This window comes from Salmo salar, chromosome 03 (assembly GCF_965601325.2).
Source record: "Salmo salar chromosome 03, fSalSal1, whole genome shotgun sequence".
NCBI classification, from domain to species: domain Eukaryota; kingdom Metazoa; phylum Chordata; class Actinopteri; order Salmoniformes; family Salmonidae; genus Salmo; species Salmo salar.
Genome location: NC_138293.1, coordinates 43662918 through 43778275, shown reverse-complemented (window position 1 = coordinate 43778275; position 115358 = coordinate 43662918). Strand labels below are relative to the sequence as shown.

Below are 115358 nucleotides of genomic sequence, written 5' to 3'. Positions count from 1 at the left end.
CCACCTTTCTAGAATTAATAACATACATTTAGCAAATTCGTAACATATTGTACGTTTTTCAAATTCGTAACATATGATACGGAATGGGTGATGGACATTCAGAAATGAATACATACCATACGAAACGTAACAAACTACTAAATGGTTTATGGCGGATTTACGTACAGAATAATACGAGAGGCTCAGACCAGGTTGCAGCGCAGCCATATCCACCTGTGTGAAGCTAGCCACAATAAGGATTAGCCACAATAGTGGAATTTGCGGTTAAAAGTCCCATTGAATGGGATTTCAAATGGCTACAAATATTGGAATCATGCCATATTTGGACTAGATAATGCTAAACAAGGTCGGATTGTTGTTATATAAATCCAACAAAAGACAATCATTTGTTAATTTGACATAGGTAAAAATCTGTTGAAATCGCACCCTGGATGTATTCAGTGGTGTAAAAATACTTTAAAGTACTACTTATGTAGTTTTTTGGGGTCTCTCTACTTTACTATTTATATTTTTGATACTTAAGTATCAAAAGTAAATGGAATTGATAAAATGTACTCAAGTACATTTAAAACCAAATACTTTTAGACTTTTGCTGAAGTAGTATTTTACTGGGTGAATTTCACTTTTACTTGAGTCATTTTCTATTAATGTATCTTACATTTTACTGAAGTATGGCTAAGGTTGCACATTTTGGGGAATATTCAGAGGTGGAAACTTTCTGTGGGAATTAATGGGAATATATGGTAATTAACAGAAAAATATGCAATTTAATATTAATACCATTTAAATGTAGATGTTTTTTGCATTGGATATATTTACCATATCATATGGAGACATACTGTACTTGCAAATGATTAAATCCTTCCAATAGAAATAAAAACAATTTTAGTTACAAATTGAACTTTAATTAAATGAGTTGACTCTTCACATGGGATGATTTCACTAAACAACAAAAGAAAGGGAATACTGAATGATCCCCAGTGATCCATCGCATCTCCCAAAAATGTTTTCAACATACATCTGTCACTTTCCAACCTTGTCGAGGATGGCTCATTGTCAGGCTCAAAAAGCCTCAAATTTGCCCGGATGGCCACCAATTTTTCAAGCCTTGTATTGGTCAAACAAGGACCAGTTGCGCTGAGGCGGCTGATGTTGGTGGGATTTGGAAGATGATGGAGGCAAGAGGGGAAAGAGCCTCAGATCCACAAAGTCCCTTCCACCAGGTGGCTGATGAGATATGTTGGCACGACTGCCATATTGCATCTCTATCCCAAAGCCCTTGCTTGGAAGTGTACTTTGCCAGACTGCCAAGAACCTTGCCCTCATCCAGGCCAAGGTGGCGAAACACGGTAGTGATGACACCATAGGCCTTGTTGATCTCTGCACCAGACAGGATGCTCTTGCCAGCATACTTGAGGTCCAACATGGTCGCTGCGGCGTGTATAGGCTTCAAGCAGAAGTCTTCATGCTTTTTGATGTATTTCAGAACTGCAGTTTCCTCTGCTTGGAGCAACAGTGAAGTGGGCAGGGCAGTACGGATTTCTTCTCTTACATCTGCAAGCAGAGTCTGAACATCAGACAGGATGGCATTGTCTCCCTCAATCCGTGCAATGGCTACTGCTATAGGTTTCAGGAGTTTCAGGCTGCTTACCACTCTCTTCCAAAATACATCATCCAGGAGGATCCTCGTGATGGGGTTGTCCATATCAGCAGACTGTGATGTGGCCATTTCTTGGAGAGACACCTTCCCCTCCAGGAGACTGTCAAACATGATGACAACACCACCCCAACAGGTATTGCTGGGCAGCTTTAATGTGGTGCTCTTATTCTTCTCACTTTGCTTGGTGAGGTAGATTGCTGCTATAACTTGATGACCCTTCACATACCTAACCATTTCCTTGGCTCTCTTGTAGAGTGTAACCATTGTTTTCAGTTCCATGATGTTCCATGAGAAGCAGATTCAATGCATGAGCAGCACAGCCAATGGGTGTGATGTGAGGGTAGGACTCCTCCACTTTAGACCAAGCAGCCTTCATGGTTACAGCAATGTCTATCACTGGTGCAAGGTCCAAGGTCATTGATGACTGCCTTCAGCTCATCTGCAATGTAGAGACCGGTGTGTCTGTGCTCTTGTAGAACACTGATTGAGGGGTGGAGATTATGTAGTTAATTATTCCTTGCCCACGAACATTCGACCACCCATCAGAGATGATTACAATACAGTCTGCTTTCTCTATGATTTGCTTGACCTTCACTTGAACTCTGTTGAACTCTGCATCCAGCAAATGAGTAGATAAAGCATGTCTGGTTGGAGGGGTGTATGCTGGGCGAAGAACATTCAGAAATCTCATCCAATACACATTGCCTGTGAGCATCAGAGGTGAACCAGTTGCATACACAGCTCGAGCAAGATATTCATCAGCATTTCTCTGACTACGTTCCTCCATTGACTCAAATAAACTTCTGATTCTATGAGGACCATGAGCTGTTGCTATCGATAAGGTGTCTGATTCATCATATTCACCTCAAATAGAAGTAGAGGGACTTTAGTCAGAGATTGCTTGTTGTGAGCGCTGAGGGAACTTTATGCACTTAGCCAGATGATTCTGAATCTTTGTTGCATTCTTCACATATGATTTGGCACAGTATTTGCAAACGTCCACAGCTTTTCCTTCTACATTAGCTGCAGTGAAATGTCTCCACACATCAGATAGTGCCCGTGGCATTTTCCTGTAAAGATTTTTGTTTAAACAAGTAAAAATAAACAAATACAGTTCCATGTACAGAAGAGTAGTTAAGCAGTTAGATTAAACAACTCCTTTGTAAGATAAATGTTTTAAAATGAAACATGTATGGAAACAGGTGAATTAACACTCCTCAGTTAACAGGCTCAAGCAAGCTAAAACCCACATGGTAGCAAAAATGAACTACCAAAAATTGTTAACAAGTTAGAAATGATTTAAACACACTTTGCTTTAGGCTACTATTTACTAGTTAACAAAAAATCATGTATGTCATATAAAATATATTCACCCCACCCAGTATTGTAATCAAAACGTACCCATAAAGCGTGTAGTCCTTGGCTCAGACAGTGTAGTAGCGTGGGCTCAATAGCATCTCATTACTGTGCAAGATCTTGAGAATCAGCTGTACATGTGATGGAAGAATGCAGTGTGTATGCAGAAGGTTGCAATTCCATTGAATTGGGGATAGTTTAACCAAAATATACTACAAGACCTAGAATTGCCTTATGTGTATCCCACAAAAAAGGTTCACTGTTATAAGCTAACATTTTTCATGAATTTATGCCAAATTCCCCTAATTCCCGGGCTTAACTTCCCATGGAAAATTTCTGGAAGGTTTCCGACCCTTTGCAACCCTAAGTATGACAATTGAGTACTATTCCCACCACTGGATGTATTAGACTTTAGAATTGCATTAGGGGAATACTAATATTGGGGCGGCAGGTAGCCTAGTGGTTAGAGCGTTGGACTTGTAACCGAAAGGTTGCAAGATCAAGGTAAAAATGTGTCGTTCTGCCCCTGAACAAGGCAGTTAACCCACTGTTCCTAGGCTGTCATTGAAAATAAGAATTTGTTCTTAACTGACTTGCCTAGCTAAATAAAGGAAAAATATATATATATGCACGATACAGCCTTACCCCATTTCATGGACCCAAGATCAATAGGTATCAGCCATGACACCAACATATTACAATTCTGAAGAGTTTACACATTAGCGTCATAGCTCATATTAGGGAAATTTAACTGTGGGAAATCACCTCACTCTTCAACTTATTGTGTTTAATGAACATTCATATTGCAATGTACAGCCTTACCTATGGATCTTGGGTCCATGAAATGGTGTATCAGCCTACTCAGTGACACCCACAGAACACAACTGGGAAGAGTTTTCACAAATATTAGCGTCATAGTACTTATGGCAGGACTTTGAAATCTCTGTGAAATGAGCCACATTTAAGCTCACCAGTCAACCTACTATAGTGAGGGAAAAAAGTATTTGATCCCCTGCTGATTTTGTACGTTTGCCCACTGACAAAGAAATGATCAGTCTATAATTTTAATGATAGGTTTATTTGAACAGTGAGAGACAGAATAACAACAAAAAAATCCCGAAAAACACATGTCAAAAATGTTATAAAATGATTTGCATTTTAATGAGGGAAATAAGTATTTGACCCCTCTGCAAAACATGACTTAGTACTTGGTGGCAAAACCCTTGTTGGCAATCACAGAGGTCAGACGTTTCTTGTAGTTGGCCACGAGGTTTGCACACATCTCAGGAGGGATTTTGTCCCACTCCTCTTTGCAGATCTTCTCCAAGTCATTAAGGTTTCGAGGCTGACGTTTGGCAACTCGAACCTTCATCTCCCTCCACAGATTTTCTATGGGATTAAGGTCTGGAGACTGGCTAGGCCACTCCAAGACCTTAATGTGCTTCTTCTTGAGCCACTCCTTTGTTGCCTTGGCTGTGTGTTTTGGGTCATTGTCATGCTGGAATACCCATGAACGACCCATTCTAAATGCCCTGGCTGAGGGAAGGAGGTTCTCACCCAAGATTTGACGGTACATGGCCCCGTCCATCGTCCCTTTGATGCGGTGAAGTTGTCCTGTCCCCTTAGCAGAAAAACACCCCCAAAGCATAATGTTTCCACCTCCATATTTGACGATGGGGATGGTGTTCTTGGGGTCATAGGCAGCATTCCTCCTCCTCCAAACATGGCGAGTTGAGTTGATGCCAAAGAGCTCCATTTTGGTCTCATCTGACCACAACACTTTCACCCAGTTGTCCTCTGAATCATTCAGATGTTCATTGGCAAACTTCAGACGGGCATGTATATGTGCTTTCTTGAGCAGGGGGACATTGTGGGCGCTGCAGGATTTCAGTCCTTCATGGCGTAGTGTGTTGCCAATTGTTTTCTTGGTGACTATGGTCCCAGCTGCCTTGAGATCATTGACAAGATCCTCCCGTGTAGTTCTGGGCTGATTCCTCACCGTTCTCATGATCATTGCAACTCCACGAGGTGAGATCTTGCATGGAGCCCCAGGACGAGGGAGATTGACAGTTCTTTTGTGTTTCTTCCATTTGCGAATAATCGCACCAACTGTTGTCACCTTCTCACCAAGCTGCTTGGCGATGGTCTTGTAGCCCATTCCAGCCTTGTGTAGGTCTACAATCTTGTCCCTGACATCCTTGGAGAGCTCTTTGGTCTTGGCCATGGTGGAGAGTTTGGAATCTGATTGATTGATTACTTCTGTGGACAGGTGTCTTTTATACAGGTAACAAGCTGAGATTAGGAGCACTCCCTTTAAGAGTGTGCTCCTAATCTCAGCTCGTTACCTGTATAAAAGACAACTGGGAGCCAGAAATCTTTCTGATTGAGAGGGGGTCAAATACTTATTTCCCTCATTAAAATGCAAATCAATTCATAACATTTTTGACATGCGTTTTTCTGGATTTTCTGGTTGTTATTCTGTCTCTTACTGTTCAAATAAACCTACCATTAAAATGATAGACTGATCATTTCTTTGTCAGTGGGCAAACGTACAAAATCAGTAGGAGATCAAATACTTTTTTCCCTCACTGTATGTATTAAACATTCATATTGCAATGTACAGCCTTACCTCATAACCCAGCAATAATGCCTTGCATTATGCCTGGGAAGAAAACACTTCAATTTGCTCAACTTGCCATTGGCTCAACCTTTGGCTCAATTTACCATGGTAATTGGCACAATTTACCCCAAGACAAACATTTGTAGTATATTAGCCTACACAGCTACACTTTCATGCTAGGTTTAGGACATATCAAATCAAAGTTTATTTGTCGCATTACACAGACGTTATCGCAGGTGCAGCAAAACAGTGCAGTCATTCCAAGCAATAAAAAAACAATACACACAAATAATTTCAATAAAAAATGTAAGAAATATCAGAACGAGCAATGCCCGAGTCCGGAATATACAGTGCATTTGGAAAGTATTCAGACCCCTTCCCTTTTTCCACTTTGTTACATTACAGCCTTATACTAAAATGTATATATATTTCAAATGTCCTCATCAATCTACACACAATAATCCCATAATGACAAATCGAAAAGTTTTTTTTTTTACAAAAAATGAAAAACAAAATACCTTATTTACATAAGTAGTCAGACCCTTTGCTATGAGACTCAAAATTGAGCACAGGTGCATCCTGTTTCCATGAATCTGGCAAAATTGTCCATGTCAGAAGTAAAATGTATTGATCTTCGGAGCAGGGTTCCTGGCAAGGAGTTATAGCTGGAGTCTCGTTGGATATAGATGATGAGTACCCTAGTCAGAAAATCCCAGGAGTGGTCCGTGCACGTCGCCATACCCGTATGGTAAATGGAAGGAAGGAGAAAAAAGCCTTGGATATGCGAGTTATGAGGTGAGAGCATTTGTGTCCAAACCATTAGTGTGGAAATTGTAAAGGATATGATCACATGTCAAATGTTTGCAGACGGGAGAAGTATGATATTGAAGAATCTGTGAATGGAAAATGTTGCAACTGTGGTGGGGATTATACTCCAGACTTCCTTGAGTGGTCCTGTTAGGGTGAAGGAAGTCGAGGATCAGGGCTGCACAGTGGTAGTTTATGATATTTTATTTCTTTTTACCCAAATGTTTTCTTTTTTTGGGATCCACATTATCCAACTGCACAGTAGTGCATTATCCAAATGTACATTTTATTGTTGAAATGACATTATACCATAGAAGAGCAAAAACCAAGCCATGAGGTCGAAGGAATTGTCTGTAGAGCTCTGAGACAGGATTGTGTCGAGGCACAGATCTGAGGAAGGGTACCAAAACATTTCTGCAGCATTGAAGGTCCCCAAGAACACAGTAGCCTACATCATTCTTAAATGGAAGAGTTCTGGCCTCCTGGCCAACCTGAGCAATCGGGGGAGAAGGGCCTTGGTCAGGGAGGTGACCAAGTACCCGATGGCCACACTGACAGAGCTCCAGAGTTCCTCTGTGAATACGGGAGAAACTTCCAGAAGGACAACCATTTTGGCAGCACTCCACCAATCAGGCCTTTATGTTAGAGTGGCCAGAAGGAAGCCACTCCTCAGTAAAGAGCACATGACAGCCCGTTTGGAGTTTGCCAAAAAGCACCTAAAGGACTCTCATACCAAGATTCTCTGGTCTGATGAAACCAAGATTGAACTCTTTGGCCTGAATGCCAAGCGCCACGTCTGGAGGAAACCTGGCACCATCCCTACGGTGAAGCATAGTGGTGGCAGCATCATGCTGTGGGGATGTTTTTCAGCGGCAGGGACGGAGACTAGTTAGGATCGAGGGAAAGATGAACAGAACAAAAGTACAGAGAGATCCTTGATGAAAACCTGCTCCAGAGTGCTCAGGACCTCAGACTGGGGCAAAGGTTCACCTTACAACAGGACGGCTCTAAGCACACAGCCAAGACAACATAGGAGTGTTGAATGAGTGGCAGAGCCAGATCCCGGACTTGAACCCAATAGAACATCGCTGTAGAGATATGAAATAAAACAACTGTTTTTGCTTTGTCATTATGGGGTATTGTGTGTAGATTGATGGAAAAAAAACATTTAATCCATTTTAGAAAAAAAGTATATGGACACCTGCTCATAGAGCATCTCCTTCCAAAATCATGGGCATTAATATGGAGTTGGTCCCCTCTTTGCTGCTACAATAGCCTCCACTCTTCTGGGAATGTCATTGTATGCTGTAGCGTTTACATTTCCCTTCACTGGAACAAAGGGTTCTAGCCCCAACCACGAAAAAACAGCCCCAGACCATTATTATTCCTCCACCAAACTTTACAGTTGGCACTATGCATTCGGATAGGTAGCGTTCTCCTGGCATCCGCCAAACCCAGATTTGTCCGTCGGACTGCCAGATGGTGAAGCGTGATTCATCACTCCAGAGAACGTTTCCACTGCTCCAGAGTCCAATGGCGGCGAGCCTTACACCACTCCAGTAGATGCTTGGCATTGCACATGGTGATCTTAGGCTTGTATGCAGCTGCTCGGCCATGGAAACCCATTTCATGAAGCTCCCGACAAACCGTTATTGTGCTGACGTTACCTCCAGAGGCCGTTTGAAACTCGGTAGTGAGTGTTGCAACCGAGGACAGACGATTTTTACGCGCTTCAGTACTCGGCGGTCCCATTCTGTGAGCTTGTGTGGCTTACCACTTCGCGGCTGAGCCGTTGTTGCTCCTAGACGTCGCCACTTCACAATAACAGCACTTACAGCTGACCGAGGTAGCTCAAACAGGGCACAAATATGACGAACTGACTTATTGGAAGGTGGCATCCTATGACGGTGCCACGTTGAAAGTCACTGAGCTCTTCAGTACGGCCCATTCTACTGCCCATGTTTGTCTATGGAGTTTGCATTGCATTTATACACGTCAGTAACGTGTGGCTGAAATAGCCAAATACATTAATTTGAAGAGGTGTCCACATACATTCCGGACTCTGACATTTTGATATTTCTTAAACAGTATACACAAATAGGCTGAATAGTGAGGTGATTTCCCACAGATAAAGTGCCCTAATATGAGCTATGACGCTAATATTTGTGTAAACGCTTCAGATTTGTAATCTGTATGCCCCTAATGCAATTCTAAAGTCTAATACATCCACAGTGTCATTAACAGATTTACTTATTTTCTGTCAAATTAACCAAATTGTCTTTTGTTGAATTTATATAAAATTCCTACCTTGCTTACCATCAATTCCAAATATGGCAGGATTCCACTATTTGTATCTGTTTGAATCACTTTCATTGCTGAAACTTTTAAAGTCAAACCACAAATTCCACTATTGTGGCTAGCTTCACACAGGTCCCATAACTGATTTTTCTTCTGTATTTTTTTTTCAAACCTTTATTTAACTAGGCAATTCAGTTAAGAACAAATTCTTATTTACAATGACAGCCTACCGGGGAACAGTGGGTTAACTGCCTTGTTCAGGGCAGAACGACAGATTTTTACCTTGTCAGCTCGGGGATTCAATCCAGCAACCTTTCAGTTACTGGCCCAACGCTCTAACCACTAGGCTACCTGCGGCCCCATAATGGAGGTCTGCAAAAACAAATGTTAAAGGTGCATGCTGTCACCGACTGTACTGGAGTATGTGATGAATCACAGTTTACAGACTTCAGAATAAAAGAAAAACAAACATTTAAAAAAACAAAGCCTCTTACATTATCCTGTACTAAGAAAATGTAAAACAGCCCTACTCACTTCTAATAAACCTCCCCCATCCCAAAAATCCCTTCCAATCCTGTCCAACCTCAATCATTCCCTCTCTTCCACATACTTGCTCTACTGATTCATCAACTATGGCCTCCGGACACAAACCATTCACATTTGAAAGCCACCTCATTTGGATCCTTCTTCCTAAATAAAAAGAAACCCGCCCCTCCGGCATGAGACCTAGCCCTGATTGGCAGGCACTAGGAGGCAGAAGAGTAACCTCTAGATTTGATAGGTTCAGTAAAACGTTTGTATTATCGATCCAAAATGTATTTAGTAGCCATATGTAGGGTTTGCCAGAGCAAAGAGGAAAGGGGGATACCTCATCAGTTGTACAACTGAATGCCTTCAACTGAAATGTGTCTACTGCAGTTAACCCAACCACTCTGACTCCCCCCCCCCCCCCCTCCCCACCTTATTATTGGCAGTACAGTAAACACATGCTCTGAGACTATTGTTCATTAATTGGTTAATGAACAATAGTCATTTTTTCATCATTTTTTACCATAGAAAAAATGGCAGAGACTTGTCCATCAAATAATATGTAAGGGAAAACCTTCATCTAAATATCAGTCTGCGTTTACAGATGCAGCCCAATTCTGGTCTTTTGCCACCAATAGTTTTTATTTTGCCAATAATTGGTCAAAAGATCAGAATTAGAGGAATATCACATTGTTTTCCCAATAAAATAACAAATGATCATATTAATATGAGAAACTCACCTGTGTTTTCATAGTGAGAGTGAAATTGGATACAGTACGTGTTGTTTATTACTGGTTCTACATAATCACACATCGGCCAGTGTAGAGATCACACACACAGATGTCTGTGTGCTTGAAGGTCCACGTAGGCAAAATCAACCCCAACACTGAAATGTATTTTTATTTCCTTGAAATACAAAACACAATAAGGATTGCAAACAAAATGTATATAATTCTGAATTACCCCATTCATAATACACAGACATGCTAAAATTGATGAATTTGTCATACTTGGTAAAGTACTGTACAAAAAGAAGTTCTGAGCAGGCAGTTAGTCAATCAATATTAGGAGGCAGCGAGGCGGGACCACCACTACTTCCTTCAAAGCTGTGTTCTTCTAGCCTACTCCAACTGAGAGGAACTTGAAATAACTTTTCTTTACATCACAACTTATGTCCAGCAATATCCACTAGTGTTGCTGCAGCTAGAAAAAACAGTTAAGGTGTTGGCTTGACAGTTGCTGGACCCGGGTTCAAGTTCACTACAATATACTTCCATGGTTGGTTTCATTGGATACGGTTACAGGCACACACAATAATACGATTATTGTTAGTCAGATTAATGTAATAGTTTGATTAAAGCGTTTACATGCTTTGCAAGAACGATCGTCAATCAAAATAAATGTTCTACTACAGCAACCATCTTATTTTTGGGAATCCTATTTGATTCTGAGTTTGGACATATAAAGTTTACATGTAAAACCTGTCTAAGATGCATACTTTCAGTTCTTCCGAAACTCAATTCCCTTGCGGAAAAGAGGGAGGCTTGCGTTGTTGGTGCTAGCATATGCACAGATCACATTTTTTATTTATTTAACTAGGCAAGTCAGTTAGGAACAAATTCTTATTTACAATGCCGTCATTGTAACTCAGATTAAGGTGTTAACATGTTCTTATAATTCGAAAGATTGCTCAGAAAACCAGGTGTTTTAATCAGCGTATGCTTACTTTGATTATGACCACACAGCTATTAAGATAAGCAGAATAAGGTGTTTACATGACTAATGCATACTTGGCCTACTGCAATTATCAGTTTAATATCAAATTATTAGTGAGCATGTAAACATACTCATTGACTCTCCCTTTTAACTGCCCTTAATTGACCAATTTTTAGCAACAACTTCCGAGTCCATTGTACAGTATCTGCTTGAGCAAAAGTGAGGTGTAGAAAAGTATTCCCTGCCAAATAATAGTTTTTGTGCGATTAATATTCACAGACCTACGCCTCCCCTGAATCAGGTGATCCCCCGCCAAACACACAGGCACAACCACACACATTGATTGGAGACAGCTTGTTTCAATCACAGAAGTTTCCCTAGGATTTTCTACCTGCAGCAACACTAGTGTAGGATAATGGTGGAAATACTGGTAAAGCACAGTGGCTTTATTTCCACACCAAAAAGCAGGGCCTAGGCATATGACAGCAAAGCTGCATTTACACATACAGCCCAATTCTAATCTTTCTCCCAATTATAGGCAAAATAGTTCATTTGATTGATCAAAATAACAATTATTGAAAAAAAAAAAAAGATTGGAAATTGGCTGCCTGTGTATACACAGCCCAAGGTGAAAATATTCCTCACTTTTACATAAAAACGGGAAAAAAAACACATACGCCCGCTAATAACCCTAAATAAAATCTTGCTTTCGTTCTATGTTAATTATTCATCAATAAAATAACTATTTATTTCACACAGTACCAGAAAAATCCAAGCTAAGTGGCATATTAGTAGTCCATTGCAAACAAAGCACTTGTATAAAATATTTAAATGATTTGGTCCTCGTTACAGTATTGTCCACAGGCAAGACACATCCAAAATACTTGGCTTTAAAATAATGAGATTGTATATGGCTAAAATCAAAGGCACATCTCTTTACTTGGGCTGTGTTTACACAAGCAGTCCAGTTTTTGGCAAAATACCAATTAATGAGGAGAAAAATCAGAATTAGGCTGCCGGTGTAAACGCAGCCTTTGTGGTTCATGATGTATTGGTACAATAGACTGCACTGTGTCTTGTTATTCCATTATGTTTCCTCATTAGAAAACCACAACCGCACTTAACATCCACAGCAGCTTTGTTCATTATACACACACACATACATTAACGGACGTAGGAAAATGTACAGAAAGTGCATGGTTCTTGTTTGTGTTGCCATAATACAGCTCCACTGATTACTCCTGAGGTATTTCTAGTTCTCAAGTTGACTGCAATTGTTTGGAATGACAATTCAATATGGAACAAAAACAGACTGGCACCCAGGCTAGTCCTCCTCATCTATGAAGGGGATGTCCAGGTCTGAGAGGTTCCTGCTCCTTGCCTTGGTGTTGGGCTGGGGGTTCTGTCCATCTGGTTGGTCTCTGGGGCCTGTAGCTGTAGTTCTTTGGGCCAAGTCAGCAGGCTTAGGAGGGCACTCCTGCCTCTGGCTCCTCCACAACAGGTTCACTCTGCCTGGTGGAGACACCAGTCTGGATTAGTCTAATAGTAGACAGCCTGGTAGAGATTCTCTGGATTAGTCAAATAGTAGCTGATCCCAGATCTGTTTGTGCTGGGCATGACAATTATAGTCAGAGGAGTTAATATAATATTATACACTTAGGCAGTCCCGGAAATAGAAAACCCACTATCCTGGGGTTGCAAGCACAATGCTCTACCAACTGAGCTACAGAAGACTAGTTGGCTAAAGCGCATACAGATCTAGGACCAGATTAGTGTTATGATATGGGGGTAATTTTAATGTTAGCACACAGTTAGGCAACACACTACCATTCCACACTCCATTCCCAGGTGGCAGCACCAACCGAATAGGGGCTGGAAGCCTTGATAAGTCCACATGTGCGAGCAATCAGTGGATTGGCTACCTGTGACCAGAGGCCTCTTGGCCTTTTTAGTTTAGGCATACCTCTTCGTAGTTATCTTTTTGTATATCTTTTTTTTTTTTGGTCACCCTTTTGAACAACAAACAATAATTTGCTTGGAATGGCCGATCTAAAGGTAATGACAGAGCTGATGCCGGTAAGTTTGCTGTCACCTGGTCACATTTACATACAACACAGTCCTCATATGCTGATTTGTCATCATCCTCTGCCGATTTTTGAACTTCAACTCCTATTGAATAGTGAAATCCTAAGTATAAATATGTTTTGTGCAAATGTTTTTTTGCATACTTCAAAGAGTAGGGCATTCAAGGAGTTGGTCTGATGGTGCCTGCTGATGTCATTGGCCTCACCACTTGGTTACAGACCAGTTAACTAGGCCTAAGATTGGCGCCGTCTTCTTGAAGAAGATGGCGCCAAAGAACATGGCTGACGTTTTACATGCTCCCAACCAATTGTGCTATTTTATTATTTTTTTTCCACATTTGTGTAACTTGTTTTTTTAACTTATTGTGCACATAAAGTTGCTGCTACCATCTCTTATGACCGAAAATAACTTTTGGACATCAGAAAAGCGATGGGAGGACGCAGATTGGGTATCCTTCTGAGAATCCGGGGGCGAACGCGTAAACTCCCCCTGCCTTCCATTCTTCTCGCTAAAGTGCAATCATTGGAAAATAAAATGTATTACCTACAATTAAGATTATCCTACCAACGGGACATTAAAAACTGTAACATCTTATGTTGTTTCACTGAGACCTGGCTGAACGAAGATACGAATATAGAGCTAGCAGGATTTTCCATGCACCGGCAGAACAGAGACGCTACTTCTGGTAAGACGAGGGGTGAGGGTGTGTGTCTTTTTGTCAATAACAGCTGGTGCGCGATGTCTAATATTAAACTAGTCTCGAGGCATTGCTCGCCTGAGGTAGAGTACCTTATGATAAGCTGTAGATCACATTATCTACCAAGAGAGTTCTCATCTGTATATTTACCACCATAAAACGAAGCTGGCACTAAGACTGCTCTCAACCAACTCTATAAGGCCATAAGCAAAGAAGAAAATGCTCACCCAGAAGCGGCGCTCCTAGTGGCCGGGGACTTTAATGCAGGAAAACTTAAATCAGTTTTACCAAATTTTACCAAAATCCTAGATCACCTTTACTCCACACACAGAGATGCATACAAAGCTCTCCCCCACCCTCCATTTGGCAAATCTGACCATAATTCTATCCTCCTGATTCCTGCTTACAAGCAAAAACTAAAGCAGGAAGTACCAGTGACTCGCTCAATACGGAAGTGGTCACATGACGCGGATGTTACACTACAGGACTGTTTTGCTAGCACAGACTGGAATATGTTCCGGGATTCATCCAATGGCATTGAGGAATACACCACCTCCTTCATCGGCTTCATCAATAAGTGCATCGATGACGTCGTCCCCACAGTGACCGTACGTACATATCCCAACCAGAAGCCATGGATTCCAGGCAACATCCGCATCGAGCTAAAGGCTAGAGTTGCCGCTTTCAAGGAGCAGAAGACTAATCCGGACGCTTATAAGAAATCCCGCTATGCCCTCCAACGAACCATCAAACAAGCAAAGTGTCAATACAGGATTAAGATTGAATCAAACTACACTGGCTCTGACACTCGTCGGATGTGGCAGGGCTTGAAAACTATTACGGACTACAAAGGGATACCCAGACGCGAGCTGCCCAGTGACGCGAGCCTACCAGACGAGCGAAATGCCTTTTATGCTCACTTCGAGGCAAGCAACAATGAAGCATGCACGAGAGCACCAGCTGCCTAAATGATTACCGCCCCGTGGCACTCAAATCGGTAGCCATGAAGTGCTTTGAAAGGCTGGCCATGGCTCACATCAACAGCATCCTCCCGGACACCACTCCAATTTGCATACCGCCCCAACAGATCCACAGATGACACAATCTCAATTGCACACAAGGAACACCTACAAAAGGAACACCTATGTGAGAATGCTGTTCATTGACTACAGCTCAGCATTCAACACCATAGTTCCCACAAAGCTCATCCCTAAGCTAAGGACTCTGGGACTAAACACCTCCATCTGCAACTGGATCCTGGACTTCCTGACGGGCCATGCTGATCCTTAACACTGTGGCCCCTCAGGGGTGTGCACTTAGTCCCCTCCTGTATTCCCTGTTCACCCACGACTGTGTGGCCAAACACGACTCCAACACCATCATTAAGTTTGCTGACGACACAACAGTGGTAGGCCTGATCACCGGCAACTATGAGACGGCCTACAGGGAGGAGATCAGAGAACTGGCAGTGTGGTGCCAGGACAACATCCTCTCCCTCAATGTGAGCACGACAAAGGAGCTGATCGTGGACTACAGGAAAAGGAGGGCCGAACAGACCCCCATTAACATCGACGGGGCTGGAGTGGAGCGGGTTGAGAGTTTAAGTTCCTTGGTGTCCACATCACCAACGAACTATCATGGTCCAAACACACCAAGAGAGTCGTGAAGAGGGCACAACAAAACATTTTCACCCTCAGGAGACTGAAAAGATTTGGCATGGACCCCGGTTCCTCAAAAGGTTCTACAGCTGCACCATCGAGAGCATCCTGACCGGTTGCATCACCACCTGGTATGGCAACTACTCGGCATCTGAGCGTAAGGTGCTACAGAGGGTAGTGGGAACAGCACAGTACATCACTGGGGCCAAGCTTCCTGCCATCCAGGACCTATATAATAGGCGGTGTCAGAGGAAAGCCCATAAAATTGTCAGAGACTCCAGTCACCCAAGTTATAGACTGTTTTCTCTGCTACCGCACGGCAAACGGTACCGGAGCGCCAAGTCTAGGACCAAAAGGCTCCTCAACAGCTTCTATCCCCAAGCCATAAGACTGCTGAACAATTGTGGCGGAAGAATCAGAATTAGTTGTGTAACATAGATAATTAAGATGTCTTATCTGCATAATATGCTTATGTGATATACTTGTTATTAGAATGTATCCCTTCGGACTCTGGTGTTGGCAGTTGCACTTCTTCCCTCAGCTGGGGCTCAGTCACCTGGGGCCCAGAGAGGGCAGAAGTCAGGCTTGTCTTTAACATGTCCTTGGTGCTATGCAGAATATCAGAAAGGGAAGAGGACAGGAGGGACATTGTCTTCATATGTGAATGTGTCTTTACCTATTCTTAAACCATGTTAATTGATGGCGTGATTAATGGGGAACCAATTACTTGTCTCCACAATGTCCGTGAGGCAGTCACTCCCTCCTCTGGCATTGGGGGATGTGTGTGGTAGTGTCTGGAACCATTGTATGTCATCTCTGATGTTGCACTTATCCTGGGATAGTGTATGGCCTAGAGGCTCACTCCCCTCAGTGAGCTTGTCCAGGAGTGTGGTCAAGAAGGGGTTTTACTTGAGATGGGAGTATCTATAGTTGACAATTCATTTATGCCATTGGTCGAGTTGGTGTTTTTGTTTTATGAGTACCAGGAACGAGATCGGAACCTCGTCTTAGGGGCCAAACTGAACGATAATTTATAGCGAATGCTATCTGGCTACGGGATACTCCTTTCTCATTTAAAAAGTTTCACCTTGTGATCCGTTCCAAACATCTGTGGTTTGTTATGTAGACTAGGGAGTGGATCTTTGCTATAAAAGATCTCAGTAGGCTTTGTGTTGGCGCTCTCAACGGATCATCAGAGATGGTGATTCGTCGACCAGCCGTCGCTATTGCAAAGCTCTCACTATTAAAGATTTAGTTTAAGTATAACTCTGACTTGTGTGATAAGTTTGTCTCTCCTCATTTGATAGTAAAGAAATGAACCACCAAACAATTCATCAAATCGCCACCGGACAATTTACATTGACCCCCCTCCCTTTTGTACACTGCTGCTACTTGCTGGTTGTTTGTTACCTATGCATAGTCACTTCGCCCCCACCTACACGTACAGATTACTTCAACTAGACTGTACTGAGAGCATTATTGAAGCTAGTAGTTGAGTACAATTAACTAAAGACCAAGTGGCAATAACGTTTTTGCAGATAGATTTGGACCCATGCAAAGCGTTAAGATGGTCTGCGGTAACAATGACTGTCCATTTTATAAATTAATTAGAGAAGTGTTTTTGCAAGTGCAGTTCCATTGGGATTTCACTAAAACAATTTAAGAAATTATTTATTTGCAATCGCACACTGACTCAGTACCGGTGCCCCCTCTATATAGCCTTGTTACTGTTATTCTTATTGTGTTACTTTTTATTATTACTTCTTATTTTACTCTACTTGGTAAATATTTTCTTCTTGAACTGCACTGTTGGTTAAGGTATTGTAAGTAAGCATTTCATGGTGTCACGTCCTGACCCTAGTAAGATGTAATTTTCTATAGTAGAGTAGGTCAGGGCGTGACAGGGGGTGTTTTGGGTGGTTTGTCTATGTTTTCTATTTCTATGTTTTGTTCTATTATTCTATGTTGGAGGTTTTTGGGATGATCTCCACTTAGAGGCAGCTGGTTCGCATTGTCTCTAATTGGAGACAATATTTAAGTCGGGTTTTTTTCTAGTGTGTTTGTGGGCAGTTGTTTTCTGTTTAGTTGTGTTCTGTGTAGACTTCAGTACCTGACAGAACTGTTAGCTGTTCGTTTTCTCCTTGTTATTTTCTTTGGTGTTCTGAGTTTTAATAAACGTCATTATGAGCACTCAACACGCTGCACCTTGGTCCCCTCTATACGACAGCCGTTACACATGGTAAAGTCTACACTTGTTGTATTCGGCGCATGTGATAAATAAAGTTTCATTTGATTAAGACCCTTAGACTTAGCAGGTGGAACAATATTAGCAAGCTAGTTAAATCGGTTTTGTAACAGTTGTACAACAGGGACTGGCTGATAGTCGGCCTGCTTGTGATACTAATACAAAAAGTCAGTCAGAAATGCAGTAGATTGAGCAAACACTCACCCTGAAATACCATTGTAAACGGTAAATCCTTTTCCTGGTTACACAAAACCGGCGCTAAAAGCATGCAGACCCACTTTACAACTAGCTACTGTAGAAGGTGGCATCTTAAAAGGGAATCCACCACTTGTTTCTTCAAAAATCTCTCTCTTAATATAGCCAGGAGTTCGCTAGCAGGAGTTGGGTAAAACACAAACGGATATGTCAACCATGCTACTTCCAATGCACCAGAGGTAAAAAAAAGACTTTGTTTTACAGCCTGGTTTAAGAATGCAAGTGCAATCACAACACAATTATTTTCACAAGTAATTTCTAAGTAACTACCTGGGCTGTAAAATAAAGTGTAGGCTGTAAAATAATGTGTTACCAAAAACAAAGAGTTGAAGTGAATGAAGGCAGAGGATGGTGAAGGCTTACCGTACCTCTACTGACCTTCTGACTCTAGGCTTCTCACTCTATCCTCCAGCAGGCTCTCTGAGCTGATAGACAACGACAATCTAGACTCTGAGTCGTCAAAGTTCTCCTGCTCCAACTCTGGCAACCTGCACGCCAGCTCCTCCCTGCACACACAAACACACACAGGAACACATTAACACAGGTAACAAACATATGTATATAGTGCTGAGGCAAAAGCCAAGAACTCCTATTGTACCACTAAGACAGTGTCTCTTAATATATTCCTGGGACTGCACCTTTTTGTTCTAGTCCAACACTTTAACACACCTGATTCAACAAACCAAGGGCTCCGTGATAGTTTGAATCAAGTGAGTTAGTGCTGGGTTTAACAAAATTGTGCACCCCTCTGAAGGTCCAGGAATGTATTGAGAAACGCTGAGCTGTATGGTATATGGTGCATACACCGCTTACCCCTTCAAAGTAGGAGGATTATTTGTCAGAATAATTAGATCATATTGTGATGTCATGATCTGGGCAAAAAACTCCATCCCACCTGAACAGGCTGAAATTCCAGGCATTTTTTGAAACAGCTGTTACACAAAAAGGGCATTATCATAATTTTCACTTTCAGATTGCTATTTCGACCTCGTGGAAATATCTTTGAAAAAAATGAAAATCACATTTTTAACCACTGCCCCTTTAACACTGACAGCTTCTACTGAGATAGCGTTCCTCTTTAACATTCATTGGTGATTAGTTCAGTCAGATGTGTTAGTGCTGGGCTAGAACAAGATTCTGTACCCCATAACAGAGAACTAGAGGAGTCAGTCTCTTAACTCACTTCTCCTCTTTGATGGATTTGATCCTCTCGATGAGGGTCCTCTCTGACTCCATGTCTATATCCGACCGGTTAAGATCATCCATTTGAGGTACGTCCAGCTCTGATGAAGGTTTCTCTAAGATCTGCAGATATATATATATATAGTATGAGTCAATATACCAGACAAGACAACTATTTTTTGGAACGTGGGAACCATATTCCCAAAGTTAAATTCCCAGTGGCAATGGGAATTGGATCCCACAGTGATCCATATTCTCAGATGTATTACACACAAGAGTATACCAAACATTAGGAACACCTCCCTAATATTGAGTTGCACCCATCCCCCTTTTGCCATCAGAACAACCTCAATTCTTCGGGGAATGGACTCTACAAGGTGTTGAAAGCGTTCCACTGGGATGCTGGGCCATGTTGACTCCAATGCTTCCCACAGATGTGTCAAGTTGGCTGGATGTCCTTTGGGTGGTGGACCATTCTTGATTCACACGTGAAACTGTTGAGCGTGAAAAATCCAGCAGCGCTGCAGTTGTTGACACAAACCGGTGTGCCTGGCACCTACTATCATACCCTATTCAAAGGCACTTAAATCTTTTGTATTGCCCATTAACACAATCCATGTCTCAATTGTATCAAGGCTTAAAAATCATTTAACTTGTCTCCTCTCCTTCAACTACACCGATTTTGAGGTGGATTTAACAAGTGACATCAATAATGGATCATAGCTTTCACTTGGATTCAGCTGGTCAGTCTGTCATGGAAAGAGCAGGTGTCCTTAATGTTTTGTATACTCAGTGTATATCAAGTTTATAAAGTATGTTGTAAACATGTCATTGATCTAGGATTGCAAAATTCCAGCTTTCCCCAAGCTCGTTTGTTTTTCCTGGACGATTTCTCAGAAACCTGAAATTGTTTTCAGAATTTTGCAACACAATGTGATATCAAAGCAATGTTATGGTGGAACCAAAGTGTTCTTCCAGTGTCCTGTCTACAGTGTGAAACGGTAGCGACAGTTATTTGTTATTTTATTTGTAGGATGCCTATTAGCTGTTGCTAATGCAGTAGCTACTTTTACTGGGGTGCACAGAACATTAATAGACCGGAACAGCTCAAGGATAGAACTACATACATTGTAAATACAAATAACAGAAATCAAAAAGGTCCTGTACTAATGTAATGTACTTACAGTGTTCTGTCTCTTGAGCATCAGCTTGTTGACGGCCAGGGCCTCAGCGAACTCCAGCTCTGTGATCTCCTGCATCTTCTCAGTGTACCGTCTAAACTGTTCTAAGATCAGGATCTCCACACACCTGGTGGGAGAGAAAGGACAGGGCTTCTTACAGCAAAATACACACAAAATGCTTACTAAAGACTACATCTTAACTTGAGAGATATGCGTATGTAACTACAACTTAAGTGCAAACATCACATCAGTGTATTGGCTGTACATGAAAGTGAGTTTACATGCGTTTCTCACATTCGAATGCCACTAACAATAAAATGTGTTTAAAAAACACCCTAAAATAACTACATCAGCCCTCTTTGTAACATTACTACTACTGTAGTAATGTAGTGTAGTCTCACGTGGTTATCTTGGAGATGTCCTTCATGCTAAGGAAAGGGTCTGTGGTGTCAGGGGATCGCAGGATGCAGGGGGCAAACACTATGGCCAGGGAGTTAGCAGACATCCGGTTGTGCTCTTCCTCCTTTGCCACTCTAGAGGAAGGAAATATGCATCAGTCTGACACAACAGGTCTATTATCATCCTAATACATACTGTAACATGGTTAACCTGTCATGTGGCATAATCAGGGCCCAAAGTTTTTCCTGGTCAAGTGTGATTAGGAAACACTCCGGGACCTAAGGAAAAACTCAAGGCCCAAATCATAACATATGAAAGCCTTTGTATGGAAGATGGTGGATTGCTACTATCAGTCAAGATGAATGGCGATGTACTGTACAGGTTATTGAGTGATGTGAAAACAAGTGATAAGTAGAAAGACCATTATACCCATATACTGTAGATAAAACTGATCCATCGGTCTGCTGCTACCTACCTGACCAGGTGAAAGACCAGCCTCTCCAGCGTGTTGAAGTTAGAAGGGGGGAGGTCGTCCAGTTTCTGGTAGACTGCACGCAGCTGTTCAGATTGCTCTGGCAACTCTGCAGATGAAATGAACAGTGTCAAATACTTTGACATACTGTACTACTAAAGTACTTCAGGTGGCTAATTTAGCTTGATTGGTGTGCAGGGTGGACGAAGGACTATTCCATTAAATCCAGTGTATGGGGCTAAATCCAGTGCACCACAAGTATTTGAAACTGATTTCTCTGCCATTTCTTAATGTAAAACAAATTTAAAAATACTTATTGAACGTCACACCTATGACAACTCAATAAAAAAAATTGCTACGTTGTGCCCTACTGAACACAGCCCACCAGACAAACTCACCCACAGCATGCAGGAAGTCATTGTAGAGGCTGAAGGTAAGGAGGGGCTCAGGCAGCTCTCTGAGCCAGCGTTTCACCAGACCTGTCACCGTGTGGATGGAGTAGTTCTCAAGAGTTGCCCTCTCTGGGTCTGACAACAAATACAATTGTCTTGTGTTTTTTTTGTGGTAAAAATTGTACAAATAAATTGATGAATGTATGAATGAAAAACAGAAACATTACTTTATGGTAAATGCTGTAACTACCAGTATACTACAATAATGCATGAATGTAGTGCCTTTTTGATTGACCAACAATTAGTACAGTTTAATACAACAAAAGGTTTCGTTGATTGTACTAAACCAAAAAGGACATTCAGGGTTAAGGTAGCGGTCTTACTGGTCTCCAGTAGCTGGTGCAGTTCCCTGGCGTGGCAGGCAGAGCCAGACTTGCGGTAGATGCCCTCTGTGTACAGGCCGTTCATCTCCACATGCTCCAGCATCATTTGTATCACCATAGGGATTGGGTAGGTCTTACTGGTCAGAACACACACCTGTACCCCAAAGTGCAGATGGCCAGGTACCCCATCGTCCTAACACACAGACATAGGATGCACACTGGATAAAACAATAGTCCTGACAAACTTTACTTGACAAACTTTAAAAACACGTGACCCATGTAGTGCTGCTTACCAGCCTGGCGCATCGTGTTGAGCAAGCGTTGATTATTTTGGAGAGGCATTTCTTGTGACATATCAATTTGCAAGCTAAAGGACCAAACAAGGGAGACAAGAACACAATGGTAAGAAATGTGGAGTCTGTTCTAATGTTACAATTAGGGGTGCTGGCAGCGAAGCCCCAACAAACCTATTGTTTTTGATGGAATTCCATTTTTTCCTCCACCTTTGTCACAATATCTCAATACCCAATTGGTTATAAAAAATGTATACTTTGGCAATACACGTGCAAGTGACACTTTCTTACGGCATAATTCCATATTCATGTCCCTGGTCTTTTCAATGGGCTTGACGATTATATCATAACATTGGATTAATTTATTTCTGCCGGATGCAGAAATGTTTGCCCATTGAATACCATTCAAAGCCTATAGAACCAACAAGCCAACAACTGCTACTCAGACACCAAAAACAGCACAAATTCTCCCAGAGCTGGCACTCTAATAAGCATTCAAAGTCCAAGGCTCAGCCCCGCTGCACAGTTTAACGTACAACAACAAAACTATAGGAGAGGAGGAAGATTATTTAAGATACTTTTTCAGAAGATGGCCAGGCACCATTGGGGTGCCAGGACAGAGAAGAGCTTGGACTGGGCTGAGCAGGAGCCAAGAGACCTGAGATGGCAGAACGGAGTGCTCGGGTTGGGGTGTAGGGTTTGAGCATAGCCTGAAGGTAGGGAGGGGCAGTTCCTCATGCTGTTACCTAGGTAAGCACCATGGTCTTGTAGTGGATGCGAGCTTTGACTGGAAGCCAGTGGAGATTGTGGAGGACCGGGGTGACATGAGAGGACTTGGGAAGGCTGAAAACCAGGCGGGCTGCAGCATTTTGGATAAATTGCAGGGGTTTGATGGCACATGCAAGTAGCCCAGCCAACATCAAGTTGCAGTAGACGGGAGAGGACAAGGAACTGCACTGCTTCCCATGTGAGTTAGGGTCTTACTCTACCGATGTTGTAGAGCATGAACCTGCAGGAGCTAGTCACTGCTTTTGATGTTTGCAGAGAATGAAAGGGTGTTGTCCAGGGTCACACCAAGTTTCTTTGTACTTTGGGAGGGCGACACTTTGAAGTTGTCAACTGTGATGGAGAGGTCTTTGAGCGGGCAGATCTTCCCCGGAAGGAAGAGCAGTTCCGTCTTGTCGAGTTTGAGCTTGAGTTGGTGTGCCGACATCCAAGTTGAGAGGCAAGTGGAGTGTCCATGGGCAATGTTACCTGTCATTTTTTTCAGCACTGAGCAAATTTCTGGTCTGTTGAACGCAAACTTCAACATTGTGAATATTCTGTGGGCTGGATTTACTGTGAACAACTGGAGTCGCTCACTCCATATATCAACTCCCAGAAATGTATTGGGTAAATCACCAGACTAGACTACCATCAAAAACAATGGAGAAAAATGCATCCCATAACATTTTAATATGGAAATAGCTCTTTTATCATTCAACTTACAGTAGTAGCAAATGTGTGGTGTTCAATGTAGGATCTACATTCCATGAGACTTGCAGGGCTTGACATTAACCTGTTAATCCACTTGTCCTTCAGACAAAGTGACAATGTTGTTTGATGCAAGAAACCACCATACAAAATACAATTCATTATTATTCCCATACCATTACATAGAATCAGACAAATTATGCTACCCTCTGCCTATTGGCTACTTAGTTTATTTAAGACAGACTCAAAATACATCACTGCCCCTTTTAAGACAAAAAAAGCTCTTTATCTGACTCGCTTTTCAAAGATGGCTAGAAATGTACACATTTTGTGCTCTTGTAGGAAGCAACCACTCCCTCGTTGTTGACTAGAAATGAGCTATAACTGGGCTAACTCACTAACTAGCAAATAATATGAATAAATGTGCACAGGAGAACCTCCAGCTCTTGCTTTGATCTAAAAACAAGCACATCTATTTGCGACCGCTCATGCTGTAAACACAGTCCAGTTCAAAGTGAATGGCACAGGTCCATATATGGCAATTTGCATTTAGCCATTGCCATATATGAAAAGGCCTACTGCAGCTCTGATTGGTTTTGGCACACCAGTCTATGTAGATTACGGGCCTGAGTCCTGCCTATCAATGTAATAGCATCCTACTCCAATGTGCTCTGCCTACAAGAAAATCTCTTGCACAGTTAGTTTTGCATACTAAGTCTTGCATAGTTCGTTTTGTTTCAGGATGTTACATTGAAAGTGTCTAATATTGCATTGATTCAAGCACAATTCCCACAGTTGAGAGAAACGTTGATAGTTTTAACTAAAGGGGAAAACTCCAGAAAGTTGAGTGAAGTACAATCTCGTGCTTCTCTGTGCGGGAGGATATTTATTCTGCGTGGCAGAACACAGTAATGGAAGGCTATGAACTCCAATTCCGATGCCGGCCACTGCTATATTTCAAATGGGTCCAGACGAGGAGTGTCGCCCTCCGTAATTACCCCTCATTCTTGCTGGAGGTCCTGTCTGACAGACATGTGAACGGCCCTCCCAGTTGTCCACATATGCCCCTCCCATGGCTGCTTGCGAGCAGGGTGTTTCACCATGTGTGCTGTGCTCAAATCAGGGCCTTGGACACAGACAATACAATAGTCTGATCAGCAATTGTTTTGCTATGTTGAGTTCTGGGCCAGAGCCTATCGATACAGACTCTCACATTGGATTGTGGACACTATTACTACAGCATATCGGCTGGCCACCTGGCCTCTGCTGTAGTGATGCATTCTAGTAGAGAAATAACTACATCATGGGCCCTGCTCCAAGGTGTTTAAAAAATAAATATTGAATCTATTTAGTTATAGAAACATGATACCATCAATTCAAAAACTGTAAAATAACTCCCTACTTAGAACGCAGCAACTTTAGGAATGTAGCTAGCTAGCTACAACAAGTAGATATGTTGCTAGCTAGCACAAGCAGATACAGTAGCTTTATCACTAGCATGTCATTCCGGGACAAGAAGATTTAGCTACCATTTTTCAAATTAATAATTTAAGACTACAAAAATCGATAGGACAATTATTGTAAAGCTAATAGTCATCAAATAAGAAATGACACATTATCCCTGTCAAAAGGCCAAGTTGGAGTGATCTACAGATTGTACACCAGATGATGTGTATAACCCAAGATTTTTGCATCCATTACTGGACGTAACAGGGTTGCCAGTCAAGCAGTGAATTTCAAACACAGATTCAACCACAAAGACCAAAGAGGTTTTCCAATGTCTCGCAAAAAGGGCACCTATTGGTAGATAATGAATATCCCTTTGAGCATTGTGAAGTTATTAATTACACTACAAAGATACAGGCATCCTTCCTAACTCGGTTGCCAGAGAGGAAGGAAACCGTTCAGGGATTTCACCATGAGGCCAATGGTGACTTTAAAACAGAGTTTAATGGCTGTGATAGGAGAACTCAGGATGGATCAACAACAATGTAGTTACTCCATAATACTTACCTAATTGACATAGTGACAAGAAGGAAGCTTGTATATAATAAAAATATTCCAAAACATCAATTCTGTTTGCAACAAGGCACTAAAGTAATACTGCAATTAACTTTTTGTGTTATGTTTGGGGAAAATCCAATACAACACATTACTGAGTACCACTCTCCATATGTTCAAGCATAGTGGTGGCTGCATCATGTTATGGGTATACTTGTAATTGTTAAGGACAGGTTTTGAAAGAAAAATGGAATGGAGCTATGCACAGACAAAATCCTAGAGGAAAACCTGGTTCAATCTGCTTTTTACCAGACACTGGGAGATTAATTCACCTTTCAGCCGGACAACAACCTAAAACACAAGGCCAAATCTACACTGGAGTGGCTGAGTTAGTTTTGACATAAATCTGCTTGAAAATCTGCAGCAAGACCTGGAAATGGTTGTCTAGCAATGATCAACAACCAATTTGACAGAGCTTGAATAATTTTGAAAATAATAATGGGCATGTGTTGCACAACCCAGGAGTGGAAACGCTTAAACTTACCCAGAAAGACTCTCAGCTGTAATCGCTGCTAAAGGTGCTTCTACAAAGTATTGACTCAGGGGTGTGGGTACTTAGGTAAATGACATATTTCTGTATTTCATTTGCAAAAATTTCTAAAGTTGTCATTATGGGGTATTGTGTAAGCGCTGCGTAACTGGCTGCAGGAAGTCAGGCGCAGGAGAGCAAAAATGGGTAACAACTGGAGCACTTTAATAATGCAAAAAGAAGCTGTACCCAGAACAACAAAATACGGGTAAAATAACCCGTCGGAAAACCAGTCAGAAGTACACATGCACTTACAACAAACAATCTCACACAAAGACATGGGGGGAACAGAGGGTTAAATACACGACAAGTAATGAGGGAATGTAAACCAGGTGTGTGGGAAAACAAGACAAAACAAATGGAAAATGAAAGGTGGATCGGCGATGGCTAGAAGACCGGTGACGTCGACCCCCGAATGCTGCCCGAACAAGGAGAGGAACCGAATTCGGCGGAAGTCGTGACATATTGTGTGTAGATGGGTGAAATTTGTATTTATTTAATCAGTCTAACAGAATTTGGAATACAGTCATGGGGTATAAATACTTTCTAAAGGTACTGTATGTGTAGGATATGTTGTAGTTTTTAAATCGCCATTCTAGCATACATGACACACACACATCTTTCTGTCAACGTGCTTTTATTTGGTTTCTATGCAAAGTATATGATTAAATGTTTCCTTAAGCCTGCAGCTAGTTACTTGAAATAAGACACAATCATGCCAAAACAATTTTAATTCAAAGACTAAAGATAGCCAATGTAACACTAGCTTCCTTAGCAGACAAATTGACATTAACAGCTCAAGTTTTCAAGTGAGGCTGTGTTTACATCGTAGAAAAGAAACAGGCCATTGGCTGCCTTCATCACGAGGGGTATGTATGGGAGTTCTGATTGGTTCCAAGTTTAGCAGTTTGGCAAATTTGCCTGAGCTGACAGTGTTGAAATATACTTTTTATGAGAAAATGTTCAAGAATTGAAGCTGCTAACAAATGTTAATCATCAAAAGAATGTATTACTGTCATATACAAAAAATCTGCTCCTCCCTTGATGGGGATTGTTCAGCTTCACGTTTTTCGGCTTTTGGCACACCACCTAATTAGCCTAAAGGACCCATAAGTTCTGCCATATTGGATTTTTCATATCTTCAAATCATCTCATGAGCCCAACATTTGATTTTGACTTGAAATGCAGAATGCATAAAAATCATTCCTGTCTTTACTAATTATGAAAATATCTAAGCAATATGTCAAAGGATGAAAGTTAATGGCAATTATGTGGTGCTGTAATAAGCATTCTAAGGCTCAGCTTCACCACTCCGTTTGACATACAACCATGAAACTTGGTAAATAAGTGCTTCTCATAGTAAGGAACAGAGTTGCCTCAAGGACCCATGAATTCCGGCATAGTGGATTTTCCGCCATCTTAAATTTTTCATGTGTCTTCTTCTCATCAACCGTAAAATACGATTGACTCGAAACTCAGAATGTATGTTCATCATGCCAGTCTTTACTAAGTTTGAAAAAGCTAAGTGGTACAAATTGGCCCATAGGTGATTCTGTAATAAGCATTCAAAGTCTAAGGCCCCACACCCGTTCGACATACAACCACGAAAGTGTATATACATTTTTCTAATCATAAGGAACACATTTTCCTACGTACTAGAGATAGACATGATTAACATTCATTCTGAGTTTGGAGTCCATCAAACCGTTTTGATAAATCCAAAATGGCGGAAAATTCTATTGCGGATCCGCCATATTGAATATTCTGCCATTTAAGATTTATCAAAATATACATTGATTGGATGGACTCAACTCAGAATGTATGTTAATCATGTCTATCTCTAGTATGTTTAAGAAAAGCTAAGCAATATGTCAAGATCAGAGAAAATGTAATCTTTGTGAAAAAATTATTTGCATACTCAATTAAACCCTAAACCCACTTTTCGCTCTATCAACTTAACTTGCACAGTGTTTTCAATTGTTACATGTACACGAGGGATGAGGTATAATTCTTCCATGCTTCAAGCCTGCTCATAAGCCAGAACTCCTTTCATTGCTGCTTGCAGCTACACTACATGACCAAAAGTATGTGGACACCTACTCATCGAACATCTCATTCCAAAATCAGGGGCATTTTGAGTTGGTCCCCCCCTTTGCTGCTCTAACAGCATTCACTCTTCTGGAAAGGCTTTCCACTAGATGTTGGAACATTGCTGCGGGGACTTGCTTCAATTCAGCCATGAGCATTAGTAAGGTCGGGCACTGATGATGGGCGATTAGGCCTGGCTAGCAGTTGGGGTTCCAATTCATCCCAAAGGTGTTCGATGGGGTTGAGGTCAGGGCTCTGTGGAGGCCAGTCAAGTTCTTCCACACAGATACAACACATTATTTCTGTATGGACCTCGCTTTATGCACGGGGGTATTGTCATGCTGAAACAGGAAAGGGCCTACCCTAAACTGTTGCCACAAAGGTGGAAGCACAGAATCGTCTAGAACATGATATAGCATTAAGATTTTCCTTCACTGGAACTAAGGGGCTTAAGGAACCATGAAAAACATTATTCCTCCTCCACCAAACTTTACTGTTGGCACTACGCATTCAGGCAGATAGCGTTCTTTTGGCATCCCAGATTCGTCCGTCGGACTGCCAGATGGTGAAGCGTGATTCATCACTCCAAATGTTGCCAGTGCTCCAGCATCCAATGGCGGTGAGCTTTACACCACTCCAGCCGACGCTTGGCATGGTGATCTTAGGCTTGTGTGCGGCTGCTCTGCCACGGAAACACATTTCATGAAGCTCCCAACGAACAGTTCTTGTGCTGAAGTTGCATCCAGAAGCAGTTTGGAATTCGGTAGTGAGTGTTGCAACCAATGACAGACTATTGGTATGCGCTACACGCTTCAGCACTCGGCGGTCCCATTCTGTGAGATTGTGTGTGGCCTACCACTTTGCGGCTGAGCCATTGTTGTTCCTAGATGTTTCCAATTCACAATAACAGCACTTACAGTTAACGGGGCAGCTTAGCAGGGCAGAAATTTGACAAACTGACTTGTTGGAAATGTGGCATCCTATGACGGTGCCACTTTGAAAGTCACTGTGCTCTTCAGTTCTTCCATTCTACTGCCAATGTTTGTTTATGGAAATTACATGGCTGTGTGCTCGATTTTATACACCTGTGTGGCTGAAATATCCGAATTCACTAATTTGAAGGGGTGTCCACATATACTTTTGTATATATAGTGTATATTTCTGTTGTAATGTTCTCATCTATGTTATAAATATACACTCACCGGCCAGTTTATTAGGTACACCACCTCGTCCACAAAAATGTATCGCTCCTGCAGATTGTCAGGTGGCCGTGGCTTGCTATATAAAGCAGGCAGACAGGCATAAAGTTACTGTTTGATTAAACATTAGAATGGGCAAAACGAGTGATCTAAGCGACTGAGCAAGGTATGATCAAAGTTGCCAGGCGTGCCAGATCCAGAAACGGCTGCTCTCCTGGGCTTTTCACGCGCGGCAGAGTCTAGGGTTTATCGAGAATGGTGCACAAACAGACATAACTGCGCAGTATAACAGTGGTGTACTGTTTTCATGGATGGGCTCTTTCAGCAGATGACCACACCGGATTCCACTCCTATCAGTGGCAGCTCCAGTGGGCACGCAATCACCAAAACTTGACAATTGAGGAGTCGTAAAATATTGCCTGGTCTGACAAATGCTGTTGCGTCATGCTGATGGCAGAGTCAGGATTTGGCGTAAGCAGCATGAGTCCATGGACCAATCCTGCCTGGTGTCAACGGTACAGGCTGGTGGCGGTGGTCTTGGCACACGTTAGGTCCCTTGATACCAATTCAGCAACAAACGTTTCCGACACCTTGTAATCCGAAGAATTCAGGCTGTTCTGGAGGCAAAGAGGGGGGTCTGACCCATTACGAGATGGGTGTACATAATAAACTGGTTATTCTATGTTCTAGTTTTATGTTCTAAGATGGTGAACAACAGACAGTGTTATCTGTAGGCTACTCACCGCTGCACATGTAGGCCTTCTCCATGCCCCAGATGTAGGAACCACACAGGTCACAGGACTGCATGATGTTCACCTGGTACGTACTGAACATGTGATCTAGAGGGCTGTTGGGCTTGAAACAGTATAACACACATCAGATAGGGAGAATGACAGGCAACTGTTAGAATAATTTGTATGTGTTAGAATAATGACTTAAGTGTTCCACTCTGAAATTGTAGGACTGGGTGAAATGTTTGATAATTAGGAGAAGATAAAACCAGGATGTGGGTATATCTGTTAGTATTGTAATACTATGATGTTATATTCTTTAGTAGGGCTGTAAACAGAGTGAAGTTGTAGAGTACATAATAGAAAATCATTAGAGGGTTTCAAACCAAGAGGGTCCCAACGGGGGAGGGGAGGTGAAAGCCTTGAAGAACGTGATAACTTTTATGGTTCTTTGTGGTTAGGGGAAAAGTACTGGTTGTTCGAGAAAGGAGTGGTCTAAAGATAGGAATGTGTGTGTGTATTATAAAAGGACTGAGTCTTCATTTTTTACTTTAGATCCCTCATGAATAAAGATCTTTGAACCTTTTTTATAAAATCTGAGACTTTGCCCAATTATTAGTGAACCCAGGGTCTTACAAACCTAGGGGAACTGGTTAAAGATTAAATGCATGACTGGAATTGAAAATTCCCTTAACAGCAACCTGGGACCTTACTTATCAAAGTTGCGTGCGACAAAAAAAATACTAAACCTTCTGTGCGCCAGTTTCCCCACAAAGGTTGGAATTTATCCATTTTGAACTTGACAGGAAAGTGTGCATATCTCCACGCAAATCTCAGACCTTGTGTACGAACAACTTCTAATGGTTGATCAACTGTATTGGAAGCAAATATTGTTCTTTGGGGGAAATGGTGGTGTTTGATGCACAGGAATTATAATAATGGTAGGCTAATAAAAAACATTACAACGTAGCCCTAATGATAAAAGATGAATTTTCCGTTGGTAAGATAATCGCATAGCAGCATGTCGCCTAATATATTTATTTTACTTTTATTATATGCTGCGTGTTCGGAAAATATTCAGACACCTTGACTTTTTCCACATTTTGTTACGTTACAGCCTTATTTTAAAATGGTATAAATATAATACACACACGCGAAAACAGGTTTTTAGAAATTTGAGCTATTTATTTAAAAAAAGATACATATTTACATAACTACTCAGACCCTTTGCTATGAGACTTGAAATTGAGCTCAGGTGCATCCTGTTTCCATTGGTCATCCTTGAGATGTTTCTACAACTTGATTCGTGTCCACCTGTGGTAAATTCAATTGATTGGACATGATTTGGAAAAGCACACACCTGTCTATATAAGGTCCCATAGTTGACATTGTATGTCAGAGCAAAAACCAAGCCATGAGGTCGAAGGAATTGTCCGTAGAGCTCCGAGATAGGATTGTGTCGAGGCACAGATCTGGGGAAGGGTAACAACACATTTCTGGAGCATTGAAGGTCTCCAAGAACACAGTGGCCTCCATCATTCTTAAATGGATGAAGTTTGGAACCACCAAGACTCTTCCTAGAGCTGGCTGACCAGCCAGTCACTCTGACAGAGCTCCAGAGTTCCTCTGCAGAGGTGGGAGAACCTTCCAGAAGGACAACCATCTCTGCAGCACTCAACCAATCAGCCCTTTATGGTAGGGTGGCCAGACTGAAACTACTCACTCCTCAGTAAAAGGCACATGACAGCCCGCTTGGAGTTGCCAAAAGGCACCTAAAGGACTCTCTGACCATGAGAAACAAGATTTTCTGATCTGATAAAACCAAGTTGAACTCTATGGCTTGAATGCCAAGTGTCACATCTGAAGGAAACCTGGCACCATCCCTACGGTGAAGCATGGTGGTGGCAGCATCATGCCGTGGGGATGTTTTTTAGTGGCATGACTGGGAGACTAGTCAGGATTGAGGGAAAGATGAATGGAGCAAAGTACAGAGATCCTTAATGAAAACCTGCTCCAGAGCGCTCAGGACCCCAGACTGGGGCGAAGGTTCACCTTCCAACAGGACAACGACCCTAAACACACAGCCAAGACAAAGCAGTAGTGGCTTCGGGACAATGTCCAGCCAGAGCCCAGACTTGAACCCGATCGAACATCTCTGAAGAGACCTGAAAAAAGCTGTGCAGCGACGCTCCTCATCCAACCTGACAGAGCTTGAGAGGATCTGCAGAGAAGAATGGGAGAAACTCCCCAAATACAGCTGTGCCAAGCTTGCAGCGTCATACCCAAGAACACTTGAGGCTGTGATCGCTGCCAAAGGTGCTTCAACAAAGTACCGAGTAAAAGGTCTAAATACTTATGTAAATGTGATATTTCAGTAAAAAATAAAAAAGAAGGCTAAACTTTCTAAACCTGTTTTTGCTTCATCATTATGGGGTATTGTGCGTAGATTGAGGGGGGGGGGGAAACAATTTAATACAAGGCTGTAACGTAATAAAATGTGGAAACGGTCATGGGGTCTGAACACTTTCCGAATGCACTGTAGGCCTAAATCATACTCATATTGCAGGGCATGTCTCTCCTTTTCTGACATGATTGGTTTATTCCCGCTACACCACAAATATTAGGCTAACATTTATCCATCACTCATTCAATAGCCAACCAATGCTTGAAAGTAAATAGACTGTTAGCAGTATGGGTAGGCTACAGTATTGCTGTGCGATAGGAGGGTGACATAATAGCCTATTTAATCTCAGAGCCTATACTAAGGCAGGATATTGAAACACAATCATGTATTGATAAACAAAATATTGAACAATTCGTATTTTTCATGGAAGTGTGGGCTGTAGGCAGCATTTACTTTTAAATTGTTCAATAGACAATCAATCTTACAGAATGCACAGCCAGTGTTTGGCACCCGCTATAGGCAGCATGCTTTTTTATTTAAGTCACTGTAAAAGATGTGTGAAATGTGATCAAATTTGCCATTGCTCTTTCTTTTAAACTGTCATGTCACAGTTCCAACATCTCCAAATCATACAGAAAATGAGGGAGTTTTTGTTACCATTTAAGGTGAATGGAGGGAGTTTCAGGCGGGTTGTAAACGCTTGTTCAAGAGCGTAGAAATCAATGTTGGAAAAAGTACTCAATTGTCATAATTGAGTAAAAGTAAAGATACCTTAATAGAAAATGACTCAAGTAAAAGTCACCCAGTAAAATACTACTTAAGTAAAAGTCTAAAAGTATTTTGTTTTACATTTACTTATGATACTTAAGTATATTTTAGCAATGAAATATACTGAAGTATCAAAAGTAAAAGGATAAATCCTTTCAAATTCCTTATAGTAAGCAAACCAGATGGCACAATTTTCTTTTTTCAATTTATGGCTATCTAGGGGCACACTCCAACACTCAGACACCATTTACAAAAAGGGAAAATGTATGGGGTAAAAGGTAAATAATTTTCTTAAGGAATGTAGTGAAGTAAGTTGTCAAAAATATAAAAAGTAAAGTACAGATATCATAAGTACTTAAGTAACACTTTAAAGTATTTTTACTCCACTGCTAGAAATATAGTATGGCTCTGATTTATCAATGAAAATGTGTATATGTTGCGTGTGACAGTTTGATAAATCCCAATCATTTGTTGTGCATGCAAATCCTAGAATCTCCACATACGCCAGAATTTAGTGAGAAATCCATGCATTGTTAACAAATGAGGACTCTGGACCATTAATCTGGGTTTACTTTAGAGTGCTATTCAGAGGTTATTATCATACAATTTAACTTACACATTTGCTCTTTTTCCCTCTCATCTTTGTCTTTTTCATGGTCTGCAACACATTGAAAAGTAGACATGGAACAACTGCACTTCTTAAAATTACATACACAGCTCTTAAACTTTCAAAAGTGTATTCTGCTCACAAACAATGTAAAACAACTGTTGCGAGTGTGTGTGCGTGCATGTGTATGTCTTTGTGTGTGTGTAATGTGCGTTTGTCTGACTCTATTCAGAATTACCTTGACCGGCCCAGCCTCCGCTCGTTTGATCTCTCCCCGTATGAAGCCATCCAGGACGGACTGGAACAGGTTGACCACCGACTGGACCTCAGTCTGCTGCTTGGCTTCGGCAAGACTGGACACCCGGTTCTGGTAGCCCTTCATCAAGCCCTTGTAGCTGATGTGGGGCTTCTGTTTGGAGAGGACACATGGGAGAGGAGGACAGGGTTAATGAAGAGTGTGGGGGTGATTTGATGTACAGTATAGCATATCCCAAATCTTTACATCCGTCTCGGGCAGTGAATGCCAATCTATTTTAAAACCAGTTTCAAGACACCCTTTCGAACTTGGTTAATTACCCCCATGCATAGTTCCTTATCAAAATACCTAGAGCTCCATAAAACCATCTCTGTGTTCAAGGTGCCCAGATCAGTCCGGTGGATATACTTGTATACTCACCGAGACGGAGTACATGCCCTTGATGGTCTCTCTGAACTGCATGGTGGCTGTGAGGAAGATGCTCTCTGTCGCTGACAGCTCCTTCGCCCTTGTACGCAGCTCATTTACCTGGAGAGATGGTGGGTGTGAAGTTACATGGATTTTTTTTACATAAAAAAAAATAATCTTTATTTAACTAAGTCAGTTAAGAACAAATTCTTATTTATGGATCTCTACATGTATCATTATCTATCATTCAAAATGGCCCTGACTACACGTTCAGATTCTCTGACCAGAACTGGTAAGTCGGTATGTTATAAAGACGCACTGCAAGAACATGCAAGTAACCAAGCATGTGAAGGAAAAAGTTAGTGCACTAACTCTATAGACGCCTACGGCGCCATGTCTCAGAGTTATTAGTACACATGTGAGTGTGTCAATGAGTGAGTGAGAAAGATGGGGAATGTATGACAGGGCGATCTTAGTCAGTCAATAACTGCTCTTGAAAAACTCTGAAGACTAAAACACATCCTAATAAACCAATAGGCATATATACAATACTAAGATATTCCTGGTTTGTTCCTTTGTATTTACAAAACTCAGATTTTTTATAAAACAATATGCAGTTGCAATAGGGCTAACTCCTAAGCCTGATGTGAATACCAGGTGAGTGAGAGACACGTGAGTGCAAGACAGGTATCCCACCTGGTTCCCCAGGAACTCGTCCAGGTTTCGGAGCTCGTTGGTGTTGGTGATCTCCCGTTCCAGAGAAGCATTCCACTTCTCTGAAACTCTCGAGGCTGGGCTGATCCTGATGGTGGGGTTATGAGGCTGCCCGCTGCCCTCGCTCGACAAGGGGTAGGAGTATGGAGAGATGGCTGTAGGTAAGGGAAGGATGTGTGTGTGTGCTTTTAGATAGAGGGGACATGTGGTTGACATTATACCATTGACCACTAGATGGTAGTAAAGAGACACGATTTGAAAGGCACTAAAAAATGTATCAGTCATAGGGCTCTATTTTAACAAACCTAATGCAATGTTAAATCTAAATGGTAACGCTACAAGTCCAGGGGTGTGTCAGAAATAAAACATGTTGCCATCACAGTCTTCCCCCACGAGGGGGCAGTACAAAAAAATAAAAAATAAAATGCATGAAATGGTATGAAATGTATGCATTCACTACTGTAAGTCACTTTGGATAAGAGCGTCTGCTAAATGACTAAAATGTAAATGTAATTATCGGTGCACGAAAGGGCTGGGTTTTGATGAATAAACAAGGTGTGTCGAGGCTTGGCCCCTCACCGGCCAATCAGAACGTGCTCCATGGCAAAATATGTGGTTGTTTCAGATTGTGTGTTTACAATCTTTTATGTATTGCCTTGGAATCAACTCTAATTTCAATGTAAGTCCGTTATAGTTTGTTAAATGGCTTTCAGAAACTAAATGTAGACCTATCCCCTCTTTGCTAAATAGGTTAACTTGAACCCATTTGCAGACCATATTGTTCTAAGTAACTGTGTCTTCAATAGCATTCACACTGAAACAGGGTCTAGGCTTACTGTATATTTCATTATGGCTGAGCATGGACATGCCAAACATGGTCAATAAGCAAGATTAAATTAATTATTGTTACGGCCTAAAAATAACTAATTCTAATCAAAACAACAACTTGTTTTAAATAGGCTATGTCACACTTACAGGCACCATCATTTCTCCCCGTGGGCATATAATATTAAAAACAACACACTATGGAGGGTTATTACGCACATCCAAAATGGACCTGCATGGCTAAAATAATGTGGGACTGCCTACAATGCATAGATAAAAAGGTTAATTTCAGCTCACTGTTTTATTCCTCTCAAACGTGATATTTTAATAAAGCTTTGGTGATTAAGATTTACTTCCAAGTGGTCTCAGGAGTTAAACCCTTTATCAACAGTCTTGACTACTTCCAGATTATATTGGGCAGACAAAAACAACCTTAATTGAGAGGAGGGGATGCTATGCTTGGTTTTTTATCAAATAAACCGAAAATGGGGAAAAAACATTTTAGCCATTTAGCAGACGCTCTTATCCAGAGCGACTTACAGTAGTGAATGCATACATTTCATACCATACATTTTTTTCTGTGCTGTCCCCCCGTGGGAATCGAACCCACAACCCTGGCGTTGCAAACACCATGCGTTGCAAACACCATGCTCTACCAACTGAGCTACAGGGAAGGCTAAATTGCATACTAATGTGCGTTTGACACTAGCGCCACCTTAACGCCAGCCTAAAATAGAGCCCTAAAGCTGGAAGGCACAGTGAGCAGTTTACTGTAGGGGGCAGGACTACAGTACCTCCTTTTTCAGATTGTGTATTCTCATTAGTCCGCTTCCCGTACTCAGGTGGCTGAGAGTCTCTATTGGGCCATTTCTTCATAAACTTACTGAAAAAGCCAAGCCTGTGGAACACAAAAGGATAACATTTAACCATGACAAAGAACATAGTGTCATCTCCATTCAAAATACAGGAAATAACTAAAAAACAAATCAATTATGGTTTACAGCCTCCTTACAGCCTCCCGCCTTTACCTCTCAGGTGTGGTCGGCTGGGATTGGCTGTAGTCTTTGATGATTGAGCTCTCATTGGTACTCCTGGCTGGGAGGCTGAACCTTCCAACATCTGTGGTAATATCTGAAGATTTCTGAAACTGAGGGAAAACAATTAGGGAACATCTAAGATTGTATGACATGAGACAACAACCATGCTGGGGGCAAATCAGATACATAATTATTAACCAGTAACATGTGGGGAATGATGGTGCCTAGAAAGTAAGAAAGTATTGAGAACAGATGTCATGCCATTTCCCCAGTGTCTGTAGGTGTAGTACTAGCGCAAAACTCCCATGCCCAGCCACACCAGTTAGTTCGTTAGTTCCAATGATGTGTATAAACCCTAGATGACTGTAGGGAGGGATATTTTGAAGCCAGTGCGCAGCCATTTTTGTGCAGACATTTTTCCTCCATTGTAAAAAATATTTTAGAAGTTATAGAATGTCTACATTCGTTTTTGAGAGTCCTTAGTTGCTACATACATTTTTGGACTTATAAATGAATGATAAACCCACTGATTCTTTATGTTTTTTTTGTTGTTGAAGAATATACCTTATAAATACCTCCTTGAGCTTAGATCAACTGTCATACCCCCCTTTTTTTTTACTTCAATGTTTGTAAACAAGTTAAATGTAAACAAACACTGTACATCCTCAAAACATGGTTAAAAAAATAATTACCCTCCGCCTTTTTACCAAAACAAAGGCCGGGTGGCCGCTAAGTTATTGTTTTAGCTGCGGATTTCTAGCTTTAAAGCATTCTTTAAAATTATATTATGTGAAATGAACAGAAAAATAAACAAAAAATATATTTCAACATTTTCCTTAAAGTATCATTTTTAGAGAGTACTAATGCTACTGTCCCCAATTCAACAAAGAAATACTTAAATACAGGTATTTTGTCCTTGAAACATTTGATTGAAATACTGTAGAATTCCATTCATTCCTATGGAGGACTGCTCCTTCTGAGGAGTACCAATATGGAGGCCAATGGCTTCAAAGCCGCTCATTGGCCAACACATAGCATAATCAATCAAGGGTTTATATACATCATTGGTTAGTACCCATTCCCCAGCAGGAACGCCTGTCTGCCTGCAGCCGCCACACCCATAGCCAAGTTCAGTCTCTCCCCCTTCCTGCTCCCTGAATAGCGCTCTCTTACAAGAATCTCCCACCATGGACGTCAAAGGAATGGACTGAGGTAAAGGAATATGGTGGAAACTCCCTCTTAACCCATGTTTACACCTTCAGCAGCATCATGAGCCTAGCCAATTGAGGGCAGCAATGAACATCACAGACTAAAATATTAGTTATCATTGTGTATCTTGATTGGCACAAACCTGTGTGCTATATGAGAGGCTATAGTTTGTAGAACACAACAATTATTATCTCTCTCTACCGAGAGGGAATACACACAAGGACAACTGGGGAACTAGTCCCATTACTACTCACATAACATTGAACTTGTATCACTGGGATGTGAACTGTACGTGGTTTTGATGGTGTTGCCTAAACATTGTGACAAAAAATGTCAGAAACAAGCTGCAGCAACCAGAGAGCCATCCAGCCACTGTGTTTAGGTGGCAGAGGATGGTTCATGGTTGTGACTAGCTCTGTTTTCTGGGTCTTTCCCTGGCCTGAAGAAGAGAAGCCAGTATATAGAACCCGCAGAACACTGTAGAACATTGCAGACCCATCCAGCCAGGGACTGTGAGACGAGCGGAGATGAGACCCTGTCTTAACATACACAAAGCCTGCAGTGCATGCACAGCAAGAGTCAGTCAGCGTGCAGTGCCAGTGCCAGGACCCGTAGTAGTTTTCCATAGTCAGGCCGGTTGATACCTGGACCTCAGGTTTGCGTGGATGGATGTTGACCTCTGACTGGTTGGACTGGCCCATGCCACTGACCCCTGGTGAGGGGCTCATGGGGGGGAGGGGAAAGCTCCAAAACTCGCTCTCCTGGGAACCCTTAAGGTTAAACATCAGTCCGCTGCGGGCGTAGGCTAACCGCCGCTTGTGATTGGGCCGCTTGCGGGATCGCACCCTGACCTATGGTGGCCAGGAAAGGTAAAGAGGCACTGGTGAGTTGAGGGACTGAGAGACCCCTCACTGTGTTCAGTAGGAGCAAAATTGGAAAAATACATTTTGAAACAGGTGGTAGCATTTAGAATTTTCTTAAGAGTTAGAAAGTGGCTATCAGAAGATTTACAATGTAAGTTTACTTTTAATCCGACTATTTCAAGACATGGCATATGAGGGTGCAGTGGGTTGGACCATTCTTTTGTTATCAATAATTTAGAAAAAAAACGTTACCTAATTGGAAATATTTAAAAAAATTTTACTTCATATGTTGGTGGTGCTGGAGATGATAAATATGAAGTAGACATTTTTTTAAATTTCCCTTTAAAAACTGGAAATCACATGATCATTAAGACAGTGGATGAATCAAACGCATTATTATTTAAGTATTGAAAAAATGTTGGCTACAGATAAAATAGAACAATTGGCATAAAGTATAACATGCCCTAGAAATATCCAAATGATAAACAACATTTTTTTTTTTTAATTGAGAACAAACAAGATGGGTATGGATACTGTGGGAACATGTAGGTTTGGGCAAGTATGATATCATTCATGTTTGTAATCTTTATTCGTCTTTATGTCAAAAGTTGGAAAGTTTGGGAAGTCCCAGCCAACATCATGTCTAGTTTAGTGGTTCCATCTGTGAAATGTTAAGTCGTCGAATGTCTTAATAACCTCTTACATCTAGACGTTCCGCTAGCGGAACACCTGCTCCAATATCCAATGATGGGCGTGGCGTGAAATACAAAGTCCTCAAAAATACAAAAACTTCAATTTTTCAAACATATGACTATTTCACAGCATTTTAAAGACAAGACTCTCCTTTATCTAACCACACTGTCCGATTTCAAAAAGGCTTTACAGCGAAAGCAAAACATTAGATTATGTCAGCAGAGTACCAAGCCAGAAATAATCAGACACCCATTTTTCAAGCTAGCATATAATGTCACAAAAACCCAGAAGACAGCTAAATGCAGCACTAACCTTTGATGATCTTCATCAGATGACAATCCTAGGACATTATGTTATACAATACATGCATGTTTTGTTCAATCAAGTTCATATTTATATCAAAAAACAGCTTTTTACATTAGCATGTGACGTTCAGAACTAGCATTCCCACCGAACACTTCCGGTGAATTTACTAAATTACTCACGATAAACGTTCACAAAAAACATAACAATTATTTTAAGAATTATAGATACAGAACTCCTTTATGCAATCGTGGTGTCCGATTTTAAAATAGCTTTTCGGTGAAAGCACATTTTGCAATATTCTGAGTAGATAGCCCGGCTAGCTATTTTGACACCCACCAAGTTTGGTACTCACCAAACTCAGATTTACTATAAGAAAAATTGGATTACCTTTGCTGTTCTTCGTCAGAATGCACTCCCAGGACTTCTACTTCATCACCCAATGTTGTTTTGGTTCCAAATAATGCATAGTTATATCCAAATAGCGGCGTTTTGTTGTGCGTTCAAGACACTATCCGAAGGGTAAAGAAGTGTGACGCGCCCGGTGCGTTTCGTGACAAAAAAATTCAAAATATTCCATTACCGTACTTCAAAGCATGTCAAACGCTGTTTAAATTTTCTCGTAAAAAAGCGATAATATTCCGACCGGGAGTCGTTGTTTTCGTTCAAAGAGAGAGAAAGTAAGATGGACTCTTCTCGTGCACGCGCACACCAGTCTCATTGTTCTCAGATCGACCACTATCCAAATGCGCTACTGTTTTTCAGCCAAGGCCTGCAAAGTCATCATTCAACGTTCTGGCACCTTCTGAGAGCCTATGGGAGCGTTAGAAAATGTCACGTTACAGCAGAGATCCCCTGTTTTGGATAGAGATGATCAAGAAGGCCAAGAAATGGTCAGAGAGGGCGCTTCCTGTTTGGAATCTTCTCAGGTTTTGGCCTGCCAAATGACTTCTGTTATACTCACAGACACCATTCAAACAGTTTTAGAAACTTTGGAGTGTTTTCTATCCAAAGCTAATAATTATATGCATATTCTAGTTTCTGGGCAGGAGTAATAATCAGATTAAATCGGGTACGTTTTTTATCCGGCCGGGAAAATACTGTCTGATTATTTCTGGCTTGGTACTCTGCTGACATAATCTAATGTTTTGCTTTCGCTGTAAAGCCTTTTTGAAATCGGACAGTGTGGTTAGATAAAGGAGAGTCTTGTCTTTAAAATGCTGTGAAATAGTCATATGTTTGAAAAATTGAAGTTTTTGTATTTTTGAGGAATTTGTCATTCGCGCCACGCCTATCATTGGATATTGGAGCAGGTGTTCCGCTAGCGGAACGTCAAGATGTAAGAGGTTAAAAAGGTCAGATCTTTTCAAAACTTCAAAGAAAAGCTCACACACACACACACACACACACACACACACACACACACACAGGGGGGGCACAGGCGGGCAGAACACGGCCGCATGGCACCCCGGCTGGCCGAGCACGAGTGCCCCGCGCCGGCTCGCTAGGCGAGCGCAGCGACCGTGAAAAAAAGAAGGCCCAAAATGAAGCCTGGCCCTAAATTTCAGGTGCTTTTGGGTGACAGCGGGAGAACCGTTAGGGTTAGAAGCACAATTCGACCTCAGGAACGTTCCATTTGACCCTTGGGTCTTGACTTGATGTGCATTTGCAATATGAAAATGTACAGTGGAGCGCGCTCGCCATCTATTGGATTTTTGCTGTGTGACCATTTGAGTGGTATTGGACACCATGTATATGTTTCGTACAGTGACAATATGTTCCCATTCATTTTTGTACATTTCAGGGGGGTCTTCCCTTACATTCATTTAGGTTGGAATCATTAAAACTCGTTTTTCAACCACTCCACAATATCTTGTTAACAAACTATAGTTTTGGCAAGTCGGTTAGGACATCTACTTTGTGCATGACACAAGTAATTTCTCCAACAATATCACAATTCCCGTGGATCAGAAGTTCACAAGTTTACACGAGTCCTATATCGACATAACCTGAAAGGCCACTCAGCAAGGAAGATGCCACTGCTCCAAAACCGCCATTAAAAAAGCCAGACTACAGTTTGCAACTGCACATGGGGACATAGATCGTACTTTTTGGAGAAATGTCCTCTGGTCTAATGAAACAAAAAATAGAACAGTTTAGCCATAATGACCATCTTTATGTTTGGAGGAAAAAGCGGGAGGCTTGCAAGCCAAAGAACACCATCAAAACCGTGAAGCACGGGGGGTGGCTGCATCAGGTTGTGGGGGTGCTTAGCTGCAGGAGGGACTGGTGCACTTCACAAAGTAGATGGCATCATGAGGAAGGAAACGTATGTGAATATATTGAAGCAACATCTCAAGACGTCAGTCAGGAAGTTAAAGCTTGGTCGAAAATGGGTCTTCCAAATGGTCAATAACCCCAAGCATACTTCCAAAGTTGTGGCAAAATAGCTTAAGGACAACAAAGTCAAGGTATTGGAGTGGCCATCACAAAGCCCTGCCCTCAAGCCTATAGAAAATCTGTGGGCAGAACTGAAAAAGCGTGTGCGAGCAAGGAGGCCAACAAACCTAACTCAGTTACACCAGCTCTGTCAGGAGGAATGGGCCAACATTCACCCATCTTATTGTGGGAAGCTTGTGGAAGGCTACCTGAAACGTTTGACCCAAGTTTAACAATTTAAAGGCAATGCTACCAAATACTAATTGAGTGTATGTAAACTTCTGACCCACTGGGAATGTGATGAAAGAAATAAAAGCTGAAATAAATCATTCTCACTACTATTATTTTGACATTTAGCATTCTTAAAATAAAGTGGTGATCTTAACTGACCTAAGACAGGGAATTTTTACTATGATTAAATGTCAGGAATTGTGAAAAACTGAGTTTAAATGTATTTGGCTAAGGTGTATGTAAACTTCCGACTTCAACTGTATCTGTGTGTGTGATAGGTAATGAGGCAATAGCGTAATAGAATAATATTAATGACAGTCCCATACAGTATGAGACCAGTACCTCAGTGACAGAGGGAGAGCTGTGATACGTAATGGTGTAGTAGTGTAAAAGTAATAATTACATTATGAGAGAAGAATACCTCAGTAGTATATACCTACAGTGTATGAAGGAACAATAGTAGAGTAGTAGTACCTCAGTAATGGAGGAAGAGCTGTCTGAGCCTGACCCTGAGGAGCTGAGCTTGGACACGTTGTCCAGCGAGATAGACTTTCCTCGGTTCCTGAGTTAAGAGATAGAAATATGTAAACTGTAAACACTGTTAGAATTCAAGACATTGCTATAAGATATTGATGAAAAATAAATGAGAGAATGGGGAAAGAAACAACTGATGTATATCTACCTAGTGATCCAAGATCATACTGAGGGGACATTGAAGGGTCTTAACAGGTATGGTTGAGAGAAACACTAAGACATGACCTAACCAGTGATATAGAGGTAAGAAAATAGGTGGGTAAACGATGTTCGCGGTGAGTAAAGTAACGCTCCCTATACCTTCAATGCCTTTTTCCGCAAAATGTGAGTCAACACCGGTGCATAAATGGTGTTTACTCTCCACTTCACCACTGGACATAACATTATGATAACATCACATAATAATATGTCATACAGCAGCAACCCCTCCATGCGTTTATCCCTGGGCCGCTGGATCTCAGGGCTGGAGTCTTCCGGATGTCCTCCCTCCCTCCTGCTCTTCCACCTCTTTGCATGCTCCTTGATATCCTGCAAGTGGGAGTAGCGCTCCAGGGTGCCTGTGTGAGGGGACAGGCTGGTGAGCGCCCCCTCTCCATCCCTGTTAAAAAACATAATATGGATTGGATTTACAGTACCAGTCAAAAGTTGACACCTACTCATTCAAGGATTTTTCTTTCTTTTTGCAATTTTCTACATCGTAGAATAATATTGAAGACATCAAAACTATGGAATAATACATATGGAATCATGTAGTAACCCCATTTTTTTTTTAAACAAATCAAAATATATTTGAGATTCTTCAAAGTAGCCACCCTTTGCCTTGACAGCTTTGCACACTCTTGAATGAGTAGGTGTCCGAACGTTTGCATGGTACCGTACATGGTGCTTTTCCACCTAACAAAACACTTTACACTGAATAATAACAGATTTATACAATATTTTTCAGCAGGTGCTAAAACACTTAATTTGCATTGAGGTGGGTGGGAGACTGGGCGCTCACTTCATCCACTACCAATATGTAGAGAGCAACCACCTGGGGGATGCCACTGCCACCTAATCTGCCACTGCAGACATCAGCTATCACAGTGGATAGGTCAGAGGTGAAGGATGGGGTGAGCGGGAGAGAGGTGAGGGATGGGAGAGAATTGTACCTGCCAGCCTTGGGGTCCAGGGGGAGGGAGAGAGGTCTGTGGAAAGGAGGTGGAGAGCCTCTACCCTCTCTCTTCTCCAATTCTGTGTTCCCCTGGGTAGCCTCCTGTCTGTTAACCTCTGGGCCTGGTTGGAAGCTCCTATTGCGGCTTGGTTCCAAACTGTGCTGCCTCTTCAGTTCCTTCCTCTCCAGGCTTCTCTGGTGCTGGGTCTGGCGCTTGGGCGGTAGCTTGGGAGAGGGCTGGGTCTGGTGCTTGGGCTGCAGCTTGGGCTGGGGCTTGGAAGGGAGCTGGGGAGGCATGGGCTTCTCTACCTCAGCCTTTGAGCTAGAAGTAGGGTCAGATTCAGGGCCCTGAAGTTCAAAGTTCTATAACTTTATTGTACATTTTTAGGATATAAAAAGATGAGTCTTAGTACCTGTTTCGACCTTGTTTGTTCCTGATCAGTGTTTGCATCTTCTTGATGCTGTTCCTCTTTCTGAGGTAGTCTGTCCTCTTCTGAGAGCCTCGCCACGCTGCCTGGATCACTGTGGCCGCACGGCATCTGGTGTCCGCCCGGAACGCACGCCAACATCGCTATAGGAGAAGATGAGATCAACTTTATTATCCCTGAGGGGAAATTTGGCTAGGACACAGTAGCCGCACCGCTGTAAAAATACATTCATCTTACCCTACCACACAGGGGCTTTTTATACAGTGCTCCCTGAAAATTATATTACAAGCGCTGGGATAGGTCTTGTACACATTGTTGTGATTTTAAGCAATAGTTACCAGTGTGATCATGGTTTCTGCCATATAGGTACAAACCTGTATTCTGATGGCGGCGTCTTTCTTGTAGAGGAAGTGGCTCCTGCTGAGACAGGCCCTGAACCAGCGCTGCAGGATGATGATGTGACGCATCACTTCCTTGTTCAGGGTGTCCTGGAGATGCTGCTTCACCCTATCCTTCAGGAACACCTGGGAGAAAAAGGACATTTAGATGGGACTACATGTTTAATATAAAGTCAAATTATGCTTTTAGTTGTTTAAGCAAGAATTACTAAATCACTTTTCAGCTTTTCTATAGAGGCTATAATGGCTATAATGTAAAGTGTTACCTTGGTTTTCCCAATCTGGTATGTGCTCCGTCCTAGGCCCATCTTCTGCAGCAGGTTAGCTATGTCCTCTGGTGCTGTGGTGGCTTCTTTAGGCAGCAACACTTTGAACTGCTCTAGGAACTCTGTGAAGGTGAACTTGGCGTTGTAGCCAGACTTCTGGATGCGTACCGTCTCCAACATGCCTGTGTACCTCAGCTGCTGTTGCACCAGAGCATTGTCAAACAGCATCTCCTTCTGCAAGGAACACAAAGAGTTGCATCACTGAATGCATTAAACAGAGAAATTCTGTCATCAATACTGACTTAAGCGTCTGCTAAATCAGGGGTTTACAAACCGTTCCTCGGAACGTTCCATATATTTGAACTATTCCAGAGCTAGCTAACCTGATTCAACTTGTCAAGTAATCATCAAGCCATTGACTAGATGAATCAAGTGTGCTAGTTTAGGGATACAAAATTGTGATGTCTGGGGGTCCCGGAGGAAATTTGAAAACCACTGTGCTAAATTGACAAAATGCAAATAAATTTAAGGGTTGGGGTTAATTCAGGAAGTACACTAAAATTCAAATTCAAATTCTCTTCAATGCTTTTCAATTAGAAAAATTCTGAATTGGAATTTGGTTTACTTTCTTAATTTATATGGAATTGACCCCAACCCTGGTAAATACTGTATCGTCCTAGGTATTCCCTTACGGAAAAACCACATGAATTTCACGTGATCACATGTGAAGTGTTCCAAAAACATGTTTTCACATGTGAAATTTCACGTGAAATGATGTGACCTTTTCTTTAAGGGATAGACATAGACAATCTTTATACAGTACATGTAATCCTACCTTCTCAGCATTGGAACGGATACAGCGGATGAAGAAAGGCTCTGCTTTCCCCACAGTCTCCAGCAGCTTATTGAGAGACGCCTGCAGAATAACATTACAATATATTACACCAGTTAGCTGAGGTAATGCTGTTTACAGCTCCCATTAGTGATCTTTAATGGAGTTTTAATGACATACACACAATGCTAAGACAAGCTCATTGTTCTGGTCAGCTCTCAGTGGGAGGAGGCTGGTGTGCATGCGGCCTGTGTGTGTGCATGCGGCCTGCGTGTGTGCATGCGGCCTGCGTGTGTGCATGCGGCCTGCGTGTGTGCATGCGGCCTGCGTGTGTGTTGGGAAAGCAGACCTGGAACTGAGCGCTGATGCTGGGTGGTTTCTTCCTCTGATGTGGGTGGAGCAGAGAGCGGGAGGCGCGGTCATGGAGCGTCAGGCCTACGATGTGCTTCAGGGACCGAGAGTTCATCAGATTCTGTAGGACGTACCACATCAATCAATCAATCATCATCACACATTGTTACACAACTACAATGACACAGTATTGTAATATGATTATACATAGGGCCAGGAGACTGTCCTGTCTATGTGAACTGTAAAGACAGTACAGAAGTAACATAAACCAATAAAAAGACCCAAGAAATCACTTCTTTGATAATGGCAACTACTAATACATTACCGTAGGAATGAGCTGCTTGTGCTTGCTGGCCTTGCTCTTCCTATGGGGAGAAAAGACAAGAGAGATGGTGGTGACCTGGATTTTACAGGCAAGATGGGTGACAATTATCTATTAATGGCCAATGATAGAGTTGGCTACAGCAGGCTAGCTTTCAGCATAGTTTCTTGTTGATAATGTGCAGTATGTAACACCCCATCAACAACCTGGCTCCTGCTTTTTCCCTCCAGTCCACTTACTTCTTTTTCTCGTAGTTGGCAAAGATGTCCTCGAACACCTCCAGAGGATTGTCATCGGACCGATCGAACGAGAAGTCCAGTAGGGAGCTGTGGCTGGAGAAAAATGTTAGTTGAATCGGATGACGCAATCTCTATTGTACTCCACACTGTCTTTTCCCACCTGGACAAAAGGAACACCTACGTGAGATTGCTGTTCACGTTCAACACCATAGTGTCCTCCAAACTCATCACTAAGCTGCTAAGAACCCTGGGACTGAACACATCCCTCTGAAAATGGATCCTGACGGGCCACCCCAGGTGGTGAGGGTAGGCAACAACACATCCGTCACGCTGACCCTCAACATGGGGGCTCCCTCAGGGGTGCGTGCTCAGTCCCCTCCTGTACTTCCTGTACACCCACGACTGCGGCCACGCACAACTCCAACACCATCATTAAGTTTGCTGACGACACGAGTGGTAGGCTTGATCACTGACAACGATGAGACAGCCTATAGGAAGTAGGTCAGAGACCTGGCAGTGTGGTGCCAGGACAACATCCTTTCCCTCAACGTGGGGAGGACCAAGGAGCTCATCGTGGACTACAAGAAACAAAGGGCCGAACATGCCCCACTCACATCGACGGGGCTGTAGAGGAGCAGTTCGAGAGCTTCAATTCCTCGGTGTCCACATCAATCAGAACCTATCATGGTCCAAACACACCAGCACAGTCGTGAAGGAGCCTGAAAAGATTTGTCATGAGCCGTCAGATCCTCAAAAGGTTCTACAGCTGCACCATTGAAAGCATCTTGACTGGCTGCATCACCGCTTTCTATGGCAAGTGCTCATCATACGACCGCAAGACGCTACAGAGGGTAGCATGTACAACCCAGTACATCACTGGGGCCAAACTCCCTGCCATCCAGGACCTCTATATCAGGCGGTGTCAGAGGAAGCCCCCAAAAATTGTGAAAGACTCCAGCCACCGAAGTCATAGACTGTTCTCTCTGCTACCACATGGCAAGCGGTACAGGAATGCCAAGTCTGGGACCAAAAGGCTCCTGAACAGCTTCTACCCCCAAGCCATAAGACTGTTAAACCGGTAATCAAATGGCTACCCAGACTGTATACATTGACCCCCTTAATTATTTATTTCTACACTGACACTCCCACACACATGAAGACACACACTGTCAAGCCCACACCTGTTGTATTTGGCACATCTGACCAACAAACTTTGATTTGATGCGTTTGGCTGGAACAAAAACCTGCCCCTACATCATCCCGGGACTAAGGCCTCCTGTCTCTTCTCTTTAGATGACGGTGAAACATGCTCAACTATAACGTTGCAACTGTAACGAGTGGCAGCATAGTCTCTCTCCTCTTACCTGGACAGTCTCTGCAGAGCCGAGCTCGGTCTCCTCTTCAGTTCCCCTATAGACCGACGGGAGGTGCATTTCACCAGACCTGTAGAGTAAACAGGCCTTGCCATGTTAGTCATCTTATCATCATCGTCGCCACCAAAGTGTAGCAAGTCATATCTCAAGAGACTCATAACCTGACCAGAAAAGAAACTAAACTCTTGACCAATTACAGTTATATGCTAATAAAAAGGACACCGTTTTCTTTTGCCCAGCCAGTTCATGTAAACGTGAAATACCCTGATTGGACAGGTCTAGGAGAGAGGGTATCTAAAGTGAAGCCTACCTGGGATTGCCCGGCGGCTTCCAGCCTCTTTGAAGGCCGCTATGATGCGTATGGTGGCCCGGAGGATGCCCCATCGGAACACTGCCACCGGGTCTGACCCAATCAGCTGACGCATGAATGCCCGCTCGCTGCTACGTAGCAATGCCACGATGTCTGGACGCATGTGATCCGTGTTCTTCTTCCGGAAATCCTGATCATGATAAGGAGAGGAGGGGAAGAGGAGAGGTAGAGAGAGGGAATGAGAGGAGATGACGAGGGAGAGGGGTTGAGAAGGGAGAGAGACACAGGGATGTAGAGAGGAAGAGGAGAGGTATGGAGGAAGGAGGAGAGGAAGGAGATGGAGAGGGAGAGGGACACAAGGAGAGGAGGAAGACAGGATAAAGAAAGGGTTGGAAGGAGGACAGTTAGCTGTGTGATGTCCTTTTGACTGACAGTGTAGACTAATAGGTTGCTCCCCTTGCCCTTTCTCTACCTTGATCTGGTATTTGACCTTCCCAGCGAAGTGTTGGATGACGAAGGCTGGTAACATCACTGTGGTGGGGACGAAGTACGGGTTGTCTTGATGCTGCTGTTTGAACTTGTCCAGCAGAGTGTCATCCGTGGCCTGGGGGAGACTAAGGACACAAAGACTGGGTTAGGTAAAAGCAATAGAGGAAGCCAACCAGTAAGCTTCTTTTCACGTCCACTTCCTCTAAATCAGTGGTGATAAAGGTATAAGACAAGAAGTAACTACAGACTACTGAGATACAGCCCTTGCAGACAGGGCCAAGAGATTTTCCTGACCCTGTGACCTGACTAGAAACACTCTGGGCCCTAGTTTTAGGTTCAAACTCTTGGCCCTCCCAGACTTACTTGCTCTCCTCATCCAGTAGGTGGAAAAGCCCAGTGGGTTTCTGGCTGATCAGATGGATACAGCCCAGGTTGTCCGTGTAGTCTATGGTACTCCAGCTGATCCCCTCTGCCTGGTACTCCTTCTGGAATAGATGGATGGACGGATGGATGCGTGAATAGATGGGTGGATGAATGAATAAATGACTTTATTGATTCCCAATTAGAGATGATTTAACTTCACATGAAGGTACCCTTTTATGGGGTGAAGGGTTTATAATGCATTCAGTTGTGCAACTGACTACTTATCCCCCTTTCCCTTATAGAGCTCACCTGCTCCAGCTTGAAGATGTGCTGGTTGAAGTAATACTGTAGTTTCTCGTTGGCGTAGTTGATGCAGAACTGTTCAAAGCTATTCGTCTGGAAATCCTCAAAACCAAATATATCCAGGATACCTATGGACAAACACTAAAAATAATGTTAATATAAATATTTTTTTCCTGCTTACTTAACGGGCCCTTCCCAACAATGCAGAGAAAGAAAATAGAGAAAATAGAAAAGTTAAATGTGTAATAATAAAAGTAAAACTAATACTTTCTAAAGCTGCGTTGAAAGGTTGTCAAACAAATGTAGGGGCAGCACTTTTTACTGGAAGTGAAAGTTACAGATTGTGGCTTTAAAGCTGCAGTGAAAGGGTTAGGTTAGGGTTAGTACAGTGACAAGCTGTCTCTGGGTTAGGGTCAGTACAGTGAATGGTTGTCTTACAGAGACGGCCTCCTCCATGTCTCGTCTGTTGAGCAGAGCGTGGTTTATGTGCAGGACAATCCAGTCAAACAGAGAGCTGTACAGAGACTTGGCCATGGAGTCCCGTGCTGTCACAGCCTAGGAAGCACAATAACAAGACAATGATTGTCACAGCCTGGGTAGGACAATAACAAGACGACAATAGTTACAGCCTTGGTAGGACAACAAGACAACAGTAGTCACTGCCTGGGTAGGACAATGACAAGACGACAGTAGTCACAGCCTGGGTAGGACAATGACAAGACAACAGTAGTCACAGCCTGGGTAGGACAATGACAAGACAACAATCGTTATGGCCTATAGGAAAACAGCAAGAAACACCACAAAAAAGGGCTGCAAAGCTAACAAGAGCCATATAAGTCCACAATACCAGGGCACCAATTTTTTTCTGACCACATGTGACATGACAAGGAAAATATCCAGGTCCTGGCTATAACTACATTCTGGAGTTTTCCCTTATGTCATGTGAGGAAGAAAAAGGAAAATAAATGTAACAGGTGTTAGAACCCCTACTTCTTTGAGAGTGTAGTGTAACACTAATTTGTCATTGGCTGTTGTTTGTTTCCTCTTGGTCAAAGCCTCCACAAGCAACTCCTGTTTGACCTATGAGAACAGAGCAGATTATCAGTTAACGCTGTGTACAGGTGTTCCTCTAAGCAGGTGAGACTAAAGATATTGATTGATTGAATGATTACACAATAAATATATTGACTGATTGATTGATTCCTCTACCTTGAGCAGGTCAGACAGGGTTGAGAGGACATCTGCTGGCCCCGCTTCCAGCCCCTGGCCGTCTTCTGATTGGGTGTATGTCACGTTGCCCAGATACAGGATGGCAGAGAGCATGGAAAATATCCTACACAGAAACGCACGATTATTATACAATACACCAGGATTACTGATCATATCATATCATAACTGGTCCCGTGTGGCTCAGTTGGTAGAGCATGGTGTTTGCAACGCCAGGGTTGTGGGTTCGTTTCCCACGGGGGGCCAGTATGAAAGAATTTCATAAAATAAAAATGTATGAAATGTATGCATCTGGATAAGAGCATCTGCTAAATTACTAAAATGTAAAAATGATATCCTGCACAAGAAAACATAGGGCACAATACACCTGGATAACAGTTTCACACACCATGAGTGCCTCTCACTGGCTAGTAGTATGAGTTATGGCATCATCCTTATTTCAAGGATAGAATACATATATACACGCATAATCGTTTACAAGCTACCATATAATTACGTTGAGAAACAGCCACAGTAGGCCACTAGGTGAGCAACTAAGTTCTACTGTTCCACCTGCCACACCCGTCAGGCCATGATCAGATGTCTGCTGCTGAAATGTTCCCTGCATTATTCTCCTGCTAGGACTGACAAGCTCTAACCTGCTGCGGAAATGGGAGAGAGCGGTGGAGTTCTTGTGGAGTTGCAGTGTTACATACAGACTGTTTTAGTTCCATCAGGTGTGACTGTGGCAGAAACTCTTCATGAAAAAGATAATATCAGGGATCATGACAGATGACAAGAGTATGGAACAGGTGACGTGAAGAGGAGAGGATAAGGTTTGAGATATCTCTATAAACTATAGTTTGTCTCCCTCTGTCTCCTACACTCTCTCTCGCCTCGCTCGCCTGAAGAGTTAACCCTAAAAGTATCCATACGTACTGTTTCTTAGTGGAGGGCAGGAATCCCACCATCTCCATGGCCTGACGAAGCCTCTCGAACTCATGTCTGAGATCCTCAGCGTCTTCTAAATGAAAGTACTCCTGAGCAGAGTGACAGAGAGTATTTTAATTTAATTTTTTAAATCTCAATACACTTAGACAGAAAAAATGAGAAAATAGAGAGACAATTGACAGAAAATAAAGACAAAATACGAAGACATGCTTTTAGCATCTGTATTGCTGGAGTACAGGCTTATGGACTTTAATGGGTTACAGAGTTAATGTTTGCAGTTAATTCATGGAGCTGTATCTAAAGATATTTTATTTGACAGTTATTTACATATGTAAGAGTACTTGTATTAAAATTCTTGTGATGGAGATTAAAAGAACTATGTACATATTTCTGTTGCATTGGATTACGCTATTGACGCAAGTACCAGAATGCCTTGCGTCAGAAATGAAGAAAAACAAGAACGCGCCAGTTATGTACAAGTGATTATCCTGGCTTTCGCTAGCAACTATCTTTTATTGTTTTGTAGAATCTAAAGTGATAAAATGTATTGTGAACAAGTATTATTACTAAAAACAAGCTTTCATCTCACAACCAAAGTCTCGAGTCATTAATTTGATAGTTATTCTATACACAGACAGGTATTACCCTGATGACAGATAGACGTGCACTAACACATCATAATGTAACAGTCAGAGCCACTTGATAGGGCAGTATTGACTAGAGATTAACTCTGTTTGACACTAACATGCTGACCACACCGCTCACATCGCGTGCAAGAGTGTTGCAAAATAAATGTACACATACACGTTATTCAATCATTGCACCCACACTGCTCACGCGCCTCAGCGAGCTCCTGCATGGCCAGGCGCTAAAATAGAAATAGGTTCTATTTGTGACACTCAACGCGCTGCAAGTCCGGCCTCTCCCATCTCCTAATTGGTGTGTAGGAGCATCTACCCACGTGGGTGATTGAAAGATGAACTGACATCCACACTCCAGTCGGTTGTAGTAATGCACCGAAAAGTTGGTTGCCAACCGTCCAAAGAAGTAAAAAAGAAGCCTGTGGAAGGAGGAGAGATGACGAGAAAGGAATTCGGTTTACCGTTTTATCTGTGGATTAATTGTAGGAGTAGAGGACCTTGTGCATTTCATTTAAAATAACAACCCAATGTTTATATCACAGGACAAATTAGCTAGCAACAGCAAGCTAGCTAGCTACATTGCCATGAATGTTTAATGCTTTTCGACCTGTCCCCACATTAATCATTGGTTCAGAGTTTGTTTTGATATTTCAACCCGCGTGTCCTGATCGTGTCTGGTGTGGGGGTACAAAATCAACATGTGAACGCGTGCATTCGGTTTGGTCAGCATGTAATGTTTGTCCCAAATGTCACCATATTCCCTACATAGTGCATTACTTTTGATCAGGGTCAATGGCACTCTATTCCATACATAGTTTGCACTACTTTTGACCAGAGTCCTGTGGGCCCTGTTCAAAGGTTGTGCACTACATAGGGAATAGGGTGCCATTTGGGACACATTTGAATAATAAATACAGCAATACGGTAGAGCTCTCCAGACCAGGCTTTCTATGAAAAGTTATACAAGTACTGACTTCCATACATGCTCCACATCTTTTTTTTATCTTAAATTATAAACATAGATTTCTGCATATTTCTCACAGATATACTGCACTGTATTAATATTGCTCAGATGGATTTACAGCACAATGTATATCATATACACACACATCTAAGAATAAAGATCACTATAGGAACGTTCTCACTGGAACACCCCGCACTCTAAGTTGATTGCAGCCCCGGGATGTTTGTAATAGGGTTTAATATTTTCCCTGTATTTTACACAAAATGTTCCCTCCCGAGAATTTTCTGAATTTTCATGCCGATCAAAGCTATCACTTCCGGTTTTGGCAAGAAATACCGGGTTACCCGGGAGAAAGTGATTACTTTCTCCCGGGTAACCCGGTATTTCTTGCCAAAACCGGAAGTGATAGCTTTGATCGGCATGAAAATTCAGGCCTGACGCTACCTGAGCCAGATGAACCCTACGTTAAAAATACATTTTATGAGACCAAGCCCAAATGATTGTGCCGTTATGCAATACATAATGGGCTATAGGCTACCGCACATTACGCACAACAGAAAAACGTAAAGGCCCATAGATGTATGCTCTCTTAGGTAAATAAATGAAACACGCTCCTGTAATCATTTTGAGTGTGTACCGTATTACTGTACTGTGATGCTGGTGCAGGACATGCGGCCTGCAAAGTTACAATTATAGGCTAGCGAATTTGATTTAAAAAAAATTGAAATCTAATAGGGCCTATGTCACATTTTTATAATTAGTAGGCTGACATATATAGCCTACCTTTCATAATATTTCCCCTAATGTTGTGCAATGTGTTTGAGAGCGAAGTCTTGCATCTTGCTCATTTCAATATCTGTGGTGCAGCTACTGGCAACGTATTTCCGCTGAAATAGTTTACCTTTAACTTAAATAAGATTAGTTGTTCTTATCTTCATCATTGTAATGACATGCTTGAATAATATAGGACTAGAATAAGATGCAGACGGCTTTCACTTCATGAACATTGAATGGTTATGGGTCTGACATGAATAAATAACTGCTATAGCCTATTGCTGTCGCGCATTCTCTTCTTTCAAACTCCCAACGAGTTCGAAAGAATGTATTTAACATTCAGCAAACAAGAGCAAGCTTGCATCCCTGCTCAAAAAAATGTCCAACAAGCTATTCTAGTTATTCGAGGCCAGAGGAGAGCAGGTGCGTATTGTGTAAGAGAACATGATGACAGAGGCTATAAGTTAGAAGCTTATGCATATTAACCCATCATTCATTAGGTAAATACACTGGGTGTACGAAACATTAGGAACACTTGTTCTTTCCATGACATAGACTGGCCAGGTGAATCAAGGTGAAAGCTATGATCCCTTATTGATGTCACTTGTTAAATCCACTACAAGCAGTGTAGATGAAGGGGAGGAGACACGTTAAAAACCTCCCCTTTCGCCTAAAATAACATACCCAAATCTAACTGCCTGTAGCTCAGGATCTGAAGCAAGGATATGCATATTCTTGATACCATTTGAAAGGAAACACATTGAAGTTTGTGGAAATGTGAAATGAATGTAGGAGAATAACACATTAGATTTGGTAAAAGATAATACAAAAAAAACATGTTTAAATATATATTTTTATCATCTTTGAAATGCAAGAGAAAAGCCATACTTTCAGGTAGGAGTCTAGGTGTAATTTAGATTTTGGCCACCAGATGGCAGCAGTGTGTGTGCAAAGTTTCAGACTGATCCAGTGAAGAATTACATTACTACACAATATTGTGTATCAAATCTGCCAGGAGTTTGCCCAAATGTGCCAAATTGATCAATTGATACATTTTCAAGTACATAACTATAGAGAACATACAAAAATGCTATGGTAATAAAAAATGTAAGTTTACACACTCCCACACACACTCCCACACATCTAGATGGCCGGGTAGGGTGGGTGTGGAGCCAGAGACAGCAGTGGGATCAAACTGTAGACCTCAGTTCCTACATTTGAACAAACATTTATTTTATAAAACTATGCTACATTTTATCACAGGGACCCTCAGGATGACAAATCAGAGCAAGATTACTGAATGTAAGTACATTATTTACCATCAGAGGTGAATGTATCAAACCAGTTGCCGTGATAAAAGTTGTTGTTGTTGTGCACTCTCAAACAATAGCATGGTATTTTTTCCACTGTAATAGCTACTGTTAATTGGACACTGCAGAAAACTTAAATTGTTGTTAATCTTTCTGCCCAAATAAGACATGTCTATGTCCCAGAAAGTTGGCTGTTGTATACGACGCCATTCTAGCCACATTGGCGCACGTTAGCAACAACCGTCCCCGTTTAGGGACACCCATCCCGTAGAGGTTAAAGAATGATTTTTAAGCCTTGAGACATGGATTGTGTATGTGTGCCATTCAGAGAGTGAATGGGCAAGACAAATTATTTAAATGCCTTTGAACAGGTTATGGTAGTAGCTGCCAGGCACATCAGTTTGTGTCGAGAACTGCAATGCTGTTGGGTTTTTCATGCTCAACAGTTTCCTATGTGTATAAAGAATGGTCCACCACCCAAAGGACATAAAGCCCACTTGACACAACTGTGGGAAGCATTGGCGTCAACATGGGCCAGCATCCCCGTGGAACGCTTTCGACACCTTGTAGAGTCCATGCCCCGATGAATTGAGGCTGTTTTGAGGGCAAATGAGGGGGTGCAACTCAATATTAGGAATGTGTGTGTTCTTAATGTTTTGTACACTCAGTATTGAATGTATTACCTGAAAGGGGTAGATAGGACATCCATCCATCCATCTTGAACAGAATTATCTATTTTGGATACAATTTGAATGGGATGGATGGAGAGAGAGTACGACTGAGAAAGTGCTCGCGGGCGCACTGATTTAAAGCAACGATATTCGAGTGATTGACTGTTGTCACACCCTGACCTGAGAGAGATGGTTTATTTCTCTAGGTTGTTAGGTCAGGGTGTGGGGTGGGCATTCTATGGTTTATATTTCTTTGTGTTGAGCCGAGTATGGTTCCTAATCAGAGGCAGCTGTCTATTGTTGTCTCTGATTAGGAATCATACTTAGGCAGCACTTTTTTCCACCTTTAGTTGTGGGATCTTGTTTTTGTGTAGCTGCCTGTGAGCAGCCCAGAACGTCATGTTTTGTTTTCTTCTGTATTGTTTTTGTTGAATTTCTTATTTATTGAACTTGTGGAACTCTAAGTGTGCTGCGCCTTGGTCTACTTATTTGGACAAGCGTGACAACTGTATTAAAACTCTGCAGCTGCAATAAAAAATTTAAATCTTTACAATACAAAAATAAGGTTACCCCCAAAACCCAGATGGAGATGTGTAAATTAGACGCACATTCAGTCCTAATATTGGGCTAGTGCAGGCCTAATCGTCACAAGAAAAAAAAGTTACCAGCTAATGAGATGATACATGCATTGTGAACTGCACTCCATACTGACATGCACTGTCTGTCCCCACCCTGAGCGTTGATGATTGATCATGTAGATAGCAAAGCAGAGAAGGCCATAGAGAAGCCAGATATAGACATCGCATATCATTTAACAGTTCTATTTCACATCATGCTGTTCATAGAAATAATTTATTATAATTGACCAGTTTCTTGCAGTTATTCATCCCGGGAAATGGTAGTGGGTTTGGTTGGGAAATCTCAGTAACCCGGTTCCCGCTATTAAACCCTAGTGTGTTATGATTATGACGTTAATGAACTCAACTGAACTGGTGTTTACCCTGTGTTAGTGTGTGTGAGGGAATGTGTGTGTGAGAGAGAGAGAGTGAATGTGTGTGTGTGTGAGAGAGAGAGTGTGAGTGTGAATGTGTGTGTGGGAGAGTGAATGTGTGTGTGTGAGAGTGAGTGTGAATGTGTGTGAGAGAGTGAATGTGTGTGTGTGTGAGAGTGAGTGTGAGAGTGAGTGAGTGTGAGAGTGAGTGAGTGAGTGTGAGAGTGAGTGAGTGAGTGAGTGAGTACCTGTTGTAGATATGTGTAGTCGTCAGGCTGCAGCAGACTGAACTCTCTCTGCTCCTCCTTGGATGCTCCCACCAGCAGGTAGTAGAACACATGGTAGTTCCTAGAGGTCAAGGGTCAGAGGTCATACTGTGTGTGTTTCAGTCAGAAGCCCCCACCAGCAGGTACTAGAACACGTAGTAGTTCCTAAAGGTCAGATGTTAGAGGTTATACTGTACTGTAGAGAGGGCAAGGAGTTTTTTTCTGACTGCATGACCTTGACCAGGAACAATTCCAGGCCTTAGTTATAGGCAACAACTACTGTAAGGCTCTGGTTATTCCCTGGTCAGGAAAAACATAGGTCCCCAGTCAGACTGTTAATCATTAGTGTGTGTATATATAGTACATGAATCTGTAATAAACATTGTAACGTGATTCAAATGGTGTGATTGTGTGATTTGTATCATATTGTACAATAGCTGATGAAACTAACACGAAACTTTTTTTTAAATGTACTTATCAGTGTTATTACCTAATCGTTGCTGGTTGAAAATACAATCTACACAGGACCATCTAATCAGCAGGTTTGCATGGGCGGGAGTTTCAGCTTGCCTGGTGAAAATAACACCAGGTGGTAAATTGGTTAATAGACCAATAAAAAAAAAGTTCCACTCCCAGACAGTCCTAGTAAATTTTGCTAAAAAGCAACATTTGTCAATTTTAATTGAAAACTTTTACAGTAAAGTACTTAACTGTTACCCAGAAAATATTTTATATTTATTTAAAAACGCTGCACTGGGTCTTCAAAGCTGGAATCCTAAATAGTGAAACCGCAACGTCTGTTTGGGTTATTACAACAACAAAGAAGTGACAGCAAAAAACATTTTTTTACACCCCTCAGACAATATAGAACAGCAGAATATGTACTGCAATTTTTTTTTACCATGCTGCTCACCTGTTTAGTCAACAAAACAAAAACAAAGGCGCTGGGGGCGTTTCCCCTTATGTGGAGTCCATCTTTAAGTGTTTCCATCATTAGTTTCCATTTTGCAGCAAGAGAGTAATGTACAGTGGTGCTATCACTTATACCTTCTCTATGCTTTTCCGCATGATTTGAATTAAAGTCTACTTCACTTTCTTATTAAGTTACACTTCAGACCAGGGTTCAACTTTAAATAAGGGAAGCTAATAAAATAACAAGCATTTTATGCACTACAGTCACAGGAGCGCATGCTGTTTGTGTGGCATTAACCCTACAGCCTGTGAAAGTAAGAAGTTTGATATGATGCTGCTACGACAAATGAAAAGCTTCTGTACAATTCACGATCTGAGCGTGAATTTCCTGAATTTGTGTTGACACCTTCATAAAAAATTATTCTTGGATGCACTCATTTCAATATCCTAAACAAGGACTCATTCAGTAAGGGACAGAGTCAAAATTTAGATAAGCCAGAGTTGCACCTGCTTTCGCTTGAATCATTAATTTACGTCAATAGCGGGAAAATGTTTGTCAAGCGCCAGTTCTTCCCTTCTACTCCATCTATACCTGTGTGTGTGTGTGTGTGTGTGTGTGTGTCAGATCTCTGCTAGTCCAGCCATACCTTTCATTCTTAGCTCTGAACACCAGTCGACACTTCTCCAGCAAGTACTTCTCAACTACCGCCCTGCAAGGGAGACACACAGATCAATCAATTCAAAATCGATACCAACAACTGATCGAAGTGTGGTTTGTGTACAAATGTCTGATTTATGTACTTATGTCTGATTTCTAAAATAAAGCCAAATGAGTGTTCTGTGAACTAAAAAGAAAGATTATGACAGCAGTCATGTTTGAGAGATAGGCTCCCTTCACTGTGACACTGGCAGCTAGGAACTACATAAATAAACCAATTCAATTTTACCCAGAAATTCACTGATGAAAATGTGGTTGCCATTCAGTGAGGAAATATAGCCTGGTCCCAGATCTGTTTGTGCTCTTGCTATAAGACGTTGGCAAGAAATCAGAAACAGACAGGCACCCAGGCAAGCCTAAATTTTTTTTTACCATCGCACTGATTTAAAAGTGAATGGTATCTTGTTTCTGTGATGATCCAGCCATCATGCAGCGACAGGTGTTGCTATGGTATGAAATATGTCATGCAATACATGATAACACAAACACACTGCCTCACCCTCTCACCACCCCACTCTCTAGATAGTTGACCCGGATGAACTTCCCAAATCGGCTGGAGTTGTTGTTCTGTGCCGTCTTCGCGTTGCCAAACGCCTATTTAGAAACAGAGCGAGAGGAGATATTATTTACAGTTCCAAAAACTGATGAGGTACTCTAAAGGGCTGAGTCGCCATAAGCAAAATCTAATACTTGGCATTTTTAAAAACACTACAAATACAGTACCTTCAGAAAGTATTCATACCCCTCGACTTATTCAACATTTTGCTGTGTTACAGCCTGAATTCAAAATGGATTAAATATATTTTCTCATCCATCTACACACAATACCCCATAATGACAAAGGGAAAACGTGTTTAGAAATTTTGGCAAATTGATTTAAAATGAAATACAGAAATATTTAATTCACACAAGTATTCACACCCGAGTCAATACATGTCAGAATCACCTTTGCCAGCGATTACAGCTGTGAGTCTCTGGGTAAATCTAAGAGCTTTGTACACCTGGATTGTACAATAGTTGCACATTCTTTTTAAATTCATCAAGTTCGTTGTTTATCATTGCTAGACAGCCATTTTCAAGTCTTTCAAGTCTTTCAATTTAAGTCAAAACTGTAACTAGGCCACTCAGGAATGCATGTCGTTTTGGTAAGCAACTTGTGTACGTGCATTCGGAAATTTTTTCCACATTGTTACATTATAGCCTTATTCTAAAATTGATTAAAATAAACATCTCATTCTACACACAATAACCCATAATGACAAAGCAAAAACAGGTTTTTAGAATTAAAAAACAAAAATACATTATTTACATAAGTATTCAGTCCTATGAGACTTGAAATTGAGCTAAGGTGCATCCTGTTTCCATAGATACTCCTTGACATGTTTCTACAACTTGGAGTCCACCTGTGGTAAATTCAATTGATTGGATATAATTTGGAATGGCACACACCTGTCTATATAAAATGTCCCATAGTTGACAGTGCATGTCAGAGCAAAAACCAAGCAATGAGGTCGAATAAATTGTCCGTAGGGCTACGAGACAGGATTGTGTCGAGGTACAGATCTGGGGAAGGGTACCAAAAAATGTCTGCAGCATTGAAAGTCCCCATGAAAAGTGGCGTCCATCATTCTTAAATAGAAGAAGTTTGGAACCACCAAAACTCTTCCTAGAGCTGGCCACTCAGCCTAACTGAGCAATCGGTGGAGAAGGGTCACTCTGACAGAGCTCCAGAGTTCCTCTCTGGAGATGGGAGAACCTTCCAGGAGGACAACCATCTCTGCAGCACTCCACCAATCAGGCCTTTACGGTAGAGTGGCCAGACAGAAGTCACACCTCAGGAAAAAAAAGGACATGACAGCCCGCTTGGAGTTTGCCAAAAGGCACATGAAGGACTTTCAGACCACAAGAAACAAGATTCTCTGGTCAGATGAAACCAAGATTGAAATATTCACCATCCCTATGGTGAAGCATGTAGGTGGCAGCATCATGCTGTGGGGATGTTTTCCAGCGGCAGAGACTGGGAGACTAGTCAGGATCGATGGAAAGATGAATGGAGCAAAGTACAGAGAGATCCTTGATGGAAACCTGCTCCTTCACCTTCCCACAGGACAACAACCCTAAAGCACACAGCCAAGACAACGCATGAGTGGCTTCGGGACAAGTCTCTGAATGACCTTGAGTGGCCCAGCCAGAGGCCGGACTTGAACCCGATGGAACATCTCTTGAGATACCTGAAAATTGCTGTGCAGCAACGCTCCCCATCCAGCATGACAGAGCTTGAGAAGATCTGCAGAGAAGGGGAGAAACTCCCCAACTACAGGTGTGCCAAGCTTGTAGCGTCATACCCAAGAAGACGCAAGGCTGTAATCGCTGCCAAAGGTGCTTCAACAAAGTACTGAGTAAAGAGTCTGAATGCAATATGTTTATTTTTTATAAAAATGTGCAAAAATTCTAAAAACCTGTTTTTGCTTTGTCAGTATTGGTATTGTGCGTCTATTGATGAGGGAAAAAAAATATTTAATCAATTTTAGAATAAGGCTGTAACGTAACAAAATGTGGAAAAAGTAAAAGGGGTCTGAATACGTTCCGAATGCACCGTACACATATATTTGGTCTTGTGTTTTAGGTTATTGTCCTCCTGAAAGGTGAATTTGTCTCCCAGCGTCTGTTGGAAAGCAGACTGAAGCAGGTTTTCCTCTAGTATTTTGCATGTGCTTAGCTCTTTTCCTTGCCGGTTACAAGCATACCCATAACATGATGCAGCCACCACCATGCTTGAAAATATGAAGAGTGGTACTCAGTGATGTGCTGTGTTTGCTCCAAACATAGCGTTTTGTATTCAGGATATAGGTTATTTCTTTGCCAATATGTTTTGGAATATTTGTATTCTGTACAGGCTTCCTTCTTTTCACTGTCACTTAGGTTAGTATTGTGGAGTAACTACAATGTTGTTTATCCATCCTCGTTTATCCATCCTCAATTCTCCTATCACAGCCATTGAACTCTGTAACTGTTTTAAAGTCACCATTGGCCTCGGTGAAATCCCTGAGCAGTTTCCTTCCTCTTAAGAAGGACACCTGTATCGTTGTAGTGATTACTTACACTTTGAATGGTGTAACTTCACCATGCTCAAAGGGATATTCAGTGTCTGCTTTTTTTGTTTGTTTACCCATCTACCAATAGGTGTCCTTCTTTGCGAGGCATTGGAAAAATCTCCCTCATCTTTGTGGTCGAATCTGTTTGAAATTCACTTCTCGACCGAGGGACCTTACAGAGAATTCTGTGTGGGGTACAGAAATGCTGCAGTCATTAAAAATATCATGTGAAACACTATTGTTGCACACAGATTGAGTCCATGCAACTTATTATGTGACTTGTTAAGCAAATGTTTACTTCTAAACTGATTTAGGATTGCCATAACAAAAGGGGTTGAATATTTATTGTCTCAAGACATTTTAGCTTTTCATTTTAAATAACATTTCCATAATTCTACTTTGACATTATGGGGTATTGTGTGTAGGCCAGAGAAACAAAAGTCGCAATTTAATACATTTTATATTCCGGCTGTAACACAACAAAATGTGGAAAAAGACAAGGGGTGTGAATACTTTCTGAAGGCACTGTAAATGCTTCACAATTCACAAAAAGTGAAATTAGCTGATAAGGATATCATAGAACCAAACGTATAAGATTTCCTAAGCCTGTGTTTACCACACACAGAACTCTGCTATTCAACCAGAAGGCTTCTTCATATTCCGAATATATTTCGAACGACGGCTTCTGGTAAGAGTTGAGGGGGAGGGGTGTGTTTCCCTATAAACAATTCCTGTTGTACCAAAATTGAAAACAAAATGTCCACTTTGACATTATGGGGTATTGTGTGTAGGCCAGAGACACAAAATCATCATTTTATAAATGTTAAAAGGCTGTAACAACAAAATGTGGAAAAAGTCAAGGGGTGTGAATACTTTCTGAAGGCACTGTGTTGCTGTGAGACATTAACTAAATCTGTTTGACGAGCGGATACTGTACATTTAAAAGGTCCAATGCAGCATTTTGTTTATTATCTCAATATTAAATCATTTCTGGGTAACAATTACCTGGGAGCGGTTTGAGTGGGGAGGTGAAAAGGGTAAATTTGCTGTTATTGGCAGAGAGGTTTAGAACTCTTATTGTTCTATTAATTATTTACCGCATGGTTAGATCACCAAGGAAGGCCAACACTGACACCGTGATGGTTTTCAGAGGGATGTTGTGATTATGAAACCAGTCCTTCTCAGATTACCACGTTAGTCAGAGAGAGTCATAAGCACAATCACAATCAGAGTCCTGATTGATAAGATGATTTTGTAGGGGATTTGTAGGAAATACGCACCAGTTACTTGAGAATAAAACTGAATTTTGGGGAGTAAAAATGTATTTCCATTCAAAATCCTATTTTCACTATACCTTAATCCCAAAGCCTGAAATAGAAGTTTAACAAATTCAGGACACGGGGAATTATATATATTTTTTTAAATACTGACTTTTCACATTCTTTCTTGTTTTCATACCTTGTCAGGACGTTCTGGTCCTGATAATGTAGGAAAACATGCGCGCGCACACACACGTACACACCCCTCCAAAAGTATTGGGACAGTGAACATGTTGTTGTTGTTTTGGCTCTGTAGTCCAGCACTTTGAATTTGAAATGATACATATCGGGTGAACCATTTAGAAATTACAGCACTTTTTGTACATAGTTTCTCCCCCCTTTATTTTAGGGGACCAAAAGCAATAGAAATCAATGGTAAATTATGTATTGTGTCATTCTGGAGTCACTTTTATTGTAAATAAAAATAGAATATATGTTTCTAAACACTTTAATGTGGATGCTGCCATGATTACGGAAAGTCCAGTTACAAAATGCTAACCTCCCGTTATTGTAATGGTGAGAGGTTAACATGTCTTGGGTGTATGATATAAAATGCTAATCTCCCCTGTTATTGTAATGGTGAGAGGTTAACATGTCTTGGGGGTATGATATAAAATGCTAACCTCCCCTGTTATTGTAATGGTGAGGGGTTAGCATGTCTTGGGGGTATGATATAAAATGCTAACCTCCCCTGTTATGGTAATAGGGGGGTTAACATGTCTTGGGGGTATGATATAAAATGCTAACCTCCCCTGTTATGGTAATGGTGAGAGGTTAACATGTCTTGGGTGTATGATATAAAATGCTAACCTCTCCTGTTATTGTAATGGTGAGAGGTTAGCATGTCTTGGGGGAATGTATAAAATGCTAACCTCCCCTGTTATTGTAATGGTGAGAGGTTAACATGTCTTGGGGGTATGATATTTGTGCATCTAACTTTCTCATCATTATTTATGATTCATTCAGGACTATCCATAATCAGTGTAGCGACCCAGACGGCATTCCTAGCCGTTCTCAGAGCATTTTCAGACCAGCTGGATGGTGTGTTTACGGACATATTCAATCTCTCCCTATCCCAGTCTGTTGTCCCCACATGCTTCAAGATGGCCACTATTGTTCCTGTACCCAAGATGGCAAAGGTAACTGAACTAAATGACTATCGCCCCGTAGCACTCACTTCTGTCATCATGAAGTGCTTTGAGAGACTAGTCAAGGATCATATCACCTCCACCCTACCTTACCTAGACCCACTTCAATTTGCGTACCATCCCAATAGGTCCACAGACGATGCAATCGCCATCACACTGCACAATCCCATCTGGACAAGAGGAATACCTATGTAAGAATGCGGTTCATTATCTACACCTCAGCATTCAACACCATAGTACCCTCCAAGCTCATCATCAAGCTGGAGGCCCTGGGCCTCAACCCACCCTGTGCAATTGGGTCCTGGATTTCCTGACGGGCCACCCCAGGTGGTGAAGGTAGGAAACAACATCTCCACTTCGCTGATCCTCAACACTGGGTCGCCACAATGGTGTGTGCTCAGCCCCTTCCTGTACTCCCTGTTCACCCATGACTGTGTGGCCATGCACGCCTCCAACTCAATCATCAAGTTTGCAGACAACACAACAGTAGTGGGCTTGATTACCAACAATGACGAGTCAGACTATTGGGATGAGATGAGGGCTCTGAGTGTGGTAGGAAAACAACCTCTCATTTAACGACAACAAATGAGATTATGGATGCACCGATATTACATTTTTTTGCCGATACTGATATCCAATATTTTCCAATAAAACGATGCCAATATAAAAGAAATTGCAGCCTTTTAAACATTCTAGTACACTTAAATAGTTGAACCCACACACACACTGACCAAAAAGTTGTTGGCATTTACGTGTGTTCAAATTACCAGTAAAACATAATCAAACCCTATTTCTTTCACTGTGCTGTTTCATTGTTAATTTGTTCATTCTCAACCAGGATTTCATCATATGTCAAGCAGTGAAGTTCCAGCTCTGTCTGTCCGTGGTGCCTCTTCCTCGGTGCGCACTGTCACTGTGTCCATTTCCATCTTGTCCAGCTGTGTCTAACATTCCACGTAAACCCTGTTTGTCTGCATCGAAGTAGCGGTCCTTGTACCTAGCATCGAGCATAGTGGCGACACAGTAGAGGCTCAGTGAGAATGCCACCGAATCACTTGTTCACAGCCTCTAGTAGAGTACTTTTCCAAGTTAACCCGACGGTCTGTGTTGGCATTTTTGTTGAGCAGATGTTTCAATGCCATGGCAGGGTATCACGTCTGCTGCAGATGCAGTTGAGCTTATTTCTCGAGTCACTTATTCGAATGGAGCTAGGAGTGTTCATGTTTCCAAGTTTCAAACATGTTCTCAAATTCCATTGAAGTGGCAGCAGCAGTATGAGAACCAGCCCATTCTTGAGCATGCAATATGGCTTTCCTCAGTACGAAATCCTTGTCGACCCACTGTGCTGTCAGACACAGCATGCTCATGGGGCTGACATCGCTGGTCCAAAATGTCAGTCGTGAAGCTAATAGCATAGATGTGCACTTCAACAATACTGTAACTCCGGTAGAGCAACATCTGAAAAATTGCGCTTACTTGGGAGTGTGTACCAGTGCTCGCCAGTTGGCGAAAGCCAACATCATCCATGACAGAGGACGGTTGATTGTCAAGGGCAATGAATTCCATTATCTTGGAGTTAAGGTATTTCGCCTTTTGAGTTGCAACGCTGAAATTCTTGCTATTTCAAATGACTGCTCGACTTGTTGACTGCTCAATCCACACAGCAGACATTGTGGGCTAGGTTAGGAATGCTGTATTGCACGTGTAGCGCTATATTTTTCATGGCGTCATTCCGTCATTTACCTACGTTATATAGGTATGCACCTCAGCTTCGACATCGGTTTTGCACATAGGCATTAAACTAGACAGACATCGGGCCGATGCCGATGTTGGCATTTTTAGTTAATATCATCCGATTCCGATATGCTTACCGATATATCGTGCATGCCTAAAGGAGATGATCGTGGACTTCAGGAAACAGCAGAGGGAGCACCCCCCCACATCGGCGAGACAGTAGTGGACAAGGTGGAAAGTTCTAAGTTCCTCGGCGTACACATCACGAACAAACTGAAATGGTCCACCCACACAGACAGTGTGGCGAAGAAGGCTCAGGAGGCTGAAGAAATTTGTCTTGTCACCTAAAACCCTCAAACTTTTACAGATGCACAAGTGAGAGCATCCTGTCGGGCTGTATCACCGCCTGGTACTGCAACTGCACAGCCCATAACCGCAGGGCTCTCCAGAGGGTGGTGCAGTCTGCACAACGCATCACCGGGGGCAAACTACCTGCCCTCCAGGACACCTACAGCACCCGATGTCACAGGAAGGCCAAAAAGATCATCAAGGACAACAACCACCTGAGCCTGTTCAATCAAAGCTGGGACCGAGAAACTGAAACACAGCTTCTATCTCAAGGCCAGACTGTTAAACAGCCATCACTAACACAGAGAGGCTGCTGCCTACGTACATACAGACTTGAAATCATTGCCCACTTTAATAAATGGATCATTAGTCACTTTAATAATGCCACTTTAATATCATTTTCACATATCTTGCATTGCTCATCTCAAATGTGTATACTGTATTTTATACCATCTTGCCTATGCCGCTCGGTCATTGCTCATCCATATATTTATATATATTCTTATTCCATTCCTTTACTTAGATTTGTGTGTATTAGGTAGTTGTTATGGGATTGTTAGATTACTTGTTAGATATTGCTGCACTGTCAGAACTAGAATCACAAGCATTTCGCTACAATCGCAATAACATCTGCTAACCATGTATGTGACCAATAACATTTAATTTTGATTTGATTTGATCCACGTGTTTAGAAACAATCTATTCTTATTTACAATAAAAGCGCACCAAAATGACAATACATTGTTTACTTTTCATTTCTATTAGACACAAAATAATCTGAAACATCCATACAAACAGCAAATGCATCCAACAAGTTTGTAGAGTCACAAGATTGATGTGTGGAGAATTTTCCTTGTTTGGGGACCTAAACCCCTCCCACAGCTGTTTAGCTCTGGTTAATATCTGCATTCAGATAACACAATGGTTGACTAATAACATGTTACAGTTGTGTGAAGACATCAGGGTCGTGTTAAGTAGGCTAACACCGTAGCAAACCATTTACAAACAGCAACATGAAAATGACCATCTTTTCCCTCAAAAAATATATTTTATATTTTCAACACATGACAGAAAATGACCCTCTAACTGGACATGTTTAGGTAGTTACCTCTGTTTCAAAAATATTTTCACCATTTTGGGCCCACTGAACATGACCCAGACTCCACCCCTACAGAAGAACAGTATTTGGGTTGAGGTGGTGGTGGATTCCAATGAGGGCTACAGTACAGTAGGGGACCCTGTCTTGACGGGTCAGGGCTGTGCCTTCACAGGCCTCTATACAGCCTCCGTACATACAGTATTACTTTGAACACCCTGATCCTATCTCTCCCCCCTCCCCCGCTCTCTTTCTACCCCTCTCTCTCCTCTCCCTCCGAATCTGCCTCTTCTCTATCTCGCTCCCTCCCCCTCCAACAGCCAAGTGTGCCAGTAAAACCGACTGCTAGAGCCTGAGGAATGTTCCTCCCTCCTCTCCACAGTGAAGTAAACACCATGAGTTATCATCCTCTTTCAAACACAGCCTTTACTTTCCAACAAGAAATATCTGGAAATACGTCTTGGCTTGTTCTGGTTTCTCCACTCCTCTTTCCCTCTCTCTCGGTCTCTCCACCTCTCCTCTTACCCTCTCTGTCTCCTCTAGCCAACGCCCCAACACGGCCTCCATAATCCACATTCCCCTATGGAGCTGTAGGGCCCGAACAGAGCAGCAACCAACCCCTCCCTCACACTATAACCAGCTACTCTCTGATTGGCATGTGAGGGACAGAGGACTTCCCCATAACAGTGAGTCATTACGAGAAAGAAAAAAAAGAAAATAAAGAACTAGACCCTAAACATAGGGACCTGGCTGCTAGAAATAGTCAACAGCTCTTGGTCTTGTGTGTTTATTAAAAATAGTGCTCCTAACCATACATCTCGGTTTGCCTCTGCTTTGTTCAAGGAAGTGAAATGGAGCTAAACCAAAGAACAATACACAGAGGAAAAAGTTCCAGCTCTAAATGATCACTGCCTGAGGGTTTGCTGTAGGCCCACTCTGGAAAGACAAGTTTATTGTAGGCCTACGTCTCCTAACCATGTGAAGTGACTGTAGTTTTTGGCATGCTCTCAGATTGAGGGAAGTGGGGCCTAGGTCCCTGCAATCATAGCATTAACTCTCATAATGGACACCAGAGGTTTGTCCAAAACACTGTAGATAATCTGGGCCTGTTTTAATAAAATGTCTCAGAGAGTAGGAGTGCTAGCCTGACGACTCACACTAAAGGATTCCGCTGCTCTGTTGTTCTCTACATACTTTAGTCTGAGACTGACATCATTGAAGTTGTTTGTGGTGATGAGGGGCAAGAGGGGCCTTGTACAAAACAAAGTAATCGTCGATGGGTTTAACTCTAACCAAACACAGTATCAAAGCCTATTACGAACTTTAAAACTGCCGCTATACCCACGTGTGTTCTGGCTCTGGCCAAATCCAATGGCTTCTGGACCAATCAGACGGCCCCGAATGTGTTCGCATTCGGTGAAGGGTCGGGGAGGTAACTCAGATCCAGGCTCATTGTGGATAAGAAACTAACGTCCGTGAGCATGCCGTAGCATTTGGCCAGCGCAAGGAGTCTGGGTAGCCAGGCAATAGGAGTGCTGGTCTAGGATCAGTTTTGCCCTTTAGATCATAATGAATAAGATTGGAGGGGGACCAGAGTAAATCACATTACTTCCAAAATACTATAGTTTACTACATTGCCTAAAAATAAAAATGAATCACTCATATGTCTCCCGCTCCTAAAAGGTAGGCCATAGAAAGAGCTCAAGATAAAGTGCAAGTCTCTCCAACTCTGCCCTCTTCAAACTAAGTCAAGCCTATTGGCTGATTATAGCCCAGTAATACTGATAGCTTAATATAAATGCGCCATGGGAGAATCTCTGGTAGTTTAACCTATGCTATTTCTTAGGTTATTTTGATATTGCCTATAGGGTGCAAAATTGCTGGGACCATGGCTGTCAAGTGAGCTGCGTCACATATGCCTAAAATAACATTGAAGGACTGCGTTTGGGTTTAGGACTAGTTATTGCGGTAGTGGGTGGGAGTTGGACAGAAAGCCAAAGGGTGCAGTATGAAAAGCTACGGGTGCAGGAGGGATGAAGAAATCAGTCCCATGCAGACCTCTACCCTGGACCTTGTTGCTTATTAGTGCCAACTGCAGAGGCACACCTTAACAAGGCACACCTGTTAATTGAAATTAATTCCAGGTGACTACCTCATGAAGGTGGTTGAGAGAATGCCAAGAGTATGCAAAGCTGTCATCAAGGCAAAGGGTGGCTACTTTGAAGACTCTTTGATTCGGGAACAGACTATCTTGGGAAGAGGTGGGAGTGTGGGACACAGCCCTACTTTGTGCCTTATGTAAGTCGTTACTAATGACAGTACTGCACTTATACAGTAATAACAGAACAGTGGTCTAAGCAGACATACACTGCTTTCAGAAAGTATTCATACCCCTTGACTTATTCCACATTTTGTTGTGTTACAGCCTGAATTCAACATGTATTAAAATGCATCTCCCCCTCATCCATCTACACACAATACCCCATAATGACAAAGTGAAAACATGTTTGCAAATTTATTGAAAATGAAATACAGAAATATCTAATTTATATAAGTATCCACACCCCTGAGTCAATACATTGTAGAAGCACCTTTGGCAGCGATTACAGCTGTGAGTTTAAGAGCTTCCACACCTGAATTGTGCAACATTTGCCTGTTATTCAAGCTCTGTCAAATTGGTTGTTGATCATTGCTAGTTTTGACTTAAATTGGCTTGAAAATATAACTCGGCCACTCAGGAACATTCACTGTCTTCTTGGTAAGCAACTCCAGTGTAGATTGGCCTTGCGTTTTAGGTTATTGTCCTGCTGAAAGGTGAATTCATCTCCCAGTGTCTGGTGGAAAGCAGACAACCAGATATTCCTCTAGGATCGTGCCTGTGTTTAGCTCCATTCCGTTTCTTTGTTATCCTGAAAAACTCACATGTCCTTAACGATTACAAGCGTACCAATAAGATGATGCAGCCACCACTATGCTTGAAAATATGGAGAGGTACTCAGAAATGTGTTGTATTGAATTTGCCCCAAACTTGACACTTTGTATTCAGACAAAAAGTAAATTGCTTTGACCATTTTTTTGCAATTTTAGTTTAGTGCCTTATGCAAACAGGATGCATGTTTTGGAATATTTTTTATTCTGTACAGGCTTCCTTATTTTCACTCTGTCAATTCGGTTAGTTTTGTGGAGTAACTACAATGTTGTTGATCCATCCTAAATTCTATCAAATTCTATCACAGCCATTAAACTCTGTTTTAAAGTCACCATTGGCTTCATGGTGAAATCCCTGAGCTGTTTCCTTCCTCGCCGGCAACGGAGTTAGAAAGGATGCCTGTATCTTTGTAGTGACTGGATGTATTGATACACCATCCAAAGTGCAATTAATAACTTCACCATGCTCAAAGGGATATGGATGGGAATGTCAGCTTTTTATTTTAACCCATCTACCAATAGGTGCCCTTCTTTGCAAGGCATTGGAAAACCTCCCTAGTCTTTGTCGTTGAATCTGTGTTTGAAATTCACCGCTAGACTGACGGACCTTACAGATAATTGTATGTGTGGAGTACAGAGATGAGGTAGTCATTCAAAAATCATGTTCAAAACGTATTGCATGCAGTGAGTCCATGCAACTTATGTGACTCTTAAACTTTAGGCTTGCCATAACAAAGGGGTTGAATACTTATTGACTCAATACATTTCAGCTTTTCATTTAGAATGAATACAAATAATCTATAAAAATTATTCTACTTCGACATTATGGGGTATTGTGTGTAGGCCAGTGACACAAAATCTCAATTTAATAAATTTTAAAAATCAGGCTGTAACAACAAAAATTGAAAAAGTTAAGGGGTGTGAATAGTTTCTGAAGGCACTGTAATAGAGTCAAGATCAAGTCAACAAGATATTTGTATCTAAAAGAAACAATGCTAAAGTAGTGTGTAGGTTAGTAAAGAAGCAGGACTATAAATGAGAATGGCACCGGCACAACAATTATATGGAAAACTACACACAGATATCTACCCCACTGTGTAACGGGTTTCGTCGGAAGGAGAGGACAAAAGCGCAGCATGGTAAGTGTTCATGATTTTTATTCTCAAAAAACACTCAAACAAAATAACATACGGGGAAAACGAAAGCGCACAGTTCTGTCAGGTACAGATAACAAAACAGAAAACAACTACCCACAAACACAGGTGGGAAAAGGCTGCCTAAGTATGATTCTGAATCAGAGACAACGATAGACAGCTGCCTCTGATTGGGAACCCTACTCAGCCAAAACAAAGAAATAGGTAACATAGAATGCCCACCCCACATCACACCCTGACCTAACCAAATAGAGAAATACAACGGCTCTCTAAGGTCAGGGCATGACACACTAGGCAAAAACTGGTTGAATCAATGTTGTTTTCACGTCATTTCAACCCAAAAATGCAATGTGATGACGTCGAATCAAAGTGGAAAACCCATTAGATTAGAAAAAAGTTAGCATAAGGGAATTTCATATTTTGTTTTTCACCCAACTTTTAACCAAAATCCAATGACATGGTGAAACTTTGTTGATTTCACGTTAGTTGACAACTCAAAACAAATGGGACATTTTCACATGGATATAGCTGTTGACTTCTATGATATCGCCTACAATAGCCAATATGTGGCGTTCAATGTAGGCCAACATTCCATGAGACTTAATCAAAACATTACGCTTGGCATTAACCAGTTTAGGAATGATATTTAACTTGTCACAATTGGCCAAAAAGGTGACTGAAAGTGGCATTATATTGTGCTATTATGCAAGAAACCGCTTTAAATTAATTGTTATCATTATTATTACCATTAAGAAAATCATACAGAAATGTGTGCTACCCTCTGCCTATTGGCTTATTTGCATTTTCAAGCCTGTCTCAAAATAGGACACTTTCCCTTTAAAACAAAAAAAGCTCACCTGACTTGCTTTTCAAAGACAGACATGTACAAGTTTTGTGCTCTTGTAGGAAACAATCACTCCCCCATTGCTGTGTAAAATTAGCTATAACAGGGCTAGTCACTCACAAGCTAGGAAAGAATATCGACATATGTGCACATATGTAACAGGGTAGCTCTGTTCTGTGATCTCAAATGGGCATATAGGCTACTCTCCATCCGCTCATGCCTGTGAAATAGAACAAGGCTACTCCGACGTGCTCTTCAACCTACATCAAAATAACCATATGTCCACAGTAGAGGAAAGATGATGTACATTTTAGTGAAGTTCAATCTCGTGCATCTCTGCGTGGGCTTGCAATTCTTCTGCACGGGACTGCTCTAGGAGCTTTGTGGTTGCACATGTAAGTAGCTTAGAGGGAACACTGGCCAGAGCATAACTGAGTCAGGGTGACTAGCTGGCTGACTGGCTGTTACAGAAGAAATCACTGTCATTTTCTGTGGTAAAGAGACAAGTGGTATTCATTTCACTGAAAAGGTGTTCCCCCATCAAACCTGACTGAGCACTATTCACTCAGCAGCTGGAATGCAGCTCTGGCAGAACCGTTTTGCTCACTAGCCCTGAAAACGGAATAGGAAACAAACCGGAGAGACAACAGCTCTTTGTCGGGTTACTCATTACTACTCATCCAGTTGTAAATAGCAGTGATAAACAGAGGAACAACAATGTCTTATTCAATGAAACATGAAATGTTGTTTGTGATGTGGTTGCAGTGGGTAGGTTGGAGGTCACACTTCCAGGTGCAAACAGTAAGCTCTGTGTGTGTGTGTGTGTGTGTGTGTGTGTGTGTGTGTGTGTGTGTTGTGCTACTCACGTACAGTTTCCTGTCTGCCTTAGAGTGCCTCGTCTATTGCATAGTGAGCCGAGTTCTCATCTGAAGACTTTTCAGACAAAGAGAAACTCAAACTACTGCAGCTCTGACCGGGATCTCACCTCTGGATACAAGTCTAGTTCAGTAACACTTCTCACTTTATTATGAAGTCTTCTAATGCTTTAACATTAATAGTAGTGATGTGACAAATAGACAATTTAGCTTATTGTTTAAACTGCCTTTTTATTTGTATTTTATCTAAGATCACCATGCACAATGCAAAGCATCGGCTAGAGTGACATAAAGCTCGCCGCCATTGGACTCTGGAGCAGTGGAAACGCATTCTCTGGAGTGATGAATCACGCTTCATCTGGCAGTTCGAAGGACAAATCTGGGTTTGGCGGATGCCAAGAGAACAATACTTGGACGAATGCATACTGCCAACTGTAAAGTTTGGTGGAGGAGGAATAATGGTCTGGGGCTGTTCTTCATGGTTTGGGCTTGGCACCTTAGTTCCAGTGAAGGGAAATCTTAAGGCTACAGCATACAATGACATTCTAGACGATTCTGTGCTTCCAACTTTGTGGCAACAGTTTGGGGAAGGTATTTCCTGTTTCAGCATGACAATGCCCCCATGCACAAAGCGAGGTCCATAAGAAATGGTTTGTCAAGATCGGTGTGGAAGAACTTGACTGGCCTGCACAGAGCCCTGACCTCAACCCCATTGAACACCTTTGGGATGAATCGCAGCAATGTTCTGACATCTAGTGTAATGCCTTCCCAGAAGAGTGGAAGCTGTTATAGCAGCAAAAGGGGGACCCAACTCCCTATTAATGCCCATGATTTTGGAATGAGATGTTTGATGAGCACGTACCCACATACTTTTGTTCATGTAGTGTATATCTACTGCAGTCATATACCCTTGAAAGCACCTCGGCACGTTTGTTGGTCTTTAAGGCTACACTACGGCTTTTTAAATGCAGACACAAAACCTTCTCTGGAGATAGAAACTATGCGCCACTGAACAGGCCTTTTACTTGTCTGTAAAGGAATGCCGCTTCTGAAGCAGGACTAACACCCCCCCCCCCCCCCCCCCACCACACACACACTTACCTCCAGCACAAGCCCAGCTCCCAGTATGGTCCTCCTCACCCCGCTGCTGTAGCCTTTCTGACTCAACGCCGTCAGACAGTGAATCAGGAAGTTGGTGCTCTGGGTCTTCCCTGATCCGCTCTCCCCTGATATTACCACACACTGGTTCTCCTGCTGCTTCAGCATGGTGTGATATGCCACGTCCGCCACTGCAAAGATGTGAGGGCTTAATTTTCCAAGTGGCTGGTTGTTGTACATCATGACATACTTAGGGTTGTAGATGGGCAGGAACTTGAAGGGGTTAATTGCCACCAGGATACCCCTGGCGTATGTGTAGATGTTGTGTTTGTAGAAGCGCAGGCGCAAGGCGGCCAGGATAGTGTCCTCGGTCAGGGTGGAGAGGCTGCACAAGTCATCATACTCCTCTAATGAAGGTACCCCACCATTGTCCGTCTCTGACCGCAGAGCCCCTTCACCTTCCTGCGCTTGGAGGATGAAGTAATACCCCTTCTCCTGGGGATGCCGTTTTCTGGCCCCTGGGGGCCAAAGCAACACCCTCTCCACAGGCATCTCAGTGTCCCCTAGCCTCCTCTCCTCCCCTTCAGCCTGCCTGACTTCCAGCAGGGCGTACGGACTGGTCATGTCCAGGCCTAGAGTGGCCCCTGCTTTCTGGATAACCATGGCTGCTGTGGCCCCTGGGCTGACCTGGAGAGTACAACATGCTGCTTTGTCCTGGGACAAACGTGGGTAGATCTGGAGGAAGACGGCCTGCGGCTGCTGTTGTTGATCTACGTCCAGGCTGGCCGCTCCTACCACACCATCAGACATACTCATCCTGCTGGCTGACACACAAACAGGACCTCTCCAGCATACCTCACTAGCACTGCCCTCCCCCAATCAGGATGTAACCACTGGGTAGGGAGAGAGGGAGAAGAATGGGGTAGAGTCAGGGAGGGGTATATGAGATACAGTGGAGTCAGATTTTTCTCATTAATCTACACACAATACCCCATAATGACAAAGCAAAAACTGGTTTTTAGAAATGTTTGTAAATGTAAAAAAACTGAAATAACACATTTACATAAATATTCAGACCCTTTACTCAGTACTTTGTTGAAGCAACTTTGGCAGTGATTAGTCTCAAGCCTTTTTGGGTATGACTCTACAAGCTTGGCACAGCTGTATTTGTGGAGTTTCTCCCATTCTTCTCTGCAGATCCTCTCAAGCTGTCAGGTTGGATGGAGAGCATTGCTGCACAGCTCTCCAGAGATGTTCGATCAGTTTCAAGTCTGGGCTCTGGCTGGGCCACTCAATGACATTCAGAGACTTGTCCCGAAGCCACTCCTGCGTTGTCTTGGCTGTGTGCTTAGGGTTGTTGTTCTGTTGGAAGGTGAACCTTCGCCCCAGTCTGAGGTCCTGAGCGCTCTGGAGAAGGTTTCCATCAAGGATCTCACTGTAATTTGCTCCCTTCATCTTTCCCTTGTTCCTGACTACTCTCCCAGTCCCTGCCGCTGAAAAACATCCCCACAGCATGATGCTTCCTCCACCATGCTTCACCGTAGGGATGGTGCCAGGTTACCTCCATAGATGACGCATGGCATTGAGGCAAAAGAGTTCCCATCTTGGTTTCATCAGACCAGAGAATCTTGTTTCTCATGGTCAGAGTCCTTTAGGTGCATTTTGGCAAACTACAAATGGGCTGTCATGTGCCTTTTACTGTAGAGTGGCTTCCGTCTGGCCACTCTACCATGAAGGCCTGACTGGTGGAGTGATGCAGAGATGGTTGTCCCATCTCCACAGTGGAACTCTGGAGCTCTATTAGAGTGACCATCGGGTTCTTGGTCACCTCCCTGACCAAGGCCCTTCCCCCCCAATTGCCCACTGTGTTATTGGGGACCTTCAATGCTGCAGAAATGTTTTGGTACCCTTCCCCAGATCTGTGCCTCGACACAACCCTGTCTTGGAGCTCTACAGACAATTCCTTTGACCTCATAGCTTGGTTTTTGCGCTGACATGCACTGTCAACTGAGACCTTATATAGACAGGTGTGTGCCTTTCCAAATAATTTTCAATTAATTGAATTTACCACAGGTGGACTTCAATCAAGTTGTAGAAACATCTCAAGGATGATCAGCTGAACCTGGATGCACCTGAGCTCGAAATCGAGTCTCATAGCAAAGGTTCTGAATACTTATGTAAATAAGGTATTGTTTTTTTTATTTTGAATACATTTGCAAAAAAAAAAATCAAAAAAAAAAAAAAATAGTTTTTGCTTTGTCATTATGGGGTATTGTGTAGATTGATGAGGAAAATAATTAATTTAATCAATTTTAGAATAAGGCTGTAACGTAACGAAATGTGGAAAAAGTGAAGGGGTCTCTAAACTTTCTGAATGCACTGTAAACATTAGAAATGGCATTTAGACTGGCAATCTAAGTAAAGTATTTGCATGACAGTAAATACTTATTTATCAGAACTTAAAAGTGGCATAGGATTATTATAATAATTCTCCCCTTTAATTTAAGAATAAATCTGTTTAGCCATTGATAGTTGCAGAGATTTAATAGGATACTGTATCTATACAGTATAGAGCTCCACTGAAGCAGTGCGAGAAGAAACACGACACAACAAATTAGCCCAGCTTCCAAGAGAAGTGAGTGCATAGTTGTCTGTCGAGCCTGTATGCATGCAGACACCAGAAAAGGGAACAAATGTTTTCTACAGTATTTGTTCCACTAAGACAATAGCCTCTATTCCCTCCGAGCAACCAACTTTCCCACGACTTCCCTAATCTCCATTCCGTACAATATAATATTTTATCCAATGACAATGAGATTCAACAGCTGAGTCATTCTTACGGTGACATTTTGGACCTCATAACTTGAAGAAAAAAATCATTCATTTTTGGGGTATTCTATCAGAAAAAGGTCATGTTTGACTTTCAGAAGAACATATTGGTCAAGCTCAGACACTTAAATCCTAATAATTATAGGCAGATTGTTCACACAATCATATTTCAACACTGTTAGGGACATACACATAAAACTATTTGAAAGTGTTAACAACGCATGCATGTACAGTACCAGTCAAAAGTTAATAAGAGGAGACTTGCTTGGGCCAAGAAACACGAGCAATGGACATTAGACTGGTGGAATTATGTCCTTTGGTCTAATATATCCAAATTAGAGATTTTTGGTTCCAACCGCCGTGTCTTTGGAAGATGCAGAGTAGGTGAACAGATGACCTCCGAATGTGTGGTTCCCACGTGAAGGATGAAGGAGGAGGTGTGATGGTGCTTTGCTGGTGACACTGTCTGTGATTTATTTAGAATTCAAGACACACTTTACCAGCATGGCTAACAAAGCATTCTGCAGCGATACGCATCTGGTTTGCACTTAGTGGGACTATCATTTGTTTTTCACCAGGTCAATGACCCAACACACCTCCAGGCTGTGTAAGGGCTATTTAACCCAATTGAGATGGTTTGGGATGAGTTGGAACACAGAGTGAAGGAAATGCAGCCAACAAGTGCTCAGCATATGTGGTAACTCCTTCAAGACTGTTGGAAAAGCATTCCTGGTGAAGGTAGTTGAGAGAATGCCAAGAGTGTGCAAAGCTGTCATCAAGGCAAAGGGTGGCTAATTTGAAGAATCTCAAATATAAAATATATTTTGATTTGTTTAACACTTTTATGGTTACTACATGATTCCATATGTGTTATTTCATAGTTTTGATGTCTTCACTATTATTCTACAATGTAGAAAATAGTAAATATTATGAAAAACCCTTGAATGAGTAGGTGTCCAAACTTTTGACTGGTACTGTATATACACACACATATGTAACTGTAATTAGTAAAAACAAATCCTAATATATTACGCAAATATAAATAATTAGTGATGTGGAGCCTAAACTTGCCATAGCTCTGTGGGTGATTGAGTTTGAGCTAGCATAATGGTAAAACTTGAAGAGGATTTTATATGTTTCTATAACAAACATATTTTAACATTTTGAAATGAGAAATTCTCTATAATTTACCCGAAACAGGTATGAGTGAGACAATTAGACGAACATCATTAAACATGTAAAAATAGATAAATCCAAGTGTATATATTTGTTTTGTTTTGGAGTGGCTATACGGACTCACCTGGTGCCAAAATTGATGATGTATGTCACACAGCTTAGTCAAGTGGAGACGGATTTGTTGCAGTCAGTTTCTGCAGAGCCCTTCCAAACTAGCTAGTTTAATGCTGGCAACAGCAGCATTGTGGTAGTTGACTTGTAAAAGAAAGTTGTTTATTTCGATGGGCGAGGGAGAAATAACTTGTAGTATTGATCCCCATCCGTATGTCACCTTGACATGCCAATTAGCAAACGTAACGACAAGCCCGTGTGAATGACCGGTGCAACGGTGTTGTGTCTAGGTGCTTCCCACTCCACTGTTGCTTCCCACTGGGCAGTAGTTCCTTCACCGGGCAGCTGTATTATGTCGCTGGCAGTAGCTAACGTGGCCAATTTGTTCCATCCCACTTGATTATATTTAGAGTAGGATAGCAGCCTACACAAGAAATCATTTGTAATATTGGTACTAGTGCCAGGGGTTAGAACCGGTTCAAGGAACAGAACAGAAAAATAAGTACATTTTTACAGGAAAAGAATCAGGACCGGGAACAAAAGTGATCTATACTGTTCCAAACAGTACTGTTATTTTGAAAACATGGGAACCAGTTAATTACTAACGTTATTTTTACATTCCAAGCATTTTTTCCAGTCCCACAACAAACGCAACAAAGCGCCTATGCAAAACCCTCACTCGGTCACACAGAAACGTATTCCAGTGTCTGCCTGCTTGCCATCTGAAAATCTTTGCCAGTGTGTGCGTGTGTAGGCTTCAAGCCCCTCCCTCTCCTGAGCATAGTCTACTAGCCTATTGACTTTACAAGCGTGATTCAGAAATTAAAGATATTTTTAATTACAGAAGAATGGATCAACTTTTTCAATGTTCGTTAAGGATACTATAGTTATCACGTTTCACATTGGATTAAATAACGACAAAAAGGTAAGACGTGTTTTTAATTCTGGTGCTGATCTGCACACACAGCTAGCTCTGGTACAACATTAAGCAAACACTCTGAAGTTCAAAGACATTCAATGTTCCTTCATAGAAGCCGCTCTTCCGTAGGTATAATTGTGAGCCCAAGTCAGATAATGTATGTCATAAGATGGCCAGCTCTTCAAGCCAAGCCTCCACCCACAAAATCAGCCGCATCTTGCGTCCTACACCTGTCTGTCCAATGTATGTAAACAAATTGCCTGCCTGCTCCATATAGCAAGCTTCTCTACCCGCACTGATTGGTGAAGAAATTTAATGTCGAGCTAAATGGAGAAAAAAAAAACTATGTGATTTCAGAGGTTTAAAAAGGAACAATATCAACAGTAACTTTTTTTTGGTTCGAACTGGTTTAGAACTTTATTTTGCTGGTTGGAACAGTGGAACGGAACGAAAAATGATGGTTCCATTCAGATAGAACGACTGGAAAATATTTCAGTTCCAACCCGATTGGTACTAACCATATGGATGTCATTGTACAGTAGGAATTCATATTTACAGAAAATGTAATAACTTTCAATACGGGGAATAATTCATATTTATCCTGAGAGTCCCGGGAAATACTGCAAAAATCAGAAGTGCCCCTTTAAAGCTTTTAAAACCAAGATATGGCCACTATGCCAGGGTTCTCCCAAAATAAGATTGTGGCTGCGACACATTGCCGGCTTGGCTGCGCCACTATATAAAGGTTTCACAGCAAGTGAAACTGATATTTAGTAATGATGAGAGCAATGTTGTTAACAATGACATCGTTGTCAATTGCGAAACAGGACAATATTTTCACCATTCAGTTGATCATAACTAAGGTGAGTTTTCCTTTCTCTGCTCTTTTTCTTGGCCCAATGGCGGTTTCCTCCTCTCATCACTCCACTGTCGCCAGCCTCTGCCGCGTTGTTCTCAACACCAGTTTAAAATCAATATAGTCGACTGTTTTCTAGAAACCTGGCTTTTGTGAAAAGTGGTCCTGGGATCCCGGTTACAGGTTTTAATCCCTACCGTAGTCTACTGCTGTGACTTCTGCTACCTAGCATAAGTATGAAAAGGGCAGTTTTCGGGGAAAAACGAGCAGTTGTTTATTCTTCTCGTTGTAACAGTTTGGATAATGGGACAATTCTGAGTAAAATACATTGTAGGCTACCTGGATTGAGGTACATTTTCCGAGACATATCTCGTGCCACCTCTGCTGTGTTTTAATCTACACAGGAAGCCTGTCTGACCCTAGTGCAATTGTAAGCAAGCGGGTCGGATGTGCTGGTGAGCTTTCCTGCTGCTGTCCTGCAATAAGGAGAGGAAAGTAGCTAGATAGTTTAGCTAATATCAGGCCAGGGTGAAAGCTAAAACATTTATTGTTGTGATTTTAACAGAAAATGTAGAAATACGGTAACATCTACATTTTTAAAAAGAAAATACTCAGATAAAAACAAATGATTCTGAAGACTCTACCAAGTCACAATTTAGGCAGTCAAGTTTCAAATTATCATTGAAGTTTCTAGCCATGAGTATAAACTAGCAAGCTGGGAAGGGCTCATTAGGAAGACTGACTGAAGATAATTTGTTCATGCCTGTAAAACTTTAGCTGCACAACATATGTCATCAATTTTGGGCACTAGATGTGTCTTCATCGTCTCTCCCTGTTCAATGAGGTATAATGATTTATTTAGCATTGCACTATTGTTTTCCCACCCCAAAAATTAAGATACTTCCTGAACATCATGTCATTGTGGGAAGGGTCTGTTATTTTAAGGGGAATTACTACAAACTAACAGGGTAGAAAGTGTTCAGGGACACACAGAAAACCATAATATTACATACAATAATTCAGAAAAAAGTTGAGATTTTAAGTAGGATAATAAAATAATGAAGGATTTAATATTTTATTATTTGATGGCTTATATTTCTCATAGGAGTTGATGAATAGGATCTCAGGACAGGGCAAAAGCACCTATATCCACAAAAAACTAAATGCAGAAAATTCCCTTTGAGATCCATATGTGAGTTATGGTTAAAACCTGTTTGGGATAGGGGGAAGTATTTTCACGGCCGGATAAAAAATTTTACCGATTTAATCTGGTTACTACTCCTGCCCAGACACTAGAATATGCATATAATTAGTAGATTTGGATAGAAAACACTCTAAAGTTTCTAAAACGGTTTGAATGGTGTCTGTAAGTATAACAGAACTCATATGGCAGGCCAAAACCTGAGAAGATTCTATACAGGAAGTGCCCTGTCTGACAATTTGTTCTCCTTCTAGGGCATCTCTATCAAAAATACAGCATCTCTGCTGTAGCGTGACATTTTCTAAGGCTTTCATTGGCTCTCAGAAGGCGCCAGAAAGTGGAATGAGAGCTCTTCAGTCTCTGGCCGAAAAACAGCAGGAGTTTTTGTGAGTGGTCCTGCTGAGAACAATGACACTGGAGCGCGCTTGCACAAGACGACTCCATTTTTTTCTTTCAGTGTTTGAACGAATACAACGTCGCCCGGTTGGAATATTATCGCTATTTTACGAGAAAAATAGCATCAAAATGGATTTTAAACAGCGTTTGACATGCTTCGAAGTACGGTAATGGAATATTTCTACATTTTTTGTCACGAAATGCGCCGGCGCGTCACCCTTCGGATAGTGACTTGAACGCACGAACAAAACGGAGCTATTTGGATATAACTATGGATTATTTCGAACCAAAACAACATTTGTTGTTGAAGTAGAAGTCCTGGGAGTGCATTCTGACGAAGAACAGCAAAGGTAATCAAATTTTTCTTATAGATAATCTGAGTTTGGTGAGGGCCAAACTTGGTGGGTGTCAAATTAGCTAGACATGATGGCTGGGCTATGTACTCAGAATATTGCAAAATGTGCTTTCACCGAAAATCTATTTAAAATCTGACACCGCGATTGCATAAAGGAGTTCTGTATCTATAATTCTTAAAATAATTATGTTTTTTTGTCAACGTTTATCGTGAGTAATTTAGTAAATTCACCAGAAGTTTGCGGTGGGTATGCTAGTTCTGAACATCACATGCTAATGTAAAAAGCTGTTTTTTGATATAAATATGAACTTGATTGAACAAAACATGCATGTATTGTATAACAATGTCCTAGGAGTGTCATCTGATGAAGATCAAAGGTTAGTGCTGCATTTAGCTGTGGTTTTGGTTTTTGTGACATATATGCTTGCTTTGAAAATGGCTGTGTGATTATTTTTGGGAGGGTACTCTCCTGACATAATCTAATGTTTTGCTTTCGTTGTAAAGCCTTTTTGAAATCGGACAATGTGGTTAGATAAAGGAGAGTCTTGTCTTTAAAATGGTGTAAAATAGTCATATGTTTGAGAAATTTAAGTTTTTGCATTTTTGAGGTATTTGTAATTCGCGCCACGCTATACCATTGGATATTGGTGTCCCTAACAGGATAACCTCTTATCACCTCTTATTTAGTGTAAAATGTGGATTCCAAAGGGCTTTAAATATACAGTGCATTTGGAAAGTATTCAGACCCCTTGACTTTTTCTACATTTTGTTACGTTAGAGCCTTGTGGATAACATTTTTTAAAAATTTTCATCAATCTACATACAATACCCCATAATGGCAAAGCGAAAACAAGTTTTTAGAAATTTGTGCAACAAAATGTATAATAATAATACCTTATTTCATTGAGGTATTGTGTGTAGATTGATGAGGTGGAAATAATGAATTCATCAATTTTATAATAAGGCTGTAATGTAACAAAATGTGGAAAAAGTCAAGGGGTCTGAATAATTTCTCAACTGTAAAGTTAGGTGTCGTTATATTTCCTGGGGACAGAAAAGGATACCGGATAGTAGGGATGACCTAGCCCAATAATGGACTAAAGGAGCCTAATGTTGCTCCTTATAGCCCAAGGACAGGTATGGGGATCCACAACTGCGGTACGGTTCTAGAAACATAAAGCCCTATACTTTCATATCACATCAAAATAATTTCACAAATGCAAAATATAAAAACTTACTGTCCACTGTTTTAACAGTTGCAGCCAACAGCATTTTTCAGCTACGTTTGTGGCGTCTGTCTTCCGTTTACACACAGGTGTTCTGAGACACAGATGGTTAATACGAACAGGTATTCGACTCGGTCTTCCGCACGCTAAACAAACGCTGTAACATGGAAATATGGCTGTGTGGGAACACTAACCCTAAAAAAAGGTGTTTGGTAATTTAATCTTTTGTTTTTCGAAAATTATTCCTCACTGATATGAAAGATGTTCCTCCTGTATCCAAAACTGTACCGCAAGAGATGCATGCTAACGTTTAGAACAGGCGTCGGGGCTCTTAACAAAACCAATAGTGTGCAACTGCAGCCTGCAATTCAGGGTGTTCCTGCATGCCACCCCTCGAGCATCCCATTGGGTCCTTCATAAAACAACCCTCCACCACCCCCCTCGAGCACCCCAATGGTTCCTGCATGAACGGTGGTGGTGAAAGACACTGTCTACCGGTCATCTGACACCGTGTGCTGGCTATCTTGATAGTTAGCTATCTAGCACATGGTGTTGACCCCTAGTCCTGACTGCTGTGTAACGGAGTCCTACTTGCTAGCTAGTGTGGGCGATACCGGCAGACAATGTCCTTCGCTCCCGCCTGTCCTACTCGTCGTTAACAGAACAGTGGGAATATAGTGCCCCACAGGACACTGTCTAGTACCGGTCACCACCCACCTTCTGGCAAAGCAGGTGGAAGGTTGGGGAAACACTGTGTGCTAGCTAACAGTCGCTAACACTGTTCCATACAGATTTTGCATACCACGGCATTCAAACGAGGATGCGATTTAAAAATATATATATTTTAAAAAAAAATGCAATTGTAGACTGTTGGCATTAAAATACGTGGTGTAAACTAAGTTTCTATTCAAGTGTTGATTGACATGGTAATAGACCAATAGTATTCGAGAAAAGTTAAAGGAAAAAAAACAGACCCCTCTGACGCTGTATGATACATTGTGACGCATCACGACATATCGTACGCGCTTCTCTCGCAGATTAAAAACAAGAAAGTGAAAAGGACAGGGAAAAGGGGATACCTAGTCAATTGTACAACTGAATGCATACATTTTTTCGCGTCATCACTGCATGCCATCATGACTCGCAAAAGCTGCAGTTTAATGTGTGAAGATAACTTTAGCGCCACCCTAAAAACCCTATTCAAATTCGACACATACCTTCAAATTGGTATGTAATTACACATTATATAAAAACTCTTCATAGTGTTTTATTAAAAGTGTTGAGCTGATAAATTGGACAAATCGGGTGACATTTTTTTTCTTCCCCCCACACGACATATGGGGACAAATGTTTCCCCACCCTTTCACTATTACTCAGTAGCATTCTGTTCCCCCTCCGCCATTTTTAAAAAGACCAGGCGGAGATCCATTGCCTTTTTCAAACATGCAGAGACAGGCAGCATGAAGGTCACGTCATTCATTTTGCTGGAAAGTGGAGAAGTTGTGCTTTATAATGGTATTCATAATGGAAGTATACATTTTTGGGGGGGCTAAAATACGGTCACATGTACGGGACACTGTCAAGTACGGAAGTTTGTTAGGGAAAGGGGATACCTCGTCAGTTGTACAACTGAAATGCGTCTACCACATTTAACCCAACCCCTCTGAATCAGAGAGGTGAGGTGCCATAATCGACATCCACGTCAGTTATCGTTAGTTTGCGAGCTAGCACACGGTGTCGCCCCTGCCTCCCGTCTGCTGTGTACCAGAGTCCTCCTTAGCAGTGTTGCCAACTCATTTTCTGGGTAAATTGCTAGAGGCAGGTTGATGTGTTGCTAAATGACGTTGTGATGTCATTGCGTGATAACGTAAGACTGCGTCATTATGTAGAATACACAATAACTTTACTCAAATTGACTGGCCATCTCGGCAAAAAAACATGATTTGACATTTGTTCTGGTACAGGCTCCCACTCTTTTCTGTACAATTTTGATTGAGACATGTTGACTGATGTTGTAAGTTCTGTTCAAGATCAAACATTCGTGACCAACTATATTCCCAGGTTTGGCTCGTCGAACCCGTACTACTACAGCTGCAGTCAGCCAACAATGATTTGCAATTTGCTGCTGGCCTACTGCTGCCTGTGCACGAGCTGAGCGCCTGCTGCTGACGTCAATCACAATGCACTTTTGAAGCCAGGCACGTGTGTTGTGACTGAGTGTGCCAGAGAAACTCGTTTTTGTGTCATTTAGAGGGAAAATGCGTGCATTTTAGCGTTTTCAGTCACTTTTCAAAAGTTGCTAAAAGTTCCAAAGACATTTTTAAAAGTAGCTACATTTGTTGCTAGGTGCTGTTTGAAAAAAAAGTTGCCAGGGTAGTCTGAAAAGTTGCTAAATCTAGCAACAAAATTGTTACATTGCTATCACTGCTCCTTAGGGCTAGCACAGTGTCTTTTGTTACCTCGACACTGCCTACTAGTGTACAGCTAGCTAGCTACCGTTGTCATCCCCGTTCCTTCTCTGTAGTGTTTATCGGTGGCTGGCATTAGCGCCACCTACTGCACTGGAGCGCCCCCGCCTCCCACCTGGCCTAATTTAAAAATGGTCCAATAGAAGTATAAAAAGGGTTTCCTGCAGATACAGGAATGCCCCGAATTGCAGGAGGCAATTGCACCCTTCTCAACAAAACTACCCCTGCCAGAAGATAGACTACTATAGCCATATGAATGGGCTAGGTCTAGGAATTTTCCCGCTATGTAATAACAAACACTAATCAAATGTTATTCCTCACCTTGCATTATGGTACATTTTAACCCTGTACAGATGAACATTATTGACGACAAGGAACTCCCTTTTTTCCACCAGTAGTAAAAAACTAGTAGATGAGGGGAAGAAAAAAATAGTTCAACTGCGCAACCGAAAGGTGAGCGAAAAAAGCTGTTCCCGTCCTTATTGCAAAATATACAAATAAACGCAATAATGCTTTAGTCAGTTGGCAATGACTGGACGCGTAATGTAAATTGAATGGTCATCGAAAATCTTCTTGTCAAGTTCTTGTGCGTTTTAACTTCCTATATATTTTGTCCGAGCGCTTTCATCGATGGGTTGGGTGCGGGTGACATGCTGAGTTCACGCGCAAGTCGCAATTTGGAAACTCGAAAGGTTTGGATTCGTTATCTGGTTGTAGTTATTCACGTGCCGCGTTCAACAAGTTAGCACAGTGGTTCCCAACCTTTTTCGGTTACTGTACCCAACAACTGCATTTTGCTCTGGTCGGAGTACCCCCTCATGTGCATTTTACTCCCCTAGTACCGCTGGTAGGGAACCACTGAGTAAATGAGTCAAACATGTTCGAGTTTCCTAATTCCGATCAGCACATGAACGCGGTGTCATACCCTTTCAATAAAACAGAAATGGCAACAAACTCGGTCAACTAAAGTTCTATTAACGTTAACCGACCCAAAGGCTACTTCTTACATTGCCAAATAGAATGACAACAGGCGTTGTTTTTCTTTACCATAGGCCTATGCGTTTTAACAGCTATTACTGTCTCTTTGGGATTGAAAGATTTTATTTGCATGTAAGAGTTTAGACCATCTGGTGGCCATATGAAGTACTGTTTAATTTTCTATACCTGTGGAATTCACCTGGGAAGAGGTGGGACTCCATTAGTTTGACTACAGTTGTATTGTGTGAGTACTGGCTACCACCAGACTCCATTGCATACAGTAACCTATACACCCACAAAGTCACTTAACACCTAAACATAAATACTAATCAAATGTTATTCCTCACCTGGCATAACGATCCATTTATTTGAATCCTGTAACGTTACACATGAACCTCATTGATAAAAGGGAAGCACCCTTATCCACCAGCATTACAAAACAAGTTGAAAAGAAAAAAACGAGTTCACCTGCGCAACCGAAACATTAGCGAAAAAAGGTGTTCCCGTCCTTATTGCAAGAAATACAAATAAAATAAACAATACTTTAGTTGGTTTGCAGTGCTGGACGTTTAAGATGTAATCCAACATGAATGGTCATCGAAAATCTTCTTGACAAGTTGTTTCTAGTTCTTGCGAATTGTAATTTCCTGTATCGTCTGTTCACGCACTTTCATCTATGGGTTAGGTACGAGTGACATGCTGCGTTGACGTAATAGTCGTAATTTGGAAACTCGAAAATATTAGACTTGCTAACTGATTGTATTTATTCACGCGCCGCTTTCAACCAGTAGCAAGTCGGACATTTTCGAGTGACCTAGTTCCGACCAGCACTTGAACGCGGCATCATACCCCTTTGTTCATGAGCGCGTCTGCTTCGTCAATAAAACAGAAAAACATTGAGTGTGTGTGCATTTTATTTCAGTCAGATTAACTGAAACTGAAACTATTTATTGTAGAAGATAACATCCTGTTTTTAACTCTCTGCCCTTTCGCCATGAAACCAACATGGATCATACATCTCAATAAGAACACCCACAATATACCAGTATGTTTTATCAGTGGGTTAGTGAGAATGACATAACTAGCCTAGGCCTACAGCAAATATTTGCATTCATTCATAAATGTATGCAATTAAATAAAAAGTGAGATATGACTTAACTTCAGTATAATTTACTTCCACTGCTCCTCTAGTAATCAAATACTGAATTTAGACACAGAATCTGATGTATTTTTCCACAAAGATATGTTTAATTTCAATTCAACCCTGGTGTGCTAGAAAATGCTAAGTGACAGAATTCAGTATGATGTCATAGCCTTCTTTGAACCCGCCAAGTCCTTTTGTGTGTAATAACAATCAGTTTAATCTCTGGTTGTTGTGTTCTGTGGATTAGGTTCCTTGTAGGTGTAACACTATCCCCGTTTATTGTACATTTGACTCTTTGTTATGCCTTGCACTGACTGGCAACAGTTACTTAAAGGACACATATGCAGACACTTTCTTTACAACTGTATTATTTTACAACTGTGTTGACTCTTGTGTTTCACAATCAAGATGAGAAGGTTTTTTAAATCCATTTGGCATACTGTAGTCTCGCTAGACAGATGGGTTGCCTGGGATACTGTACAGAACAAGACAAGACAGGTGTTGGCATATTTATTACATAAGTCTATTATGTTGGTATATTTATCACATGTTTATAGCCGTTTCGTGCATTGTTAAACATTGCACAACATGATGATAAGAACATGATGATGAAGATAGTGACGATGAAGATGATGATGTCACATTGGACGCCACTCCTGTTCCTGCTGAACTGAGCCAGCAGTCAACAGACACACACTGATTCCAGATCAGTAGGCACTGGAGTACACAGCCCTGAACTACACATTCTATAACACACACACACACCACACACACACACACACACACACACACACACACACACACACACACACACACACACACACACACACACACACACACACACACACACACACACACACACTGGTTCCAGGCACCGGAGTGAAAAAAAACTATAACGCTCTGGAGTATGATCAAGGGTAATCTTCCCCTGTGTGTCGGAACATGCAAGTCTTTTAAAGAACATTCCTGCTAATTTTACAGGTGGCCTGTCCTATCCATAATCAGATCTGCGCTCCTAGAGTGTATGGCTCTCCTTTTCTTTTTCAAGTGTTCTACTCCGCTAGCCAGCACCTCTCCTAAACAGGTGTGCGTTTCTTTTGCCACCAAATTGTCTTTTCCAACCTCAGGATTCTGTCCTCTTCTCGTCCCTTCTTTCCCATCTCCGAAGTGGTAGGCAAGACACCCTGGTATGCTATAAAATTGTTTTCATTCCAGACACTGAACTTAGCCACTGTGAACAAATCATTTTAGCTCAATGCTCACCAATAAGCTAAGTTCTGTATCTTCAGAAAGTATAGCACCAGTTTGCTCTAGCCTATAGAGGAAACGGGAAATTCCCCATCATTCATATCATACACAAGGACAATATCAGAAAGGATGCAGTGTTCTAGTCAGTGCTGTAGTAGAGGATACATAGACCATTGGACAGCGTATTACAAATGGTTAACATAAGACCAATTTAATCCATTACACTAACCTTCCAGTAATGGTTTTGGATGAACACAGATTTTATAACTTGATGCAGGTATTCAATAATATCTTGGATAATGTAATAAAAAAAAAAGTTATTTTCCAAAAGTGGAGGGAGGGATTAGATGTAAATATGTATCTTCTGTCTTTTCACTGGATGGGTATTTTCCCTGTCCCCTGGGACCTGGGTGTGAGGAGGACAGAGTCTCCTAGCTGAGTGTTTGTTCTCAGATAGTGTGCCTGAGCCTCAGGACAGGAGGATGTGCTTACAGACCAAGGTAACTTCCCAAATGGTACCCTATTCCTTATATAGGGCACTACTTTTGACCAGGGCGCTATGGTCCCTGGTTTAAAGAAGTGCACAAGGTAAGGAATATAGTGCCATTTGGGATGCAACCTGATACACTGTTAACCAGCCGAATAGAGATGGTATGACATCACCGTATTGCTTCACTGGAACAACAACTCTCATGTTGAAGTTCTTTTAACTGGAGCCCAAGACACTCTCTCGCTCACCCATGCTGAGCTGGTGTCAGTCAAACACACAAGCTAGCACATGTACGCACACACACACACAGATGTACGTATGTACACACACATATACACACACACACACATATGCGCTAAGCTAGTGTCGGTCAAACACACCGGGGGGGGGGACTTTGTCAAAATAATATACGCCGCAGGAATGTTATACTACTCCCACAGATCCACCAAGCCTATTGAGATGTCATAATACTTTGAGAGCAGGTGTCATATACCTGCTCTCAAAGTGTCATATACCTCTTCTTATTGATGCCTTTGTGGTCTGCCTATAGTGAGTGATAAGCCATGTGGGCAGATGTATAGATGACATGATTTCAGTTGGCTTCTTTTGGCATTTTCTTCTATTCATCTTTGTTTCTTTATGTAAGAAATTGCAGATGTTAAATACGTTAATTTGGTTTCAATGCAACAGTATAAACATTGTTAACATGATTCAGACTTGGAGTTGGATTAGTTTCAATAGTATCCATGTCAGAAGTCAGTTACCTGTCCGACTGTCATTATGTCACTGCTGCTCCTCTCAGGAGAAGAAAAGACTGCTGCGATCTTTGTGAGGCAAGATCTTGATATTGAAGCTAAGTAAATAGGACCGACTGTCTCAGCTCAATAGACAGTAGTATTACAAAGATAAGGAACAATTATAAATAATATGTTTGTGCTGTTGCTGTAGTGCGTTGACAGTAATTATATTCTTCTGCTTTAGTGACAAATTCTTCAGAAATTCTATACTGCATGTATTTACTATTTGGCATTGGGTTGCAATATTTTTTATATTACTACATAACTCTGAGCTGAATTGGTTTCATTCCGTTGGTAAAGACCTCAGACCTACTGTATTTAGTGATACAGATAAGGAATTGGATAAGAAAGGAATGGAATAAAAACTCACCTGATGTGGATCAGGAGGACAGTGTCAAACCTCAGATGTATTACCTCTGTGTCCTGTTGCATGGGAAAATTATGCTCCTTAAAGCGCTGCCTTATGAATTATGTGTGAGGGTGTGTTAAAGAGTTTGTGTGTGAGAAAGAGATAGAAGGTGCAAGAGAGAGGGAAAGAGATGAGAAGCAAAAGAGAGAGGGAGCGAGGGAGGGCGGACGGGATGGGACAGGTGTAAAATTTACACACCCTGCTAGCAGCACAGATTTGATGTAACATGATAAGTCTCTCATCCACCGCAGCACGACACAGACAGAGAGAGAGAGAGAGTAAAGAAGCAGAGAAAAAGTGCAGAGGGAGAGAAAGGGGTGAGTGAGTTAGAGAGACTCAGATAAACAAGGGAGATAGCATTATCAGGCATCAAATGTCTTTTTCAGGACCATTACTCTATGTAGAGATGGAAGACTTTCATCCTTTCTTCTCTGCCTGTAAATTACTGCCGTCAGAGGAGCATACTCCTTTCACACTCACCAGTCCAGATATGTGTTTTGTTTTCAAGTCTAGAACTTGATAGGTGGCACTTCCATGCAAGGATTGTCGGCTACCTGTCACTGTCCCTCCACACCAGGGCAGACAGCTGACAATGGGGAAGCTGTCTTGTGTTTATAACATTGTATACCTCCCAAATGGCACTCTATTCCCTATATAGTGTGCTGCTTTTGGCCATAGACCTATGGGCCCTGGTCAAAAGTAGTGCAATGTATAGGGTGCCATTTGGGACATATTCTGGGTTTTCATGTTGCCTTTTAAGACTAGTCTGATACAAGCTCCTCTCCTGCCCTAATGCACCCAGTCCACTTAGTAGAGATCAGCCAGTGAAACCAGAGATAACAGATGAGGTAGAAAACAATTTCACCCACAGATTGAGTCAATGTCCACTTCAGGACTTTGAAATACAGACACCCTGTATGGATTACTGTGTGTGTGTGTGTGTCTAGGGTCCATTACACCTCTGTTACCTAATCATCATTTCAGAGTTTCACTTCTGGATGTTCTGCAAGGATAAACAGTTCCCTCATAGTTTCATGGAAAGTGTATCTTGATGGTATTGAGGAGTGGAGTGGGGAGGAGAGGAGAGAGAAAAGGAGAGGAGAGAGGAAAGGAAAAGAGCTGGGAGAGGGCGGCGGGTAGCCTAGCGGTAAAATCGCTTTGGGCCAGTAACGGAAAGATTGCTGGTTTGAATTCCCGACCCAACTAGGTGAAAAATCTGTTGATGTGCCCTTGAGCAAGGCACTTAACCCTAACTGCTATAAGAGCGTCTGCTAAACAACTGAAATGTAAATGTAGGAGCGAAGAGAAGAGAATAAAGAAGACGTGAAGAGAGGAGTGGAGTTGGGAGAGTAGATACAAAAAGAAAGAAGAGGAGGGGAACCAGAGACGAGAGGAGAAGAGAGGAGCTGTATGAAATCAGATCCAGTTTAAAGTGATGGCAGTACTGTAGGGTCAGGGTGTCCTGTCTGGCTGGATGCATTAACAGCTAATGGGCTAGTTGGCACCGCTGGACCTCTTTCTGTAGCTCTGGCTTCAATATAGGCATTCACATGTGGTTGTGTTGTCTGTAGTTTCTGTCTTTGTACAGTCCATATAATTTGTCCACTAGACTAGAGGGCACTATATGTTGGGTCATGGGTCACTGGTCATGGCTCACAGGACAGTGTGGACAGGTGACCAGGAAGTGGGAATGCACAGTAGAGTTGAATACGACAGAGATACTGTGTTTATTAATAACGAGCCTTTCTCATTTGGGCAAAAGTCATTCGTCCACCCTCTCTCCTCCGTCCTCTCTCCTACATGATCCGGAAACCGATAAGCGGTTGAGTGGTCGAGGAGATCTCAATTTGTTAGTAGGCGAACAGAAGAGTGTCCTCCCCTCCTCGATAGCCACCTGTCATCGAGGATAGTCATGCGTATCCTACCCATAGAGAATGATAGAGCCCTCTAGTGGCCAAAATGTTGTTTTAGCATGGGCAGTGCCACTGGGCCAATTCCTCCTGATAAACCTGTTGGAGTCACATCCGACCGGGTCATCAGGAGGGATCAGCCACTCATGAAGAAGAAAATGGACTACTTCAAAATGGAGATTGCCTCATTGGTGCTGCCCATGTGCTCACAGACACCATAATAGGAAGTATATAGGGATGCACTCTCTATCATTCTTTAAGTCCTCCAAAAAATATTTTTTAAATCTGCCACACCCCCTTTGAATCAGCTCTTGTTTTGTCAGAGGAGAAAATCATGCACACGTTTAAAAACAATATGCTACTTATCGTTTTATCTATAAAATGTCTTGCACAACTAACTTCATTTGTTTTGGATCACTTTACACATTAATTTTTGGATCCACCCCTGTAAACTTAATTTGCCTGATGACATGCAAGTGGAGGAGAGTCTCATTTCATACAAGCGCATTTTCGTTCACGTTCCCTCTTCTCGCCACCTGTCCTCAATGACCTTTTGACATTTTTCAAAAGGAGGCGAAAGAGGATGGAGGAGAGAGGACGCAGTAGTTGAGCAAATCCAATTGAGAAAAGGCTATGATCTTGTCTCCGCCCTAACAATGGGAGTCCTTGTCCTAAAGGCGGGAGGCAGATGATCTACTTATCGATCTGCTTATCACTGTATTCCCACATGGACACATTTTGACGGGAGTGGACCCTCTCGCTTTGCCTCTTCCTCTCTGATAGGGGAGAGTGAGGTAAGTTGAGCCATTTTTTACATTCAGCATCACTACTTCAATGGACATATAGTATTTTCTCTAACAAAGACATCTACATACACTGAGTGTACAAAACATTAGGAACATAACAGTTATGAAAACACAGCTTGTCCTAAAAAAGTGGACTCTTGGCACAACTTACCCCGCCTTGGGGTAAGTGGTGATGGTGCTGGTAGGACAAAGTTTAATTCATAGAATGTTGGTGTGGTATATTGTATATTTCAAATGCATTCCTACATTGAGATATACTGTAGATCTCTCTGTTATATATCACTTACCCTTCCATTTCTTCACCACAGTCTGGGACAGGGATGTTGTTTCGATTTTCCAATTCATAGACAAGTCTTTGCATTTGAGGCTACTAAGGCCATGAAACTGGTCCTTGACATTCTTAATATGTTTAGCAAGATCAGACTCCATGTCATCAGATAATACCTTTTTGTGTGCCTCTGCTACTCTATCATAGCCTCTCTTTCATTTTAATTTTTGGTTAATGTACCAGTCTGTTTTGTCATCCCTTGCTGCTGCTCGAATGGACTTCTTCCCTTCTATCACTTCCTTGACTGCACTCTCAAGAACCTCAATGGGGCTAGACCCCTGCTTGTTTTATGTTTGTATACATGGGGCATGATGATGTCACTGGTTGGCATTTATTGTCATGAATCTTGCCCTGGAGGCAGCTCTGCAGAGTGGTCCATAGCTGGCACAGCCACAAAGTAATAAAATCTGATTTTAAACCTTACCTTAACCTTAACAAAACTGCAAAAATTAATGCCTAACCCTAACCTTAAATGAAGAACGAAAAAATAGCACATTTTGACTTTTCAGCTGGCCTATCTAGCAGAAATCAATCAGTTCTGCCTCCAGGGCAATATTCATGACAATAAACGTTAACCTGCGATAATGCCTGCTCTTACAACTTTTCCCAGGTGTTTTCTTCTATGAAAGTAAATTAGAGTCATAAGTGTGCAGGCATGTACAGTATGATTTGCACATGTAAAATATGAGTTTCACCTGTATAATTGGTATTGCAGTTGCAAAAAATATTTGTCAACCTGTAACTTATTTTGAGAATAAATGCAACAACACTCGCAAGCATTTTTATTTTTTTATTTGATTTCACCTTTATTTAACCAGGTAGGCTAGTTGAGAACAAGTTCTCATTTACAACTGCGACCTGGCCAAGATAAAGCAAAGCGATTCGACACATACAACAACACAGAGTTACACATGGAATAAACAAACATACAGTCAATAATACAGTAGAAAAAGTCTATATACAGTGTGTGCAATGGAGGTAGGATAAGGGAGGTAAGGCAATAAATAGGCAATAAATAATTACAATATAGAAATTAAACACTGGAATGTAGATGTGCAGAAGATGAATGTGCAAGTAGAGATACTGAGGTGCAAAGGAGCAAGATAAATAAATAAATACAGTATGGGGATGAGGTAGTAGGATGGGCTATTTACAGATGTGCTATGTACAGGTGCAGTTATCTGTGAGCTGCACTGACAGCTGGTGCTTAAAGCTAGAGAGGGAGATATGAGTCTCCAGCTTAAGTGATTTTTTTGCAGTTCGTTCCAGTCATTGGCAGCAGAGAACTGGAAGGAGAGGCGGCCAAAGGAAGAATTGGCTTTGGGGGTGACCAGTGAGATATACCTGCTGGAGCGCGTGCTACGGGTGGGTGCTGCTATGGTGACCAGTGAGCTGAGATAAGGCGGGTCTTTACCTAGCAGAGACTTGTAGATGACCTGGAGCCAGTGGGTTTGGCGACAAGTATGAAGCGAGAGCATACAGGTCGCAGTGCTGGGTGGTATATGGGGCTTTGGTGACAAAACGGATGGCACTGTGATAGACTGCATCCAATTTGTTGAGTAGAGTGTTGGAGGCTATTTTGTAAATGACATCGCCGAAGTCAAGGATCGGTAGGATGGTCAGTTTTAGGAGGGTATGTTTGGCAGCATGAGTGAAGGGTGCAGTAGAAGGCTGATTCTAGATTTAATTTTGGATGAGAGATGCTTAATGTGAGTCTGGAAGGAGAGTTTACTGTCTAACCAGACACCTAGGTATTTGTTGTTGTCCACATATTCTAAGTCAGAACCGTCCAGAGTAGTGATGCTGGATGGGCGGGCAGGTGCAGGCAGCGATCGGATGAAAAGCATGCATTTAGTTTTACTTGCATTTAAGAGCAGTTGGAGGCCACAGAAGGAGTGTTGTATGGCATTGAAGCTTGTCTGGAGGTTAGTTAACACAGTGTCCAAAGAAGGGCCAGAGGTATACAGAATGGTGTCGTCTGCGTAGAGGTGTATCAGAGATTCACCAGCAGAAAGAACGACATCATTGATATACAGTGGGGCAAAAAGTATTTAGTCAGCCACCAATTGTGCAAGTTCTCCCACTTAAAAAGATGAGAGAGGCCTGTAATTTTCATCATAGGTACACTTCAACTATGACAGACAAAATGAGAAAAGAAATCCAGAAAATCACATTGTAGGATTTTTAATGAATTTATTTGCAAATTATGGTGGAAAATAAGTATTTGGTCATTAACAAAAGTTTATCTCAATACACAGGTCAAACGTTTTCTGTAAGTCTTCACAAGGTTTTCACACACTGTTGCTGGTATTTTGGCCCATTCCTCCATGCAGATCTCCTCTAGAGCAGTGATGTTTTGGGGCTGTCGCTGGGCGACACGGACTTTCAACTCCCTCCAAAGATTTTCTATGGGGTTGAGATCTGGAGACTGGCTAGGCCACTCCAGGACCTTGAAATGCTTCTTACGAAGCCACTCCTTCGTTGCCCTGGCGGTGTGTTTGGGATCATTGTCATGCTGAAAGACCCAGCCACGTTTCATCTTCAATGCCCTTGCTGATGGAAGGAGGTTTTCACTCAAAATCTCACGATACATGGCCCCATTCATTCTTTCCTTTATACGGATCAGTCGTTCTCGTCCCTTTGCAGAAAAACAGCCCCAAAGCATGATGTTTCCACCCCCATGCTTCACAGTAGGTATGGTGTTCTTTGGATGCAACTCAGCATTCTTTGTCCTCCAAACACGACGAGTTGAGTTTTTACCAAAAAGTTATATTTTGGTTTCATCTGACCATATGACATTCTCCCAATCCTCTTCTGGATCATCCAAATGCTCTCTAGCAAATTTCAGACAGGCCTGGACATGTACTGGCTTTAAGCAGGGGGACACGTCTGGCACTGCAGGATTTGAGTCCCTGGCAGCGTAATGTGTTACTGATGGTAGGCTTTGTTACTTTGGTCCCAGCTCTCTGCAGGTGATTCACTAGGTCCCCTCGTGTGCTTCTGGGATTTTTGCTCACCGTTATTGTGATCATTTTGACCCCACGGGGTGAGATCTTGTGTGGAGCCCCAGATCGAGGGAGATTATCAGTGGTCTTGTATGTCTTCCATTTCCTAATAATTGCTCCCACAGTTGATTTCTTCAAACCAAGCTGCTTACCTATTGCAGATTCAGTCTTCCCAGCCTGGTGCAGGTCTACAATTTTGTTTCTGGTGTCCTTTGACAACTCTTTGGTCTTGGCCATAGTGGAATTTGGAGTGTGACTGTTTGAGGTTGTGGACAGGTGTCTTTTATACTGATAACAAGTTCAAACAGGTGCCATTAATACAGGTAACAAGTGGAGGACAGAGGAGCCTCTTAAAGAAGAAGTTACAGGTCTGTGAGAGCCAGAAATGTTGCTTGTTTGTAGGTGACCAAATACTTATTTTCCACCATAATTTGCAAATAAATTCATAAAAAATCCAACAATGTGATTTTATGGATTTTTTTTCTCATTTTGTCTGTCAAAGTTGACGTGTACCTATGATGAAAATTACAGGCCTCTCTCATCTTTTTAAGTGGGAGAACTTGCACAATTCGTGGCTGACTAAATACTTTTTTGCCCCACTGTATACAAAGAAGAGAGTCGGCCCGAGATTTACTTTTTTGCCCCACTGTATACAAAGAAGAGAGTCGGCCCGAGATTTGAACCCTGTGGCACCCCCATAGAGATTGCCAGAGGTCCGGACAACAGGCCCTGGTCAAGGGCAGACAGGTCTGGAGAGAACCAAGGGCTATATCTGTTCCTGGTTCTACATTTTTTTAATGGGGCATGCTTATTTAAGATGGTGAGGAAGGCCCTTTTAAAGAATATCCAGGCATCCTCTACTGACAGGATGAGGTCAATATCCTTCCAGGATAACCGGGCCAGGTCGATTAGAAAGGCCTGTATGCTGAAGTCTTTCAGGGAGCATTTGACAGTGATGAGGGGTGGTCGTTTGACCGCAGACCCATTACGGATGCAGGCAATGAGGCAGTGATCGCTGAGATCTTGGTTGAAAACAGCAGAGGTGTATTTGGAGGGCAAGTTGGTTAGGTTGATATCTATGAGGGTGCCTGTGTTTACGGATTTGGGGTTGTACCTGGTGGGTTCATTGATAATTTGTGTGAGATTGAGGGCATCAAGCTTAGATTGTAGGATGGCCAGGGTGTTAACCTCTCTGGTATCATTGGGACGAAATTACAGAAATACTCATCATAAACATTGATGAAAGATACAAGTGTTATACATAGGATTAAAGATACACCTCTTGTTAATCCAGCCGCTATGTCAGATTTCAAAAAGGCTTTATGGCGAAAGCACACCATGCGATTATGTTAGGATTTCCACTGTCCACTCATTTTAGTGCTGTATCTCCCTAATTTTTCAGAGTAAAAGCCTGAAACAATGCCTAAAGACTGACCACATGTAGAAGAAGCCACAGAGATCCCTGAACTGGGTCCTAAGTCTTTGTAAGGTGGATAGGCTTTCAATGGAAGAACAGCCTTTCAAAATAATAGTACTTCCTGGATGGATTTTCCTCAGATTTTCCCCTGCCATATCAGTTCTGTTATACTCACAGACATTATTTTAACAGTTTTGGAAACTTTAGAGTGTTTTCTATGCATATCTTAGCTTCTGGGCCTGAGTAGCAGGCAGTTTAATTTGGGCACGCTTTTCATCCAAAATTCCGAATGCTGCCCCCTACCCTAGTGAAGTTAACCTCTATGGGCAAGGCGGGACGAATTCGTCCCACCTACGTAACAGCCACCTGAATTCAGTGGCGCGATTTTTGAATCGTTTGAAATACTATTACTTCAATTTCTCAAACATATGACTACTTTACAGCTATTTAAAGACAAGACTCTCCTTAACCTGTTGGGTCTAGGGGGCAGCATTTGCACGTCTGGATAAAAAAAATGTACCCGATTTAATCTGGTTACTAATCCTACCCAGTAACTAGAATATGCATATACTTATTATATATGGATAGAAAACACTCTAAAGTTTCCAAAACTGTTTGAATGGTGTCTGTGAGTATAACAGAACTCATTTGGCAGGCAAAACCCTGAGACATTTTCTGACAGGAAGTGGATACCTGATGTGTTGTATTGACTTTAAAGCTATCCCATTGAAAAACACAGGGGTTTAGGAATATTTTGGCACTTCCTATTGCTTCCACTAGATGTCACCAGCCTTTACAAAGTGTTTTGAGTCTTCTGGAGGGAGATCTGACCGAACAAGAGCCATGGAACGGTGATGTCCCATTAGACACCTGGCGCGCTACTTCATGTTGGGTACCCTCGTTCCAATACGTTATAAAAGGCTATGCATTCGTCCACCTTGAATATTATTCATGTTCTGGTTAAAAAAGGCCCTAATGATTTATGCTATACAACGTTTGACATGTTTGAACGAACGGAAATATATTTTTTCCCCTCGTTCATGACGAGAAGTCCGGCTGGCTTACATCATGTGCTAACGAGACGGAGATTTTTGGACATAAATGATGAGCTTTTTTGAACAAAACTACATTCGTTATGGACCTGTGATACCTGGAAGTGACATCTGATGAAGAGAATCAAAGGTAATGGATTATTTACATAGTATTTTCGATTTTAGATCTCCCCAACATGACGTCTAGTCTGTATCGCAACGCGTATTTTTCTGGGCACAGTGCTCAGATTATTGCAAAGTGTGATTTCCCAGTAAGGTTATTTTTAAATCTGGCAAGTTGATTGCGTTCAAAAGATGTAAATCTATAATTCTTTAAATGACAATATAATATTTTAACAATGTTTTCTAATTTTAATTATTTAATTTCTGACGCTGACTTGACTGCCGGTTATTGGAGGGAAACGATTTCCTCAACATCAATGCCATAGTAAAACGCTGTTTTTGTATATAAATATGAACTTGATAGAACTAAAAATGCATGCATTGTCTAACATAATGTCCTAGGAGTGTCATCTGATGGAGATTGTAAAAGGTTAGTGTATCATTTTAGCTGGTTTTATGGTTTTGGTGACCCTGTCTTTGACTTGACAAAACATTACACACAACTCTTGTAAATGTACTGTCCTAACATACTCTAAATTTATGCTTTCGCCGTAAAACCTTTTTGAAATCGTAAAACGTGGTTAGATTAAGATGTTTATCTTTCAAATGGTGTAACATAGTTGTATTTTTGAAAAATTTGAATTTTGACATTTATTTGGATTCAAATTTGCCGCTCTTGAAATGCACCTGCTGTTGATGGAGTGCACCACAGGTGGCACGCTAGCGTCCCACCTAGCCCCAAGAGGTTTTAATCTAACCACACTGTCCGATTTCAAAAAGGCTTTACAACGAAAGCAAAAAACATTAGATTATGTCAGGAGAGTGCCCAGCCAGAAATAATCAGACACCCATTTTTCAAGCTAGCATATAATGTCACAAAAACCCAAACCACAGCTAAATGCAGCACTAACCTTTTATGATCTTCATCAGATGACACACCTAGGACATTATGTTATACAATACATGCATGTCTGTTCAATCAAGTTCATATTTATATCAAAAAACTGCTTTTTACATTAGCATGTGACGTTCAGAAAAAGCATACCCCCCGCAAACTTCCGGGGAATTTACTAACAGTTTGCTAAATTACTCACGATAAACGTTCACAAAAAGCATAACAATTATTTTAAGAATTATAGATACATTACTCCTCTATGCACTCGATATGTCCGATTTTAAAATAGCTTTTCGGATGAAGCACATTTTGCAATATTCTAAGTACATAGCCCAGCCATCACGGCTAGCTATTTAGACACCCGGCAAGATTAGCCTTCACCAAAATCTTATTTCCTATAAGAAAAATGTTCTTACCTTTCCTGTTCTTCGTCAGAATGCACTCCCAGGACTTCTACTTCAATAAAAAATGTAGGTTTGGTCCCAAATAATCCATCGTTATATCCAAATATCCTCTGTTTTGTTCGTGCGTTCTAGACACTATACGAATGGTAAATAACGGTCGTGCGCATGGCGTGACAAAAAATGTCTAAATATTCCATTACCGTACTTCGAAGCATGTCAACCGCTGTTTAAAACCAATTTTTATGCCATTTATCTCGTAGAAAAGCGATAATATTCCGACAGGGAATCTGCAATAAGCTAAACAGCCGAATGAAATTTCTCCACGGGGGCGAATCGTGCACGCGCCTCATTCAATGGTCCTCTGATCGGCCACTTGGATAAGGCGATAATCTGTTTCAGCCAGAGGCTGCCTCGTCATCGTTCAGGTTTTTCCCGGGTTCTGAGAGCCTATTGGAGCCCTGGGAATTGTCACGTTACAGCTAAGATCCTTACTCTTCAATAAACAGATGCAAGACGCACGACTCCTTGTCAGACAGGCCACTTCCTGCATGAAACCTTGTCAGGTTTTTGCCTGCCATAGGAGTTCTGTTATACTCACAGACACCATTCAAACAGTTTTAGAAACTTTAGGGTGTTTTCTATCCAAACCTGAACAATAATATGCATATTCTAGCTTCTGAGTTGGTGTAGGAGGCAGTTAAAAATGGGCACATATTTTTTCAAAAATTCTCAATACTGCCCCCTAGCCCAAACAGGTTAAGCATGTCCCAGTTTAGGTCACTTAGCAGCACGAGCTCTGAAGATAGATGGGGGGCAATCAATTCACATATGGTGTCCAGGGCACAGCTGGGGGCAGAGGGTGGTCTATAGCACGCGGCAACAGTGAGAGACTTGTTTCTGGAAAGGTGGATTTTTAAAAGTAGAAGCTCAAATTGTTTGGGTACACACCTGGATAGTAAGACAAAACTCTACACTCTATCTCTGCAGTAGATTGCAACACTGCCCCATATGGCAGTTCTATCTTGTCGGAAAATGTTATAGTTAGGGATGGACATTTCAGGGTTTTCGGTGGTCTTCCTAAGCCAGGATTCAGACACGGCTAGGACATCCGGGTTGGTAGAGTGTGCTAAAGCAGTGAATAAAACAAACTTAGGGAGGAGGCTTCTAATGTTAACATGCATGAAACCAAGGCCTTTACGGTTACAGAAGTCAACAAATGAGAGCACCCGGAGAATAGGAGTGGAGCTAGGCACTGCAGGGCCTGGATTAACCTCTACATCACCAGAGGAACAGAGGAGGAGTAGGGTAGGGGTATGGCTAAAGGCTATAAGAACTGGTCGTCTAGTACGTTCGGAACAGAGAGTAAAAGGAGCAGGTTTCTGGGCGCAATAGAATGGATACAAGGCATAATGTACAGACAAAGGTATGGTAGGATGTGAGTACATTTGAGGTAAACCTAGGCATTGAGTAATGATGAGAGAGAAATTGTCTCTAGAGACGTTTAACCTGTTGGGGTGTAGGGGGCAGTATTTTCACGGCCGGATGAAAAACATACCCAATTTAACCTCTTACATCTAGACGTTCCGCTAGCGGAACACCTGCTCCAATATCCAATGATAGGCGTGGCGCGAATTACAAATTCCTCAAAAATACAAAAACTTCCATTTTTCAAACATATGACTATTTTACAGCATTTTAAAGACAAGACTCTCCTTTATCTAACCACACTGTCCGATTTCAAAAAGGCTTTACAGCGAAAGCAAAACATTAGATTATGTCAGCAGAGTACCAAGCCAGAAATAATCAGACACCCATTTTTCAAGCTAGCATATAATGTCACAAAAACCCAGAAGACAGCTAAATGCAGCACTAACCTTTGATGATCTTCATCAGATGACACACCTAGGACATTATGTTATACAATACATGCATGTTTTGTTCAATCAAGTTCATATTTATATCAAAAAACAGCTTTTTACATTAGCATGTGACGTTCAGAACTAGCATACCCCCCGCAAACTTCCGGGGAATTTGCTAACAATTTACTAAATTACTCACGATAAACGTTCACAAAAAGCATAACAATTATTTTAAGAATTATAGATACAGAACTCCTCTATGCTCTCGATATGTCCGATTTTAAAATAGCTTTTTGGTGAAAGCACATTTTGCAATATTCTAAGTACATAGCCCAGCCATCACGGGCTAGCTATTTAGACACCCGGCAAGTTTAGCACTCACCAAAATAAGATTTACTACTATAAAAGTTTGATTACCTTTTGTTGTCTTCGTCAGAATGCACTCCCAGGACTGCTACTTCAATAACAAATGTTGGTTTGGTCCATAATAATCCATCGTTATATCCGAATAGCGGCGTTTTGTTCGTGCGTCCCAGACACTATCCGAATGGTAAAGAAGGGTCGTGCGCATGGCGCAATTCGTGACAAAAAATTTCTAAATATTCCATTACCGTACTTCGAAGCATGTCAACCGCTGTTTAAAATACATTTTTATGCAATTTATCTCGTAAAAAAGCGATAATATTCCGACCGGGAATCTCCTTTTCGGCAAACAGAGGAAAAATCACAAAGACGGGGGCGGCCAGGGCACGCGCCTAAGCCCACAGTCCCTTGATCGGCCACTTGAGAAAGGCGATAATGTGTTTCAGCCTGGGGCTGGGATGACGACATTCTGTTTTTTCCCGGGCTCTGAGCGCCCATGGAAGACGTAGGAAGTGTCACGTTAGAGCAGAGATCCTTTGTAAAAGATAGAGATGGCAAAGAAGTTCAAGAAATGGTCAGACAGGCCACTTCCTGTAAAGGAATCTCTCAGGTTTTGACCTGCCATTTGAGTTCTGTTATACTCACAGACACCATTCAAACAGTTTTAGAAACTTTGGAGTGTTTTCTATCCAAAGCCAATAATTATATGCATATTCTAGTTACTGGGCAGGAGTAGTAACCAGATTAAATCGGGTACGTTTTTTATCCAGCCGTGAAAATACTGCCCCCTAGCCATAACAGGTTAAACAGGTTACTACTCTGGCCCAGAAACTAGAATATGCATATTATTAGTAGATGTGGATAGAAAACACTCTGAAGTTTCTAAAACTGTTTGAATGGTGTGAGTATAACAGAACTCATATGGCAGGCAAAAACCTGAGAAAGAGTCAACCAGGAAGTGGAGGATCTGAGAATTGTAGTTCTTCTTTCTAGTCCCTTTCGAAACTACAGCATCTGTGGGGTTACGTTGCACTTCCTAAGGCTTCCATAGGCTGTCAAAAGCCTTCAGAAAGTTGTTTCAGCATTCTCCTGTCACTGGGCAGATAATAGGAGCTCAGTTACTGAGTGGACTGCCTGGCAACAAAGGGATTGGATATGCGCGGTCTCGCGAGAGCGCTATTCCTTCTTTTTCTCCTTGAATGAATACTCTATTGTCCGGTTGGAATATTATCGCAATTTTACGTAAAAAATACCATAAAGATTGATTTTAAACAGCGTTTGACATGCTTCTAAGTACGGTAATGGAACATTTTGACTTTTCGTCTCTGGTACCGCGCTCGCGCGTTATGCCTTTGGATAGTGCTCTGAACGCACAAACAAAATTGAGGTATTTGGACATAAATGTGGATTATTTCCAACAAAAACAACATTTCTTGTGGAAGTAGCAGTCCTGGGAGTGCATTCTGACAAAGATCAGCAAAGGTAAGAGAATATTTCTAATACTAATTCTGAGTTTAGGTGGCGTCGAACTTGGCGGGTGTCTGTATAGCTTGCTGTGATGGCTGAACTATGTACTCAGAATATTGAAAAATGTGCTATTTTAAAATCTGACAGCGGTTGCATCCAGGAGTAGTCTATCTATAATTCTTTAAATAATTGTTATATATTTTGTCAACATTTATGATGAGTATTTTTGTAAATTGATGTGCACATTCACCGGGAGTTTTGGTGGGAATACATTTTCTGAACATCACGTGCCAATGTAAAATGCTGTTTTTTGATATAAATATGAACTTTATCGAACAAAACATACAGGTATTGTGTAACATAATGTCCTAGGAGTGTCATCTGATGAAGATCGTCAAAGGTTAGTGCTTCATTTAGCTGTGTTTTGGGTTTTATTGACACATGTCCTTGCTTGGAAAATGGCTGTGTGATTAATTTTGTCGATGTACTCTCCTAACATAATCTAATGTTTTGCTTTCGCCGTAAAGCCTTTTTGAAATCGCACAATGTGGTTACATCAAGGAGAAGTGTATCTTTAAAATGGTGTAAAATAGTTGTATGTTTGAGAAAGTTGAATTATGACATTTTGTTGTTTTGAATTTGCTGCCCTGATATTTCACTGGCTATGTCCCACGTAGCCTTTAGAAGTTAATGATATCACAAAACAACAACTGATTTGACATGATTATTGTTTAAGTCCCTCCCGACTATTTCCCACATTATTTATGTTAGAAATATTGTTTCAATGTCCAACCTTTTGATGTTAAAGTTTGGGCAGAGTCTCTCTCTACACACATAATTCTTTCCCCTCTCCATATTGCAGTGCAGAGAGAGAGGAAGTTTACGAACGGTCGTTAAAGTCCTAGGACCGGCCCCACCCCCCCTTCCTCTCTGGTGGGAGAGAGGGGGGGGGGGCTCTTTGATCCTCACCCAGGAGGGAAAGTTGTGACAGCAGCGCCGCTCCCTATCCAACCTGACAGAGGATCTGCATAGAAGAATGGGAAAAACTGCCCAAATACAGGTGTGCCAAGCTTTTAGCGTCATACCCAAGAAGACTCGTGGTTGTAATCACCTCCAAAGGTGCTTCAACAAAGCCGTGGTTAAAGGGTCTGAATACTTATGTAAATGTGATATTGTGTCTAAAGACCTGTTTTTACATTGTCATTTTTAGGTATTGTGTATAGATTGATGAGGATAAAAGCTATTAAATACATTTTAGAATAAGGCTGTAACGTAACAAAATGTGGAAGAATGCACTGTACATACAAATTTTCACAAACTACCTAAATAACATTGAATAGTTGAAAGTAATTAACTTTCTTATACAAGCTGAATGTTAAAGTATATTTGGAGTGAGGTTGCATTTATATAGGCTACATTGACATCTGGTTTGCCCAACAAAGGACACCATCATTTCAACGTGTAGCTAGGTATACTACCATTCAATTTCGTTGATTGGATCTTTGGAAGTTTAGAAGTAGTTACCATTAGCCCTATAAATAGGATGCCAAATTCATGATATTAATAATACAGTTTAACCTTTGGATATGTCTTGAATATGAACTATGGTTGATTGATTTCAAATTTAATCTACAAGATTTTAATATGGTGGATTCATGTCTCAATCAAAAATCTAAGTAAAAAAATAGGACTAAATCAAATCTGTTACTGTTTGCGCTGAGAGTCGGGAAGCAAGTTCAGGGAGTGAATCATTTAATAAATAAACAAACATGAACAAATCTACATATATACACATACATATATAGGGCAGGTAATCAAGGAGGTGATGGAGTCCAGGTGAGTGTCATTATGCGCTGATGCGCATAACGATGATGACAGGTGTGCACCATAACGACCAGCCTGTTGAACGAAAGGGACGGGAGAGGGAGCACACGTGGCAGTACCCCCTTCCCGATGCGTGGCTCCAGCTGCAGGACACCGACCAAAATAACGATACCGGGGATCAGGAGCGGACTGGTCACCTCTGCTAAGGCGCCGGAACCTGTCTATCCGGCTGAGGCGCGGGAGCATGGCAACCTAGAACACCGGAGAGAGAGAGCATAAGTGACAGTACTCCCCCCCCCCCCCCCCGGCGCATGGCTCCAGCCACAGGACGCCAACCACAGGGACGATCCCGGGGATGACCCTTGATTTGAGTTAGTGCTATTCTTTAACTTAGATTGTTGGTTGAGATGGAGATGTGAATCCAACATATCATTCCTAAATTTGTAGACAAACTGGATATTGAATTGTGAATGCAAACAAATATCAAGATTTGAATGAGATGTATCTTCTGCTTGGATAGTATATATATACTGTACATTATCAATAACATATATATAAATGCCAATATCCAAAGGCCATAAAAGTTTATTATTAATATCATCAATTTGGCATCCTATTTATAGGGCTAATGTTAATTACTTCTAAACTTCCAAAGATCCTATCAACCATGGACGAATGATAGTATACCTAACTTCACATTGAAAGGATGGTGGCCTTTGGGAAAATCAGATGTCAATGTAGCCTACATAAACCCGAACCTCACTCCGAATTTACTTTCACACACGGTGTGTGTAAGAAAAGTTAGAGTAGTTACTTTCAACTATTCAATGTTATTTAGTCTACACAAATGAGTATGGGAGCTGTTCAATGTCTAATTGTGTTGACATGATAGCTCAGCTGAATTGAACACAGTTTGTTTCCAAAGCTAAGCAGTGTACATAGAGGTAGATATCTGGATGGTAAACCTATTCTCACTGAAGTGAATTAGCTCTCATATACCAGTAGGAGTCAATGTTCAGGCAGGAATTGTTGGACTGTGGCTTTACAATTTATTTAAATCAAATGTTATTTGTCACATGCGCTGAATACAACAGGTGTAGACCTTACAGTGAAATTCTTACTTACAATGCAGTTTTAAGAAAATACCTAAGAAGATAAGAATAACAAATAATTAAAGAGCAGCAGTAAATAACAATAGCGGGGCTATATACAGGGGGTACCAGTACAGAGTCAATGCGCGGGAGCACCGGTGTCGAGGTAATATGTACATGTAGGTAGAGTTATTAAAGTGACTATGTATAGATAATAACAGAGAGTAGCAGCAGCGTAGAAGGGAGGGGGGGACAATGCAAATAGTCTGGGTAGCCATTTGATAAACTGTTCAGGAATCTTATGGCTTGGGGGTAGAAGCTGTTTAGAAGCCTGTTGGACCTAGACGCTCCTGTACCGCTTGCCGTGTGGTAGCAGAGAGAACAGTCTATGACTAGGGTGGCTGGAGTCTTTGACCATTTTTAGGGCCTTCCTCTGACACCGCCTGGTATAGAGCTCCTGGATGGCAGGAAGCTTGGCCCTGGTGATGTACTGGGCCGTATGCACTACCCTCTGTAGTGCCTGGCGGTCGGAGGTCGAGCAGTTGCCATACCAAGCAGTGATGCTACCCGTCAGTATGCTCTCGATGGCGCAGCTGTAAAACCTTTTGAGGATCTGAGGGCCATTGCCAAATCTGTTCAGTCTCCTGAGGGGGAATAGGTTTTGTCGTGCCCTATTCACGACTGTCTTGGTGTGCTTAGACCATGTTAGTTTGTTGGTGATGTGGACACCAAGGAACTTTAAGCTCTCAACCTGCTCCACTACCTCTTTATTAGGTTGATGCTATGGCGTTGAAGCAATGATGTTGGTTCAAACGTACCATTTTACTATCAACATTGAAACAAGGTCACATTTTACATTTCTATGTGGAATTTTCAATGCAATTTCAACGTGTACATTGTTCTGATGATTATATTGAAATTAGATTGATGTAACAACCTGCTAGATAGGCTAAATCAATGTATTTAAGTTAAATTTTTACCCTAATTTCAATGTTTACAAACGCTGGTTGAAATGACATGGAAACAGTACTGGTTGATGACACGTCACAATACATTGAAACAATGTTGATTAAACCGTGTGTGCCCAGTGGAAGTGCTCTTCTTTTCAGCAGAGCCCAGGGCTCTGCTCAAAAGTAGTGTGCTATATAGGGAATAGGGTGCTATTTGGGATGCAGGTGAAACCTCTTCTTTGTTACTGTGTTATTTTCAGCTCCCCGGCTCGGGAAACCAGTCTGATTGTGACTCTGAGCCTGACCCTGAATGTGTTAATGACAAACACATTTTTATTTTATTTGATTTATTTCACCTTTATTTAACCAGGTAGGCCAGTTGAGAACAAGTTCTCATTTACAACTGCGACCTGGCAGTTGTAAATTAGATATAAACTGATAAGAATATGGTCTCTGTCAAATTGTTATCCAAAAGTGATTGGCTGGTGTTATTGTTTGCTGGACAAAGTTTCCATTTTAATTATCTATGTCCCTGAAAATAGCTGATTGTGTGTTTTAAGTTTGAACATTCTCACCCACGTATGCTATTGCCTATATTTAGCACATAAGATATCAACTTTAGCCCACAATTCTACAAGCAGTTCTTAGCTGTGATGTTCTTGCTTATTTGGATAGCTATTAATTGTGCCATTATTCATTATGCAAAGTGTGGTTGATTTTTCAATAATCCTTTTCTTCAGAAACAATCCATTCTAATTCAATGGAGGAGAGGGAACATGTTGAGACACTGAGAACAGTGATACAGCACCCTGTCAGATTATACTTTATATTGGCATTTCCCAAACTCGGTCCTGGGGCCCCCTTTGGGCGCACATTTAGTGTTTTCCCTTAGAACTCCACAGCTGATTTAAATAATCAAAGTTTGATGATGAGTTGGTTATTTGAATCAGCTGTGTAGTGCAAGGGGAAAAACCAAAACGTGCACCCCGAGTGGGCCCCAGGACAGAGCTTGGAAAAACCCTGCTTTATATGAAGAACAGCATTTTTAAATGCCTGCTGCCTCTAGGTACCCCTTTCAGTAAATAATGGGAATAATGTGATTGTTTAAAAAAACAAACATATTAGGATTATTCAGCATTTGTTGACAGAATACTTTGGCAGAAATGTATAGATTCCCCCCCACAATTTACACATAAATGTACAATTGTTCAGTGAAGTAGGTGATTGTTAAATTACATATTTTATCCATCATGATTCATGCATACTATATTTTCAAATGTCTTAGTTACCTTTTGGAAAGGATGGTTTCCATAGGAATGTGATTGTAGAGTAGGGTACAATTTGGGACGCAGCCTTAGAACCACAGTATCCATATGGCAAACTAGTCTCCCCCTTCCAAAAATATAATGTATACTTTTTTAAGGAACTCAGTCCGGCTTTCAACTTACTCTTGAAAGTGGTAATAGTAGAATGTACAAGTTGCAATGTATACATTGGGTACTGCATCATCAGTTTTCCTCTTGTCGTGTCAGTAATTGCATACCTTAGAGCGCTATTTATAACTGGTCAGAAATGTCCAGAAATTACCAAATGTGTAGAATTGCAGGAAATAAGCTTTAAACCTGCATAACTTTCTCTCCACCAACAAGAGAGGTGTGAACATTTTGTCATGAACAGTGCTTGTGCCTATAGAAACAGACGTGGCGCAGGCACGCATTGCAGCGGCGGCGCGGGATGTTCCCCAATGCTGGAAGGGGGGACTGAGTGAAAAGGTTTGGGAACCCCTGAACTACAGTGGAGGAGAGATTGACTTAATCACTACTTGTACTTATGAGAGGTATTTACATGTTGAATGCACCGAGCTGTCTGTTTGAACTACTGGCGCACAACTCGGACACCCATGCATACCACACAAGACATGCCACAAGAGGTCTCTTCACAGTCCCCAAGTCCAGAAAAGACTATGGGAGGCGCAGAGTACTACATAGTACCATGACTACATGGAACTCTATTCCACATCAAGTAACTGATGCAAGCAGTAAAATTTGATAAAAAAAACGGACAAAAATACACCTTTAGGAACAGCGGGGACTGTGAAGTAACACAACATAGGCATAGACACATGCATACACACACATACGATAACATACGCACTATACACATACATACACCTGGATTTTGTACTGTAGATTTGTGGTAGTGGTGGAGTAAGGGCCTGAGGACACAGTGTGTTTTGAGGTCTGTGAATGTATTGTAATGTTTTTAAAATTGTATAAACTGCCTTAATTTTGCTGGAACCCAGGAAGAGTAGCTGCTGCCTTGGCAGCAGCTAATGGGGATACATAATAAATACAAATCCAATACAATACAGTAAGTCCTCCTGACCCTGACTAGGACATCCTAGTAACTAAGTGTGTATTCAATTCTCTACCTTCATCTCCATTCTATGTCCCTCTGCAGTTCAGCCATGCGGGAGGCAACCACTCAAAGCACTGTGATCTAAGAGCAGCATAACAAACTCCTTTTTGACAAGAGCAGACAGACCCCCTTCACACACACACACACACACTGGAAGTAGCAACACAAACACACACACATTCTCTGTCTGTGTTTTAGAGAGGAAGAAAATGTGGTTATGCATGAGACTGTTCAGTTTATCATCTACTGTTTGTTGTCTCTTTCCAACATCAGACTCTCAGAATTGTTCCTCTCAGCATAGAGTGATGAAGCCCTTGTGAGTTCTGTGTTTACTTTCGACACAGCTCATTTCAGCCCATTGTCTTCAATGCTGCAACTTTTTTCTTTGCCTGTGTCTCAAATCGCTCCCTATTTGTTATAGTGCACTACTTTTGACCAGGCCTCGTAGCAGACTTTAGAAAAAAATACCACAGACAACTCAGCTTGGACACATTCAGTCAAAGAGCAGCAACACAATGTAACGCTGCTATTTTAGAACACTCAGCATGTTGATCCTCAGGCTCTCTAAAATATACAAACTGGAGATGTTTTTGAAGGCTTTTTGTCAGTCACAAATTATGCATGTCTATACTTACTCAGCTTTGAAATGATAATGTCTGTTGCGATGTTGTCTTTTTCCTGTTCCGTACAACTCACAGAGAGAGAGAGAAAAGCTATTGTTGAGAGAATTGTGTGCATACTGTAGCTGAAAGCAATTGGGGTTTAGCTCAGCCCCACAGACTGCAGTTCACCATAGATGTTGGCAATAGATTGTAATGCCCTGGCCATAGAGAGGGGTTTTTGTTATTTATTTTGGTTAGGCCAGGGTGTTCTATGTTCATTTTTCTATGTTTTTGTATTTCTTTGTTTTGGGCCGTGTGGCTCCCAAACAGGCACAGCTGTAGTTCGTTGTTGCTGATTGGGAGTCACACATAAGGAGCCTGTTTTTCCTTTGGGTTTTGTGGGGGATTGTTTCTGTTTAGTGTCTTGCACCTGACAGTACTGTTTGGCTGTCGGTTTTCTTGTTTTGTGTGTATAGTGTTCATTCGTAAATTAAAATTCAAAGATGAACACTAACTCCGCTGCACCTTGGTCTACTTCCACAGACAGCCGTTACAGAATCCCCCACCAAAAACGGACCAAGCAGATATGGAGATATGGACTCATGGACTTTGGAGGAGATGGAGAGGTGCGTTCAGGATTCCTGGAGATGGGAGGAATTGCTCGACGGAGGTGGACCGTGGGCTCAGGCTGGGGAGTATCGCCCCCCGCAGTGGGAGATCGAGGCGGCGATAGCTGAGAGGCGCTGGTACGAAGCGAGGGAGCGCAACAGGCACGAGAGGCAGCCCCCAAAACCTTTTGGGGGGGGCACACGGGGAGTGTGGCGGAGCCAGGAAGGAATTCTGGGCCAACTCCCCGTGCTTACAGGAGGCAGCGCAGTACCGATCAGGCACCGTGTTATGCGGTAAAGCGCACGGTGTCCCCAGTACGCGTTGATAGCCCGGAGCGCTACATGCCAGCCCCCCGCAAGTGCCATGCGAGAGCAGGCATCGAGCCAGGACGGATTGTGCCAGCTCAGCATGTCTGGTCTCCAGTGCGCCGTTTCGGTCCAGGCTATCCTGCGCCGACTCTGCGCACTGTGTCTCCAGGGCACTGGGAGGGCTCAGTTCGCCCAATGCCTGTGCTCCGCCCGTGCCGGGCAAAAGTGGGCATTCAGCCTGGAGTTTGGGTGGCAAGCCTACGCACCAGAACTCCAGTGCTCCCCCACAGCCCGGTTTATCCTGTGCCTCCTCCTCGGACCAGGCCTCCAGTGGGTTGCTCCAGCCTGGTTTATCCTGTGCCTCCTCCCAGGACCAGGCCTCCTGTGGGTCTCTCCAGCCTGGTCTATCCTGTGCCTCCTCCCAGGACCAGGCCTCCTGTGGGTCTCCCCAGCCTGGTGAGTCCAGTGCCTGCGCCCAGAGCCAGGCCTCCTTCATGTCTCCCCAGCCTGGTGAGTCCTGGGCCAGAGCCGCCCGCCAGTCTGGAGCCGCCAGAGCTGCCCGCCAGTCCGGAGCCGCCAGAGCCGCCCGCCTGTCCGGAGCCGCCAGAGCCGCCCACCTGTCCGGAGCCTCCAGAGCCGCCCGCCTGTCCGGAGCCGGCAGAGCCGCCCGCCAGCCTGGTGAGTTCTGTGCCTGCGCCCAGGGCCAGGCCTCCTTCATGTCTCCCCAGCCTGGTGAGTCCTGTGCCTGCGCCCAGGGCCAGGTCTCCTTCATGTCTCCCCAGCCTGGTGAATCCTAGGCCAGAGCCGCCAGAGCCGCCCGCCAGCCCGGAGCCACCGGAGCCGCCAGAGCCGCCCGCCAGCCTGGTGAGTCCTGTGCCTGCGCCCAGGGCCAGGCCTCCTTCATGTCTCCCCAGCCTGGTGAATCCTGGGCCAGAACCGCCGGAGCCGCCCGCCAGCCCGGAGCCGCCGGAGCCGGGCGCAGTCAGTCCTCCGGCGTGGCCAGGGGCGCCATCTAAGTGGGCGACGCTGAGAGTGGAGAGGAGGCCATGTCCCACACCTGAGCCGCCGCCGTAAGGAGGCCCACCCGGACCCTCCCCTTCAGAGTCAGGTTTTGCGGCCGGAGTCCACACCTTTGGGGGGGGGGGGGGGGGGTACTGTAACGCCCTGGCCATAGAGAGGGGTTTTTGTTCTTTATTTTGGTTAGGCCAGGGTGTTACATTGGGTGGGTGTTCTATGTTCATTTTTCTATGTTTTTGTATTTCTTTGTTTTGGGCCGTGTGTGGCTCCCAATCAGGCACAGCTGTAGTTCGTTGTTGCTGATTGGGAGTCACACATAAGGAGCCTGTTTTTCCTTTGGGTTTTGTGGGGGATTGTTTCTGTTTAGTGTCTTGCACCTGACAGTACTGTTTGGCTGTCGGTTTTCTTGTTTTGTGTGTATAGTGTTCGTTCGTAAATTAAAATTCAAAGATGAACACTAACTCCGCTGCACCTTGGTCTACTTCCACAGACAGCCGTTAAATAGATGTAAGGCCTATGGTATGTAAGTGAAGTTAAGGTAGGGCTGTGGCGGTCATAACATTTTGTCAGCCGGTGAATGTCAAGCAAATAACTGCAAGGAAGTAGGCTACAAGTGAAGACAGACACAATGGGGACGCAACTGCGTATGTCCCTTTTATCAAAATCCGAGGCGCATATTGAAGATGTTAGAGGAACTGTCCATATTTAGCCTACTTTGTCAGCCAACAAGATGCGTAGGCCTAACGAACAGCAAAAGCACTAGAATACGTCAATCTACTATCCCCCATAGTACAAAAGTTGACCTATTCTATTGGAATGCAGGCTTCCTGTCTCTCTCCCTCACTTGGCTTCAAATTAT

General features: G+C 42.1%; 1 protein-coding gene across 8 annotated transcripts; it reads right to left on the bottom strand.

Moving 5' to 3' along the window:
• Positions 1 to 10151: 10151 nt before the first annotated feature.
• On the bottom strand, positions 10152 to 88694 carry myo9b (myosin IXb). Of its 8 annotated transcripts, none has more exons than XM_014191928.3 (41): positions 88332 to 88694; positions 75473 to 76362; positions 60330 to 60424; positions 59760 to 59822; positions 58183 to 58282; positions 52572 to 52672; positions 51636 to 51759; positions 51417 to 51506; positions 50865 to 50981; positions 50433 to 50567; positions 50124 to 50245; positions 49744 to 49885; positions 49272 to 49461; positions 48953 to 49031; positions 47589 to 47681; positions 47353 to 47392; positions 47026 to 47148; positions 46680 to 46760; positions 45845 to 46078; positions 45555 to 45704; positions 45166 to 45323; positions 44751 to 45074; positions 44015 to 44197; positions 43540 to 43627; positions 39181 to 39387; positions 37319 to 37437; positions 37085 to 37188; positions 35448 to 35620; positions 34764 to 34871; positions 34326 to 34496; positions 34097 to 34138; positions 30321 to 30432; positions 22228 to 22301; positions 21935 to 22127; positions 21558 to 21686; positions 21163 to 21268; positions 20690 to 20821; positions 20292 to 20415; positions 19109 to 19230; positions 18294 to 18431; positions 10152 to 12497 (listed from the first exon to the last, which is right to left on the bottom strand). In XM_014191928.3, the coding sequence occupies exons 2-40, from the start codon at positions 76283 to 76285 to the stop codon at positions 18296 to 18298; spliced, it is 5697 nt and encodes a 1898-aa protein (XP_014047403.1). In that variant the 5' UTR covers positions 76286 to 76362; positions 88332 to 88694; the 3' UTR covers positions 10152 to 12497; positions 18294 to 18295. The 8 variants fall into 8 exon arrangements, with proteins under 8 accessions (XP_014047403.1, XP_014047399.1, XP_014047408.1 ...); XM_014191924.3 differs by having other exon boundaries at positions 18304 to 18431; XM_014191933.3 differs by having other exon boundaries at positions 10152 to 12493; positions 18304 to 18431.
• Between the last annotated feature and the right edge of the window lie 26664 nt (positions 88695 to 115358).

Excerpts from the sequence above, each read along its gene's own strand:
- myo9b (XM_014191924.3), bottom strand. The coding sequence starts at position 76,285 with ATGAGTATGTCTGATGGTGTGGTAGGAGCGGCCAGCCTGGACGTAGAT. Across the intron at positions 52,673-58,182 it reads ACTACACATATCTACAACAG|GAGTACTTTCATTTAGAAGA; the intron begins GTACTCACTCAC and ends CACTCTGCTCAG. Across the intron at positions 20,416-20,689 it reads GACATCTCCAAGATAACCAC|GTGTGTGGAGATCCTGATCT; the intron begins GTGAGACTACAC and ends CTCTCCCACCAG.